The following is a 144,179-nucleotide window of genomic DNA, read 5'->3' on the forward strand; positions in this document are numbered from 1 at the left end:
TAATTTGGTCAATATGACCCTTACTGTGCTATCCAAGAGTGAAATTGGTCGGCAGCAATGTGGCTGGCTTTCATCTCCCTTTTTAAAGATGGGAACAATAGTGGCCTCTCCCCAGGTGTTAACCATGGGCCTAATAATAATTGCAGATCTTAGAATAGTTATTAGGGGAGCCCAGAACTGTGGTAGGGATTAAATAATATCTGTGGGAATCCTGTCGGGTCCTAGGGCTTTCTCAGACTGGGAGTTTTCTATTGCTAGGGCAATGTCAGAAACCTCAATAGATCTGCTTAAATCCTGATAAGAGTTTGGATCACTGATGGGTATGGCATCTATAAATTGTGTCGTTGTCTGGGCCTTTGGGCCAACATATTTGAAAAGTGGTTCACAAAGGAATCACTTGGGATAACACTTAATTTTGGGAGGGACTGACCTAAAATGGTCTGAGAATTGACTACCTGCCAAAAAGCTCGAGAATCTTTCAGTTCACTAGCAGCTCTTAACTCATCCCAGGCCACGTCTTATTTCTACTTTCCTTTTTGAGACGTCCTCCTTGTAGATTTTTCTGGCCCTCCTATTGTGTCCCGTGGGTGTTTTCTAAGAGCACTCCTTAGGAGTTTATGAGCTTTAGAGTAGGTACTATTGAACCACCGTGGGCCAGTATGTTAAGTAAATAAAATGTGCGAGGGAGAAAACTTGCAGAAAAAGACGCTAAAACAGAGCCTGGGGCATCTTTGCTCTAAAGAATAATGTTAGCTTGAACAGTTATACAGCAGGGACAGAACACTGACTTAACTCAGAACAAACATTAATAAAGGCAACAGGTCTGGTGATGTTTGACAAAGCTTTTGTGTGTTGATCATATTTTCTTTCTGTAAGACTACCACTGCCCAAGATAGATTTTTGCCATGCGATTGTGTATGGAACCGAAACACACTCTCCTCCTCTATCTTCTACATACACAACCACAGCCTCTTTATACATCTATAACATTCTCTTCCTTCTACCTCTCTTTCACACACTATTTATACTACTTTATCTACACTTCATTCACCACTTCGTACACAAACTACCTATCCCTCTCATTCTTACTATCTATTATATACAACTGTCATCCCATCTATTCACCATAACACATATTTACAATTCACAAATACGCTACCCACCACACAATTCCACAACTAACACTTTCAATTCAAACCACATAATCCGCTACAAACAACATACATCCACTCCACGACAAACAACTAAACATCCATAAAAAGAAATATCATTTACAACAGCAATAACTCAAACTTTCACAAATTCAACACCAATTGCATTGCAAATGCTTTTTTTTCCTCTCTTGAAGATGGGTGCGTCAGGTAAAACCAGATCTTGCAAAAGTAGGCTATTAAACCCCCCTTTGTGTGATCCTCATTTTCAAAGTGACCCAGTAGTACCAAAGCAGCATGTTATTGCCCATTCTTGGCCCACAACTCCCAATGCTCGGAGCTTGTGGTGGGGAGTGATACTGCTCAGAACCAGTGTTTCCAGTAGCTTACCCTCAAAATTCCAGGCATCTTGTTGATGAGGCTTTTAGTGTCAGGGGTTCCTAGTGACAGTGCTCATGTACGTGTCCAACTGTTGACGTTCCAGTATCATTTCATCAGTTTGTATATTTAGCTCTTCGTTTCAAAGCACCAAAAGGGGCAGATAAGTAGACGACGGGGACATGGAATGGTGCTGAGGATGTCTGGAGAGCTGCTAGTGCCTTTGAGAAAAACAATTTTGATCTGGAATAAGGATAATGTTACTTACCCAGTAAGCATCTGTTCTTGGCATGTAGAGCTGTAGATTCACATGCTTTGAATACTCCTGCCATCTAGTGTTGGGTCCGGATGTTTGCAAGTTGTCTTTCTAGTCATGACGTAGGCGACTCCTCTTTTCGGTGATAGTGCGCATGGGCATCGACTCTGTTGTTAGATTGTTTTCCCAAAGAGGGTGAGAATGGAGTTAGTAAAGGTAGAATAGAGATGTCCATGCGTATGTATATAAGAAAAGAAACTGCAACAGGTATAGGTTCCCAGGGAGGCAGGTGGGCGCATGTGAATCTACCTCTCTACATTCCAAGAACAGATGCTTACTGGGTAAGTAACATTATCCGTTCGAGGCAAGTGAGCTGTAGATCACATGCTTTGCATAGACTATACAGCAGTATTCTTCCAAAGCGATGGCAAACCTGTAGCTGTTTCAGTTGTCTGAAAGAGTATTCGAAGTACTGCCTGGCCTATATTAGCTTGGTGTCTTGCAAACACATCTAAATGATAGTGCTTGGTGAATGTGTGTGGTGTAGACCATGTTGCAGCTTTACAAATGTCAACTATGGGAATGTTCCCTGAGAAAGCCATAGTAGCCCCTATTTTGCGAGTGGAATGCGCTCTAGGGGGTATTGGTAAAGTTCTCTTTGCTTTCGTAGAATATGTTCGAATACATATAACAATCCATCAAGCAATACCTAATTTGGATATAGGATTGCCTCGGTGGGGTTGAGCAAAGCAACAAAAAGTTGTTTTGTCTTACAAAATGGTTTTGTTCTTTCTATGTTCTATAGCAAAGCTATTCTAACATCTAACATGTGTAGAGTTGGTTCTGCCACAGAATCTGGTTGAGGAAAGAACACAGGTAACTCCCCCGATTGATTGATGTGAAAGGCAGATACTACTTTAGGGTTGGTACGAAGGACCACTTTGTCTTTGTGAAGTTGGAAAAAAGGTTCTTCTATGGTTAGTGCCTGCAGCTCACCCACTCTCCTCAGTGAAGTAATTGCAATGAGGAAAGCTATTTTCCATGAGAAATTGCAGTTCACATTTATGCATTGGCTCAAAAGGTGGACCCAATAACCGTGTAAGGACTATGTTAAGATTCCACACTGGGGCAGGTGGAAATCTTGGTGGTATAACTCTTTTTAGTCCTTCCATAAATGCTGTGATAACTGGTATTCTAAACAGAGACAAGTGTTGTTTATTTTGGAGGTACGCAGCTATTGCAGCAAGATGTAAGCGGATGGAAGTGTAAGCTAATTCTGACCGCTGCAAATGTAATAAATAACAGATATTTTGTATGGAAGCATCCAAAGGATTGATATTGTTATTATTGCACTAGATAACAAATCATTTCCATTTAGCTGCATAACAAGCTCTTGTACTAGGCCTTCTGGCCTCTTTGATAATGTTCATACAGTATAGAGGAAAATTCAGATATCCAAACTCTATGACTTCAGTAGCCAAATCGCTAAGTTGAGTTCTTTGGGATCTGGGTGCCTGATTTCACCATGGCTCTGTGTGGGGAGACTGGATGTGAAATGTAGCTTTTGATGTGGAACTATTGATAGCTCCAAGAGGGTCATGAACCAAGGTTGACGGGCCCATGTGGGAGCTATTAGGATTAGTGTGAGGTATGTTTGCCTGAGTTTCCAAACCACTGATGGAATGAGTGGGAGAGGCGGAAAAGCGTATGCAAATATCCCTGACCAGTTCATCCATAGTGCATTGCCTTTGGAGAGCAGGTGTGGATAACAGGAGGCGAAATTTGGGCATTTTGCGTTTTCCGTGGATGCCGAAAAGATATATTTGAGGAAAACCCCAATTTTGAAAGTATGGGAGGAGAACTTGAGGGTGAAGTTCCCTCTCGTGGATTTGCAGCTTTGTCTAGGTGAATTTGAAAAACTTACAGCGCTAGAAACACAAGCCCTGCATTGTGTGATTCTGGAGATGAGCTCCCAACCAGTGAGCGACGCACCTGCTGTTAGTACTGTCTGTTGAAAAGGTTCTATGAAGTTCCGCCCTTTTGATAAATTTTGTGAGTTCCACCACTGCAAAGAGCGATGTGTGCAGCCGTTTACCATCACTAGATCAGTCAAATAACCCTGGGACTGGTTCCACTGACTTGCTAAGCATTTCTGAAGGGGACGCATTTGAAGCCTTGCATGGGGGACAAACATGATGCAAGAGGCCATCATTCCCAGCAGTTGCATATACACTCGAGCTGGTAGTGAGTGGGTGGGCTGAAACTGAGTGATTAGAGCCTGAATATTGCGAATTCTGGCTCCATTGGGAAAAGCCAAAGCTTATTGTGTATCAAAAGTGGCTCCTAGATAGGTTTGTGTGTTGGAAGGTTGGAGATGAGACTTTAACACATTGACTATAAACCCTAGTTTGTTCAGTAACTGTAGTGTTATGTGAGCATGCTGGAGACACTTTATTTAGGTGCTGGCTTTGATGAGCCACTCGTCCAAGTAAGGGAAGACATGAATATGTTGTCTTCGCAGGTTAGCAGCGACCACTGCCAGGCATTTGGTAAATAATCTGGGGGCAGTGGTGACTCAAAATGGAAGCATTTTGAACTGGTAATGCTGCCCGCTACCACAAATCTGAGATATTTGCGATGAGCGGGATGTATTAGAATGTGGAAATATGCGTCTTTCAAGTCTAAAGTAGACAAAGTCGCCTTGCTGTAGAAGTGGGAGCACTTGTTGAAGTGTCACGATGTGAAAGTTATCTGATTGTATGTAATAATTTAACTCTCAGGTCTAAAATGGGTCTTAGAGAGCCGTCCTGTGTAGGTATTAGAAAGTACAGGGAGTATATGCCCGACCCTTGATATTGTAGTGGTACGGGCTCTATGGCTCCCTTTAAAATGAGAGACTGAAACTCCTGTTTGGGAGGTGTAGATGATCTGGTGACATTTTGTGTGAACGCGGGGAAAGTTGGTAAGCTCCAGACAATAACCAGAATGGATAATTCCTAACACCGATTTGTCTGTAGTATTGATTGCCAGACCGGGAGGAATTGTGAAAGACGTACCCCGAAAGGTGTTGAATGATTGGGCTGAATCATAGGCAAGTCACTGTTTGTTATTTAAGGGGGAGGTACGTGTTGTGGAACCTCTATCTCTACCCTTGCTATTGTTGCCTCTGTAGACTCCTCTTAAGAAACTGCTTGAGGAAAAGGGTTGATTGTTGCCTTTGTACGGTGTAGAGGCAGTGTCTGAAGAGATATTTCTGGACCCCCCACATTAGAAGGTGCACCAAAAGGACCCATGGTTGGAAGGGGACTGTAGAGCTCCATAGATTTCACCACGTCTGTGTCCTTTTTTCTAAGGACGTGTCTACTGCAGGACCAAAGAGATGCTGTTTGTTGAGAATGGAAGCCCGAACTTCCGGTTTAAAACCCAAAATCCTTAACCATGCATGTTTTCTTAGCAACACACTGGTATTGACTGCTCTAGCCGCAGTGTCAGCTGCATCTAATCAAAGAATTAGAGATGAACTTCCCCACTTGCACTAAGTCTTGGACTTTAAATTTATGCTCATCTGGCAGAAATTGGAGCAATTGCTCCATTTCGTCCCAATGCGCTCTATTGTACCTGGCTAAAAGGCCCTGGGTATTAGCAATACGCCAGTAATTTGCAGCTTGGGAGGCTACTCTTTTCCCGGAGGCATATATGAGCTTAGACTATGTCTGGAGGTGGAGCATCCCCAGACGTCTGTGAATTGGCCCGTTTACGGGCATTAGAAACCACTAAAGAGTCTAAAGGTAACTGGCCTTTAATAAAAGCAGAATCTGAAGGTGCAGGTTTATATTTTTTGTCTATCCTGGGGGTGAGAATGCGTGCACAAACAGTGTCATTAAATATGCTGTTAAACTGTCTTAACATACCTTTAAGCATAGGGAGCAAGTTGGTGGTTCTTTGGGAACTACTAAGGGTTTCAAAGAGGAAATAATCCTCTAGGGATTCCTTATGTAATTGTACCCCATTATATTCAGCAGCTCTATGTAGCCTACATTATCATCTGGTGGAGAAGGCTTGGTAGAATAAAGGTCAGGGTCATTATCTGTGGGAGAATCCGCATTATAATCCTTCCAAGGGTCTGCAGGTGAAGGATCATTGCCCCCATCCCCAACATCCTGATCACCAAGTGTTTCTGGTTGTGGCGAATGAGTAGGAGTATTTAGTAAATGCAGTGTTTGTGGGGAAGGAGGTGATGGAGGAGGAGGAGGTCGAGAAAGGTTAGTACCAACATGTTTCGTTTTTAAAGGAATGTGAAAAGTGTCCTCTGACTCAGATTTGCGTTTATGTGGCAATTTGGTTGCAATATGTCTAGTTTTTAGTTTAATATAAAGTTCTTTTTGTTTTGGGTCCCGTTTTGAAGGCAGGGTGTTGAAACAGGGCTCCTGTGGTGGTTGCAAAACATCTTTATGTTTAGGTGCCGAAGTTTTCCGTGTTGTGCTCTATGGTGCTGAAAATGTTGGCTCCGAAGACTGTTTGTGTGTCAAAGGAGTTGGGCCTGATACTGGTTTCGGTTTCGAACCCAAAGGTTTCGTTTCGGTGCCAGAGTGGGGATGACTCGATCCCGAGCCGAAAGGCTTTAACGTGTGTTTCGGTACTGAGCCGGAAGGCAGGACAACATTTTGTCGGAGCCGACCATCGCCGAAGGTAGAGGTAGCACCGGAGCATTTTTCCTAGTTTGAGTAGGACTTTGGAGCAAGGGGGTTTAATACTCAAGATACGTTGACCTTGCGGAATCTCTTCATCCCCATCAGAGCTGGATTTGGAGACAGATATAGGATCTTCCTGTTCTCCCTCGGTCCCTGGTGCATCGCCGGTCTCTTGTTCGGAATCTTCTTCGAAGTGGTCCGGAATGGAACCGGTGTGTTGGCTCTGCATGTTGCGACGTCGAGCCCGACAGTCGCAGGGAGTTTTCTTTGAGCGGAAAGATTTACACTTGTAGCAGTCCTGTTCGATGTGCTCCGGAGATAAGCACAAGTTGCACAGTTTGTTTGAGTCGGTGCTTGGAAACTTTGTGTGGCACAGAGTACAGGATTTAAAGGAAGTCCGTTCCATCGACTGCGAGGTGGACCGACGCGGGTATGCCAGACGGCCTTCCACGAGTTTCCCCATCGAAAATATTTTTTGTATTTGACACGATATGCGAAGAAAGTGAACACGCGATCGAAAGGAATACCGTCGAGGGTACGTGGATTGCGCACCGATGGGAACCCGAGAAACGGTTAATACCAGTGCGCAGCAGTTCACGTCCGAACCTGATGGCGGGGAAAAAACAATCTAACAATGGAGTTGATGCCCATGCGCAATATCACCGAAAGGAGGAGTTACCTACCTTGTAACTGTAAAGACTTCTTTGAAGAAAAACAAGTTGCACACATCCGGACCAGACACTAGATGGCAGGAGTATGCAAAGCATGTGATCTACGCAAAAACAACAGTTGATGGACAGAATGCAGAACAATGTCATACATTCAACCCAGTACAGAGATCTGAGCCTAAATCCATTATTTTTTTGCTCACCAGACCATTCCAGTTTGAACCCAGCCATTTGCAAATCAGTCGTGACCCTGTGCCCCATGGGAACAGTCCAGCCGGAACTGCCAAGCCAGGTCCTCCCTGGACTGGAAACAAACATCCTAGGACCGGTTTCGGGCTTTCAACCCTCATCAGCCAGGATAGCTTGATTTCAGTGGCATGGAGAGCAGTTCAGTTGACGGGGTGAGTGTTTGATTTGCTCAAACGCTCCGTCCATCATCCCCTTTCGTATCGCTTTGTTCGCCCTAAGTTGGCAGGGTATGCCCGGACGTAGGTCCCTTGCTCACTTTGCCACTGGATTCAAGATGGCCTGGCTGATGAGGGTTATGAATCCGAAACCGGTCCCAGGATGCTGGTTTCCGGTCCAGGGAAGATATGGCTTGGCAGTTCGGGCTGACTATTCCCATGAGGCACAGGGTCCGACTAATTTGCATATGGCCAGGTCTGAACTAGGGTGGTGGAGTGAGCTAAAGAACGATGATGAATTAAACCCAGATCAGTTGACTGGGGTGAGTGTTTGATTTGCTCAAACGCTCCGTCCATCATCCCCTTTGGTATCGCTTTGTTCGCCCTAAGTTGGCAGGGTATGCCCAGACGTGGGTCTCTTGCTCACTTTGCCACTGGATTCAAGGTAGCCTGGCTGATGATGGTTATGAACCCGAAACCAGTTCTAGGATGCTTGTTTCCGGTCCAGGGAAGACATGGCTTGGCAGTTCGGGCAGGACTGTTCCCATGAGGCACAGGGTCAGACTGATTTGCATATGGCCATGTCTGAACTGGGGTGGTGGAGTGAGCTAAAGAATGATGATGGATTAAACCCAGATCAGTTGACTGGGGGTGAGTGTTTGATTTGCTCAAACGCTCCGTCCATCATCCCCTTTGGTATCACTAACCATGTGATCTACAGCTCACATGCATCGAACAGAATTGTTTTCATATAAAGTGTAGCACCTTATACAATAATATGTTTCATTGAGAGAGAGAGCGAGATAGAGAGAGGGAGAAATAGAGATAAAAGAGTTGTGGCATTTGGTGCACTGAGATTTACAGATTGATTAACGGCCATATTCAGGTACACCCTAAACCTCTTATTGTTACTTGAACAGACAGTAGCAGTTTTATTGATAGTAAGGTTCAACTTAGAAGAAAGGTTTGCCGTTTGGACATGTTTATTTAGCAGTGCAATTCAGGATTTGCGTTTCATTTTCAATAGTGTACATATCCCCTGGTGAGCTGTGTTTGAAAGTGAGCCAATAATTCACATGCTCAGTCTCTTGACCTGCCTTTGACCTAAGTCACTTAAGGAGGGTCAAACATTAGTATGGACTGGCTGAGCACTGCAAGGCTCAGGCAGAGCTATGGCTGAAGCTGGTGAGCAAGTGTACCAGTGGAAGGGACTACATGCATCTGAGGAAGGGCTTGTTGCAGCTAGGGCACTGTGGCAGGGTCCCCTAAGCAATCCAAAGATATGCAATAACTGTTGAGGGACATCTTGCATGGGTGGAAGAGTCGTTGAGGAATCTAAGGAGGGACTGGGTGCATCAAAGGAAGCCCTGGGATGGCACCTGGTAAAGGAATCCCAATTATAAGTGGAAGGGCATTTGAGGGATGTCTCAACCTAGACACTTCATGAATCAATAACAGCCTGTGAGGGCTATGACATGTGGAGGAAGCTCATGCATCATTGGATCAGCCTTTTAGCCTGAGGGATTTCATGCATCCGTGAAGCAGCATGTGATGGCTCGGTGGAAGGACTCACTGTATCAATGGAAAGGCATGCAGGGACTAGGGCTATGGGGATGGAACTCATGCTTCAGTAGAGGAGACTCTGAGGTCTCTTGACTCAGCAGAAGGACCTCAATCATCAGTGGAATATATATGGAATGCTTTGCTCTTTAGTGGAAGCACATGTGATGTCCTTGATTCACTGGAGAGAAATCATACAACAATGATTAGGGGTGCCAACATGACTGCCCAAGTTCCATCTGAAGGAAAGCATTGGAAGTTCTGTGAACCCAGTGCAACTTCAAAACATTGAGTGACAATTCCAGGCTCTTCTAGTTCAAGATCTGCAAGGACTGTTTGCCAAACGTCTAAAGCATCTGGTTCCAGTGAGTGGTTCTAAAGAAAGGATGAGATTTGATCTTGTTGATTCCATCTGCTCCAGACCCTAAACGGCTGTCAGGGTCACATTGCAGTAGCTGGAAAGAAGAAAACAGGTATAAGAACAAGTCATTATAAGAAATGTATGTGTGGTCTACATCGTTTGCCACAGTGTGCCTCCACCTTCCACAGAACCTACAGACATGATGCCTCTTCCTGTGACATCACAACCCCCCCATCCCCCGGTTTTACCTCTCATTTCTCGGAGCCCCGTTGCAAAGTAAAAATCAAGTGTTCAAGCCCAGGTTCTGCTTCTAAGGAGACCGAAAGCATTTACCGCCTCCCAGGAGACTTTCTAGCACTGTATGACCTTCAATGAGAACACCAGCCCCTGTGCAACCCCACAGGAGCCCTTTTCAAAGTCTGTGCAAACTCCCATGAACACTCCTGCTCTTGTGCCAATTATTTTCACACCTTCCAGCTCTGTGCCACCTCTCCTGATCCCTCCAGTTTGTGGCATGTCTCACGATACCTTCAAGTGCTGATGTCACCTCCCTTGAGGATGCCTGTCTCTGTATCACCTCTAAAGAGACCGTAACATTTTTAGACTGCCTTACATGAGATCTCCAGTCCATAACTCACTATCCGTGAGAACTTTAGTCTTAGTACAACTTCCTGTGGGAACATCGAGCCCCAGAGACCTGCAGCCCTGTGCTGCCTCCAATGAGACCTTGAGAATCTATGCAACCTAAATGAGTCTTTCTATACTCTATGACAGCTCCTTCAAAACATCTAACCCGGTGTATTCTCAATAATTCCTTTCAACTGTTGTGCCAACTTTGGTAATCTCTATGCCACCTTCTGAAAGACCGGCTACTAACCTGTTGAACATACCCTGTGACTTACTAGCGCCAGAGAAACAAACCAAGAGACCTTCAAGCCTTAGGAGCTACCTCATGTGAGGCCTTTCAGATCATGTTCCAATGTTACAGTTTCTGATGCCAAACCCAAAGTTTCCAAACCTACTGCAGGTGATCCCTGCTCATGGTTGATACAGCAGTGGAGAATAGAATATCCATGGTGGATGCAACAAGATGAGCTGAATACACTTTTCAGAGCAGGAAGAGAACATTGGACAACTGTTTAAATAAACTTCCTGTGCCCCCCACCATATTCTGTGGGACAGTCAGGTAAACCCTCCTCAAGAACCACCAAGGTAAGATTCGACAAGAAGGTGACTGCCTGATTTCATAATGGTAACCATGCTTTTCAGAAAAAATGTGACGTTGAGTGGAGAGAAGTTACTATTCAAAGATGGTACCCACAAGTTTACCAAGTTAATCCAATCCAGTAAGGCCACTGTCCTTGGGAACAAAAGTTCCTGACACATAAAGGCTTTTATTCAAGCTGCAGAGAATTGGCTCTTCAAATTTAAGACTAGCTTTACTGAAATAACTCTGGGGCCGATTTAAATATTGGCGGTGTGTACACTCCATCGCAGTTACACAGAGTATATACACCACCAACATAATGGTCCGTCCACATGTTTAATTGAGGACAGACCATAGGTTTGGCTACTGTGGGGACTACTTAGTCACCGCCATAGCCAAACCCTCCGACAGCACGACGAAGTAAGGGCAGTCAGAGAAATGGGTACATGTCTGCATGCCCAATTTAGATGGGCGGCATGTAGTCTTTTATTTTTTTTGACTGTCCATCACCTCCACAGGGGCGGTAAAATGTAAATAATGCTCCCTCCGCCATAGAAGCTGATTCCCAGGGCGAGGGGAAGCATTATTTTTTTTATTTTCCAAAAGAAAAAACAGTTTCGGGATTTTATTTTTCAAAATAAAAAAACTTACTTGTTTGGTGCAGGGTTGCATCATGTTGACCCAACCCGGCACCTAACAGCAATATGCATTGACAGGAACCGCTGTTCATGCCAATGCTTTACAAATGCGGGTGGTCCCTCCACCAGGGGGACAGAGTAATTTACTCAGTCTCCCTGGCGGAACAATGGGTCCCCACCTCTATATAAATTGGCACATCTTTACAAGTGCTGTAAATATTAGGAGTAAGACCTAGGTCACTACCGTTTTTGCTTTATATTGGTCTGACTTATATAATTCACAGTACTTTCGTTGGGACCTGAAGGAGTACAGGGTGGGATATAGTAAGAGAGAGGGGACTGAATATTTCTCCACGTGATTTGAGTATCTGTGATACTGTTCTCTTTTGGTTCTTAGTATACATCAAGAGGTGCAGTATCTTCTAGTGTATTCTCTTCACTGGAGATCCATTTTCAAGAGATCACAGTCTTGCCCCTCCATGTCTTTTCTGAATGGAGAAATATTCAGATTCTAACATTTTTACATCCAGTTTTTCTTCTATTTTTATAATGGTCTTCTGCCTTTACACTACCATCTGCTTCTGCCATTATCCCACCTTCCCTTCCTGCTATCTGCCTATCACCACCCAATCTTCTCTTTACCACTTGATTATTGTTATTTAGTACCTACCCATACTTTCGACTAGAATTCTACAGTAAAATCGCAGTTTTCATTGCTGAATTATGATAGTTTGAAATAAAAAATTTAAAAACAAATGTCTCCTTTTTTCAGTTCATGGTTTTTTCAATTAAAAGTTTTCAAGTCGTATTTTCGAATCACCATCCATCCTGTATTTAGAGCCAACCACAGAAGGCAGCGTCTACTAAAGGTTTTAGACTTCACAGCACCCTTACCTCAGTGAGCAGAGATGCCGCGGCACAGCTGAGGGAGTCCGGAAGGTAGAGCCGCGTATGTGTGTGAATTCCAGATGGATGATTCTGACTTAGAGACTTCCAAGGACCAACACCAAGAAGGGTAAGAAAGAGAGAAAGAATGAGCTTTGGCACACAACATCCAAAGAAAAATCAGTGGTGTACGGGTGGGAGGGCAATACTATTGCCAAGACAATACTTCTAAGACCGCCCAGTGTTATCATTTTATATTCTATCTTTGTATGTAAAAATGAAAAACACTTAAAAATTAACCAGTAAACACAGGGCTGGAAATTGGTGGTCTGCGTGTCTATTTATTCAATAATATCAACAATATCAATAACTGACTCATCACTGAATAAACAGACGAGGGGAACATACATTTCCAGCCTTTTTTTTTTTTAGGGTTTTACCGAGCGATATTGTGAACTGAAAATTAACACATATCCCCAATATGCACAATTTTAGGAGGTTCCCATACCTGAAAAAATACAAACAAGAAAAAGTATTCAATAAAGAGCTTGCTCACGAGAAGCTCTCCTTTCATGAAGAATACCAAAAATGAGTGAGTGAGGTGACCATGTTCTCTTAGAAGGATCTCCATTGTGAGGAGCATCTACATCAAGATGAACACCTCAATGTAAAATTCAGTGAAAGAGTGGAGCCCATCTTGTTCTGATATATACAGTTTCGGAAGGCTGCAGCTCCTGCCTGCTCTCTTATCTCCCACATTTGCCTGGTATGTCACTATGACATCTACCAAAAACCCAAAAGGCCTTACACAGGAGATGTAAATGTAAATGTACAGGAATTTATATAGCGCAAATCACCGAGCGGTTTCTAAGCGCTTGCTTAGGGAACCCGTCCTGGTATTCCCCTGTGAGATAACCCCGGAAGGTTATCCGCAAGGTGAAAGCCAGGCATCCCGCCGCGAGGGGCCGTTGTGGAGATTAAGCAAGCTATTGCCCAGAGTCGCAGAGTGTGAACCCGTGAATCGAGTAGGCACCGGAGCGAGAATTGTCGAGTCCCTGGACATTTTAGGACTCAAGACGCCGCCGAGCCGGGAATTGAACCCTGGTCCTGGGCTGACCTCTGCTTCCAGGTCTGCCTCCTCTAACCAGTGAGCCACACTTCTCCAACTTAATTTCTCCAACTTAATTTCCTGATACTACTAGTTTGGAGCATGTGTGGCTGTAGATACACATCCTTTAAAGTGACTATAAAGCAGTCCCTCTCCAAGGAGGTGGACAGCTAGCAGATGTTTTAAAAGTGTTTTAACGCCGCTTGGTCAACTAGAGCTTGTTAAAATGGTAATGCTTACACAGTAGGTCTTGGTTACATTGTGTGGCACTGACCTAGAAGCAATTGTGCATACAAATCCTGTGGCAAGTGGAAAGAACAGAACGGCTGACCAAGGTTATGCACAAAATATTTCAAAGTATGATATAAAAGTCTGTGTGTTGTGCACACCATGTCCAGAGTATGCCGCACCAATACTCTCCTGCAAAGCAGATCCCAAAGTTCATATATACAAGGATGGTGCACCAAAAAAGAGGAGTGCTCAAAAGCTCTAATTCTTGTTTCCAAGTTCTTTTATTAAATTCCAGTTAAAACAAATTCCTCAGCCAACGCGTTTCGTTCACATTGAACTTCGTCAGGGCTATCAAAGAGAAGGGAATTTTATACGGTTGAACCCATCATTACTATGTGGTGAGGATTCAACACACCGTAAATGTAAATGTAATGTATTTGAGCTTATATAGCGCACAGCTACCCACAAAGGGTTTCCCGGCGCTTGCTTAGGGAACCCGTCCTGGTATTCCCCTGTGAGATAACCCCGGCAGGGTATCCACAAGGTGAAAGACAGGCATCCCGCCGCGAGGGGCCGTTGTGGAGATTAAGCAAGCTATTGCCCAGAGTCCCAGAGTGTGAACCCGTGAGTTGAGCAGGCACTGGAGCGAGAATTATCGAGTCTGTGGAATTTTTTGAGCCCAAGACCCGCCGAGGCGGGGAATTGAACCCTGGTCCAGGGCCGATCTCGGCTTCCGGGTCTGCCGCCTCTAACCCCTGAGCCACACTTCTCCGTAGTTCCACAATGGGCCAAACAGAAGGATGTCGGCCGCTAAATAGGTAAAGTGGTAAGCGTCCGTTCTACAATATATACCCAAATCGGTTCCCGCGGTATAATAGCGTTGGGAGGGTCCGACCCAAATCTTGGCCGCCTGTGTCAGATCGCTTGAAGTAAAGCAGATGAAAAAGTCGCAACTTTTTCATCTGCTTCACTTCAAGCGATCTGTTGAATCCTCACCACATACTAATGATGGGTTAACCGTATGAAATTCCCTTCTCTTTGATAGCCCTGACGAAGTTCAATGTGACCGAAACGCGTTGGCTGAGGAATTTGTTTTAACTGGAATTTAATAAAAGAACTTGGAAACAAGAATTGAAGCTTTCGAGCTCTCCTCTTTTTTGGTGCACCGTCCTTGTATATATAAATCCTGTGGCAAGTAATTATTTACCTAGCATTGTATAAGATAATTGCAAATTCATTACTAAAAAAGGGAAGGCGTTCACATAGAAACAAAACTAAAATATTCTTTATTATATCAAAACATCTTTAAAATCAATGATATCCAGTGTCAGTACAATTACATGAAAAGTTAAAAACAGAATAATTCACGATAGAACTGCCTCTCATCTAGATGAACATACCATAATCAAGGTATGATTAATGCAAGTTCAACAATGGTAAATTAGTGTAATACTTTTTGATAGTTTAGATAAACCTCTTAGAATAATAAAGGCATGTTTCTGATAGGATCACATCTAATGGTTGACAGGGATAATGTTTTCGTTAATACAATAAATCATAGAATATCTCAATGTGTTATACAATCCGAGAGATAAGGTGGCTTCGATCGTGGATGAATCTTCATAGGACCACGTCTCTCTTTTTAACCAAAACTATAATATTCTTTTATTCTATCAAAACATGTGTAAAATCAATGATATACAGAGATTATACAATTACATGGCGAGTTCAAAAATGAAAAATTTGTGTGATACTGTATCACACTAATTTTGCATTTTTTTTAACTTGCATTAATCTTACCTTGATTATGGTATGTTCATCTAGATGAGAGTCAGTTCTGCCATGAATTATTCCGTTTTTAACTTATCATGTAATTGTACAGACACTGTATATCATTGATTTTAAAGATGTTTTGATAGAATTAAAGAATATTTTAGTTATGTTAAAAAAAGTCTCTTCCGCCCTGAAAATGCCAGGCAGTGTTGATTACTCACTGCCTGTTGATTACTCTTCGTGTTGTATCTTGTAAATGCACCCACCTCCTCTCCCTCCTGTTTTTACAGCAGAAGGTAAGGAAAGCATTTCACAGTGTTTTTCTGTGCTCCCGGGAGAGGCAGAGGTTGCAGACTTTGAGGTTGTCAGCCCAAGAATATTTAGCATTGGGCCTAGAACAGAAACGCAGTGTGTCGAAGTATGTCTGACTTCAAAGGTCAATTCAGAAGTTGGCTGAAAAATTGTCCAATGCAATATCATTGTTTTCATTGCTGTGATTGAAGTTGGGGTTGCAGAACCCCAAACATACCAAAGAAGAAATAACTCTTCAACTTAGAAGCAGTGTCCTGAACATCCAAGCCCCACCGTGGAAAAAACTATCTGAGGTAGAGAATGTGTACTGATCGTTCTCCAGTATTGGGGTGTCTTTCATAGATTCACATGCTTGAATATTCCCCGTCGTCGGAGTGGGAGTCCCACGGTAAATAAAATAGCAATAAATACTAAATATATAATAGTATATAATAAATATATATATACATAATAAGGAAAAACCCAAAAAATGCATACAAGAAGCATCTGGTACCTAACCAAAAAGTTCCACATAGGAATGCATGGGAATATAAAAGTTCCAATGCAGCCTATCCTTGTCATTATGTTAGTCCAAACTGCAGCCAATCAGGCGCCAGCAGCCCTCTAGAACCTTCTCCTCAGAGCTCAAGCCCTAAGATTTTCTACCGCACGTCGTGTGTAAGGGAGTCTCCCTGAGCTCTGCTCAGTTTTCTTCTCTTCAAGTGTTTCCAGTTTCTCCACAATGTCTTCAAGTAAGAAGTCTCTCTTCAGAGCTTGTTCCTCCTGTGGAAAGCTGAGATTATTTCATGACGACCCACACAGTAAGTGTATTTACTGCCTTTACCCGGACCATGAAGTGGGAACCTGTAAGCTCTGTAGAAAATTCTCAGAGAAAACTCTTAAGGACAGAGAAGGCCGCTTACTAGTTTGGCTTCAAAGGCTGAAGGACAAGGACAATATACTTTCTGATGCTGAAAGTCTTGTGTCAGGCCGTTCTAAAGCAGCTTCTAAGCGTGGTAGTGTGCAGGAGGTGCCTTCCCCATTTCTTAAAAAGAGGAAACTATCCCTCGCTTTGACCCCTGCGGTGTCTTCACCATTACCTACCACGTCTGGGCCCACGAGACATAGCTCTCAGGCTCCTTCTGCTTCAAATTCCAGTTTTTCTGTGAAGAAAACGGATTTTCCGTCGACGACGGGAGTTTCAGCTTCGTCGACGAGAATGGCTGTCTCTGGATCAAAATCGACGACGACAGTCACGACGACGCTGGCCTCTGGATCGTCGTCGGCTTCGGCGTCTTCGTCGTCGATGAGAGTGGTTCTCAGTTCTAAGACCGTTTCTTCTTTGATTCCAATTTCATCTTCGTCGACGAAGAGAGTTCACTCGTCGACGACCCGGTCGTCGTCGACTAGAGGATCGAAGACTCTGGGTTCGTCTACGCCCTCGACGACGAGCGCACGGTCGACGTCTGTCCCGTCGACGAGAGGACCCGTTTCATCTGTCCCGTCGACGACCGCTCCATCGACGACCGCTCCATCGACGACCGCTCCATCGACGACCGCTCCATCGACGACCGCTCCATCGACGACCGCTCCATCGACGACCGCTCCGTCGACGACCGCTCCGTCGACGACCGCTCCATCGACGACCGCTCCGTCGACGAAGACATTGAAAGTGAAGGTTCCGTCGACGACGACGATGCCCATGAAGATTACTCCGTCGACGGTCTCCTCGTCGGCGACGGCATCCAAGACAGTTCCCTCGCAGAAGACGACTGATGTCATGCCGTCGACGCGTACGCAGGACACAGTTTCCACGCCAGCCTCTTCATTTGCTTCAATGCCTTTATTGCCTCTACAGTCCAGCAAATCTGTCCAGTTCGGGACTTTTACAGAAGGAGAAATGATTAATCCTCCATCTCCTTTGTTTGCTACTGATTCAGATCAAGAGTCTGATGACCAAGCTCAAAGTCTTTCGGACTTGAACATTAAGTGCCAAGACTTCAGTAACGACGAAGAGGATCAGTATGGCTAACATCAAGCAACTCACCCTCAAGTACCAGCTGCGATGTTGCCTATGTCAATGATATCGAACCTCCAAAGTATGTTGGAAGATTACAATCGGCGTTTCCCACCATCTCCACAGGTTACCGCTGTCCCATCGGTGTTGAACCCAGTTACGGAGCCGGCACTGGCTCCTCCGCAACCGGCGCCGCCTGTTACTGTTCACAGGAGTACATCAGTTCGAGTTCACACAACCATTTATCCAGATGATGATGATGACGAGAATCCTCCAGAGCGTGAGGATGGAGAAGTTTCTGATGAGGATGGTGAAGAACATTTAGCGGAGTGGGATGACTATCGTGCTCAGACACCATCCCCTTCTCAGGTGCCACCAGGGGATTCTCCTCCAGTGGATATTGCAGGCTTCCACCAATTAATGGACAGGGCGGCGCAACGGTTCAAATTACCACGAGCCCACAGAGAGGAAGATTGCTTCCTATATGATTTCAAGAACCAACCATTGAAACAGATACACACAGTCCCAATTATAGACTTCATCTGGACTGAAGGGGTCAAATTAATGAAAACGCCTAACTCTTTACCAGCACAACTGCCGAGGTTGGAAAAGAAATACAAGGCGCCTGTAGGATCTCCAGCATGCCTTACAGGTCAACCTAAGCCCGATTCTGTCGTCACGCAGGCAGCTCAAAGAGGTTCGAAGAATCCAGCGTCTACAATCACCGCTCCTCCAGACCGAGAAGGCCGTCGCCTAGATGCTATTGGGCGTAAATTTTCCTCCATGTCCTCTACAACGGTTTGAGTAGCTAACGCTATAACGCTATGGCTATCTTAGGTCGTTATGACCGTCAGGCTTGGGCTGATATGTCCGCCTATGTGGCATTACTCCTGGATGCTTCCAAGGCAGAAGCACAGAAAATTCTGCAAGAAGGAGAAAGAACTGCAGAGGAACTCATTGATTGTGCAGTGGATGTGGCCTGCACTGGTTTTCGCCAACTCGCTGGAGCGGCCGTCCTGCGTCGACAAGGTTGGCTACGCTCAACTTCGTTTCGACAGGAAGTTCAGACAAGAATCCTGGATATGCCATATGACGGCGAGTCATTATTTGGAGCGCATATTGATGAAGCGCTACAATCCATAAAAAAGGACACGGACACTGCACGTGCTTTGGGTACCCTTCAATTTAAGAAGCAGCCCTTTCGGGGTGCTCGAGGACGTGGCACTACATTCACTTTTCGTGGAGGAAGCAGTCAATATCAGTCCTTTAACCAAGGTAACCAACGTTTCACCGGTAACCGTCAACAGTCTTCCCGTCAGCAACCTGCCAGAAATTACAGAGGAAAGTCCACTTTCAGGGGACAATCCAACAAACGTCAATGACTTGTCTGTCGAACTGAGAATTGGAGGTCAAATCTCTCTGTTTGGTTCTCAATGGTCCTCCATTACTACGGACCGTTGGGCACTCGACATTGTGAAAAAAGGCCATGCATTGGAATTTGTCGAGGTACCTCATCCAAAGCCACCTTCCGGACCGCCACCACCGCACCTCAAGGAACTATTTCATCAAGTTCGCCTTCTCATTCAAAAGGGTGCGGTGAAAGTAGTACCAAAGTCTCAGAGAGGGAAGGGGTTTTATTCCCGTTTTTTCCTTGTCGTCAAGAAGAACGGAGAATGGAGACCCATACTGGACTTGAGAGCACTCAATCACTATCTCAAGGATCAGACCTTCCGTATGCTAACGCTTACAGAAATCTTGCGTTTACTCTCAGTCGGAGATTTCATGACAACCATCGATCTCCGAGACGTTTACTTCCATGTCCCAATTCTCGCAGGTCATCGAAAGTTCCTGCGCTTCAAGCTGGGGCACCTTCATTTCCAATTCAAGGTCCTTCCATTTGGCCTCCGGTCGGCCCCCCCGAGTCTTTACAAAGATGTTGGCTCCGGTCATGGCCTTTCTTCGTCTCCAAGGCATCCAGATATTCCCATATCTCGACGACTGCCTCCTGAAATCGCAATCCCGCTCACAACTCCAACACCATACTTCCATTTGTCAGACAGTATTCAGTTTCTTGGGTCTGTCCATCAATCTGGAGAAATCTCAATTGCAGCCAACAACTTGCAAGGATTTCCTAGGAGCAACGCTGGACACCAAACTAGCAAAGGCGTTTGTCTCCCGGGAACGTCAGCAAAGGATTCTCCGACTAGTTTCTCTACTTCTGGCAAAGAAGTGCGCTTCAGTCCGTTTGTTGAAGTCCTTTCTAGGGATGGCTTCGTCGTGCATCGCTCTTGTCCCTCATTGCCGACTACGAGCACGACCTATCCAACAGGCTCTGGACAAACAGTGGCGTCAAGTCACCGGTTCCTTCAACGATCAGGTTTCCATCACCGTTCCCATGAAGAAAGCGCTCAAATGGTGGGCACAACCACACCAGCTAGCGGCAGGCACGTCCTTTCTGTTCAACACCCCGGATCTAACTTTAACGACGGATGCATCCCTGGAGGGCTGGGGAGCTCACCTCCAAGACCTTTCCGTCAAGGGGAAATGGACTTTGCATCAAAAGACCTGGCACATCAACAAATTGGAGCTCATGGCTATCTTTTTGGCCCTGAAATCATTTCAACCAGTGCTGCAAGGGGAGTCGGTTCTCATACAGACGGGCAACACAACCTGCATGCATTATATAAACAAGCAGGGCGGAACAAAGTCTCCGGTGTTATCCCGCCTGGCAGAGGCGATTTGGGACTGGTCCATCAATCATCAAATCACAATCACCGCAGTTCATCTTCCGGGGTTGTCCAACCTTCTGGCGGATTCCCTAAGCAGATCCAGATCATCCAACCACGAGTGGGAACTCCACCAGCCAACACTCGATATGGTCTTTCGTCGTTGGGGATTTCCGGAAATCGACCTCTTTGCAGCTCCAGAGAACCGCAAATGCCCCGCTTACGCAAGCTGGGATCCCCACAAAGGATCCCAAGGCAATGCCCTTTTGATGGATTGGTCGAATCTCTTCGCCTACGCCTTTCCTCCGATCCCTCTAGTGCCACGAGTACTTTGGAAGATTCGGAGGGAACCCTGCCACATCCTTCTGATTGCTCCCAGGTGGCCACGACAGGCGTGGTTCTCAGAGCTGCTACTCCTGTCTCAATGCAAACCCATTCTTCTTCATCCTCGAATGGATCTTCTCTCCATGAACAGGGGTCAAATCTACCATCCAGACCCCTCTTCCCTGAGCTTGTCAGCCTGGAACCTGAACACTGTGAATTTGCACATCTAACCATCCCTCAGGAGTGTCGTAACATCCTTGCTCAGGCCAGGGCTCCATCAACTATAAAGACCTATAAGTTGAAATGGAAACGCTTTTGCCACTGGTGTGCGGACGCCGGAGTACATCCTTTGCGTGCCACGCCCGCTGAGCTCCTCCCTTTCTTTCTCCAACTGGCTCAGTCGGGTTTGTCACATGCTACTTTAAGAGTTTTTCTGGCGGCAATATCACGCTTCCGCCATGATGGCTCCGCCTCCCTATGTTCATCCAGGTTAGTACGTCAATTTTTCAAGGGACTTCTTCGGACTTTTCCTCCAGTTCGGCGTCCCCCTCCCGAGTGGCGCCTCAACATTGTCCTATCACAATTAATGACTGCACCTTTTGAACCAATCCATAAGGCAGACCTCAAGTATGTCACCTGGAAGGTGGCGCTTTTACTTGCTTTGACGTCTTCACGTCGAGTGAGTGATATGCATGCATTCACGATCAAACCACCATTTCTACAGTTTAAACCGGATTCTGTGCTTTTACGCACTAACCCTACTTTTCTTCCAAAAGTGCCTTCAGACTTCCATATTAATGAGCCTGTTATACTGAAGTCTTTCTTTGCCAACCCGCATTCTCCTGCGGAACAACGCTTGCACTCTTTGGACATTAGAAGATGTTTAAAGTTTTACATCAGCAGAACAGCCCAGTTCCGAAAATCGGATCAGCTCTTTGTGGCCTATGGCCGCTTTCAAAAAGGGCGACCAGTCACCAAACCTACAGTAGCCCGCTGGGTGGCTTCGGCGATTGCTTTCTGCCATCAGAAGGCGGGAAAGCCTTTACAGACTGCAGTACGGGCCCACTCTACCAGGTCTATGGCCTCTTCGACTGCACTCTTTGCCGGAGTTCCATTGCATCAGATTTGCAGAGCAGCCACGTGGTCCAGCAGGCACACGTTCACAAAGCACTACAATCTGGGTGCCATGGCTGAAGGAGATACCGCAGTGGGACAAGCTGTGCTCCGTAATCTTTTTCAATAAGGTGAGCCTCTGTTCTACCCTCCTCCTAATAGTTTCCAGTTTTATGCATGTCTTCTCTATGTATACATATAGTTGTATAACTTCTATGGCATGGGTTATTACACCTGTAGATTCCAACCTTTTGTTTATACATGGCATTCTGGAAACTTTGTGTTGGGATACGGACTGCTAACTATTCTATATTCAAGCGTGTGAATCTATGAAAGACACCCCAATACTGGAGAAGAACAATTGTTACTTACCTGTAAACAGGTGGTTCTCCAGTATTGGTGTCTTTCATAGATTCACATGCGACCCTCCCATCCTCCCCTCAGAGGCTCTCTTCTCCTCATAGACTCTGTGGTCACTCTTGTGCTACGAAAATCTGAGGGCTTGAGCTCTGAGGAGAAGGTTCTAGAGGGCTGCTGGCGCCTGATTGGCTGCAGTTTGGACTAACATAATGACAAGGATAGGCTGCATTGGAACTTTTATATTCCCATGCATTCCTATGTGGAACTTTTTGGTTAGGTACCAGATGCTTCTTGTATGCATTTTTTGGGTTTTTCCTTATGTATATATATATTTATTATATATTATTATATATTTAGTATTTATTGCTATTTTATTTACCGTGGGACTCCCACTCCGACGACGGGGAATATTCAAGCATGTGAATCTATGAAAGACACCAATACTGGAGAACCACCTGTTTACAGGTAAGTAACAATTGTTCTTTCTGCACCAAGGGAGGAGTCACAGCAGGTCTTATAACTCAAACTTCTTCGAAGAAAAACAAGTTGCACATGCCTGGGCCCAACACTAGATGACAGGGGTATACATAGATTGTGCATCCACAGCCACACATGCTATGAACCGACTGTTACACGTTAAGGTGCCGATTACGATGCCGGACAGACCAGAGTTTGTCCGGCATCGTTCTGGAACTGGAACCAAACGACCTCTAGTCAATGGTTCCAGCCCAGGAATTAGGATGCGACCGAACCCTGTTTAGTTGCAATCCTATACTTTGCTATGAAAGCAGGCATTCCAAACGGAATGCATGCTCTCATAGCAAAGAGCAGGGGTGCAGTTCATCCCTGCACCCCTGAAAGGCCAGCACAAAAAGGCAGCGGAAAACAACCATTGTAATCCCTCGACCGGAAAGAGCCGGCCGGAGGATTACTGTGGGCCTTCTGAATGGTGGACGGGCTCTCCGAACCCGTTGTAAGCCATTCGGAAGACTGTTTCGGATTCCCTTCTAACCGAGTCCATCGAAATGGCTTGGTCGGAAGGGAATTACGATGCCGGTAAGAGGGCTCCGACCGACGGTCAGTGCCCTTCCTGCCCACATCGTAATCTGGCCCCAAGTGTACTTTTTGCAGCATAAGTATCTTTTTAGATCAACTTGGTGTTTTAAAGGCTTTTCTTGAGGTCCTGTGTCAGCCAGTGGATACTGGGCAGAATACAGACAAAATACTGTTGCTTCCAATTATTTTTTCTTTGTCAACTGAATTAGGAACTAGTTCAATACTAATGGGTAGAGTGAACAATTTGGGTGCCTGTGTGGCCATTAAGGTGAATTTGCAGAAAGCTCCAATTTGTCAGATCGACCTTTAAGTGCCTCTGCATGATGCACAGAAAATCAGGATTGTTGAACCAAACTACCAGAGTAGCATGGTGGCAAAATGCAAAGGCCTGACTTAAGGAGGACTGCAAATTGCGCACCCATTAAATACCGAGAGGCCAGGGCTTGGTATTTTCTGGGTGCATAATTTGTAACCTATTCCGATTCACACACGTTGGAATAGAGATTAACTTGTTAATAGCACATCACAATTGACCTAATGAAATTTGTCAGGGAAGAAACCCCGGACGTGCACAATTTGCACCAAAGTTGTTATAGCAAGTGAGTCCAGCTAAGTGTTTGCCCTAATTCAGTGTTTTCACACCAAGATGGATTGAGGCCTTGCTATGCGAGGCAACTGTAATGTTATGTGGACCCTCTGCAGCAGCATGAGGGCTGATCCATACCTATTTGCAGTTCATGCTTGAGCCATTTACCATCAATATAGAATGTACAGGAAATGTACTGAGTTTTAGCATAGATATTGAGACTTGCCTCTACCTTAGGGTTTCCCCAACTCTTATCCCATATAGTGAAGCCCAATAACTGAGCTGAGTTACCACTGTGCAGAGTCTTCAAAATGATACTGCTTGTCAAACCACCCAGAAGTGTCTGTTAGGCACCAAGAGGCATGTACAAATAAAGATGCTTCCTAATTAGTGAAGCAAAAGACACACAATCAAGAGACCTGGTTTACATCCATCATCCTTTTGCTCACTATGCCACCCCAGTTAAGACCTGGCAGTTTATAAATCAGTCTTGACCCTTTGCCTCATGGGAACAGTCCAGCCCGAACTGCTAAGCCAGGACCTCCCTGGACCGGAAACAAACATCCTAGGACCGGTTTCAAGATTTCACCCCTAATAAGCGAGGATAGCTTGAATCCAGTGGCTCAGTGAGCCTGGAACCCACGTCTGGGCATTCCCGGCGCACTCAGGGCGAGGAAGCAAAAGACACACAATTGATGGACAGAATGCAGAACAAATCAAAACATTCACCCCAAGTCATGGGATCTGGGTTAAATCCATCATTCTTTTGCTCACTAACCCCGAAACCGGTCCTAGGATGCTGGTTTTCAGTCCAATGAGGACATGGCCTGGCAGTTCGGGCTGGACATTTCCCACTGGGGCCAGGGTCATGACTGGGTCCAAACTGGAATTACATGGGGAGCACAAAAACGATGGATTTAGGTCCAGATCTCTGTACTGGGGTGAATGTATGACATTGTTCTGCATTCTGTCCATCAATTGTTCTGATTGCATGTGTCACCCCGAGTTGGACGGGTATGCCCAGACGTGGGTCCCCGTGCTCTCCATGCCACTGGAATCAAGCTATCCTGGCTGATGAGGGTTGAAACCCCGAAACCGGTCCTAGGATGCTTGTTTCCAGTCCAGAGAGGACCTGGTCTGGCAGTTCGGGCTGGACTGTTCCCACTGGGCGCAGGGTCAAGACTGATTTGCATATGGCTGGGTTCAAAATGGAACAGCTTGAGGAGCAAAAAAACGATGGATTTAGGCCCAGATCTCTGTACTGGGGTGAATGTATAACATTGTTCTGCATTCTGCCCATCAATTGTTCTTTTTGCATGTGTCACCCGAGTGGGAAGGGCATGCCCAGACGTGGGTCCGGTGCTCTCCATGCCACTGGAATCAAGCTATCCTGGCTGATGAGGGGTGAAACCCCAAAACCGGTCCTAGGATGCCTGTTTCCAGTCCAGTGAGGACCTGGCCTGGCAGTTCGGGCTAGACTGTTCCCATTGGGTACAGGTTCAAGACTGATTTGCATATGGCTGGGTTCAAACTGGAATGGCATGGGGAGCAAAAAGACGATGGATTTAGGCCCAGATCTCTGTACTGGGGTGAATGTATGACACTGTTCTGCATTATGTCCATCAATTTTTCTTTTTGCATCCTATTTAGTGAAGACACAACATTTAGGGCAATTAGAATACATCAACAACTTAAACAGGGAACAAAGTTTATTACTAATCTCAAACGTCTGGGCCAAATACATGTGCCTTGTAAGATTTAAAGGGACAAATAATATAGTCTCTAGTCGGTTCTATTACAGAATATCGCTCTCTGTCCCTTAGGAATGACACGTTAAGCTAAAGCCCACTTTTTTTATTGCTTTCTTACAGACATATCAATTTAACATATTTTGGCAACATTACACTGTGCAGTAACATCCCAAATGTACACCTTTATCTAAAACAGTAAACAGCTAATACAGGTATTGCCAAGTTTCAATCCGAAGGGTGACTTCACCGCTAACATCACATGCATTAGATACGACTGAAACAGGTACATGATTACAGTATCTGGGGGTACACACTGGGACCTGATGAGCCTTGTTGGGCATTACCTGAATACCAATAAACATTCAACAATATCGTTTTGGCACAGACGTACATAAACATGTATGAGTAGCTTCTGCAAGGCTGCGCGGATTTAGAAGTGTGTATCAGAATAGCAGATGGAGATAAATTGACGATTGACAGTCTGAGGGTAATGTGGATACTACAGGCATTAATGCATCTCTTTCTTTGAGCCAGGTCACAAATGGCTCTCAAATATATTTCGGGCTGGATGCTGTGAACATGAGGTCCCATAGCGCAGCTATTAGTTCCTGGCAATTAGCAATATCCTGCACCCAATTGGTTGTTTTGGGGACCATAGGGACACCCCAGTATATGGCAAGTCTGTGTTTAGCAAGTAGCTAAATTCTCACCTTGTTAACCAATCTCACTTTTAGGTTTAAATCTTTTTATTGATATGGAGCAACACAAATAAAAGGTGCATAATAAGCGAGCCACACAGGGCTCGACAGATCCAGTTGTAAATGGGTTAAGGTATTTCAGCTCCACTTAAAAAAAAAACTACACCCCCCCCCCCCCCCCCCCCCCCAGATAAAGGGGAAAAAAGAAGAAATGAAAAAGAAGAAATGAAAAAAAAGGAAAAGGGGAGGGAAACCACTCTTCACCCTCTCGGGATCACGGTCTCTAAATTGCATAACATGGGACGGTGTGTTCTAGGTGGGACTGAGATACGTCATGCATGGGGGGCCGGAGTAGTGAGGTGCAATAGCCAATCTCACTTTTAAACATGCAATCTCACTTTGTAAGATGCAAAAGATTCTCTGCATGAATGCCAATCACCACTCATAACGCATGGACTGGGCTGTGTCCGGTTCTTACACTACCGGAAATTAGCACGTCTATTCACACTGCATCACACGTTGCCTTTGATATTAAAGTTAAGCAGCACCATAAATGAGAACACTGTTACCCACTATCATGGAGAAGGGGTCGAGCACACAATATATGAGGAGGATCAGACTACTGTAATAGATTCACTCACAGGTGCAACAGGGGACTTTTTCTGTTCAGTGCGGTACCCATAAAAGGGGCTGCCCAACTCAAACATTGCCAGAAATCAATGTAAAAGAGCGCAGCCAGGTTGGACATTCCAAGATGGGAGCACAACTACTCCCTTAGCCTGGCAGACTCTTTAAACAAAAGAAGAGAAATGCAGTGGGAACAAGAGTGGCATGCGATAGGAACCTAGTTTTGTGGCTAACCTTGAAAAAAGCTTCCTAAACCACAAGAAGCAACACTAGATAAAGCTGCATATTAACAAATGCTTGTGCGGGACACGCTTTTAGCACAACTACGGAATAGAATCTGGTGATTTTCCGTCAAGTAGTTACTAATGGAATCACTCACAAAAGACCATAGACTAACAACCCATTGCACTTTAAGCAGCATTCCAACAATAAGCCAGACAAACAAATGGAATTTACACATCATCTGCAAAAATCTAGAGCAAGCCTTACAAAATACAAAGAAAAATCAAATCAAATCAACTTTATTCGATTAGTTAAAATCATAAAAGCAATCACATAACATTATTCATGAATTAAAAAAGACAATTCATATGTTAAAAAGGTAAAAGTCAATTCATCTTCATAAATGTGCAGTTAAAAATAATTAAGATGATAAAAAGACACCATGTACAAATGGATACAAAAATGAATTAGGATGAAATCACAGCTCAAGAATGTCCACCGCCCCACTTTTTGCCTACAAAGAAATGTAACAATAAAGAAAGTGCAAGGGTCTGATGTACTATCGAGAAGTAGCACAGCATAGCACCATTTCCAAAAATCTACAGCCAATTATCAGCCTGTTCATTATTATCTTCAAAGAGTCACCAAATCTGGCACGTTAGAAGCAACCTCAAATAGCAACAAGAAAGGACGCAGGCAATCCGACACATACCCTTGCAATATGAAACGACTACATTTTCACTCACACGTAGACAAATTTAGATTACTACACACAGAGATGGAGTACCTTTGCCAAGTGGAAGTGACCTGCCTCAACGAGCACCACCAAAACCCAGGAAGACTAGAAGGACTTCTGCGGAACAATGACTTCCCCAGAAACAGGAGGTTGCGCCAGCCAGCTGCCCAGGCAAAGGAGTATGACGACACCTGAACCCAGAATAGACTCTCTCTGCCTTCAAACATGGAGAAGTGCACGTCTGCTCAGTCTCAGACATTCCCTACACCCGTAAGGTGCACATACCTACCTCTTCAAGTGTGCCAGGATGTCATAAGAAATGCCACTTTTTATCCTTGGCAGTAGCTGGAAAAAGCTGTGCCGATTTCATAAATATTAAAATTCTCTTTCTAGCCATAAGATTCTAGGGATATGCATTTTTAACCCCTCAATCCTAAACCCTTGAGGAGGTCAGCAGTCCATCGGCCACAGGACATCCAGTGCCGACGGTGGGTGCCCGCAGCCAAAAAATCTCTACCATAACGGTGGGTTCTGAGATACAGGGCAGCAGCTGCCTAACCACCAAAGGACATCCAGGGTGTAACAGAATCCAGTCAGCCACTGTCCCACCACTAGACTGTGACGATTAGACTCTGATTTTGGGTCACGCCCATTTGACACCCTAATAAGAAAACGTTGTATCTACTAGGAAAGGGGGACATTTAATATTTTGGGTACTGGGTCTTTTGGACATTGTCAAGTATCTTTGGGATTTTGCAGCAGGAGCGTTCATGGGCACATTCCAGCTCTGAGACTGAAAACCACTGCATACCAAAACTAGCAGGAACATTAGCTTTGGAATGAAATCTAAAAAATGATTTCAAGAACTTTAAGATGGAATACTTTTAAATGGACCTAGCTGCTGCTAAACCCTCCCCTCACGTAGAGCAAACAAGTGCCACACCTCTTTAGAGTCAGTTTCCTGGCCCAGAAAATGCTGGGCACTTTTGTTTTTATGAATTCAGAGAGACAATTCTAGTGGACAACCCCTGGCTTCAAAAAGCAGAAAGGATATGTTGGCAGTTGGATGTTAGATCTCTGTGTCAACTGAATTTAAGTTAAAGAAGCGAGCTTCACTTACCATTCCAGTGAGTAACTCGTACAGCAGTGCCCCAAAGCTCCACCAATCACAGGCCTCCGTCACTTCTGTGATCCCACGCACCTCTGTGGACAAGAACAACTGGGTTTAGGTGGAACAACTGTTGGGAGCGATCCTAGGCAGAACCAATCACACTCTGTGAGACACAGCAGAATGAGTGAAGTCATACTAGGGCAAGCTGCCCGCCAGCAGTGGAATGCTCTTCATGAGCATAGCATATGTTTAAACCACATGGGTCGAACCTAATTCTTTAATACTCTCTTCGTCTAGTTGGCCGTTTAACAGCAAAGCAAGGCTACTCCATGTACTAGAAAATCAAGAAGTTTGGTAATAGACTCAACCACAGACACGTTGCCTTCAATGAGCAGCATGCATTACAATTTATCGAGCATCGATACCCTTTTATAGATTATTAAGCTGAAGAACCTAATGTAGAACAATCAAACAAGCTACTTGCCTTCGCTAAGGATATTTCTACCAGTAATATTGTTATTAATGGCAAGTAACTTTTTCTTCTCATGGATACCTATACCTGAACTTCTAGAGTCCAAAAGCAATTCCCTCTAGGATATAGGATTGAGTAGAGCAGATAGAACATAGAAAGTCAAGCAACACAACTCTGTCAAGGTATGCATCTCTTCGTGCCTGAGCTCTATGGCACCGGTGCTTTACAAAAGTAAGCAAGGATGACCAAGTAGCCGCCTCAAACAACAAATCTTTAGGTTACGGGTAACAACATGAGACAGAGCTAGGTCACAGTATTGCTCTTAGCGTGCAATTCCAACAAAGAGCTGTTCAGCCATTCTGTTTGGTCTTCTGTGGTCCTTTTACTTGATGAGCAGAGAAATGACTATCCTTCACCCCTGGATCATAAGGAGGTAGGGTTAGCACCCTGGGGATCATATTGGTGTGAGTCCTGATGAAAGCCGGAGTAGCACATTTGGCCGGCTGAAATATGTCGAAGGTTTTGCAGAGTGGAGGGACTGACGTATCATTATAAGCTCCCCAGTCCATCATCCACTTGTCCTGTTGTGATCATATTTTACTCTGGACAGGGTACCCAGTATTAAAATTATAATAGGGACTCCCTGAAACCAGTTTTAATCACGTTTTCTGCACATAGTTTCACCTGTGATCCCACATCATTGTCAATTGTGTGTTGTATTGTCTTCCCCCTCCCTATTGCTCCACCTCCTGCGTTGGTCTGTGCAGAGGTGTGTTAGCAGCCCTATGATGAAGCATGACACAGCTTGCTGTGTGTGAAGGAAGTTTTAATACAAGTGTGCTTCCCCCACATGTACTGACAGCTATCAGAAATGTAAAGTCCATCTTCTAGGTTGTGTTTCAGATACTTGTGTAGGAGGTCGGAGTGGGACTATTTCCTCTTACCCCTCAATCCGTTTGTGTTCCCCCTGGCACACCCAGCAATGAATCGTATCCTACGTGGTGGTGAACTAGAAGACTCTCTACCCATCATACACTGGTGGTACGGATGATCAGGCTGAGAAGTTCCGAACCAGCAGATGGTGGAGATTACAGATTCTGCTGCTGGAATCTGTTAGGCCCTCGTTTGCCCTAAAGGACTGTTATAGCTGTTACAGAAGGGCAGGACTTGCTGGAAAAGTTGTCCTATAGAGAAGCTCTGGTTTCGACTGTGCTATTGGTGGAATTGATTTTCTGTGCAGGCTAGGCCCAGAAAGTACACTAAAGTCAAACTGTCATTAAAGCATTCCAGGGAGATGTCGGCCTTCCTTAAGAAGGGTCACTTGTCCTCAAAGGGCATGTCCCCATAAAGGATGCCTTTACATATTTCAAGAAATTAATGGCCCGCATCAGCTGTGTCAGCACAAGGCCACTGCTAGGGCCATGGACAGGCCACCATGTCAGCTGAATCTAGACCGCACTACAAGATCTCTCTGGAGGTGCCCAAACCATCCCGAATCGAGTGCATAAAAGGGTCTTTCAAGTGTTCACGAAGGCTGATCACAAACATTTTTGCCAATCCGCACAAGGTGTGGGCATTAGCCAAAAGGACACGTGCTGTTGCCAGTGTGCAGGGCTAGGCTGCCTAAAGCAAAACCTTTTCTGGCTATAGAGTCAAACATTTAGATTTTTTGGGAAGATTAGACGTGAACCATCAGACTGTCTAGTGAAGGATTATATGCAATAGTGTTAGTTAGAAGGCACAGGGATTCGGGCGCTGTGCCAGGCCTTTAACAGGGTTTCTACTAGGCAGCTAGAACACATTTCAAGAGCACCACATTGAAAGGCAGTTCAGCTTCTGAAACAACTGAAGATAAGTGGATAATTTTAGTTAGATATCAGACTATGTTACAACTGTGGGCAAGGATAACTCCAGTGCTTCTGCTGTGTTACGTACCACTGAGGTAAATAGAATTTTTCTAAAGGAGGGCCTGGGAGTAAGGAATGTCTCCTTCCGAAGATATGTCCAGGCCAATGCATTTTGTAGATCTAAGGAGAGGACAACATCTGTATTGAAATGCGGGAGAAAGTGATCAGCCTGTATGTTTTCTACCTGTCTGTGCCAAGAACCTTGATTGAGCATTCCTAGGGGATCAGAATCTGATCTGAAATGTTCTGCACCCCGGCGAATCTCTGCGCCCTAGGGCAAATTCTGCCAAGGAGACGTCATCAAAAGAAAAATACGCTTTTATGTGGCCACAAGGATTTCAAGCATCTCAAAGGTCACGAATGGAGAAGGTAGGGGCTTCCTTGTAGACAGCACCATGGCCAAAGTATGTGGAGTTACAGAGGCTGGTGAGTTTGCAGCCAGCTAAACCCCTAAACCCACAGGAACGAGCCCACCCTTGACGAGTTGCCCAGAGGACAGCAGAGCCATCTTGAAAAATAAACAACATGGACTCCCGAAAGGTCTGTCCTTCAGATGGATCAGCACACGAGTGTGGATAAAACACCAGTTTCATTTTTATAAGGAAATAACAGGTTCCCACGACAAAGAAGAGCCTAAAATTGGGGAATGGCAGCAAGTCTCCAAATGGCCAGAAATAGCTTGATCTCCAGCTCCCCAATGGCCTTCGGGTGCATTGAAGAACAAGAATAAGACTAAAAGGCCAAGCAGGCGTGGTCGGATCCAAGGCACCAAACATGTAGTTCATGTAGAGCTGATCCAATAAGGACATCTTATGGAACCTTCAACCGTACTTGACCACTGAAACCTAAGGAGGAAACATTTGACCAAGTTACTATCAGTTGTGGAGGAATAGTGCCAGTGCGACAATAAGGAGAGCTATCATGTGCTGAAAAACATCCAAAAAAGTCTCAGCTGAAGTTGCATGATGCCACCTGGTGGTGCAGGAGCTACTGCTAGGGAACATATTTCTGGATCCAGCCCGTCACCCGGAAGATATTCATCAGGAGAGTAATCAGTGGGAAAAAGTAGCCTTGAGATTAATAGTAATTTGTACCTGAATGTACGTTAATAAATATTTTAAGACAATACAATACCTGTCTTTTAGAACAAACTTGGATAATGATTTAATCAACCTCAAAGTTCTAGCCAAAATGAGAAAACAGAGCTGCAGTCTATGTTTTTGAGAGAGGGGGACATGCGGTCACCCATACTCATAAAACACCCAATAGGATTTAGAGATACAGCTGGTTAACCAGACTAAACTAAATTCCTCTTCCTCCTCCCCTTTCTCTCTTCTTCCTCTGGGAGTGACAGTATTCTCCCCCTTATCCTCCGCGCCCCAGCAGCCAAAACTCCCCTCGGTTGTACAGGTAGGCAGACGGTGGGAGTAAAGGGAGGTGGAAACGCCACCTCTTCTACCACAGTTGAATTAGTCACTTGACAGGAGTGCATGACAGTACAGGAAACTTCGGCATGGCTGTACTATTCTAAGGTGCCCCTGACCAAGGCATCACTATGCAAGGCACCATTGAGAAGGTTCGCATAATGTGACACTTGGAAAGGTCTGCATCGCTGGCTGGGTGTAGGAAACTAGGTTTTTGTTGCAGGAGTCACGCCCACTTTTTGCTTGGTATTTGATGCAACTTTGACTTGAATGCAGTGGGTTCCTGCTAACCAGGTCTCCAGTACCAGTGGTCTTTCCCAAAAACAAGGTAACTGGTAAATTGGGCCTGACTGGCCAGGTCTTTAGTACATCTGCAAGTCCCTAGTAAGTGGTACCCCTGCTGCCAAGGGCATGGGTACTAAACTGGGTCCTTTAGAGCTGCAGCATATCATGTGCCACTCAACGGGACACCGTACCAAACGCAGGCAGACTGCCAATGCAAGCTGAGTGACAAGGTTCTCTAAAAAGTAAAAACACAACATGGCACACACCCTGTGTGCCGTGTCCCTGAACACTGCATGTAATATTTGCACGTCACCACTACAGCAGGCCTTACAGCCCTAAGGCAGGGTGCATTATTTAACATATGAGGACATAGCTGCATGAGTAGATATGCCTCTGTGCTGGCAGGTTCAATTACTGGCAGTACAAATGTCAGGTATGTACTGGGCACTGGTCAAAACGAGTTTCCCAGTTACATAATGGCTTCACTGAAACCTATAGCTTGTGGTATCAAACACCTCGTATTAATACATCCACACTGATATCAGTGATGGATTTATAAGTACCTGCACCCAGAGGGTACCTTAGATTTAACCCCTGAACACCTACTGACCTCTAGTGCATTGGCTGACTGGTCCTGTCAAGTCCGCCACCACAAACACATTTCTGAACCCCTGTAGGTGAGAGTCCACGCTCTAGGAGGTCGAAAACAATGCCTGCTGTGGCAGATGTTAGCACCTCCTCCATGCAGGATGAATAGTAATCAGCATATCAAGGCAAGAGGCTTCAAAGGCAGCCATCGCCTTTGATAAGCAACCCTAGCTTTTCTCAGACAAGGGAATGGTCACCCCCTGCCCAGGGCGCAATTGGCACCAGGATAGGGGGGGAAATTAGCTAGCCAGGAAGTGTGTTAACCCTCAGGCTAGTACCATCCCTTAGGAGAGCTACCTAAAGTGAACATGACTAGGACAATTTCACCATCTTGATTTTTGGTGGAATTAGGTCCTTTGGGTCAGGGCTATGTGTTTGTAGTCACCCTAAAGATGAGTAGTCCACTGGCTACTACCTGACACTCCCTGTAACGCCCCTAAATACAGTATTTAGTAGAAACCCCTGGTGTCAGGACTACATAGTTGATGGACACAAAGAAGGAGTGAACAAAGAAGATTGCTGACACGGAAACAGAGGAGCCAGTACCGACTTGGTGCCAACCCTTCCAGCCTACCTGCTGCTCCTGGCCCTTTTGGAGAAACTGACTCGTTCTGCGCTGTGCAGACCCCAAGAAACCCAGAGGGCTGCCAGTGCTTCGAAAATCGCCAGGGAAATCCCTTGGAGTAGAGGAGCTACTCCCCTGCAGCCGCAGGCACCAAAGAAACAGGGTCCGATTCACCTTCCTGTTGCCTACCGGGACTACCAACACTGCAGCCGCCCTGGAAGGGGTTGCCGTGTTCCCACAGGTCACATCCGTCCTCCATCCAAGTGTGGGGATGCCAGGACCGACCAGAACTGTTCAGTACTAATACCTGGGGAACCAGACCCCTTGCAACAACTGAGGCTTGTTGAGTCCAGCCCAGACACAAACACCAAGGAAGAGTGACCTGAACATTGAGGGTCTTCAGGGACAGCGAGACCCACTTCGAGAGTGGCCCATCTGACTGAGGGAGCCTCCGACCGCAGTCACTCAACACCTCAAAGTACCTCTGTACCTGCGCACCAAAACCAGAGTCTGAGGGAGGGGACTGTGCCAACGGGGTCCTGAGACCCTCAAAGGCTGAGCCCACCCTTGGGTTTGCCTACACTGGACTACCAGTGACCACCTGTAGCCTCTCTGTGCAAGCCCCCTCAACCGCGAGTGTCTCCTGCAGCACAAACCCGACTCCTAAAAACACCACTGCACTCGAGACCCACAGCCTGAGGAGAAGAGGACCAACTGTGTCCCTACGTGTCTGAGCATCTCGAGGACTAAGCCCCCTGTGGGCTCTTTCTATTTGGACCTTTGTGCTCTTTCTATCTCGACTAGTGGTGAGCGAGCAGTACGAGCAGAGCAGAGCAGAGCAGAGCAAGCCCAGCAGACCGCCCGACCAACTGATCGCCGGCCCGCCCGATCGCTGGAGTGCCTGCTGGAGTGCCCGCTGGGGAGTGCCTTGATTCGGTGAGGAGTCAGCGAGTTTTTGGGAGGCCAGGCCACTGAAACGCGGCTGGGTCAGGCAACTGAAAACGCGGCTTGGCCAGGCTGAGCTTCATCGTGGAGCCCTGCGACACCCAGGACACCCTGAACGCGGCGGAGAACCACAGACCGCCATCCCGCAGCTTCACAGCGCGGGTTTATCTGAGCACTGTGGTGCGGCGGAGGGAGCTGGGCGTCTCGTAGTGCAACCGGGAACTGCCTGAGATCGAGCCCATTACCGCATATGGAGGGGCGGTCCATTGGCTCTCTCGGTGAAGGAGTGACGGAGGGGCAGTAGAGCAGCATCGGTGGAGTATTTGTTTTTGGCTGGGGCTGGGGCTGGAATCCTTGCACCATCCTCATTCTTTTTTTTCAAGCTGCAGGACCTCTTTGCATCATCTTCAAACCGTCTGTGACTGGAGCCAGTTCAGAGTTTGGTCAGGTTGGAGGGAAGGGCGAGAGGTTGGAGCCCCAGAGACAAGGGGTGAGTCGGGGGAAATTGTTTCAAGTATCTATGCGGATTCCTCTGTTGATTTGAGTCGTGCCTGTAAAAAACCTCACCGCTATTATAACCTCCAAATCTCTGTTGCCTTTATTAAACTATTTCTTCCCCATTGTGGGACAACAGCCTCATTAGCAATTCGCCACCGGTCGCTTGTTCTTTTATGCTCCCCTATATTGGACAGGACCTGCATATACTACAATTACTGTCGCCAAATTCAGACTTTGCACCCTTTTCAAGCTTAAAGCCTATGCACTTGCTTGACATCCATTGCGCAGAACAAACATGCGGACAAGGAACTCGGGACTTATTCAATCTCAGCCCAATCATCGCCCTCATAAGTCCGCAAGACAACAAAAATCGAAGATGCTATACCCAGTGGGTAAAGACAACACAAGGCACAAAACGACCACACAGGACAGGACCCCACAGGATGGGAAACAATTGGGAGAAGAGCTAATAAATTCCCCCCCAGTTTCCAGGTTAGTTCCTGGGACGGAAATCAAAAATACAACCACAATTATAAAAGGGGCCACATGTATAACAGGAAACCTGAGTATTCATGTTGAAACGGACAATAGCAACCAAAATAGGAACTCAAATAGTAACAGTATCAGCGCTTCCAGCAGCAACAGTCCCAATGGCAATAATGATAACAGGAATTACTTAAAAAAATGCCCAAAACAAGGTAAATCCATTGTCTATGGAAAACCAATTGACATATATTCCGATGCAACTAGGCCGACACCTATGGATCTAACGTTAACAAACCACCATGCACTGCTAAATCTGAACCTTTGAATCAAAAAATGTTATCGGCTGTTCCCCTCTCGGCAAAAGTTTTGATTGTGAAGGGCAACAAAATACAAGCTGAAGAACACTTAATCGACTATAACCAGTCCAGAGCTAATTATTCAGGAATCAATACATTGGGGCCTATAAATTCGCCTAATGATTTCCCAGAGGTGCAACTTACTTCTGCTTTTTAGGGGAGTGAAATAAACAAGGAATTTTACACCGTAGTAGAACATACCGTGAACATCAAGGATAATTGCGTACTCTTGGAACCCCAGCTGGGATCTTTGACTGCTCCGTTTGTGCCCAACAAACTGGAGGATGACGACGTGGCCCTCCTACCAAAAAAAAGTACTGATTCAGATCTGGATCAGGATCAAAGTTTAACAAACGCAAACGAACCTCTGCCGTTCACCTTCCACAAAACAAACTTGGAAGCCACTTTGGCACCACAAAGGATAGAAAACCATCTTGCACTAATCAATGAGGCCCTGATTTCAATGGGAAATGCAGCAATAATGCATGCGGATAAACTAGATATTCAAATAAACATACTGCAATCCGTAGCAAGCCTGATTGCCGGAGTGGATCTAAAATTGGAACACTTAAACTCCTTGATACGTGGAGCACAGGCGGATACAAAGGTAATGATAAAACCTAATGACTGCGGGTGCTCTACGATACTGCAGTCTCTGGGAAAACTCCCGGAGATAATGAGCACATTAGTCACGGACCTTAAGCTTGAGGCAAATAGAAGGATGAGCAACACAATAAGCTCCTCTCCTCAAAATCCAATACAGAGAGTAAATGCAAAATTCATACACAAAGAGAAAAATATGACAATAGCCACGCACTCACCTTCAAGGCTAAAGGGAGATCCAGCCAATAAAATAATTGACTCTCACTCTATTCTGGACTCACATCAATGCTCACTGGGCAACCAGGATGGCACAGTGAAAACTCAGGACACCCCCAGCAACGAGAGTAAGGATTTCAAAGGCCCTTTGAGCCCCAATATATTGGCTCTAAATTCAAATTAACAGACAATACCACAACTTTGCCAAGCAATCAATAAAAGTCCTGGCAAACTGGACGAACCCTCTCCCTTAGTGTCAGAAACTGTATCAAGGAAAAATAAGAAAAAACTGAAAAAGTTAAATAAAACAAAAAACGAAAAAAGTTACATAAAAGGGAAAATTGAGCATTGGTTTCCACCAGCAAATCAGCCCAATAAAGATAGTAGGAGTGAGAATCAGCAGGGCAGTGATCAAACCACTACAGATCAATATAGAGATAAACAAATAAATGGAATTGCCACTACTGCAATATCTCCTAAGAGCCTCTCATGCCTTTTAAATGCAAACTCTATTAAAGTTTCGACTGAAAGATCTTCTACGCCCAACGCGATAACTCCGCAGGGAACCTAGGTGTGCAACTCGAAACACCTATGGCCCCTTCCAATGCACTTAATCCCTTCCAGTCGTCTGCACGCGACCTTGAAAACTCTAAAGTATTGCTATATCCTGAATACATTTCGCAAGGGAGCTGGGACATCCTCAATAGAGGGAACCTCTTGAAACTCTGCGAAAGCATTCCAGGCCTGGAGAATATAAAATCAACAGACATTGAGAGGGTGGCTTTCTCGGGTCCAGGGCCCAGCGAACAAAACGAAACGACCGAGATAACCTTCTCTAACCTGACTATGGCAAAGGCATTGAAAGGATATAAAACACAACTGGACAATTGGGGCATAAAAAATCAAGTTTCCCCTTCCCACAAAATATCCAGAGATCCTGAAAAACAAAGGGCCAAATTACCAACAGGGGGATGAAGATTTGAAGGGACAGAAAAGTAAGAACATCAATTACCTAACTTCACCTGCCACGAGTCCATTTTACACAGGTGGTACACAAGCAATGCAGCTGAGTAGCAATCTAATCCAAATTTCCAAACAAACAGAAGGAGGCAACCGCTCCTGTTGAATTATGGGAGGGAGTAGCAAAGACTGATCTTGGCTCCCCCAGGCCTTAAATTCTTCTTCCTAATATTAACACTGGCTATTACTCTAGCAACCATTTGAAACCAATAAAGATTATCACGGACTACACCCAGCATAATAGCTCTACTATGAGTAATATTAAGATCGGCCACGTGTCAGGCAACCATCCAGCACCAACAAATAGCTCCTCTGTGAATAACCAAGCCATCAATGTATTGTCTTGGAATGTTGCTGGGAAACAAAGTTTTGCAAAGCCCAGGAGCAGTTGCACTTCTGGCGTGAGCGGATATAATCTGTGTACAGGAAACATGGGCTACTGCTTCCACACCTATAGAGAATTACGCCGAATATTTTAAACCTGCAAAGAAGGCCAACATTTTCGGGAGACCGTCAGGGGGTATTTCAACTTATGTCAAGCATGCATTGAAACTTAACTTTTTAACAATACAGAACACCTCAGACATGTTCTTGGCCGGAATTTTGAAAGGCCTTATTTCGATTGATGGCCCGACTTCAATACTTCTCATTAACGTTTATTATAACCGCCATGGGCCGGACTCAAATGACAAACTGAGCCATCTATTAAATGAGATTGAATCTCCGTTAGTACGGTATTTTGGGCGATTTCAACATGCACGACTTAGGGCAAACAATTGACGAAAACCATCATAATGGAAGTACCAGAAGATGCAATGCCCTAATGCGGGTCTATAAATTGGCAACAACACACTGTCTAAATACAAAAAACAACCCCACAGCATTGATGCCCTCAACCTATAACAACCAGACAACAATTGACTACATTCTTCTAAGTGAACGTTTACAAAATTCCATGTCACATTATAATGTTCATCCCTGGACTGAAAGTGACCACGATGTCCTTACATTAGAGCCGTCCATTAATGTGAAAACACGGCATACTCTCTATTGCATTGGAGCTACAAGGGGAGATGAGTTACACAAACTCCTTAGAAGAATCTAATGCGGACCGTTGCCGACCCATAAGTTTGTCTCATGGAAATCAACCTGGAAAGGCTGGCAGACCGGCTGCAACGACCAAGGCAGAATTGGAGAATGGAGCTCACACGCATATGACTTAGCTCACCAAATTTGAGCGAGCGACAATCGAAGATCTTATGCTAACTCCACTTACAAACTGGGATTCCAACCAGCAATTAAGAAATGCTCAAAAGAACTTAACTCTAAACGTAGAGTCTATCGAGCAACCAGATCACTAACTGCAAAAAATGAACTAAAAGAAGCGGCAAAGATTCATGCGACAGTGGTCTGGCAAGTGAAACGTGAAGTAACAGAGCAAAAATGGTTGAAGATCTTCGGGCTGCTTGCCCCCAGTAAGACCCAAGAGTTTTGGCAATATATAAATAAGGTAACCCACGGAACTTCAAATAGATAGAACCCACTGGATGCAAGCACAAAGTCAGCTCATGTAAAAACTCTCTATACCAGCGATTCAAAGAAAAACTCAACCAAAAGAGCACTTTTTGAAGAATATTCAGAGGAGGCAGACCCGGAAGCTGAGATCGGCCCTGGACCAGGGTTCAATTCCCCGCCTCGGCGGGTCTTGGGCTCAAAAATTCCACGGACTCGATAATTCTCGCTCCGGTGCCTTCTCGACTCACGGGTTCACACTCTGCGACTCTGGGCAATAGCTTGCTTAATCTCCACAACGGCCCCTCGCGGCGGGATGCCTGGCTTTCACCTTGTGGATACCCTGCCGGGGTTATCTCACAGGGGAATACCAGGACGGGTTCCCTAAGCTAGCGCCGGGAAACCCTTTGTGGGTAGCTGTGCGCTATATAAGCTCAAATACATACAGGAAGAATCGACTGAGCCCAATGCCTTCGTAGCGAACACCACCTTTGCTGAAAGAAAGGTACTAAGAGCAATTTTGAAAAAAAATATGCCATAATGGGGCCCCGGGACCAAATGGTCTGCCTGGCTCCCTTTTTAGGGAGGACATCAATTTTTGGGCTGAGAACTAGGGTCAGCTATATGCGGAGTGAAGGCTCCTGGCGGACGTCCTAGACTCTTGGAGGGGATCCCTATTATATCCAATCTATAAAAAAGGGCCAAGCTCAGACCCTAAGAACTACCGTATGATTGCCTTACTCGATGTGGAGGGCAAGGCTTATGCAAGCACTCTTCTTATGGAATTAGCAGACTGGGTCAGCAAGGAGAATTTGCTTCCTTTTTATCAGACAGGGTTCCGTTCAGGAGGCTCTACCTTAAATAGCATCATAGCCCTGTCATATTTAGTACACCAATCAAAGGCTCGGGACGATCAACTGCTCTTTGCCTGCTTTATCGATTACACAGCAGCCTTTGGTGAGGTAGACCGAAACATTCTTTGGAAGAAACTGGCCTGCTGGAATATCTGCCCAAAACTATTACAAGCCATCAGATCACTGTATACTAAAACGTGGGTAAGAGTGAAACTCTCGTGTGAATCAGCCACAGAAAAAATCAACACAGACCACGGGCTAAAGCAGGGCTGTGTCCTTGCCCCGCTCCTTTTTAATTTATATACAGCAGATCTGGGCAATGCATTGAATGGAGCAACCCTGGCAACTCCAAGGATTGGGGGAATTAGAATCCAATTGATTCAGTATGCTGACGACCTGATCCTTTTGGACCACCCCAAAGTTGGCCTTCAAAAAGGATTAACAGCCCTAGAAGAGTACAATGCCAAAAATAAGCTGGTTGCAAATCAAACGAAATCTAAGATAGTGATTTTTGGCCGTTACCTGAAAAAGAAACTAATAAAATGGAGACTGGGATCATGAGTATTATCCAGCACACAATCGTATAATTATCTCGGTGTATGGCTTAGTGAAACAGGATGGCAACAGGTCCATCGACTCAAGCTCCAGCAGAAAGGCTAAATGGTTACTTATGCATCTGCAAACTCAATGCCACTTTGGAAAGTCCAACCACTACGGCCATCCAACGTGTTCTGATGGCAAAATGACTACCTTCCCTCAACTATGCCATACAGGCGTTCCCAGGCAAATTGGCGCAAGGCCTTGAAAAAATCAACTGTGCAGCTTATAAAAAGCTATTTTGCCTTCCGTCATGCACAAGGAACACTTTAATTCGCTTGGAATTCAACCTTAACAGGCAATCTTTGGAAGAGCTGGCAAGTTTGGCAAAATACTTTTACTTAACCACTTTAGCACCAGAGAACTCAATGAAGTCTGTTATAAATAAAATATTTAAAAACCCGGGTAAACCGTGGTCAGCGGGCCTGGCTTCAGCCAAAGATCTTTTGAATCTAGCTACAGAGAACTGGGATACTAATATAATTAAATATACAACCATTAAAACTGCAATAAAAAAGGAAGTAAGATCTTGTTCTCGAAAACTGGACATTGAAGCTTTGACAGCCAAAGGCTTCCATGAGACCCACAGCTCTCCTTACATCTTACATGCCCATAAACCACATCTTGTACAGCCTTTGGGTAGGCAAGCCCTACAAAGGATTCTTGCAGCTAGATTGCATGTGCTTTCCCTAAAACAAAATAAGACCTGCGATTGCAGAGAATTCATCTAAAGCCCATCCTACTCCAACTGGGATTGCGGACGACAAAGGAGGCAGTCCTTCAGCTATACTTATTGGATACGGTGAAGCATATGGCCAACTTCGCCAAATTCATCTACCATGCTCGACTAGCTCTAATGGACAAATCAACGACAGTACAACATGACAGTTATCCGGAAGAAGGCCCTATGTAATCTGACCACCACTAGATGTAGACAAAGGAACAAAATTGACTGCACTTTCAAAAATGTAAAAAATATCAAAGGATGGTTTTATGCTTATCTCCTATATACATATTATTTTATTTAATTTTAAAATATCTCTTTTATATTGATTGTTCTCTTTTTGTATTGGTTTTTATTAATCACACAAATAAAAATATAATTCATTCATTCATTCCCTGTGGGCTCGCCCCTATTGGCCCCTCAGTCCCTACTTGCAGCCACTTTAAAAACAGACAGTTCTCTGTTGAAGAGAATGGGGCACCAGAATCTGAAACACACCTCTGCACCCATACACCATAGTGCCACCCAATGTGACCACTTAGTGTTGGCTTTGACCTTGCCCCCTACTCACCTTACGTCCAGGAGAAGGGTCCCGGAAGTCGATAATAAGTGCTCGAATGCAGTGTATGTTTTTCCCTCATAAGATAACATTACCGCTCCAGAAATCTACCAAGAGCGAACTTTTGACACCTGTAAAAATTAATAACTCTAAAAGTACTTACCTGATTCCAATGATCTTAGTATCTAAACTCTTATATAAAAATCTGTGCTATTTTCATAAAATGGTGTTGGATTTCTTTATTGAGTATGCATCTCATTTACTGCTTTGTGTTTGCAATAAATGCTTAGCACTATCCTCTGATGAGCCTAACTGCTCGCCCACACTACCACAAAATATAGCATTTTGGTCATAATTTGTGCCTCTGTCAACCAATTGGGGTTTGCCTGGACTCTGTACACAGTGTACCTTATTTTGTACCACTATATAAAGAGCCGACTTCCTACAATGGGCGCTTGGGAAGTACTGTACAGTGTATGGATCACTTGGGAAAGAGAGGCTTTATGCAAGAGACTGGTGATAAAGTGTATTGGGCACTTTGGCTTGGCCACACTGTATGAGGGACAAGGGCTGCTCTTTGTGAAGGCGAGTTGAATAGGACATTATATGAGGGATATCACAGTAGCATTTTGCCATATAAAACACTTAGTATACCAAATCATTCAAGAATACCAGGTTGGAGCCACAAGCCATTGGGCAGCAATCGCGCTATATAAATAACAATACAATACAATACACGTTCACTGGCTTGGCCAGACTGGTAAGTATTAAGAACACTGGCTACACTGGGTAATGGACACTTGGGAAGGGCTTCTGTGCTTCAGCGACAAGAAGTGGTGGTGCTCTACCCGGGTTGTGTATAGATGATAGCACAAAGGGCATCATTTTGAGTTTGGAGCAAACAAAAAAATTCTACAGTGTCTGAAATACGCTTGACTGTCTGGATTTCCTCAACTTTAAGGAACTATATTGTGGTTGCTTTTCACAAGGTGAAAACGAAATAGGAGGATTTTGAGTTCCTTCCAAACTCTACATGAGGCCCCTAATATTGAACAGTGCAGTGTGCTGGGTGTGGGATCCTCATCTAGTGACGTGTGAAGAGAAGAGAGCGAGACGGTTTTACTCAGTACAATGGACAGAAGGATGCTGGCGTTGTTCTTACCTGGGGCTGCGTACAGCTCTTCCAAAGCTCGGCTGCTGAACTGCGGTTCCACCTCGGGCCACTGACCAAAGTAAGTGAGACAAATGTGACCTAATATGAAGAAAGAAGGAGGGACCGAGAAAGACATGAAGAGTCAAGGAAAGAAAGATGAAAAGACCAATGGGGGAGAGTTTATGGATAGAAAGGGAGGGAGACAGAGTTGGATGGGAGATGATAGGGACGTTAAAAAGGGAGAGAAGATAGACAGATGTAAGTTAAAGTCAACTTACAGAAAACAACGTTCAACAAGGGCAGAAAATTCTAGGTGGGAACAAATGCTGCATCCCAGAAAATGCAGTGTGCCAGGAACTCCATCCCTCAATACAACATAGTAAACCTCCACGTGCAGTTATAACACAAGTTACATTATACAGAATGTGCCCATTGCCATATAAATACACAATTACATGGCACATCCCCAAACAGAACTTATCTGACACAAAGCATGAATAAGTACTTTTCAGAGGCCCCTTCAACATTATGCCACTCCTTGTATTCTGCTCCTGGAAAGTCTTGGTTCACCTCATCCTTAGGAGGCTCTAGAAATATGGATATTGTGACAGGAGAGCTATGTTCTATGTTAGATCACTTGAGTTGCATTGTTATGAGGCTTGGATGTCCTTCTAATGGATCGCATACTATATTAGTAAGTGATTGGGGATTTTCTAACACTTGGAGATCATTTACTCAGACGTACAGCATGCTTTACAAGTGCAGTTACTCATCCATTCAATCACTTATACCCACTATTAGAAAACTAATAATATAGTATGAGAAGACACAACCTTTTGGCACAGTGAGAAGCCAAGGCATTATCCTCGACTCAAACATAACTTGCCACATATGTATTGCATCTGTGGACAGCGCATCTCACAACTACTTCCTCAACTACTTCCTCCAACTCTCGACATGTTCTCCCATTCAGAACCTTCACAGGCCATCAGTAGAGGTGGGAACTCCCAGTTACACCACACAGACACCTCGTCCTGCCTAAACGTAAAATCTCCCAGCTGTAGCAGAAATCCACCGCAGTTAGAGAGTAGGAAATCCATCTTCCCTACACAGAGCTCAATCCACAATGAAGTGATGCATCACCAGAGACAGCTCTACAGTAGGATTACTATGGTGCACACATCCAGCGTGTCCACTCATGTTACTCTTTATGGCATATAAAAAAAGAAAATCAGCCCCAGCGGTGGCACTCCTTGACCCATCTCCAAGGGCCTTCCAGCATGGTCAATATAATGTAGTTGCAGAGAGTACACTCCGGCAATGACACTACTGGATGCCCAATTGTATATCCCCAGTTGCACCAAGGAGGGCCCATTAAGAAATGAGGAATTACTAGGGTAATCAACTATTCTGGGACAGATACCCACAGCGATTCCTCATTGTGGGACACATTTTCAACCAGTGTTTTCAGCTGCTCTGAGGAGCCAAAAACTCCAGCTGAAAGTTGAAAATTCATAAATATGCTGGGGATGTAAACTGTTGTCACCAGTCCCATTAAAATTCAGAGGACACTCGCAATAAGACCCTAAATATTACATAATTATATTAATCTCCCTAAAATTGACACGTGCGATACATCCCCCAAGTCTTTATTGACAACACCGCTATGCAGAGGCAGTGACACTATGTGGCACATATCGAGGACTACCTAGAGACCATGCAGGATATGCCCCTGATTCTGTCCCAGATGAGATCGTACAGGGATCATCTCCAAAGCCTGCACCATAAGTGTTACTGGATGTACCTCTGCTTCTCCACTGCTCAACTCTGTTACTGCCCCATGCATCCAGAGAGTCTGCTCCCAACAAAGAAATCACACTGTACATCCTCCAAGGCTGTCCCAGAAGTGACAATATGGCCACCCAAATGTTACTGATGCCATACATGTAAAATACAGAATGTTGGTCTCCCGCAGTCACACTAAGTACTGATCTGTGAACTTGCACCCAACAGCGACACATTATGGGACTCCCACAGATCCTGCCTTAAGCAGAATGAGTAAATGTTACATCCCTAGAGAATCCTCCAGGGAGCGACACCATACAGAAATTCTCCAAAGCCACTGGGGAATTAAATAGATTGGGACATGCCCAGATTCTGCCTCAGAACCTTCCTAAGGAGTTTCAGAGGTTCTTTCTCCATCCAAATGCCATATGTTCTGGCTATAATTTTAAGATGTTTCTAACTCATCCAATCCCCTACTGCAGAATGCAGTCTCTAGGTCATAAACAATGAAACTCAGACCTCAGTCCAACTAAAGCAGGTTCAGTGTCATCAGCAATGACTGGATGGGCTGAGCCGGGAGTAGTAGGCATTAAACATGATCGATGAAAGAGGAGCAATCGTCTGCCCCATAAGTGATGAGACAACATGAAATCTTAAAAGGTGGAAGTAAAAGAAGTAGATGTACTCAACTAGAAATTAATAAAACCAAGCTAGGAATGAGCCAAGAGAATGTGCTAAGATAATCTTTTCAATCAAGACACTCAGACTGATGGTGCCAAGTGCCCCCAAAAGGGTCTCACAATTCAAGGCTAACAACACAGCCTCCATTGACTGCTCAACAGAGATCATCTAAACAATAAAATAATAATGCCTCGGGATAGATAACCACGCTAAACTGTAAAATGAAGCGATACCTAAATTATCTCTTCCTTAACAACAGAGATCATATAGCACACTGTCACTGACTGTCTACCAAGTCGCCCTAAGGACTGCGCGCAGACGATACCTGTGACCCTGATAGAAGAAGCAAAAGTGTAGGAGAGGGGGATATCAGTCCTCTCTGCACAGTTGGTGATAAAGAAGCCTCCGGGTGATGGCTGTAGGTTGTCATAATCGGTTTTCCAATCTTTGCTGTTACTTTGTCAGTCAAACACTTGTCTACATCAGTGCAGATTCTAAACAGGCAAAACTTCACAGGACGTACAGATAGGACAGGACAACTCATATACGCATCTCTATGAAGAGCTATTGTCTGTGTGAGGAGGGATGTCTATAGACGCAGGGCTGTCTGTATGAAGGTCTCAGAAGAGGCTACTATGTTTGGCAGGAATTCTGGGTAATCTAGCCGTGTGACAAGGAATGGTCAGTGTCTGCAAACATGCCATTGAACTCTGGAACCTGGTCGACACATCCTCCCTAGACGTCGCCTTCCTGACAGAGACCTGGATGAACGCCTCCTCGGCACCCGACATCACCATAGCCATCCCGGACGGCTACAAGATCACCCGCAGGGACCGCACCAACGGAATAGGAGGTGGAATCGCCATCATCCACAAGAACACCCTCAGGGTCTCGACCAGCACAGACGACACCCTCAACACCGCCGAACACCTGCACTTCCAGATCCACACTGACCCCAACACCACCCTCAGAGGAACTCTGGTCTACAGAACCCCCGGACTCCGGCCTCAGTTCAGCAACTCCATCGCTGACTTCGTCAGCACGCACGCCCATGCCTCCACAGATTACATCCTCCTCGGAGACCTGAACTTCCACCTCGAGAACAACACCAACTCTACCACCCTGATTACCAACCTCTGACTCAGACAGCTCGTCACAATGCCCACCCACTGCGCCTGCAACACGCTTGACCCCATCTTCTCCGCAAACTCCCATGTCACCTTCAACCACACCACCGAACTCCACTGGACCAACCACGCTGCATCCACTTCACCTTCTGGAAACCCACCAAGCACCACCACACTCAACAGATCCCCGCCGCAGCTGGAGCAAAGTCACAGAAGACCAGCTAAACACCACCCTAGCCTGAAGCCCACCTGCCGACCCCACTGACTCTGACACCGCCACCCGCAACGTCAGATGATGGATCGACGACTGCGCCAACACTGTAACCCCGATCAGGAAACCCTCCAACAGACACACTAACAAGAAAGCCAGATTGTTCCCCACGGCCCTCCAGGCCTCCAAGCAAACCTGCCGAAAACTAGAGAAGGAATGGCACCACAAACAGACACCGGACAGCTACGCAGTCCACAAGAACGCCATCCGCAGACACCATCACCTCATCAGATCCACCAAAAGGGTCTCCTTCAAGGACCGGCTCGACAACAACACGCACAACAGCAAAGAGCTCTTCAACATCGTGAAGGAACTCTTCAACCCCAACTCCAACACCAACGACATCCCACCATCGCAAGACCTGTGCGACTCCCTTGCCACCTTCTTCCGTCGCAAGATCGCAGACATTCACGACAGCTTCAACAACCCGGCCGCACAGAACAGCCACTGACACCTCAACTCTGTTACTGCCCCATGCATCCAGAGAGTCTGCTCCCAACAAAGAAATCACACTGTACATCCTCCAAGGCTGTCCCCAGAAGTGACAATATGGCCACCCAAATGTTACTGATGCCATACATGTAAAATACAGAATGTTGGTCTCCCGCAGACACACTAAGTACTGATCTGTGAACTTGCACCCAACAGCGACACATTATGGGACTCCCACAGATCCTGCCTTAAGCAGAATGAGTAAATGTTACATCCCTAGAGAATCCTCCAGGGAGCGACACCATACAGAAATTCTCCAAAGCCACTGGGGAATTAAATAGATTGGGACATGCCCAGATTCTGCCTACAGTATGGACATGGTACATACCCACCAGTGTCTGCCCTGCGGCACTAATGTATGTATGTGTTTGCTTTTATTATGCACAGTTTACTCACAATGGCTACTTATTGCTCAGGCAAGGAGCCAAAAAGATGTCCTCTGAAATGCGGAAAAATATGACTTTGCTTAGTCAGAGAGGGCTGGAATGCGAATTCCACAAGGAAGGGCTAGGAACCAAGAAGATACAATCCCTAGGACATGGTTTATGAAACTGAAGAAAAGTTAGAAACACATTATTGCTAAAATCGAGTAGATGACCTGAAATATATGGTTTCCCATTTCTATTCGGAATTGAGTTTCAGCCTCGCATAAGGCCCTGCCTCTCTGCAATCCACAGCATTGGAATATGAGGCTGCACCATTTGCCTGCAGACTCCCCCAGGGGCATGAGTTCACAAATCAACATTTTGTAGAAAAGTGATAGGTGTGCAGAATTATGGCAGGTATACAGAACTCAATTTTCAAAACAACAAACAAGGGCTTTGACTCACCACCAGTAAAGCAGAGTCTATTACTAGAATCAACAAAGAGAATGCCAATACTGAGACCAGTTTCAAAAACAAACCAAATTATATTCAAAGCTAACAAACAATCAATTATTAGCCAAATATTGGAATTTATCCATCATTATTTATTTCTTTTGTGCGAAATCTTTTTTGAAAAAACACAACCAAAATGAAGAACTTTTCATATATATATGTGTAAAGAAACAATTAGAAATAGAGAGTTTTTAAGGGTAAGACAGACACTCCGTACAATAGACAATTGGGACATATATTCAACCTCACTCATACAACACCCATTTTCTAGACATACTTACACTCCTATCAACTCACAATATACCAAACATATAACACAATAGACAACATGAAAAGCAGAAAGGTCAATGACTTAATCCATAAACTAATCGCAAAAATATAGAGGAAAAACTGTTTTTCAAAATGCTTAATATCAAACAGTATTAAAAAGATCCAAATATATACAATTTTTTGACAACAAGCTAGAACAAACAAGGTCGACGCGTTTCGAACCGGACCCTTTGTTCGATTCTCATCAGGACCAGACAGAAAATCTGAAAAAAGGAACACAAATTTCCTTTAGTATTCATGAAACTATTTCAGTGGTGGAGAGAACAGCGACCAAACAAACAAGCAGGGCTCCCTACCTGAGTGTTTCAAAGCTTCAAGGTGTTAGCTCTAAAAGAAGAGGAAAAGGTGTCTGTGGACAAAAGTTAGACAAAAGTTGACCCAGGGTTAGTTAACTGGGTTCACATTTAGTCGTCTTTAAGAGATCAAAAAAACGAGCAAAAGGTACCTACAGGTTTGTTTTTGAAACTGGTATCAGGTATACAGAACTGCCAGGCGACTGTAAATAAAGTCACTAACCAGGATACTATGATGGATTAGGGCATAATAGTCTGAAAAGCTCATAAATTGCAGCATTTATCTACAGAACTAAAGAAAGAGACCAGTCCAACGCGAAGCATAGCGCATAACTCAGACAACTGGAGTGGGAGGATCACCCACACATGCCTCAGAACCTTCCTACGGAGTTTCAGAGGTTCTTTCTCCATCCAAATGCCATATGTTCTGGCTATAATTTTAAGATGTTTCTAACTCATCCAATCCCCTACTGCAGAATGCAGTCTCTAGGTCATAAACAATGAAACTCAGACCTCAGTCCAACTAAAGCAGGTTCAGTGTCATCAGCAATGACTGGATGGGCTGAGCCGGGAGTAGTAGGCATTAAACATGATCGATGAAAGAGGAGCAATCGTCTGCCCCATAAGTGATGAGACAACATGAAATCTTAAAAGGTGGAAGTAAAAGAAGTAGATGTACTCAACTAGAAATTAATAAAACCAAGCTAGGAATGAGCCAAGAGAATGTGCTAAGATAATCTTTTCAATCAAGACACTCAGACTGATGGTGCCAAGTGCCCCCAAAAGGGTCTCACAATTCAAGGCTAACAACACAGCCTCCATTGACTGCTCAACAGAGATCATCTAAACAATAAAATAATAATGCCTCGGGATAGATAACCACGCTAAACTGTAAAATGAAGCGATACCTAAATTATCTCTTCCTTAACAACAGAGATCATCTAGCACACTGTCACTGACTGTCTACCAAGTCGCCCTAAGGACTGCGCGCAGACGATACCTGTGACCCTGATAGAAGAAGCAAAAGTGTAGGAGAGGGGGATATCAGTCCTCTCTGCACAGTTGGTGATAAAGAAGCCTCCGGGTGATGGCTGTAGGTTGTCATAATCGGTTTTCCAATCTTTGCTGTTACTTTGTCAGTCAAACACTTGTCTACATCAGTGCAGATTCTAAACAGGCAAAACTTCACAGGACGTACAGATAGGACAGGACAACTCATATACGCATCTCTATGAAGAGCTATTGTCTGTGTGAGGAGGGATGTCTATAGACGCAGGGCTGTCTGTATGAAGGTCTCAGAAGAGGCTACTATGTTTGGCAGGAATTCTGGGTAATCTAGCCGTGTGACAAGGAATGGTCAGTGTCTGCAAACATGCCATTGAACTCTGGAACCTGGTCGACACATCCTCCCTAGACGTCGCCTTCCTGACAGAGACCTGGATGAACGCCTCCTCGGCACCCGACATCACCATAGCCATCCCGGACGGCTACAAGATCACCCGCAGGGACCGCACCAACGGAATAGGAGGTGGAATCGCCATCATCCACAAGAACACCCTCAGGGTCTCGACCAGCACAGACGACACCCTCAACACCGCCGAACACCTGCACTTCCAGATCCACACTGACCCCAACACCACCCTCAGAGGAACTCTGGTCTACAGAACCCCCGGACTCCGGCCTCAGTTCAGCAACTCCATCGCTGACTTCGTCAGCACGCACGCCCATGCCTCCACAGATTACATCCTCCTCGGAGACCTGAACTTCCACCTCGAGAACAACACCAACTCTACCACCCTGATTACCAACCTCTGACTCAGACAGCTCGTCACAATGCCCACCCACTGCGCCTGCAACACGCTTGACCCCATCTTCTCCGCAAACTCCCATGTCACCTTCAACCACACCACCGAACTCCACTGGACCAACCACGCTGCATCCACTTCACCTTCTGGAAACCCACCAAGCACCACCACACTCAACAGATCCCCGCCGCAGCTGGAGCAAAGTCACAGAAGACCAGCTAAACACCACCCTAGCCTGAAGCCCACCTGCCGACCCCACTGACTCTGACACCGCCACCCGCAACGTCAGATGATGGATCGACGACTGCGCCAACACTGTAACCCCGATCAGGAAACCCTCCAACAGACACACTAACAAGAAAGCCAGCTTGTTCCCCACGGCCCTCCAGGCCTCCAAGCAAACCTGCCGAAAACTAGAGAAGGAATGGCACCACAAACAGACACCGGACAGCTACGCAGTCCACAAGAACGCCATCCGCAGACACCATCACCTCATCAGATCCACCAAAAGGGTCTCCTTCAAGGACCGGCTCGACAACAACACGCACAACAGCAAAGAGCTCTTCAACATCGTGAAGGAACTCTTCAACCCCAACTCCAACACCAACGACATCCCACCATCGCAAGACCTGTGCGACTCCCTTGCCACCTTCTTCCATCGCAAGATCGCAGACATTCACGACAGCTTCAACAACCCGGCCGCACAGAACAGCCACTGACACCTCAGACCCCACGGACACCACCCACATCCCTCAGCCCGACATTGTTCAATGTCTACAAGGCACCCCTCGCCCAAGTCGCCCGACCTCAACATCATCTCTTACGCCAACGACACCGAGCTGACCCTCTCCCTCACCAAGGACCCCCTCACAGCCAAAACCAAACTCCCCGAAGGAATAAAGACCGTCGTCAAGTGGATGAAGAACAGCCGTCTGAAGCTGAACAAGGACAAGACGGAGGTCCTCATCATCGGCCCCACCCCCTCAGCCTGGGACGGACAGTAAAAAGCTTGATGCATGTGCCCCTATCTCCAGTAAACTACACGGGCCTTCTGAAAATGTTAAGAAATTGTCCAATCCCTAGTTGTATACAGACTGGACAATTGCAACTCCTTGCTTGCAAGCATCCCGAAACTCTACTTCACACCACTGAAAGCGGTTCTCGACACAGCTATAAGACTGGTCTAAGGTACCAGGAAATCTGACCACATCACACCTCTTCTGATATTCTAAAATGGCTCCCTGTCAAAGCTGAAAGTGCAGTAAAAGTGCAATTCATGATCCTCTTTCGGCTCCAAGCTCTTGCTCAGGAAAAAAAACGTTTAATGCGGGCTAAGGCAATTATGCATTACCAATTGCTTACAACTAGAACTCGCGGTCTGCAAAAAGAGGAGAACCTCAAATGATCGACTGTTTAATTGAGCTGCTCCTAAGCTACAGAATTCCATACATAGTCAGGACAAACCCATCCTTTATTATCTTTAAAAGAAAGACTAAAAATACTTTTCCAGTGTTTCCTCACAACTTAACTGACAACCTGCCTCTCAGAAGCTACTTCCAAAATAAGCGCTGGGATGGCCTGTATCCAGCACACTGCATTCAACTTCACTGTTTTTATAAATAAGAACCTTATAATATGTAAAATGTTTAATTTGAATGCCTAATTTTTCTCTAAATGGACGTAAACATTATATAATGCCCACTATATCTATCAATCTCCTCACTGTATGTTGTTATTACACTGAACTGTTGACCCTTTGCATCCAGGGCAATCTTATTTTGCCCCTTAATTATATATATATGAACATTGCAGCACTAAGTTTCCCAGCATGCAATTAAAAAACAAACTTACCTGAAATGTCCACTGGAGGACAATAAAGTTTTATAAGCATGAGAAAAAGTGCTACAGCTGTTAGGTGTAAAGCCATGAGACTGCCAGTGAACAAGGATCGGGAGGATCCGAAACGCGTAAGGCTGGAAAGAATTCTCGGCGTAAGCGCCAGACCTCCTGCCTGAAAATAAATCATTTTGCCTACATGGAAGTGTGGCTTCATGTCTAAGGGCAAATTTGGCAATTTATATATCTATATCTATAACACAAAGCGGGCACAATGAACATCTGGACACAATAATCCCCATTATTTTGCAAACTAGTACAATTTAGGTGTAAAAACATGCTACTTGAAGGGAGATGTCCTTTGTGCCAAGCATTTTGAAATTCATAGTAATTCCTCATTGGTCTGCATAACCCTGTACAAGGTACATTTTCAGAATCTGTCCTCGGTATAGGACACTACAAGGAATATCCACAGAAACATCTGTAAAACTTAACTTGAGGACTGCATTTTCTCTGCTTTTTTGTGATTTGTCTGCAAGCCAGAGGCTTTTATGTGCAGCTTCAGCAGTTTCCTTCAATGCCCCAACTCTTGCATTTCTAGAAAGTAAGCCATTGCAGCTTGACAACTTGTATGTTTGGCCGATAGCAGCCCTGGTTGGTGTTTGTGATTTTAAAGTTACATGTTGTGTACTCTAACTAATCTGATGTTGCTTGTGTTCTTTTTGGAGGCGGGGTGGTCCGGCAGATCAGGCTAGACTACGCTTATTGGAGCAGGACTAATACTGATTAGCCAATAGCTATGTCCTGTCTGAAGAGGTATGATGGGCAAAAAGACTATGGGCTGTGATATGGAGCAAATCATTACCCATACATGGGATTAGCAAATAATTACCCATGGATGAGATTAGCAAATCATTACTCACGTATTAGATTAGTGCAACCACTAAACCCCTCACTTTCTTGTATTCCTCAGTGTGACATCATAAATATCACAGGTAAACCCAGATACGGGTCCCTGCCAGTGGAACCAAACTGCACCTTACTGATGAGGCCCAAATAGGCAAACACATTTCAGGGGCACTTGTGTACCGGTTCAGAGGGGAACTGACCTGGGAGTTTAGGGTGAACTGTTACTATTGGAGCAGAACCAAGATGGATTTGCATATGGCTGAGTCCAGTCAGAGGTGGAATAGTGGGCAAAAAACTATGGACTAGGATGCTGTCCCAGTAAATCCCGGTGGCTAGGATTAATGTAGGCATTTCACTAATGACTTTTCTGTATTCCTCTGTGCATTGTAACCCGTTGGAAGCATTTTGTGCAGTCTTATTTAAAAACCTGGGATGAAGGGATAAATTAATTGTGCATGAGTTGACCTCGCTGTGTGGAGTTCCTTTTCAGAAATGGATCACTGCCATATCACCGAAAAAAACTTTGTGCATCAGGTTACCAGTCTACAGTTGCCTGCAAAGTCCCCATGATAGTCTGCTCCAGCCCGACATCACTGTTGGGTGAATACATGCTACATATTGTGTGTCAGAAAGGCTTTCAAATCCCTTTATGTATTGTCTCGCTGGCTACGTCTGAATGAAAGACCCAGCCCACCTGATTGGTGCATTTTAAAGTATGACACTGTACCCTACCCACAGGCTGCACTGGTTGCATCAGATCTATGAACTCATCTGGAGAGATAGCTCTAACCGTAGCCTCAAAAGAGGTTACGCAGAAGATTCCTGCAGTAGTGTCCCGTTTACTCAGACGCTGGCTGCAGCACATCTGTCCCTGACTGCTTGGAAAGGCCTTTTTCATCTAGTCTATCAAGGACCCTTCTGCCCGAGTCTTCTGCCTTCATGGGGAACTACCTGCTAGTGAGAAACCTGTCAGAAGGAGAGAAAGCTAATAAGCTTGCCACCCATAAAGAAAAGCAGTGGCTTAACCCATGTCAACTTTGTGATCAGAATCTTACGTCAGTGCCTTAGACTGAAATGTGCATTAAAGCTAGTGAAAGAATAGACTTTTGCACTAGTTTCTGTGGATTGTGTCCACCATATAATACAAATTTGATTTCAGAACTTTATAGAGTTATTTCTTTTGAATGGTTATTGATGGTAAGGGACCGCTCACCAAACTCAAGCAAACTGCAATTGCAGGTTGCGTGTCTTGGTGCAGACAAAAGGGAAAACATGACATGGCACACAGCCTGTGTGCCATGCCACCGGACACTGCATGCATTAAAGGTAAGTCACCCGTACAGCAGGCCTTACAGCACTAAGGCAGGGTGCAGTATACTACTTGTGTGGACACATCTGCATCAGCAGATATGTCCCTGTGCTGGTCAGTTCAATTACTGCGAGTACAAGTGATCAGGAAAGCCATTTTACGTACATGTGCTGGACACTGGTCAAAAACAAATTCCACAGCTACATGATGGCTTCACTGATGGCATCACAAGGATGTTAGGTATCAAACACCTTGTATTAATAAACCCACACTGATTTCAGTGGTGGGTGTATTAATACATGCACCTAGAGGGCATCCTAGAGGTGCTCCCTGAAAACCTCCTACTAGTGTCCTGGCTGGCTAGTCATGACTGGCCTGCCCCCCCCCCCAGACAAGTTTCTGACCCCCAGGGCTGAGGGCCTACGCTCTCAGGAGGTCAGAAACAAAGCCTGTCTCGCAGAGGGTGTTTACACTCCCTCCAACAGGATGATCTGTAAATTAGCATTTCAATGCAGGGGGCTTCAAAGAGCCCCTCACCATTGCTATGTGAATCTAGCTTCTCTCAGAGGGATGCCACCCCACTGACCAGGGCCCATTTGGCAACTGGACAGGTGGGAAAATTAGTAGTCAGAGAGGTGTGTTTACCTTCCTGCTAGTTCCACCCCTAAGGTGAGCTACCTGATTTGGATAAGAAATGTAAAAGTCTGCCAGATGGCAGAATTTGGAACTCTGGGAAAGGGTTATGCCCACTTCCCACAGGTAGTGGTCATATAGGGGGCCTAGGGACCCGCAAGACAAATAGCCAATTGCCTAATACCCTCCATTCCCCTAAATCTAGCATTTAGGGGCGCCCTGGCACCAGAAATCAGTTCCTGCCAACTTGAAAGGAGAAGACGGACCTTGAAGAGTTGCAATAGCAAGAACAGAGGAACAGCTACTGACTTGGCGCCAACCCAGCTGGCCTGCCTGCTGTCCTTGACCACTGTGCCAAACTCGACTCGTCCGTAAGCTGTGTACCTCCAAAAACCTGGGAGGAATGCCAGCCTTTCACCAAAGGCCAAGGAACTCCTGTGGGGTAGCGGAGCTGCTTCCTTACATCCTTGCAGGCACCCAAAGAGACCTGTGAGGACTTCAGACTGCCAAAACCCTACACTGGAGAGCACCACAGCACCTGAGCCGCTTAGTTTGAGTTCAAGTGGGCCAACAGTGCCAGCGTGGTCCCCAGACCCTCAAGAGACAAAGCCCACCTTGGGTATGCCAACTGTGGACTTATCGACACTGCCTGCAGCCCCCCCCTCCAACTACAAGTCTCCAGTGACAAAAACCTGACGCCTCAGAACACCTCTGCACCCGGTCAACCTGGCCAGTGGAGAAGAGGAGCACAGGTGTCCCTACATCACCGAGCACTGTGAGACCTGAGCCCTCTTGTTGTGACCGTCCCTATCCCTATTGACTTACATGGGGCACCCAACGCTGTATTGCACCCCTACACCCTGGACGGCCCAGTGCTGCCCGAGGTGGCCAGTTGGTGGTGCCTTGGACCTGGCCCTGGACTCATCCTTAAGTCCTGAAGATTGGTCCTGTAAGTCACTGTGAACTAACTGTTTGCAGTATATGTCTTTCCTCTATGGGATAACATTACTGCTTCTGAAAATTGCACTCTGTTGCATTTTGAAACTTACAAACATTTCTATTTCAAAACGTACTTACCTGATCTCAGTGCCAAATATTTTATAAAGACAAGTGTTAGTTTTATAAATTAAGGTGGATCTCCTATTGAGTAGTGTGTACCATTTACTGACTGTGTGTATCGTAGCCTAAGGCTGCTCAACCACACTACACCCTTAAGAGAGCGCCTTGGGATTGCTAGAGAAAGCCCCTGTCCACGTATAAGGGATACCTGGACTCTTTACACAGTATAACTCGTTTTCGTATACTATATAAGGAGCCAGCTTCCTACAGTTATAGTATCAGTGTGAACTCTTAGTATTGTTGATGATGTTATCATTTTAAGGCAACTAAAGAACTGCTTAATTCTCTGTCAATACACACCTCCCCAACTCTGAGAAACCTTTGCCTTGTGTTTCCACCCCACAAACAAATATAACCAAGCTTGGAGTGCCTCTTCAGACAGAGCAACTGGACCGCTAAGTTGCAAATGAGCAGTGGTACTACACTGAATTCTCTAGGCAGTCTGCTGACTACATAGCTGTACCTTGTTACCAGAGCCCAGAAAAAGCCCGACATACACAAACTCCCCAATAGTGACTCTATATGATACACTCTAGTATCAGCCCCTATTAACATAGTTATACAACACATCCTGAGGGGTCGTCCCTGGAAGTGAATCTAAGTGGGTCATTCCAAGAGTATACCCTCAGTGCTATTATATGCAACATCCATAATTTATTTCCCTGGAACTGAGACTACATGATACATCCCCAGTTTTACCTGGTACGTATTGGTGTACATTTCCCCAATCTGCCTACAACTGATATATAAATTGCGAGGTCCCAGCTACTCCACACCTGTGTCATCCAGTAGTACATTCCTGGGGTTCAGATCCTGGCATATTACCCCCTGCTGGTGCAAACCTTCCAAGGCCAGAAGGATTTCAGATGCCCATAGCTGAATCTGCTGCTCGGAGAGACCCCATGGCCCCTGTGCTCCTCTCCTCGACTCTGCTGCAGATGGTGGAGGGGCTGACACAAAACACCAGCCATCCACTTCAATGTCAGGACTGGCATCAGGTGAAACCAATCGTGTCCCAGTATGCCTCTCTTGCCCTAGGGAGGCAGGCACCTTCATGTCAGGTGCCTCTAAGGCACACATAGTTCTATGCTCAATCTTTGCTGGAAGCATCCCAGCTGTTGACCCTGAGATAACCTTGTTGGCTTCTATCCCACTTAAGTCCCTTGAGTGCCGGTCTGTCAACAACGCACAGTGAGTTTCAGTGCAATCCAATGGTTTCTCCCCCAAGGGTTTGCCATTGGTAGTGTTGTCCTCATCTTGGTCTTTGGCTCCAAGGCACAGTGTATTCTGGTTTCCCACCATGTTAGGGTTTGATTGATGCATTTCTGTTATTTTTTCCACAGCAAGTATCCTGGGTCCACAATCTGGCCTGGGAATTGTGTCCTGTGCTATTCTCCCATTGGGACAATGGTGATCCAAGAGAGGAACCTTGTCCTGTAGACTTCTAAAGCTATCCACAAGAGCCTGCGACTCTGGTGACCAGAGATCCTGGCCAGTGTGGGTTATGGAACCGTTCTCCTTAGTCGGCTCTCTTTGGCTTAAATGGGAATCATTGGCTGCAATGGAAGTGGGATGCACAGTAATCAACCTTGATCCTTGACGTTGGGCTACCGCTCTAATGTTATTTATCGGGCCAATGCAAACTGTGCCAGATGGAATACTGCTATATGACCCACGGCCAACAAGATATGGGTCAGCTGATCCTTCCTGAGAAGAGGATTGACTAGAACGCTCATCCCAGCAGAAAGACTGGTTAGAATCAGGACTCTGGCTGGTTCCTGGGCTTAGATGAACGCTTGTAGGAGACGACATATTGCCGTCTGCAGTAGCTTCACTGCATGCATCCCAAGTACCCTTCGACTCCCAGTGCCACCAACTTCCTCCCTCTTCCAGTCGGGAGCTCATGCTAGGTGTGGTGTAACTGTTCTTAAGTTTGATGGTCTTTCGGAAAGGACTGGAGCATTCTGGGTATTCCTTCCCCCGTTCCATGTCTGGATGAAGCTGTCGGCGGAGGTGTGACCAGAGCTTGCCTCCTGGATAAGAGAGGAAAAGAAGAGATGAGGTGGATTAGAACATGGTAAAGCCAAAACTCAAATTTGAGAAGGTGAAGGGAAAAATATAAATAAAAGCATAGTGAGGACTGATTTAGGGAGTGTGGGAGTCAGAGAATGGCCTAGTGGTACAGTGTGAAAGAGCAGATGATGAGTGAAAGGTGGAATAAATGAGTCGACGCGTCAGAGGATGAGTGAATGAATGAGCACATGAGCATTTGACAACTGAGACAATAAATAAGACTGAGAAACAGAATTTAGATGATGTAGCAGGTCACTGAATGAGTGAATGACTGTGTGAGCCATTGAACATTTGGGGTTCAGAAGTTTTCACAATATGTAGCTGGGAGGGGGCTCAGGACAAAATAATTCACAATATAATCTTGTGACAGTAGGGGTCAGGTGCAACAATGATTGAAGGTATTTTTTCACATGAAAGCCAACAAATGCGTTGACATAGGTAGTGATGATAGAACTGTACGACCTTGGAAAAGACTCAGGAGATAGAAATGGAGCAACAGTACTGAGTGAGAAGTTAGTAACCTGATGTGATGTGCAAATAAGGAGTCAGTAGGCCATGAGCAGAGTAGATTGAAAGGAGGTGCTTATCTGACGTCACTTATTAGTTACACACACCCTGCACATGCTGAAGCCTCAGGAAGATGGAGTCCTCGCTGACATAATACCGCAAGAGCTTCACCATGTATGGAACTCCCTGTGGAATGATTGTCTGCTGTTCTCGTCGTTCCACAAGTGATTTGGGGAGACTCTGCAAGACACAAGAAAATTCCATCACTGAACAAAGCAAGCACATAATGAGGAGGTACTGTTGTTAGCCTAACCCTTTCCCTATTACACTCCTGGCCTTCCCACACATGCAGCTCCAACACTGCAGCTTCATCCTGGTCTGCAGCACCCTTTTCTGTCGAGGATTGGCGACAACAAGCGCTACCATCTATGCACCTCGATCATTACCTGCAGCCTTCTTGCCAACTATCACACAGTCTGTATGAGATTGACTCATAGAAAAATCTCAGCATCCCACAGGGTCTCAATACCTCATGCAAATTAGCTACACTCAAGTGATAACCTTAATTTTTTTCAGTCTCTTCTTGTCTGCGACTATCCATTTCCCACAGACTAACACGCATACATGCAGCAAGACTTAAGCCTCCCCCCGAATACCTGGTCGACATTACCAGAGGTTCACAGTGCGTTTGTTTTATTCCTCTTCCTCTGGCACTAGATTGGTGGATTATACTTTGCAACCAATCCTCATCTGGTGCATCCAGCCGGTGTGCCAGCCAACCAGTGTGTCTTGCGGAGAGAGGTCAAGAAACATGAGCCTATCCGTTCTTGTAGCAGCCTTTGCTAATGCACTTCAGAAATTGAAATGAAATTAAATGAAATTGGGTTTTGTAAAGCGCGTTACTACCCGGAGGCCTCGTAGCGCTGTGGGACGGTAGGGTTAGGAGGCTGCTATCTGACTTTAATGGAAAAGAAGTGTTTTCAGGCTTTTCCTAAACTTTTGTAGATCAGGTTCGATGCGCAGTGTGGGTGGCAGGGAATTCCAGACTGAGGCCGCGTTCCATGAGAAGAAGCGTCCACCCCATCTAGCCCGTTTGATTTTCTTAGTTGAGGCCAAAAAAGCTGTGCTTGAGCATAGTAATCTTAGCGGATGGTAGGGAGTAGCTAGGGAGCAGATCATTGCGGGGGCTTTATTCCACATGGCCTTGTGCATTATGCACATCGCCTTAAATTTTAATCTGGCCTGGATAGGCAGCCAGTGTAGTTTCCTAAAGGCGGTGGCTCCTGAGTGTCTTCGGGGCAGTCCAAGAAGAAGGCGGGCTGCCGCATTCTGGGTTACTTGGAATCTTTTTATTGTGCTGGATGGTGCGCCCAAGTAGAGGGCATTCCCATAATCAAGACGGGGCAGAACAACGGCCTGGACCATTATTCTTCGGGCTTGAAAAGGGAGGAGAGGCAAGACTTTCCTCAGCATCCTCAACAGGCGGAAGCATGTGGCGGAGAGTATTGTGGCTTGTTGATTGAAACTTAAGGTGTCATCTAGCCATACACCTAGGCTTTTAATCCGATCTTTTGGTTCTGGTGGAGTACCCATGCAGATCGGCCAGTCGATGGTAGGTCTTGGTACTGTTGTATTCCCCAGAAACTTATCTCTGTTTTGTCCCCATTTAGCTTCAGGTGGGACAAGGCCATCCATTTTGTTATCGCTTCTAGACAGCAACTCAGATTGTGGGGAGTGCTTCAGGGCTACCACTAATTGGGTGTCATCGGCATAAGTTATGATTTCAAACCCAAACGGGTGCACAATTCCTGCTAGGGGTTCCATGTACACATTAAATAATGTGGGGCTCAAGGAGGAGCCCTGGGGCACGCCCTGATTGAGGGGCCAGATTTTAGAGTGTTTGGCCCCCTCCACTACCTGAAATGTGCGATCCTTCAGAAAGGATCTTAGCCAAGTGATAGCATTTCCTGTCACTCCCAGATTTATTAAGCGGGAGATTAGGATGTTATTGTTCATGGTATCAAAGGCGGCACTCAAGTCCAGCAGCATGATTGCTGTGGTGCCGCCTTGATCCATGTGCTTCCGGGCTAGTTCTGTTACGGTTAGCAGGGCAGCCTCTGTCCCCAGTTTTGGGCGGAAGCCAGCTTGAGAATCATGGAGTAGGTGGTTGGTTTCCAAGTATTGCATCAGGATGGTATTGATGTGCTTCTCAAGCAGCTTACTTATCCAGGGGAGGAGCGAAATCGGGCGATAGTATGCCATTTTTCCAGGGTCGAGATTGGGGTTCTTCAAGAGGCCTCTGACTTGTGCACATTTCCAGGCTTTAGGTACATTTCCTGTGATTATAGACCTGTTCATGATATTTAGGATGGTTGGTCTAATGGTATCCGCAACCTTCAGCAGGTGACGTGGAGGGGCAGGATCAGTGGGGGATCCGGATATGACTATTTGCATTAGTGCTTTGAGCGAGTCTTCCTCAAGCAGTGGGAATTCCGCTAGCTGGCAGACGGAGGTAGTGGGGGTGGTATCTGTTTCCGAGGAATGCAGTTCGGTGGAGTTAAAGGATAGGGAGATGGAATAGATCTTTTGATAAAAATACTCTGCCTGTCTATCGCAGCGGTTCTGAGCTTTGCTGGGATCATGCATAATGGGAGGGGTGCTAATCAGGGATTTGGCAATCCGGAATATTTCCCTCGGGCTGTTGGACACGGTCCTAATTTGTTCCTCATAGAATGCCGACTGAGCCGAGTTAATTTCGGCTTTGTATCCCTTGATTGCTTCCCGATGACTGTTCTTGTCCTGTGCCCTAAGTGTACGTCTCCATGTCCTCTCAAGTCTCCTGCAGTTTTGTTTTAGCTCTATTAGTTTAGGGTTGAACCAAGGTGACTCTTTGCACTTGGTTTTCTCCTTGAGGGGTTTCAGAGGAGCTATCACTTCTAGTGAGGACTGTACCCATTCATTGTAGTGTTTGTAAAGTATGTCTGGATTATCTCCTGTTTGAAGTGGGATGGTGGAGAGGGAATTAGCCCATTGGTCGGCTGATATCTTTGCCCAATTCCTACCCCTTAGTATGGCACGAGGGGGGACTGATGGGGGTTCAGGATTTCCCAAATTAATGGCACCAAGAAGTGGTCGGACCATGGGAGGGAGACTGGGGTCCCTACATCAAGCCTGTGATCGTTGCTTAGGACTGCATCCAGCAGGTGGCCTTTATTATGCGTGGGTTCGAATCCCTTTTAGGTAAATTGGAGGGCTGCAAGGTTATTTAGAAAGGACTTAGCTAGGGGGTCTGAGAGGTCATCCAAGTGGATGTTTATGTCTCCCAATAATGTGAAGTGAGGTGAAGAAATGGCTAGCTCGGCAATGTAAGAGGGAAGGGATTCTATTAATTCCCCTATTTGTCCCGGAGGGCGGTAGAGAAGTAGTCCCGAAAATGTTGAGGTGGCAGATAGGTCTAAGGCAAAGCTCATGCTTTCACAGTCCGGGATTCCGACTGGACAGGCTCTACATTGGTAGCAGTTTTTAAATAATATCCCTAGTCCTCCTCCTCTTCCCCCCTTTCAGTCGACTCTCTGTAGTCCATAACCACGTTGTAGTATGAAGCTAATGTCTAGGTCAATCTCGTCTTTTAGCCAGGTTTCCGTCAGGAATATGGCATCCGGATCGAGATTGTCGACGAGAAGTGACAATTCCACGGAGTGTTTTGTCAAGGACCGGCAATTTAGGAGAAACATTTTAGGCGGGGGGTTGGAGTTCTCCGTTAGTTTGCGCGGGGGTCTAGGGTCGAAGCGGCAATGTGAGCACTTCCTTATGGCATTGTTTGGACACATGGAATGGCGGCAGGATGGCTCTGTTTTGGGCTCTAATTTCCTGAGGGAGTCAGAGTCATACCTTAATTGAATAGTGGGTTTCTCCGGGCATGAAGCAGGGAAGCTGGCCCCTGGTCGCTGCAGGGCGCGGACGGGCGCAGCCGTCTTGCCTTTGGCGCGCCGCCGGCGCGTCCGCTGCGCATGCGCTTGGCTTGCCGTTTTTGTAGGGTGGTGTGCTCCAGGACTAGAGCGCAACCCTCCCGGAAGTGGGGCGGAGCGCCGCAGGTGGAAGCTGGTCCAGATCTGGATGACGATCTGCAAGCCCTCCTTGAGAAAACAAGGGCTTTGGTGGCCATGAAAGGAAAAGTGTGGATGGATAGGTAAATCAATGGCGACCTGGAGGAGAGGCCAGCAACCCGAGCCAAGCAAGCATGAAGAAGAAAGCAGGGCTGGATGCAGACCGCCCTCCACACCCTCCCCAGGCCTGGTGGAAAGGAGCATGGACCAGAACGATGGCCCCCATCAAACTGGACGAAGGGGGGTGGGGGGGTGGGGGGGGTGTCAGGGGCGAAGGGGCAGCAGCCTCCTGCATCGCAAAAGATGGTTAAAGAAGGCCCACCCACAGGAGGACGGGACGGTGCGGCAGAAGCACAGCACCTGCACCGATGGTCGAGGAAGAGCGCAGCAAACCAGAAGGGTACTGCAGCGAAAGCTCCAGAACACGGCCTGTGGCTACAACGGTGACCCCTGGGGGAAAGGGATCTCGACCAACTACCGCGCAGGGCTGATCAATGGTGAGCAACAGGCACAAAGTGAAGGGGCAACAGGGAACATTGCGAACTACAGGACACAATTGGGGGTTACCAACTACAAGACGCAGGGGCTGTGGCACCCGCAATACCCCTGGCCAGCAAATCAGAGGGGGTGGTTGACCAAGGAAACCCAGGCAGGCTTATTGGAGGTGTGCCAAGCAGGGTTGGATCTGATGGCGCATGACAAAAAGGAGGAGGACAGGAGAGATAAGCACAAACCCAGGATAGAGAGGTCAATTGAAAATTGGCTGCAGGCCTTTAGGACCTTGGCGTGAGTCTTTCATAGAAAAGTTTCTGCAAAGCGCAATTGCCTTGTTCTTACACAAACAGAAAGTGCATGAGGCACAACAGAAATATCAGGGGGAAGCTTGGTTGCGTTAGGATGAGGGCTTCAGGGTAAAGATGCAGACATAGTCGTTCATAGAATGGGGTCACCAAGAGATAGAAGGTTTTACGTGTCACATGGTGGTGGCCACGGACAGGGTAGGCGTGCAAACACATTTTTTGTCCCCCTGGCCTAAAGAGAAAATTTGAAGGCCAGGGGCAGGGTAACAAATCGAGGGCCCCTCACCCCCAGAGGGAAAGGGTGCATGGCTACATACTGGTAATATGACAAAGACAAGCGTAGGTAGGGACACGCCTGCAGGTTTAAACACAGTTGTAGCAACTGCGGCGGCAAACACCCAGCAGCCCACTGCAAACAGGCGAAAGGAGCAGGGGACAGCAGAGAGCATGGCAATAGAAAATAGCATGGGCCAATATCACCTCCTGTCTGACAGAGCCCAGCCTGCTGTACTAGGAAATCCAAGCCAGCCTGGGATCATTTTAGAAAAAAATTATCCACGGATGGGCCTTGAGCTCTTTTACCAAACATGTAAAGGTAGGAAATAACCCTGGTTTATTACTGAAACAAAATAAATCAATTGCCCTCACTCAAAGGAACTTTTCTCCCTCTGCGAGGAAGCTCTGTGATTTTTAATGCCCAAGGCCGTCATGCGTTGCCAGCGTTGGAATGCCCACCTCTAAAATGTCACATCTGATGCCCTGGCTGCAGCGAACCTCTGGCAGATGTGTGGCCAAGAGGAGGTTTCTGACAGCTGAGACTCTTTCATCGGAACCTTGGCAGCACTCAGCCCTCTCAATGGAGTGGGGGTACAGTGAACTTGGTGGGCTTGGTGCACCGTCAACTAATTCTGGTTTTCTCATCCTGCCAAATTCTAAATTGCCCCCTTTCTTACCCTTTGATCCTTTTGAGACCAATAAAATGAGTAGCAGTAAGGGGCTTTACAGGAGCATCTTTTATCAGTGCTTTAGGAGTTTAATAATATTGTGTTATGCACCACAATTCGTTGTTTGTAACAGCAACACAGCGATTTCGACAAAAGCAATTCATAGATTTGGCAAATGCTAAAATATTATTAGTGATAATAGACAGAGAAAACCCGAAAAATAACAAGTCTGAAACTATCCACCTCCATTCTCAAAAGGATTGTTTTACACCAAGCAGAGATTAAGCTACCCAACTAATAATGCCCATTTCTACAATGCCTCAGAAATATTCCCAGGACTTTTCAGAGAATGCCCCAAACAGGTTTTAAAGCAGTTACACACTGGCTTCTGGCTGCTGACGGGGACAGGGTATCACATGGATGGGAGAATAAGTTGGTAGGTGGACAAGATGCATGACTGATTGAAAGGATGGACAGATGGATAGCAGGGTTGGAGGATTGAAGTAAAGTATGGTGGACGGACATAGAAGTGGAATAGATTGAAGGTATATTGAAAGGATGAATGAATGCAAGATTGGGCGGCTAGAGGATAAATAGTTGGGAACAAGGATGGTATTAACAAGGGTGGGTGAGAGGAGGATGTTTAAATGGTATCTAGATGGTGTGAGGATTAATTAATGTGTGGTAGGTGAATGGTAAATTGACAATTAGGTGGGTGAGGTTAGGGGTGACTAGAGAAAAGTCTCTGGTACCTTTAGGACGAAGGTCTCTCCTGTGCAAGGGTCCTGGACCAACTGTACCTAGAGAATGAGGAATAAAATGCATCAGAGAGAGAAATACATCTATACTATATTGTGTATAATTTAAATAACAGTGATACTATAAGTATTGCCCGGGGGCCGCATACGGCTCTCCTAACCTTTAGATGAGGCCCCTTGTTAAACAGCATCATTGATTACTATTTACTCGAATCAGCCCTATCATTAAAAAGATGTTAAATAAACGGGCAAGCTATTGTTCTCAGATTAGCTGAAGTTATAGAAAGGAAGTAACTAAGGTTTCCTGCACAAATTAACTTTAGGAACACATTCATTTTTAAAGACATCTGGTCTTTAAAACCTATGAAAATGTAATAAAGCTTTAAAATTCAAAAAGTGCATTTCTTTAACATGCAGCTCACCTTACAACATCAGATTATATCAGTGTATTGAGAAGTTTGTTTTTTACAGTGATATTTTTCAAATATGAATTTAAGAAACATTCATTACGCCCTTCCACCCATACTGACAACAATCGCAATAGTGAACTGAGAGGCACGTTACTTGTTATGTGCAACCTTTGGGTGGCCTGGGTTGCTATTATACACGGACAACATTAAAGTTTATTGAGTCATAAACAGGAGAAGGTTTCGTACAGCGCACATCCTGAAGTCACGAAGTCATGTATTTCAAGGTCCTCTTATATGTGATAATGAAGAAATACATGACTTTGTGACTTCAGGATGTGCGCTGTACGAAACCTTCTCCAGAAAAAAGGAGGGAAAAGGAAATAAAACAATTGCCTAGAATCACACAAAGTGGGGAAGCCAAGATTGATCCCAGGTATTCTAGTTTACAAATTATACAGTTCAGCCACTAGATGTGCATGCTTCACTCCCCCCTACACCCACCTTACAGTAGACAACACTGCTACCTCCCCCCCCATACTGCCACCCTGCTGGCAGCAATGCGGCCCTCTGCCACACCACAGACAAAACGTTTTGGCCCTCGGGAACATTTTTGCGAGTACCCATGCATTAATACAACCCTTGCCCTGCCTTCTACCTCATGTGTTTGACCATCTAATCCTCTATTCCTATATATCTCCTATTTGCTATCACATATAATGCCACTTGCCACTGCTACACCTTACTCCAGTGTCACTCTTCCAATACTCCCATCCCCCTCTGTACCATACTTCTGTGCAGAGCCCATCTACCCCTCCTTGCCAAACCCTCAGGACTCAGGCTTTCCTCGTAGCACTCCTGATCATAGTTTGAAAACTAAGTCCTCCTAAGGCATTCCATCTATTGCCAACTATATATGCCAAGTAAACACATTACTTTGTTTATTTATGCAGAGTCTGCCGCTCTTCAGATTCAGAGTCATTGTGACTGTGATGCACTTGTGCCCCTCAGATGCCGCAAGAGACTGCAATTTAAAAAGGCTTGGAAAGCAGAAGTAAGGGTAAAGCGAATGAAAGGGTGACACTGATGACAGAGGAAGAAAAAGAGGCAGGGACCTAGAGACGGACAAACACAGAATGAGAGGTATGCATAGATAAGTTTAAAGACAAACAGGCAGGCAGTGAGATAGACAGATGGACAGAGGCAGCTAGAGAAACTGGTAAATTTATAGGCGAAGATATACAGACAGACAATTGGATAGACAACAGACAGACCGAGCGCCACAGTCTTACACAAAGATATATATACATATATAGCACAGAGTCAAATAAAGTGACAGCCACACATTAAGAGGGGGAGAGACATAATGGTGAGGGGGTGAAATATAAATATGTAGACAGAGCAGACAGACTGAGATGGATTTCGGTAGATAAGAGATTGCTAACTAGATATATTAATATATAGATAGGTAAGCGACAGACAGATAAATGGCCACAGGTAGAAAGAAGTGGGCTGATCCACAGTTTGGTGAATGGTACCCCATCAGTCAGAGGGTCAGAGGACAGTACATCCGCATGCCTGAATGACTAGCGTCTGGCACATTCAGAGATCACCACTGGCCCATCAGAAATAAATCTCAGTACCTTGACAGGAACCCCCATCAGGCGATTCCTGCCAAGGTACAACATGTTTGGGGGACGGCTGCCATCAGTTTTGACAGCTGCCACCAAACTTTAACACAGTTTTTGTTTTTTATATACAAACTAGGAGTTTCTTATTGACAAACAGAAATTGTCAGAAAAAAATATCACACTGTCCACTGTAACTAGGGGAGGCAATGTAATGCCCTTTTTTCGAAAAAAATGCATATGCCGTCAGAGGAGGCTTTCCATCGATAGAGTCAAAAGGGGCTCTGTCGACCGAAAGCTGGTGGCCCTCCCTATCCTACATACGGCAGGAAGACCATTGGTTTGGCGAACAGGGTACTCTGACATATATGCTAGGAAGTACCTTGTCAGTCAAATCATAAATCAGCCCCATAGATATGACAGATAGACAAATGGACAGGTATAGAGATAAAGGGATAGAAAGATGGAGACAAAGAGGAATTCAAAGACAGATGGACCTCTCAAATTCCCCATCCCTCCCTGTCCTTCTTTCTTTTTCCTTCTTTCTCGGTTTCCACCTTTTTCTTGTTGCTTCTACTTTCTCACTGTTTTTCTGTCTTTTATTTTCTATATCCCTCACCCACCGTCTCTCCCTGCCTCCTTCTACTCTCTCTCTACATCTCTCTATCGTGCCTCCCTGTTTCTCGGTCTTTCCCTAACCTCTCTTCTCATGTTCACCCCTGAATTTAGTCTACCTTTCCGGGAATTCTACTGCTGGCTACCTTCAACATTATGGCCCTGAAAAAAAGGAGAATGGCTAAATATTTTGATCCCTCCTGCTCTACCCATACCAGGTCAAAGAAAAACAATAAAAGGCCTAACTGTGGTTACCCGGGTATGGGCCTCTAACCCGGAGTAAGCTTATTGATAAAAGCAAGAATGCAGAGTTTCCACCACCATCTCCCCTGAGATGTTAACATGCCTCTTAGAAGAATCCTTGGCAAGAACACTACGCCCATTAATCTTGAGACTGGAAAAATTAGAGGCCGACATTGAACTGTTGTTAAATGCTGTAACAGGGATTAGGGTGGGAATGGATGGGGAGCGGAAAGCTGGGTACAATAGGAGGGTGGGTGCAGAAGATGCTTTGTTAACACACCATGACCATCGCAAACGGGGGACGGAAGCTAGGGACCAAACCAACAGTCAATTGGAGCTGTACACTGGTGATACGACTAGAACGGAAATAGAACCCGTATTAAAGAAAATCCTACAAACGGGCAACAGATTAGATTGCTCAGCAGGGGAAAGGGGAAAGAACTTACCACCTGCTGCCCTAGGAGAGACGGAAGAAAGCATTGCACCAGCAGGAAAATCCCCATTAGCCAATCCGAAATTTGGTCCAGCTACAGGCGACGATAAAATTACACTGTACCTCCCACCTGAATGCTCCCCGTATGTAGTAGTGTTAACTAATACCCCACCTGTCACAGAAAATCAGAAGGAATCCCATGTGGGGCTTAAGAACAAGGTGTGCCACTGGTTGGCTCAAAACGTGGATCTATCTAATGCTTACTTTGGAGACATTCTGTTTGTAAGAAGGGTTGGGTGGGTTGGCCCTATGCCTAAGAAATATAAGGGGGATTGCATTGTAATTAGCTGTAGATCCCGCTCGCTAGCAAAGTGGCTGGCTGACCGGGGTTTGGTACTAGAAAATCAAAGCTCAGGACAAGGCCCCAAACTACTGCCACTGGCCTGTTTTGATAAGAACTTAGCACCTAATGAGGGGGTACTGATGACGAGTAGGCATGGCACCTTGTATGAAGCCATTAACAGAGGGCCCAGGGCTTTAGAACTTAGAAATAGATACCAGCCACTTTCAAATCTAGACGATCTAGATTGACTCAATGGAGTCCCTAGACAGATGTTAGGTGAAGGTAAGGGCCTTATTGTAATAAATGGGGCACACCAAATGAACAGGTAAAGGATAATTTAAATCGCTCTAGTACGATCGTCCAGTCGAATATGTATCCTGAGGAGGGGGAAAACAACTGAACAACAGAGACCCCCAGATAAATATTGCAAATGCCAGCGATCTAACAATTCCGTCTTGGAACGTGGCGGGTATCAACTCCAAGCTTAATGATCCTGAATGGTGCTCTTTTATTGATAAATAACATATATGCTTATGTCAGGAGACCTGGGCGGTAGAGAAAGTGTACAAACTGGATTTCACCACCTTCAGTATTGAGGCAAAGAAGGGACCAATGGGCCGGGCCGCCCTGTAGGGGGCATACTGATATGGGTGAAAAACTCCCTTATAGGGAAAATCAAAAGCCTCAACCTTGGATGCGATGACATACTTGGGTTGGAAATACTTTTCCCCATGGGGGGCGCCCCCCTAAAGATCTTGAATGTATATAACCAGCTGAGCAGTCCACGTAGGCCCTCTGAAACACTAACACTCTTGGGGAACCATCTTGACTTAGCAAGAGGGAGGCACTGGCTAATAATTGCTGGTGATTTAAATATTACCTTTGAGCCTGTTAAATATATCCAGGAACTTACTGAAGAGGAGGATGAAGCTAGAGGAATCCCGAAACTGGAAATTCCACCAATAAAAAAGTGTACTTGGCCAGTTCAACAAGTACATTCTCTGACCATTGATCATGGGTTACGAGCATGCAATGGTAGGACTGACTCCAATAGGAGAGACGGGTTTACTTTTAAGAAAGGGGCATGTAAATCCAGAATCAACTATTTTTAGTCGCTATTGAACTTTGGGGAAATATAAAAGATATGGTGGTTGTAGACAGAGATGACAGTGACCATAACACACTATTTTTAACAATGGTTAATATGCTGTATTTCCATGGTCCTACATCAAAAAAGAATGCTCCAGTGACTACAAGTAATAACAGGAGAAGTGTTAAATGGCCGATGATCTTTTAGATCAAACAGCCCTCCCAAAAATCTACAAAAGGGTAGAGTTAGCCCTAGTGTAACTAGCCCCAACAAATGAGAATAGGGCCAATACTCTGCACGTATTTAGAGAACTAAATGATGCCACAAAATCCTTTTTTTGCAAAATAAATGATAATATTTTCCCATGTAAGCATACCAAGCCATGCTATAATCAATCATGTAGACAGGCTAAGGAAACCCTAATGAAGGCGGTAAAGACCAAACCCCTAGATAACATAAGAGCATGCAGGAAAAATTACCTTTGCAATCAGAAAAACGCGAGAAAAGATTGGGAGGTTGACAAATGGAGAGTTCTTGTGGAAGCTTCAAAGATGAGGAATAGTCAAACATTCTGGCACTTAATGGCCAAAGGCTCTAGTAGCCTGAAAATAGAAAATAGTTTCCACTTGCAGCCCCAAATCTGGGAGGAGTACTTTGGGAGCCTGTATGCTGCCCCGAGGGGGAGGAAAAAACAGATACCCTGGAAGCCCTGCTCTCTTTGCCCTTAAGGGAAGATACACCCATTACGGTTGAAGAGACTATTCTGGCCATAAACTCAATTCAGAAAGGTAAGGCCCCTGACTTGGACAAACTGCCAGGAGATATGTATAGGGCAGAGCCTGAAATATGGGGGGTATTATTAACTAGAGTCTTCAACGCCATCCTGGAAGGGAGAGAGGTCCCACTGTCCTGGGGGGGCGCTGAAATTATCCCCATATTCAAGAAAGGAGAAAAGGGCTTCCCTAAAAATAACAGACCCATCAGCCTCATTGATGTCTCCCAACAAATCTTTGGGAAGGTTATATTGGCCAGAATCCAACAGTGGATGGAGAAAAATCAGGTACTCTCCAACCTCCAGGCGGGCTTCAGGGAGTCCATGGGCACAACGGATCAGGTCCTCAGATTCCTCACGTTAATCTGGAAGGAAGTGGTCATCAATAGAGGTCACCTGTATGTTGTGTTCGTGGACTTAAAAACGGCTTTTGATTCTATTAATAGAACCCAACTGTGGTCCGTCCTGAGAGATATGGGTCTACCACCATACCTGCCAGGGCCGGACTGACTACTGGGCAGTTTGGAATGCTGCAGAGTTGGGGGCCGATTTAATTGCAGTGGGGGCTGATTTCGTTCATGGAGACCTGCGTGTGCTTTGAAATAATGAAAGCAAAACGAATTTCGTTTAATACACGCAGGTCCCCATCAACAAAATAAGCCCTCAGCTCAGCAGCATTCCAAACTGCCCAGTAGCCAGTCCGGCCCGATACCTGCCTAACATCTTGGTTCGCTTGCATATAAACAACTTCGCAAAGGTTAGATGGAATTTGAATGGTGGACTCACGGGCAGCATAAATATTCAAAAAGGTGTCCGCCAGGGGTGCGTCCTGGCCCCTACTTTATTTACACTCTTGGTAAATGGAGTTATAGATGAGCTTTTCAATTGTGATGGAGATCCTCTTAAAATGGCGCGTAGAACTGTCCCTGCTTGCTATTTGCGGACAACACCCTTTTGATTGCAAAAACACCAAAGGGAATCCAGAACCTCCTTAAAAGATTTGAAGGGACCTGTAATTCTAGGGGGCTTGTAATCAATTGTAGCAAGACCAAATATATGGTGTTCAACCCCTATAAGCACCAAAAGAGAAAGTTGCTCCTCAATTCTCAAAGTTTGGAACGGGTAAAATCTTTTGATTATCTTGGGATTGGAATGAATGAAAATCTTGTTTGGTCTGACCAATTAGAAAAGAGCACATTAACACTCCAACATGTAGATAGTGCAATAAACAAGAGGGTCAAAGTTTCTTCATATAGGCCAATATCCCCACTGATAGAACTGCACAGAGCAAAAGGGCTAGGTGCAGTGCTCTATGGAGCGGAACTTTGGGGTTTGGAAAACCTAAAAAGCCTAGTTTTAGTGGAACACAGGTTCATTAGGACAATTTCAAATCTTCCTATGAACACGCCGCTTTTAACCTTAAGATGATCCATTGGCCATTTTGCAATCTTGAGGGTACTAATTTTCTGGATCAGGATTTGGGTTAACAATTCTCAAGTCCCTCTCAGAAGCTGTTTAACTGAGCTAATCAATATACATAAAATGAATGGGTGTGTTAAATGGCTTGGAGAGATCAGAGACTGGTTTTATAAACTTAATATGGGTTTTGTTTGGGATTTCTCTGAAGGCATTAAGAAAGAGATGGGGTTTACACTGAAAAAGAGGTTCTGGGATTTCCAAGACCAGTGTAATATAAATCTGAGTGCTCATGGTACATTGATCTCTGCCTTTCTCGAAATAAAATCCAGTTATAGCTTTGAACTGTACCTGGATGAGGTCGAACCACCCCAGGCAAGATTTCCTATGTGTCATTCTTCCAGAGAGACTAGTTATCATTTTGTTCTTTATAGTTCAGCGTATGCAGACTTTCGTAGGAACTGGATTGCACCAATTTGTCGCTTGTTATGTTGAAGCCCAGTAGATGCAATGAGAATTTTCAAATCAGAGACGACTAGATAGATGGTCTTTGCGCTCTCGAGATTTTGCTATATGCTTGGTGGAGGAGAGCGATGACCATTAAAAACTGCCTAGCTGGTAAATTGCGATTATGAATTGTGATAACAAAAGCATGTGGAAAAAGGCAAACGAACTGTGATTAATACTATACTAAGTAATGCATTTTTGCTTGTGAATATATTATAGGGATCGTGTTTTAATGGTTTTTAAATTTATATGGTGGTATTTCTTCTTCTTAAACATTTTTTTGAACTAATCGGTTTTAACAATGAACTGTGATGTTTCTATTTTGCTATGGTCATAAAAATGATCGAATAAAATGTTACTTTACTTACTAGTCTACCTTTTCCAGTCTTTTTCTTTATTCTCTTGCTGTTGCTCTCCCCTCATGTCTCTCTCTGTGACTCGCTCTCTCTCCCCATTTCTCCCTTTTCTGTGCTCTGGGCCGTTCCTAACATCTTAAACAACTACAAAGGCTCAGGTGCTCAGCTGCCTAACAATTGACAGGCTTCTGACCGGACATGCTGTCAATTGGCTGGGCGGTTACTACTGATGTCTGCAGTATCAAGTGTTCGTCCGGATCTGATGGAGCGTTTCTTTAGGATACCTGATTTACAGAGGACACTTCGGTTTTAGGAAGCTGTATGCACGACCTATTGTAACCAAGGTTTAACAATACACAAAGTGGGCTTTCGCTCCACTCAAAACAGTAACTCTCTCACTTAATGCTATAGGCTGTTTAGTGTATGATTCCAACTTCTGAGAAGAGCTTCCGGCGGAATGCATGGAGAATATTTGACATCTGAAAAATACATTTGGGAATTTCTGTGTTCACAGGCATTGGCACATCAAAGCTACTGGCTTTGCCAATGCTTGCCTCTTATTCTTCTATAGCATGACTCTTTCTGTAGGTTAACAGAGCACTGAATAATTAAAATAATCACAGTTAAATAAAAAGAGCAATCATAATACACGAGAAATAAGTTTCACATTAGACAATATTCCAAACAATATTAAATTATATTCAAGAGAACATGGCCACAAACAAATGAGATTTATTTAATTGGGCAACAACACCTGGTGCTTGGATCTATAAAAAAAAAAGATGTTGGAATAAGTAACATAACTTACATATCTGGGTTTGTGAGTCAGAGACATTAACACCGTTTTAGTATACTCTCTCAAAAGGTTTCCGCAGCCACCAATTGATATAGTGGATCAATGGAATCTATTAAAGCTGTAATAGTTGACGTTTAACCAAGACATACAAAGTCACAATTATGCCTACATCTATGTATGCGTTTGGTGTCTGGGTGAGTTATCTCTGGGAAAGTACAATACAATATGAGGTATGGTTAAGCCATGGCAATGTTTACTCTCTTTCCCTATTGCAAAGCACGTTGAGGCCTTACAGATGCTTTGTATTTGTCCAGGAAACATATGTAGGATATATGTTCCTCCTGGCCTATTATCCTTCAGATCAGATGTACACAAGATCATGCAAAGTTTCAACATTCTGTCTCTAGCCAATGAGGGTTGATTGATTTGATTTAAGAGAGCGCCCAACTTTTCCTGTAAACCACCTTTGCCTCGGATACTTCACTGATAAGCCCCCAGTTTCCCTTATGCCCTTCAGACTTGTCCTGCAATCTCATATGTCCTTTTTAGACCCTTTGCTTCATGTAAATCTAAAATTACATTTGTGTAGCACCACACATACATTCTCTGGCACCCAAAATCTTTATACGACAAGTCATGCTGGTCATAAACCCTAGATGTCTCCAGTGACTCTCATTCCTTCACTTGTAACACTTATTCTCCCTTGAAACACTGAAGAGTTCCTCTTTGTGACCCGTCGCACGAGACTACATCCCACCTTGCTGTACCTTATCTAGGATTCCCACGACCTTGCACATCCTCAGGTGCTCGATGGGCGAGCTCAGGTTTCTGATGGGTCGAAACCGTAGGCTGCTGTAACCCTGTAAGGAAGTAAAAGTTAGAGTCACTAATTGTGAGAAAGAAGTGATGCCTTCTCACCCTGGGGAGGAAGGTACCAATGGTTGGGAGGGGGGAGGGGGGAATGTATGTCAGCAAGCAAGCAGGACACAGTGCATACCTCAACCCCCCCACCACATGGAGCAAAAGGATCATGTCACACACTTCCTTAGTCTAAGCCTAAAAAGCCAGCCAAACTGACATGCGCACTTACAGTATGCACTACTCCTCCCCTGCTGTCATCATGGTTCCACCCTCTCCGGACTTGGCTGGCTCTAGCAGGGAAAGAAAAATAAAATGATAATAAATTGGTTTTATTATCACTTTATTTTTCCTGTTTTCCTCAGCAGGGGGCAACACTCCTTTGCCATAGCAGAGAAGCCATCGCTGCAAGCACTGTAATCTCCTACACCACTCCAGGCGCCCTCGACTGGTGCAGCAAATAGAGAGACATATTGGCTTGTGTGCGGTAAGACAGGGAGAAGACCATGCCCAGGAGGGCGAGGGTCTTTCCAGTTCATGACACACAAAGTCTTGTCGTTCTCGACCTGGCGCCCCTCCCCGATATACTCGGTTCCACGGGATCCCACAAGGCTGTCAACCACCACCTAGTTGAATCCAGCAGCACAGCTCTCAATAGTGCGACCCCAGTTGTGTCTCTTGATATTGTACTTGCAGTAGTGCCCTTGCTTTGCCAGGGGGTTACTCTATACCATGTCACTCAGAGCATCCCGTTTTGTCTACCTGCAGACAACAACCAGCTTTGCTTGCCCTTGATTGACGTCTATGACATCGGGGGTTAGGAGTGCATGTCACTGATCCATTATCAATAATCTAATGCTGACGAAAAGACAGCAAGTCCAAGGAACAAGAAAAGTCAACAACTTTTACTTTTTTGGGTTAACTGCTCAAAGGAGCCCGCGTCAGTCTTTAGAAAAGCAGAACCTCCGCACAGGCAGACAGGTCTAAAGATGGGTGCAGGCCAAGGATGGCTTAAGCCATTTCTTCATGTCTTTAAAGCTTTGGCGCTATAGGAGCTGGGTGTAGAATCTAGTGTTGAAGACTGTGATTGCCATTTGGCAGAGAAGGGAACGGTCATGCTCGAATTGTGATGTTAAGCTGTTTAACTTTTAAACGTATGTAACATTTCATACTCGGCCAAAGCCGTTGCTAGACAACAGGTAGCCCACGGATCTGAGACAACCTACGAGTAAGCACAAAAAACAAACATTGGTAAAGTCAATATGGCTCGCCTATGCACGGTAGTAGATTTGCAAAGCAGCATAGCTGAAAGAAAAAAACAAGCATTGGCAAAGCCAACAGGTCTCAGCAATGTCCGAGCTATTGGTCTTGTAATGTGAATGTCTTTTAGACATGTTGTCTAGCAGCACATCTGCTGCTCAGCATGACAAAGTCACTGGAAGCTCAGAATCACAGGCTGCTGAGCCGATGCAGAGTATTTTAGCCCCCCATGTTGAGTTTATTGTCCTGTCTTACCCAACACAAAAAAGAGCTATAACGTGGCCTGCGATGGCTGCATCATAGCACTTTTTTTCAGTGACATTTGCTCGCTCCATCGCCTGTCTCATATTTTTTGTCACTATTTTTACCAACTTTGGTCACACCACTTTGGTCACACCATTCAGGAGTTAGCACAGCTGAGGGGTCAGGATGTAACCCTGTACTCGCCAATAGGGCAACCAAGTGCTTCCACAGTAAAAACTACAGTTTCATGTTTTTACTGCTAAACCATGTCTGCCTGCACCCTGCCTTAGGGATTGGTAGGCCTGCCATGGAGGTGACTTACACATTTTGCAGACAGGGGGAGGATTGGCTTGGTCATTGCTTCAATGGCAGACGGGCTAGAGTTTAAAACTGTTCTTCAAGTCTCCAATGTCAGGCTGGGAGACTCTTTTTACATGTTTCACACCCAGGGAGGCACAACCAGTGCTGCAAATCCCCAGGGTGGCTCTACAACTTAACATGCCATGAATATCCAGGGCACCATACACCAGGGCCTTAGAGTTAAGTTAACCTAGGCCAATTGCGTACAGCCAATGTAATATACACATTTTGGGGTCAGGGCACTGGCACCAAGTTCTGGTTAGCAGGCCTCAATGCACTTGGAGTTGAAAAGCCAGCAGTATTAGTCCAAAACCTTCGAGGCAACCATTCAGAAAGAGCCATTTCCTTACACTAACCACTAGGATTACAATGGAGAACAATTCCAAGATTACAAAACAGACTGTGCCATGCATTCTAACTGTGGCATCAAGGCAGAGATGGGGAAATCTCCCTGAGGCATCAAATAGAAACATTATGCAAGAAATCAACACTGAAGTCATTTCTTCTAAAGAATTGTCCGCCCACAAGTATATGGATATATGTCCACATTGAATGCGAATTTCCAATGGACCCTTCTCAACTCTGGGCAACAAATGTACAAAGACTCCAGAAAGAATTTAGCTACTCCAGTGTCAATTTCAATTTCTATTTTATATTCAAAGAGCACTATGACCTCCAACGTAAATATGTGGAGAAGGGACACAATGGAGTTGGCATTAGCACAGGAAAATCACATTAAAAGACCCAGGAGGCATGAAAAGGTGGTGGAAGACTTGATATGGGCAGATGTGATCCCAGAATTATCTGCAACAATACCACAAAAGACAAGAAAGTGGGACTCTATTAAGACCGAGGAAGTGTACTAAGGTACCCAAATTCTATGGCAGATGTGTGCGCAGCAGAGATTACTCATGATGAATGGAAGGGCAGTATGTTATGCACTCTTTCACAATTAATTTAAAAAATGAGTGTCTCTCGTATCTTTTGCAGTGTTGCTTTGAGCAGGCTAGGATGGTGCAACATACTAAACACTTGCATACACGCAAAATGTGCATGCAAGCATATACTGCTCTGTTCTTTGGAATTAAGACAATTGTACACTTGCATCAGTGTGCAAGGAGAAAAACTATTCGATTGATTTCTTGAACACATCAGGAAACAAATCTTAACCCCCGCCATCACCAAGAGGGATTCAACCGGTGCTATATTCTTCAAAATGCAACTCCGCCCCTGAAAGAGTGACTTGGAGTAATCCATTGCCTTTATAGAAGGCATTGAGTTCCATAGAGTCATTTTCCGTTTTGCTCTACCCCAGTTAAAGCGCGCTTGTTTCACCCAATGTGCAATGCATCTTTCCCTCAGAGAGTCTCCGACTCCTTTCAGAGAGTACTCTAGTATACTTTATTTCAGCTGATTTTCATTTGTAGTCATTAGTTTTGTTCCCCAAGTCCTCGAGACTGTGCTTGTTCTCATTGATGTATTCCTAGGCATCTTTTGGAGCCCTGCTAGTTTATTTCCCAGAATCCTTTGCAGTGACCCCTACCTCTGGATCAAGAGATGTTTGAAAGAGCCCTTCTCAAGTTACCTTTCCTCCCAGAGTCCTTGACAACTCCATGGTTTTCACTGATTTACCCCCACCCTTCCATCACCCCATTCTTTCAAGAGGCCTCTCCAGCCCTCTGACAGTGCCGATTTACCCAGGTGGCCTTACCTCTGTAATCGAGAGTCCATTCCCCAAAGCCCGTTGCAGGTGAGAATTGAAGATTTCTTCCGCTCTTTTTAAGTACTGCGCTACCTTCCTTTTCACCGCCTCACGGCGCTCCTTGTTCGATTCAACTGTCAAATGAAGAGTCACAGAATAGTGTATGGAGAGTCAAACAGTCTGCATCCCCATACCCCCTTAGACAGTGCTTAGTAACATGAAATAAATAAATAAACCACAGATCTGGGTGCTCCCACCCATCAATAAAGATAGACCCTTTCAAGAGAGTCAGACTGAAAACAGTGCAGCATGAAGATATGAGGGCCACCAACCTCTACATGCCTCCAACTCTATCACTACAAGGATGTAGGACAGGCAGGGGAGATAGGCGGGTCCCGCCACACTCTCAATAGGAACCAAAAACCCAGAATGAAAGCACATTAGTCGGGAGAGTAGAGGACTTTACCATTCAACACCTCCACACCACCCTATGTAAAACTTCATGAATAAATAGTGGACAGACACACAAGGGTACGGTGCCATATTTCATAAAACCGGAGCAAATCGGTGTTGCAATGCTGCAAACTTACGACCCGCACTTCACCAAGAAAAAAAGAGGGGGTTCTACTGACACTATGGGCAGAAAGGATCACGTCGAACCTTTCTTTAGAACCTGTCTCTATCACAATGCCCTTTCTTTTACATAACTTTAAAAAGGGCTTTGTGATAATGAAGAGGTCCACCACCCTTCTCCACTATCCAGGATGTACAGAAAGCAGTGATATATAAGGGTATAAGGAGATGTAACTTCTGTTTATGTTTTGGGGATCTGTATAGTGCATGGCTGCCCGAGGGCTTTCCAGCATCTTGCAGCACATACCCCTTTCCCAGACCCCAAAGCAAACAGGCGCACCAGAGGAAGATGGGAATGACATTCCATCAACTACCACTTCACACACATCACCACAAGCCCAGAATACAGTGGAACCAGAGAGAGAAGTCTATGTGTTCCGGGCCGGCAGGGGTACCACTCTCCAGTATCCAAGAATAGGCGCCTGGTGAAAGATGAGGCATGGAGTTATATGCGGTGGCCGACACACAACTCTTCCCAGAACCCTATAATAAATTGAAGCACTGCAAATCATGGGAAGGGTTTTTGCATTCCATCATCCCAGTAACACCCTCACCAGAACCCCAGAATAAACAAGGGCACCAGAGAGCAATGGGTGGGGCGGGACTATCCTTTTTACCCTTCATACAATCCTTTCCTGAATGGCAGAATTTAGGTGCCCAAGTAGATATATGCGTGTGTGTGGGGGGGAACCATTTGTAATCTCTCCACCACCATTGACAAAACACTATTAGAAATAAGGGCGTTGCATAAAGATGGGGGACAAGTCTGTACCATCATTTACACTCCCCTGAATCCCAGAATTCAGGGGCAGCAGCAAGAGAAGAGAATATGCGTCAGGCATTCATAATTCTGTACCACTATTTACAAATGCCTCAAATAAACAAGGGCACAATAGAGAGTGCGGGATGTACGATCCTCAAATAAACAAGGGCACAATAAAGATGTGAGTGCGGGATGTACGATCCTTTGACCCTTCATACCATCCTTACTAGAATCGCAAACAATCATCTGTTCCATCAAAACTTTGTGGTTTTATCCTTCTTTTTGTTGAATACACTGATTTGCTTCCTGTTATCAAGTCTGTCAAGGAAAAGAAAAAAGTTGTCTTGGCCTTGCCACAATATGTATATTTCTCAAGATTTGTCTACTGCAACCAATGGCAAAAAGAAATAATTTTTGGCTCTTCGTCCTATGTTCAGACATAATAAAATATGATATCACAATGGCATTACTAGATCTTAGGAGGATCCACTTACATTGAAAGAGTATTAAACTGGTACGTCTCCAACTTCGATGGATATTCTCCATTCCAAATTCATAAATATATAGTCTTTCAATAGTTTGTGGCTCTGGGGATTATGTTGAGTTGTTGCTATTGAATGCATTTCTTTGTTGTCTATTGTCAGCTCAGGGATCTAGCCCTTAATCTGATCTTCTGCTCCCATATTTCTGGAAATAAATGCAATTCTAAGGAAATCAAATGATCTGCTTATGCCAATGATCTAGGTATGTCCAACCCCTCTTCCTCACGGTCCCACTTTTTAGAGGGGGTTAATATATACTCAAGGTTTCAGGTTACAAATCTAACTTAAATAAAACCAAAGTAGTACCATTAAATGTTTTTGTACTAGTAACATGTTTTCAAGATACTAACTATGCATGGACTCTCAAATAAAAAATGTTGGTACATGGTTTGCTACAAATCCCAAGAAGACTAAAGAGTTGAATGTTTTCTCCTTGAAAGATAGAGTCTTCTATCGGTCAGCTATTTGGTCCACTTTACATCTGACATGGTGTGGTAGTCTGGATACTTTAAAATATGGTTGTTACTTAAAAATAAAACTTATTAGCTGTGTTACCCAATGAGATTCCTTTATAGGCATCTAGATGCCATTAGCTTAAATGTTGTTGTGGAACAATAAAACTCCACGTATAGCTTTCTCTAAACTTAAACAACGAAAATCAGAAGGTGGAGTCAGTCCCGATTTCAAATTGCATCATACCTCTTTCATTATTGAAGAACGATATATAAAATATTTTTAAACTTCCAAGTGTTTACTCTATTATGGGTTTGTATGGAAAAGCTTTCGCTGTACAGTTTTTCTTTTCATGATACTCCCCATATGTCCAATGTTAACTATTTGAATAATTGTTTAGTTCTGAATTTCACACACAAAACTGTTTCAAACTTACTCTTTTCTGACTACACTAAACCTCAATGCACCCTTTAGTCCTTGCTATGGAACAACAAATGTTAAAAAAAAACAATACTACATCTTTCTCGTGGGAATATTGCAAAAATAAAAGGAATATTCTGGAATAATCAGCTTTGAGGTGGTGTTTCTGTTTTACCTTATATGACACTCTAGTTGAAATATAATTTACATTACCACAGTCACATACCTATCTATTCCATCAAATAACTTCTATTAGCTTATTTGTAATCATACTATTCCCCAGGCTGTCGCTATTTATACACTTTTTACATGACCCAAATAGAACTAAATCTGCTGTGGAACTCACTTAGGAAAGTGATCTGCAGCCATGTTTTTAAATATCTGAATGGATAATAATTTGGAAGAAACTGTTCCACCCTTCCATGTCTGCAGTCTTTGCACAATCTTTCATTTCTACCTATAATAAATGGATTACTCCTATGCGAATTGTAAGGTTTCACCCTAATGATTCCAATTTATGTTGGCCCTGTACTAAAGAAACTGGTACATTACTACATATGTTAATCCAGAGCACTAATGTTTAAGAATATTGGAAACAGCTTTGAGTTAAATGTTCAACAATATTTAAGTTGTTGTCACTGTTAATATTTAGTTTCTCACTGACTCTACATCCTAGAGTTAACGTTACATTATTGAATCGTCTTCTTGCTATTGCTTTTAGACATATTACTGCCACATGGAAAGATTCTTTAACTCTGTGGATTTATTCTTGGTGGAACATTATATGTGCCAATCATAGAATACATACAACGCCTACTCAAACTGTTCAAGCTAAAATTAAGTCCGATTTATTATGGCTACCTTTTACTACATTATCAAATACGGTTTCTTAATTAATTTCTTATTTCTCTTCTCTATTATCACCTCTTTCATTTCATAGTAAGATTTTATATCATTACCATAGAATTTGATTCATCAATGTTTTTAGTTATGTAAAACTTTTTCTATTGCTTCATGATGATAATTCTTTATGTATATTTCATATACTTTATGCTTGTATTTCCTTCTCTGTTTACCTCAATAACATCGTATTAAAGAAACTAAAAATACATTTTTGATCTAGGCTTGACATTCCATTCAAATGAATACTGTAAACTAAGTAAGATTACAACTAAGCAAACTTTATAATGCATTATCCATGATTTTGAATTAGGTTTTTCACTCCAAAACCTTGGTAAATAATTCCTCTGTTAATATGGTTTATGGTATGCAGTGGATGATATGCGTGTGTACCGTTTTTGTGATCTCAGAGAGCCTTTTTTAACTTGGAGATTCTAGTGCTTCTAGAATGTCTTCCCAAGAACTCAATCTTCCTAAGGACCTCCACCTTTGACTAAATACACCCAGCAGGGTCCTATCTCCCCACACATTAATTTTGGTACTATGGATACCATCATGGTATCTCTCCCCCTACAGTGTAAGACCCATGTCACCCCATACCCACCATGCCTCATACCTTGAATGCCCCCTAAGAGCAGGTCCACTCCGTTCTTATAGTGGTTAAAGGCGGCCTCGTAGTCCTCGCCGACATCCCTTTCCAGTGCCAGGCGGATCTGCTTGGCAGCGTCCACCAGGTAGTCCCGCTTGGCACCCAGAGCGGAGCCTTTTGGCATGCTCTGCATGTCAGAAGAGCCACCAGTTGACACGCGGCTACGGATCTGCTCGATGTACACACGGGCCTGGGACAGTGCTTTGGAGCAGGTCTCAGCCTCTGGGCCAGGATGGCCCTCCATACAGCTCCGGTTCATCTCCGCTTCTGGCTTTTCTGGACTGCCTCCTGCCCGTCCATCACGGTGCAGCCCACCCAACGGGTCTTTTCACCTATTAAGGTAAGAGAAATTCTTGGATATAAATGTGCATTCATATATTTTGTCACTCCATACGTACAGGCTGTTACTACATTAATTGACACTCTGGAGTGTTTATTTACACAGTACATCCACCCATTCGGGAAACACACACATGCCTAGTGTGCCTCACTCTCCAGCCACAGTTGTTCACTCATACCAGGTAAGGTCCTACTCTTGAATTAGCAGCTTAGGAAACCATAAGTGGGTAACTACATTATGCTAACAGGTGTGGGCACAATCCCCACCACCCTCAAGGTGCTTTCAAGTCTATGTACCCTATTAGCTGTGGCTGATGTTTCCAACTGATAAATGTAGGTCTAAGCAGAGCTTCAGTGTGTCAAAGTCTTTGGGTGAACTAACTCTTCCCTTTTATCCTGACACTTTCCTGTGGGGTTGGTAACCCTTAGTGTCACACTGTGCATTTACAATTAACTGGTTAAAGGAGTCAGCGGTCCGGGGCCAGGAGCTCCTCTCAATCCTCTGTGCCTCACATGTGGGCCACCTAAAACAGAGAAAAGGGAATCTGCCAACCTGCTCCTCAAAAAGGCCTAGACTAGAGCCTGCCCATTTTGTTTAGAGGTGTAGGAAGTTATTTAAAAAGAATATCTCTCCAACGGGTATGGAGATCCTCTGAATCAGTTGATGTTCGGACATTTTATTTATTTTATTTACAGTTTTCCCCATTTTCTACTTGCATGGACGTGCACTGGCCTACAATAATTGCATACTGAGGGAGATGTAAGGAAATTATAGAACATGTTCAAAGATATACATTTATTGTCTACAAAAATGTAGGTATGTTTTGCATGTAAACAACTGCATTCAAGGTTAATTAAAACACTTAAAAATTGGTTACACTGTAAATGAGACAAAGTGGAGGCTCCTTCATTAACACACAGTGAGAACTGTCTTGGACTAAAACCAATTCACAGACTCAGAACAATATAAATATGTAATACAAGCAAATGGAAAAGAATTTTCTAGGGACTGGTTGATTACAAGAACTTGCAGCCGATGAGACAAGAAACATTTAGTGTACATCTTCAGCCTTCCAGAACTTCTGCTGGCATGCTGCATCATCGAGCAACCTCTCCCCTCCCCAAAATACTGTAAAGATGGGCACAATGGTGCATTTTGGGGCAAAGCTTTCACACACAATGGCTAATGATCTGTTGCTTTCGACATGGAAGTCATGTAATATTACAAAACTTTCATGGTGTGCCAAGTTAACTTAATAATCCTCCCAGAGATGTGGAGGTTCATTCTTTTAGAGAAAATGTTATAACAACATTGCATTTTTAGCGAAAGTTTCAAAAAATGGGCAAAAAGACTTCAAAAAGATAATAAAACACTGGAGGCTACTAAACACAGGAAAACTCTCCCTAGAGAAACCTATGTTTTCATACAAGAGGGGAAGGAGTCGCAAGACATGTTAATACACACTAGACCAAAGAAAGAACCTACTAACATTCATTTAACAAGCAAGTGGGGCTTATCAAAGATAGTAGGGCACTACTCCTTTGGCAGCTGTAGATTGTGCCATCTGGCAAAACCAACGAAGACACTGGAACTGTATTTTGGAAAGGGGCGACCACTCGGTCCCCCCGAACGTATGGCAGAGTGCCTCGATCCCCCCGGGAAGACATTTTTTGGGTGGGAGGCGCGTCTCGGCTGGTATGCCCGAAGCGGCGTAGCCGGGGCGCGCTTTTTCCCGCCCTTGAGTGGGCTGGCCTAGACACGGACGCCGCCGGCCACGCCCTCGGGGCAGGCAGGGGCGGGTTTACGCCCGCCCTGAAGATGGATAAAAAGAGACGCAAGACCAGAAGACATCCTCTTGTTCCTGTGCTCTGAAGCTGCACCTCCCCGCTGCACGTGAGCTCGAGACGGAACGAAGAGCCAATTTTGAGCGTTTTAATCGTTCTTGTTTGTTTTTCAGTTACTTTGTTGGAGAATGCCGAAGAAGGTTGAAAAGCGCATGAATACCGACCAGATGCTGCGTGTTCTCATGAAGGAGATGTCCGAGCTAAGGAAGCGGGTGGACAAGAATGAGGAAAGGGGCCCAAAACGTCCTTTGGCGGGAGCAGCCCCGGGAGGGAAAAACAAGAGGCCCAGGAGGGGGGCAGCGGGAGAGGAGATCCCCGGTCCCAGTGCTCCGCTCGAGGCTCCAACTCCCGTGCCAGAGGAGGGGAATCCGATCACCCCCGTGTCCGAGGATGATATGCCGCCCGAGTTGGCAGCACAATTGGCAGCGTGGTTGGGGAAAGGTAACGAGGGCGCCACGGCTGTCGAAGCGCAGGAGCTGATTAAGCAATTGCGTGAGAAACGGGAAGCAGCCAAGGTGCCCGTGCCGGCTGCAGTGGGGGACAAGGCACCAGGGATGGTTGCGACCACAGAGGCAGCGTCAGGTGCAGGTAAGCGGCCATTGCCGATCGCGAGGGATGAGTCAACACCCTCTCGGAGGGAAAAGTTGGGGCAACATGTTCCTTTGGCAATTAAGGAAAAGATTTGGGCGGGGGAATATGTGAACATTTTTTCGTTACTGGTTGATCATTATGAGGTGGAGCATGTAAAGAGTCAGAAGGACCTAATGCATCCGAGTGTTTGGCGCGCAAAAATGGCCGCCTTTAAAGTGAATGAGAATATCGCCAATTGGGGCAATGCCTGGGGAATCTTTACATCAATCCTGGGGGAACGTAGGCCTGAGTTGCTTTCCGAGTTCCCAATCTACCAATCACGAATCATGGGGTACTCGACATCGCACCAGGGGAATCATTGGTTTTGTTACGACAATATGTTCAGAAAGGAAAAGGAGCATAATAAAAGTTTAACCTGGGATTGTTATGATGCCTTGACCTGGGATAAAATGAAGGAGTCAGGGATGTTAAAAATGCCGTTGGTGGGAAGTAATGTGGGTGAATCCTCCCGACAATATGCGGGGACGCCCTTTCGATCAGGTTCGGGGGCCGACGATCACTCGAAACCTACCGGCAATACCGGAAGAAAGGGTTTCTGTTTTAATTACAACAGAGGAAAATGTACGAGACCACAGGGATCGTGTAAATTCAAACATGAATGTAGTGGTTGTGGGTCGTCTCATCCTGAGGCCTCGTGCAGAGCCAGAACGGGTGATAACGGGGGGAGAGGAGGCGCCAAACAGGTCTAATATAGTCCGAGGGGCGCCTTTACCCACTCCCGTTGATACCCTGGCAATGATCCCTTGGCTCAGTGATTACCCGGATCGTACTTCTGCTGGGGTGCTGCGAAACGGTTTTTCGTATGGTTTCCGCATCCCGGTAGGGGACTTTCAGGGTGTGGATAAGTGTAAAAATCAACTTTCCGTCCTGCAGCATACAGCCGTAGTACAGGATAAGATCCGAAAAGAGGTGACTCGAGGTCGGGTCGCTGGCCCGTTTAGTGTACCCCCAGTTCAGAATTTTGTTTGTTCTCCCTTAGGGTTAGTCCCCAAGAAAGACCCTGGAGAGTTCCGACTAATTCATAACTTATCAGCTCCACGAGGTCTTTCCGTAAATGAGGCAATCGATCCAGAAGTGTGTTCGGTGCGGTACGCATCCTTCGATGAGGCCGTAGCCATTTTGAATCGCCTAGGGCCCGGGGCGCTGATGGCGAAGTCAGATATCGAGTCAGCTTTCCGATTGCTCCCGGTACACCCAGACGACCAGCGTCTCCTAGGTTTCATGTTTCAGGGTTGTTATTACATGGATAGGTGTATGCCAATGGGGTGTTCTATATCCTGTGCTTATTTCGAGAAATTCAGTTGTTTTTTACAATGGGTCTTCACAAAGAGAACGGGTTTCCAAGATGTAATGCACTACCTTGATGATTTCTTATTTCTGGGGGCAGCCGGGGGTCTTGAATGTGGCCGGGCCTTGGCCGAATTTTGTGCGTTGATGAAACAGTTAGGCGTGCCATTGGCGCCGGGTAAAACAGTGGGTCCCACGACTTGCCTCGAGTTTCTGGGGATCGAGTTGGACTCCATTGAGGGGTGTTTCCGTTTGCCAGCCGAGAAAGTGTTGAAGTTCAGGGCTGCGCTGCAACTGTGTATAAATACATCAAAAGTTACGCTGCAACAATTACAGCAGGTGGTGGGACAGTTGAATTTTGCCCTGAGGGTAATACCAATGGCCCGCCCCTTTTCCCGTTCAATTGCCCAAGCGATGGTCGGCCTTAAAAAAGGCCATCATCGCACGAGACTATCGGCCGAGATCCGCCAGGACATGCGTATTTGGTTAGCATTCTTGGCGGATTTCAATGGTAGAATCGTCTGGAATAAACCAGCCGTGTCTTCTGAGGAGCTGGGGCTATGGACAGATTCGGCGGGAAGCATAGGTTTTGGCGCCATCTTCGGCACAAAATGGTCGGCACAAAGATGGCCGACTTGGTGGCATGAGAAGGGTCTGACGAGTAATATTGCTTTCCTCGAACTGTTTCCCATCTTGGTGGCCTTGAGAACATGGCCCGATGGGTTCAAAAATCACTCGGTCATATTTTGGTCGGACAATATGACTGTGGTCGAGTGCATCAATAGTCAGGCAGCACGTTGTAAACTGATCTTAAGACTGCTTAAAGAAATTGTTTTACTGTGTATGCAATTGAACGTGCTATTCAGAGCAAAACACGTGCCAGGGGTGATGAATCAGGCAGCTGACGCACTGTCTCGTTTTCAAATGCAGGCTTTTTCGGGTTTCCTTCCCTCAGCGGACCCGGAGCCGGCACCCTTTACCGAAGCTCTCTGGTCTCTCGGTGCCCCGAACTTCGTCACCTCGTGGGAGAGAGTCTAGCACCAAGGACGAGGAAGGCATATGAAGGGGCGTTTCGGGCCTATTTAGCCTTTTTGGGGAGTGATAGAGAGCGGTTTTGGGGTCATGAGGAATGGGTGGTGAATTTCCTGATGTCTTTACGTAGGGCTGGGAAATCGGTGGCTACGGCCCAGAGGCATCGTGCTGCCATTTCCTTTGTTGCCAGAGCACACGCTATCCAGGACCCAACAGCGTCTTTCGTTGTACAGAAAGCGCTGCGTGGGTGGCAACGCCTTGAGGGTCGCAGAGTAGATGAAAGGCGCCCGATAGGTTTGGATAGATTGTCCCAGTTGTTGGCTACACTTCCGGCCACATGTTCATCTCAGTTCGAGGCAGTGCTGTTCCGAGCCGCGTTTACGCTAGCATTTCACGGAGCAATGCGGGTAAGCGAGCTAGTTGCAAGGAACAAACTGGATGTGGCGGGGGGTTTGTGCCAGGAACACGTCCAGATCAGGGGAGAAACAATGACTGTTTCCTTTGTAAGGTCTAAGACTGATCAAGATGGGATGGGTGACTGCGTCATCATACGCAGGATTCCTGGGTCCTCCATATGTCCGGTAAAGTGTTTAGAGGAGTACCTAGCACGAAGGATGGCATCATGGGGGGGGACTTTGTTAAGACACGCGGACGCCACCCCACTGACGAAATTTCAGTTTCAGCGGGTGCTTGCGATGTCAGTTGCCGCTGCGGGCTTGAACCCGGGCGAATTTGGGACCCATTCCTTTCGGATAGGGGCTGCTACGGAAGCTACAGCCAGGGGTCTTAATGTTGAGCAAGTGAAACGAATGGGGCGTTGGTCCTCCAATTGTTATAAAAGATATGTGCGGTTGCACATGTTGTGAAGCTGTAACTATGTACTCTGTACTCACGCTTCTTGTTTTTGTTTGGTTTCAGTTACGCAAGCCTACGAGGCGGGGCGGACTATGCAGTCGACCTTACACCGGGTCAGCGGTCAGACATCACCGGCTGTGGAAAAGGAGGTGTGGGTCGTGGGCCACTCATACGTGAGGCGTGCCGCGGACGTATTCAAAGCAGGTGACATGATGCACGTTGCTGGGGAATACGGGTACAGGATGTCCTTCTACGGAAGGGGCGGTCTCTGTATTGACCAGTTTCAAACATTTTTTGAGGGTTTGTTAGGGCGGACAAGGTCACCGCCGTCTATAGTTATAGTGCATGTTGGGGGCAATGATTTGGTCACCATCGGTAGACGACTACTCCTGGAGGCAATGCTTTCCACTGTAAGTTGGTTGGCGAGGAGAGTTCCGGGGTGCACGATTGCATGGTCCCATTTGATTCCACGAAAAGTGTGGCGGGGGGCTATCTCTATACCTGCTTTGACTCACTCTGTTAGAAAGCTTAACAATAAAGTGAGTAGGTTGTTCCGTTCCAGGACATTGCATTCTATTTCTCATAACTGTATTAATGATGACAGGATGTATTCGGGGGATGGTGTGCATTTATCTTGGGTGGGGAATGAGTTGTTCTTAGGAGATTTCTTAGCATGGTTGAAATCTTTGAAACATGACCTTTAGGTAGGAGTTTTGTGGGGGGTCCGGATAGCCGGTCAACTATCCGGCCTGTGGCTGTAAGGTCATGATCGGTGAGCACTAATTGGAAGATCCCTATGAGTGGGCGTCACCCAACACGGATGGGAGCGCTCGGGGGAGGTGGCCTTTGGCCCCTCAACGGGGAGGCGGTCCCTTCTAAGGATGGGTCGCCGGAAGAAGAGGAAAGGCGGTCAAGGCCCCTTCCTGTGTAGGAGGGGTTACAGCCCCCTCCTGGGGAATTTCCCGGGGCCAGTGACATCTGCGACGGCAGATGCGGTAAGTTGTGTGGGGTTGGGGGGAGGTCTACGATACCTTCTAGATACCTCACACGAGTCTTCGAACGACCTTTAACTGGCGTCGAGTTGATAAGTGCCCCCGTCAAGACAAGGGAAATTGTAGTAGTTGCACGTGAGTACGCCTCAGTGCTGTCGCCCCTCCCAAGTGGGGGGGGTATGTCTGGTTAGGGATCTTGACACCGGTTACGACCTTGCCGTTGGCCCTTAAACGTTAGGATGTACAATTTCAATGTTTCAAGTAAATGTTTTGTAGGATGTTAGATCGGCTAGGAGAACCTCTGTATTAGAGAATCTGTTAAGGTTAGCCAAACATCGCAGTGTGGTATGAAATTGTACATTAATGTTTAATTGTTTTTTAATTTTGTTTTTAATAAATACGGCCGGGAGGGTCACTCCCTCCCACTTCCAAAAACTTCAAGAACTGTTTCCGGTTTCCCTCATTTGGGGATTGTGTTGAGAGGGGGTGGCGGGTATCTCAGCCATAACAAAAACTGTTGGTTTTACACAAATGCACGAATTGTAACAACACTAGTAGAATACATGATTGCATTATCATACATACTTATGTATGTATGAATGACATGCAGGAAGGTCAAAACACATACATGCAAACATCGTAATAACTTATGACGTAAGCACAATACCACAAAAATGACCAACCACTATCTAAGCATGGATTGTCAATTACCTGAATTGGGTCATTATTGAACAACTGACGAAATGGTTAAAAAAAAGAACACAACTATTATTAAAAGGAACAACTGTGGATATATGGGCTATCCACCCACATCACAGGCATGTGTAATGATTTAGCGTGGGTACATCTGAATAGGCCATGGATATGAGAGGCTTGTAGCACCACTGAGACCATAAGACTATACAGTTTTGAGATGATAACATAGTAGTACACGCTCCCTAAGCCATACCTATGATGGACTCTTAAAATGAAAACAAGATTTACATTACTACTAAATGCAATACCGTGGAAAATGTTGGTGATTTTTTAAAAATCAGTTTCGTACTACTTTTATTATTTTGCCTAAAGGCAAGACAAAGACCACATTTCTGTTTAGCGTGTTGAGTATTTGAAACATAGGATGAATTAAAATGTCAAATTGCCCGCAGGATTTGAACCAGCACTCTTGGGTACACCCTATACATAACGACAGCAAATGGGTTACGGAGTAGTGTTAGGAAAGGTTTAGTCACTTTTTAGCCGTCTCTTGTTACTTTCTCGTAATAAGCAGAACATCTACCAAATTTATGTTTTATGAACAAAATTAAATATTTAAAACCACAAGATAAACGTAAACATTTATAAACGCTTTTACTTGCAGTGAACCAACAATCTTAAGTTATCACTATACATAACAGTGAACAAGGACAGTAGTGATTCTTATTAAGCTATTTCAACGTATGACATCATGATGCAGACATGGTCGGTTCATGTAACATGGAACGGGACTGAAACAGGTTCAATGGTGTCGGCCTTAAACCCCGATTAACAATCAGGAGCTTGGGTCCACAAATATTTTGGGGGTAATTTCACTAGTAGAAAGCTTTGCTGCTCAATACAAATCCAACACAGGCTCGGTCTTTTGATCCCTATAGGGTTTAACTACAAGGTCCGCCCTACTCTAGCGCACCAGTGGGCACAGTAAGTATACCGGTCATATAGGTCAACAGAATATAGGACACTAAATGACTTGCACTAAAGAGTTCTCGTTGAAATATCACGATAATGAACAAGCAAATCTGAATGCGCATTCCCTAACTAATCTGCGAGTTGGTCCCATCGTGTGGCACATTTTAAATCAATTTGTTCGTTAGTTTTAAGTTAACACATACAGTTCTCGCAGTGAAAAATGCACCATTAATCCTCCCTTTTATCCACAGAAAAGAAAGAAACACACCAGGACTGGTCTGTGTGTATGGCATGAGGATGAATGGGCCAAATTCATGAGAAAAACAGGTTCTCTGATACGTTCAACTAGAGTTGGAAAACAGGGATCTACGGCTGGTCCTGAAGAAAGACACACAACCATATGGGCAACTACTGTGGCTGAAACATGTAGTCCTATCGGTGCTGGCGTAACTAATTCTCTCCATAAACATGACATTTGTTTTTAATGTTGCCAGCAAGCTTCTCAAAAAGGAAAATATTAATGGTACCCTCTAAGCATTGGATCTGGTCTCCTTTTAAAGTGCTCCATTGAGATTTAAGTTAGAGCTTGTCCAGCCATGAAGGGTATCTGGGTGGGAAGTAGATGATAAAGCATGACACTAGAAGTTCTGGGGGTTAACAGTCGATTTTAAAAACAAGCATTTGCAATTGCGATATTTTGAGCTATTGCATTGTAAATAACAATGCCTTTTATTTATGTGTTTGTAAAAACCTGCAATAATAAAAGGCATTGCCATTTGCAATAGGGCAAAGTTTCTGAAATGCAAGACTTATTGTATTGCAAATGCTTGTCAGAAGTGGTCAAAATGACGAGACGCGCTATTCAAAACTCCAAAATAAAACAATCTAAATAAATGAATGAATAATATGCCGGGTTCTCAGCATAAACCCATACACATTTCATGATGAAGCAGTTATGTTTGGGAAATAACATGCGTAACTGAAGAAGGCGAAACATGTTTTGTCTCATATCAAAGTAGGTGTCAAGGAGGGGGGGAGGGGTCCAAATAATCGTTAACTCTCCAACCCCTCGAGGAGAGACCTAAAAATGAATGTGTCCTTATGTAACGTAACTGGTGCACATAAAAAGATCTATATAACTCCGCAAAAAAGGTCCCTCTCCTTTATTTATCTTTGCAGTCACTTATCCCTGCCCTATGCATGACATCGGTCGGGATAACAGTCTCAATCTCCTTGGCTCCTTTGGCCAGGATGAGCAGTGCCCTCTTGGTCACCATGATGGCTCTTGTAAAAGCCCAGGATAACTTTTAACCACTGACAGAAGGAGCGCGCCGACAGCCTCCACAGACCCCGACTCAGAGAGCGGCCATCTTGGAATGGTGCCATCCTTACTGGCCCCCCTCATGTCCTGCTTTCAAATCACATATTTAGCAAAATATAATCATCAATGCGTGCCTTCTACTAATTCAAAAATGATAAGACGAATATAACACACATTGACTTTCATATATAAAAATATAATTAAAATCAAAAGTTCACTTCGGGCCTCACAAGTCAGGTAATGCTATAAAGGGGGAGTTTTAAAACAAATTATTAGACCAAGTTAGAATTCTATATTAACAGAATGTTATACCAAACGGGGGTAAACAGCATTTTAACGTGGCTACATATTCTACTGGAAATGGCGGCAGGTGCTATGGCCGACACCAAAGGAGGACTCTGGTAGGAGAAACTGTAGGAAGTATTAGTCCTCAAAGGCGTGGGGGTTGGAAGCAATCACGGACTGGTTGAGATTGGTTGTATTGGTGCGAGAGCCCAAAAAACTCCAGCACCAAAAAAAACAGTAACAGCAACAAATTGAAAATATTCTTCAGAGTTGTCATTGTTCGATATACGTTTTACGTAGTTAGGCAAAGATGTGAAATTAGAAATTCTACAATGTCTTATGTTTTAATCAGACTTTAAATAAAGAACATAAGGATTTTTCAAATGCTCATTTTTATATTTTAAAAAGAGATGCCGTGGACAATCTCCTGTCCGGGCAGGCACAGCAAACAGGGAGGTAACAAACATGCCTCCCTTGCAATCAATAGCAAGCATTTTTGACGCGTGCCAATGGAAAGCATGGGTGGAGCTTCCACCCCGCTTCGGAAGCAAAATCAACTACAATACAACTCGCAAGCGAAGAGTGCCTGCGCTGCATCGCTAGGCGAAACCTAACAACTAGAATGACCACCTGGGTAAGTCTAGGGAGACAATACAACAACGAGAGTGGGTTGTCTTTCTTTTTGATATTTGTCTGTACATTGGAAGTGGAGCCAACCATCAACAACACTTTTGTCCACCTCTTCTGGAGTATATATATAACATGTGACAGTGAACATCCATAGAAACAAAATAATGGAACATTAAGGAAGTACAATGTAGATCTGAAGAAACACAAAATGCACAGTAAATTTTGAAAAACAAAAGACCATGTGAAACTACATACCTAACTTACATAAACTGCCTTTTTGAAAATTGGTATAACATTTGCTAAAAATGCAGTTATTTCAGTTTGAATCTCCACACCTCTGTGAGGATGGCCAGGCCTGTTCCACACACCATGAACATATTGTAATATTGCAATATAGAATGTATGTATTATTAGCAATAGTATGTGAAAAGTTTGCAGTAAAATGCACCATTGTGCCCATAGTTTAAGCATTTTTGGGAGGGATGGGGCTGCACCATGCTCCTCCCAAACAATTCAATGGAGGAACTGGACTTGCTTATTTTGCTTTCTCAGTGCAATGTATTTAACCCCTTCGCTGCTGGCCCGTTTCCGCCGCTGTACGGTAAACAAAAGAACAGGGGCGGGCCATGACGATACCAGGCCGTCATCAGCACACGAGCACTGTAGTGCATGACGGCTTGGTATCGTCATCAGCATACAAGGGGTTAATACTAAATTACAAGTTTTATTAAGCTCCGCACATATAGCCCAGCAGCTACTGCAGACCACTGAAATAAAAGGAATCTGAAAATAAGGGGGGATAGTCTCATTGAATTTAAGACGAAGCATCCCAAATAGGTATTTCTCTATTTCTCTAACTCGGCTACTCTCAACGTAGGAAATCAGCTGATTTCCTGTTCAGTCTTTAGGCATCTTCTAAGAAGATGTTGTTAGGAGGCTGCTCTTAGGTAATGCCCTGAGACTTTCCAGAGTGTGGGGCCCTGGACAAGAACGGATATGCTTTCATGTGTTTTTGTTTTAAGATGTTTGCTAGATATGATGCAGATGTCTTCCTCAAAAGGTTCTAGCTGCAATGTAAGTGGGATTAGGTTGCAAGGTAGTTTGTTCCTTTTTTCCAGTAGGCCTTGTGGTAATACACAGAATGTTGAATTTAATTCTGGATTTCATTGGGAATCTGTGAAGGGTGTTAAAGGCCGGTTTCGCATACCCATGTTTCTAGAGGTTGAGGCAGAGTTAGGCAGCAATATTCTGCAGTTCAACGTGTCAGTAGGGGTTTTGGGGAGTCTTGTATGGACCATGCTGAATCTTTACTAATACTCTCTCAGTCCCATTTGATGACCGCTTTGCAAAAGTGGCAGGATCGTATTAAGCAACTACAATTGTAGGTTAAGGACATTAAGCACAGCATTAACTTGTGAAAAAAATTAAAAAATCTGTACTGAAGATTTCCCAAATATATTTTACTTTCTGAGAAGCAGAAAGGAGGGGGGAGGCATATGGACCAATTAAAAGAAAACGTATCACTGAGAGGACCACCAAATTTCATGTGTTTTTTTCTTCCAGTCAAAGACAATTTTCTTTGGTCTCCTAGGAAGTTTGGTCGAGGCATTCTATTATGTTTTTCTGTTTCAGAGTTGTTGTCCAGTCGGAAGTGAATTTGGGTATCATCACCGTACATTTAGAAAGTATTTGTTAACTGTAAATCCGGTTTTTGACTGGTTTCCGTAATTTATCTCCACTAGACACAGACTGATTTCTCAGGGCATGTTTTTCATTTATGGTGTAAAAGTTCACTGTATGCAGTTTCCCAGCCACAGATGCACAACCTGCCTGATCTATGCAGGATGGCGCTGCAGAAGGGCTGATTCCCAATCCATGGCCTCACAGGGGCCTGCTGTCCAAAGAGAGAGGGGATGCTAACTTCTATCCTTTATCAACTAGGAAGCCCAAAAATCTATACTACTATTATAAAGAGAGAACTATGACCTTTGAGCCAGGTAAACTCGAAAACTACACCACCAATCCACACACCCAATACATGTTTGAAAACGTCAGGACAAGCAGAAGGACATAGGCTATATAAAAAAAAAATATATACCTTATTTAAAAAATTTACGATTGAAAAAAAAAGTAGTCCCTTGGAAGTAGCGCCGGCCGGCCGCGACGTGCGTGCTGACATCAGCAGCGCAGGGAGGAGCGGCGTACAGGAGCCCGAGGAACAGCGGTGGACATGAGCACGGAGAGGAGCTGCGGAGCGGCGAGAAGCGGAGAAGCGGAGGCGCAGTGGAGCGGTAAAATCAGCAGCGCGGAGAGGAGTGGAGGAAGAGGTAAGAGAAGCATCCGTGGGTGCACACCGAGGGACGGGCGGGGGCCATGAACACTGAGTGCTCAAAAAGCCTTTTCCTCTAAGTCGGGACGTAGGGGTAAACAAAGAGTGGGCAGAAGCGGCCAGGACCAAAGACGGGCGGGGGCCATAAACACGAAGTGCTCAAAAAGCATTTTCTTCAAAGTCGGGACTGCGGGGAAAACAAAGCGTGGGCAGAAGCAGCCAGGACCAACGAAACGGCCGCTCTGCTGCGCCACTCCTGCTGCGATGCTGCCCCCAGCCCCCTTCTGCCCCGGGAAACGCCGGGGCGGGCTGATAGTAGATAATAAAAGGAATGTGAATGGGCAGGCCTAGTCCACTGCTAAAAGAAATTTGCAAAAGAATAGCAGAGATGGTATTCTAGAATGGGGCGGGACAAATGAATGAATACGGGAAATGCACTCAAGATCACTCTTGTTTTGTATGTTTATCCGATAAGTGTGCTGTACTAGATTAGTGTCTGCTCACTGATAATCAAATGTGGTTATGGCCTGGGACCTAAGGTAACCAGGACTCTAGTACGCACTACTACAAATTCAAATTATCCAATAGTACTTTCAAATCAATTTATATTGAATTATTCATGAAAGAATCAATTGTTTTCAATACTTTTTTATGATTTAGTTCATAAGTAACAATCCGCTTTCAATATTATGCTCAATCACATAAAAAAATGATAAACAATTAAATCATAATTACAAGGATCAACACAAAAACCCAATGCATTTCGGGGCTTGAGCCCCTTCGTCAGGGGTCTGGAGAGGGAGAAAAGAAAAGAAAAGAAGAAAGTAAGAACAGGAAACTCAGTTTCTTTGAATGTCTAGGAGGACACTGCTTTTATTCATATATACACTCTTCTACATATCTTACCACTGAATGCTGAGTTGCACGACTCCTTATTTATGCAGAATTGTTTGTGCTTAAAGAGCACAGTCTACAAAAGAAATCTCTTTTTAATGAACTGTTCTATAAGAATGAGAATAAACATAAGTCTCTACCAGATAAACTGGCCTAGAAGTTAATTTACCTCTATATTCATTGCCGACCTGGGAACTGTAAGAAAAAAAAAAAAAAATATGTATATATATATATATATATATATATATATATATATATATATATATGTACTGCCGACCAGGGGACTGTACAAAAAATATATGTATATAAATGCACTCGTTACGTGCTATGCAAATTAAGGAAACTCAACCATCAAAACAACGAATTACGTTGCTCACCTGGATCGAGCATGCCCAATGTTTCAAGTGGGAAACCTACACGAAATGAAAGAATGCAAATACTGAATAAGCTAGGCTCGACTAATTATGAGGTGAAATCGTCATAACATATCGGTGAATCAAGGGTACCTGAACGGTTCTTCAGTCGATTATCAGGTTTCAAGATTTCACGTTCCGCTGTGGGTACAAGGAACGCTTTTTAGAAAAGATCGTATGCGGGGTTTATTTAGCTACACGGTTTGTAACATGCTCGGAACAAACAGAGCTTACCGAAGTAAAGGCTGTGTTGCGTCGCGTACAAGATCCCGTTTGAATACGCGAGTCACCGTGAACCTAGTTATAAGTCCTTCTTTGGTTGCCAGTGTGCTAGACGACGGACTGTGCCTATTGGGAGTTTAGACGGGCGCCATTACTAAACGGTGGATTTCGGCTCATTAGCCATGGGAATGGCTTCGTACTCGATACAGTTTGTGTGGAACATACATTCTACTGATGGTTTTGAAAGTAGGTTCTTAAAGAATAAGAAAAAGAATAAGAAAAAGAGAGAAACAAAAGACTAATGCGTTTAAAAAATTATGCATCGAACCTGATGTCAACATACATTACTATGAGACCATCCTACCTATTTACAATCTTACAGAAACCTCGACAAGTGTAATATCACATTAGTGTAACCTGTCTAGATTATATATATGCATGTACTCTGGTTGTGTTTGGAATGTGTTGTTGTGTATACATATGTATCACGCTGGGTTAGAATCCTCGGGGGCTCATATATATCAAGGCTGATCATAAAAAGCAGATCATATCCATTTTATCATTAAGCCCAGAAGGGGTCAAGGTTTGTAATTTCCGTATCCAGAAGGCTTCTCTTTGGAGAAGGATCTTTGCATTGTCCTGGCTTAGTCCTTGGGGTACTAGCTCGATGATTTGAAATCTCAGCTGGGCTATGGTGTGTCCTGCGTCCATCCAATGTTTCGCCAAAGGTGACATGCTGTTTTTATTGCGTATCCGGCTTTTATGCTCTGACAGTCGTATTTTGAGTTTCCTGTCTGTTTTTCCAACATGACAGCAGACTTGACAAATATGGCAAGGAGCTCCAGGAAACCAAATTGCGTAAATTTAAGCGCGACACCATTGATTATAAGTTAAACGAAACTTATACTTGGGCGGAAATTTATGCAAAAAGGAGATACACCAAAAAACAACAGGCAGCTTCCTCTGAAGAAAGTATAGTTTCAGACAGCGAAGCAAGTACATCCAGGCCACCAATCACCTCACAAACGCGTCAAAAATCATCTTCACAGGCACCAACGACAATCGACACTGCTACTACATCTACGGCTGATGCTTTTTTAGAGAAAGGCCAGACACTAGGCAAACCGCCGGACCAGTCATCCACTCAGCGGAGCGAAAAACAACGAAGAGGAAAAGGAAAAAGACAAGGACAAAGAGAAGGAGCTATCGAAAAAAAAACGGCTTACGGAGTCAAACGAGAACTTAGTCATTAACATTTCCAAATATCCTCTGTCCCAATTCGAAGAAAACTTGTTGAACAAGGGGCCAACTTTCGTTAGCACGTATCATACTAATGAACTAGAAACTGAAGTAGCGTTCTATAAATTTATGAGAGTGTTACATTTAAAGCATTTCTTCACGATTTTGAATCCCATTGACACAGCAGATAACACTGCAATACAATTCAAGCCTAAAAGCAATTTCTTAGCTCCAATTTCACACAAAAGCCTGGACACGTTTGAGATCTTGGTCAAAGCAGACATGAGTAAAATCCAGTATAAAAGAAAGTTAAACAACTTGACAAGAGCAGAGCGCAGTGCTCTTCAAGACCTAGCGAAGAATGACACAATAGTCATCCAGAAGGCCGACAAAGGCGGAGGGCTAGTCATAATGGACTCAGACTTCTATATACAACGAGATAACGAACATGTACAAGATACCACCACCTATGCTAAACTTGACAAAGATCCTACCATGGAAATTTCTCAAAATTTGGATCATATACTGGATAAGGCAGAAGAACTGGGATGGTTAAACAACACAACCAGACGTTACTTGAGGCAAATTTACCCTAGAAGACCTTGGATATACTTTCTCCCGAAAGTACATAGGAACTTGAAAGAACCCCCGATTAGACCCATAGTATCTGGGTGTTCATCCATATTCGAGAATATAGGGATTTATATGGATTCACAGATGCAACCGTTCATTAAAAATTGGCCGACCTACTTGGAAGATTCATCTGACTTCCTAAGAAGCATTGCAACCATCACAAGTGAAGAAGATGTGAGTTTGACACTGTGTACTATAGATGTAACGTCTTTATATACATCAATCCCCCACAAACAGGGACTGGAAGCCATGGAATGGGCCCTATTGAGAACAGACAAACCAGTAGAACAAAAATATTTGATCCTGCAATTGTTAGAATTCTGCTTGGAAAACAGTTATTTTATGTGGCTCAATGAATTCTTCACCCAACTAACTGGAACAGCAATGGGTTTTCCAGGCGCCTGTATTTACGCTAATATTTTTATGGCGAAGTTTGAATTGGATTATATCCTCAACGATTGTACTTGGCAAGATGGAATAGTGTACTATAAACGGTACATTGACGACATCTTCATTATTTGGAAAAGGCCTACTTCGGAACTATTGCAAAACATTAAGAGTTTAAACTTAGCTAATTCAAGAATTCAATTCACCCATAATATCAGTTCAACATCATTTCCATTTCTGGATGTCATGGTAGAGTTAGTGGATAACACAATACAAACTAGACTCTATAAAAAACCCACTGACAAAAACACAGCTTTGCTATACGGCAGTTTTCACCCAGCAAGTCTGATCAATAATTTACCAGTATCGCAATTTATGAGAATTAAGCGAATATCATCAGACAGCACCAAATGTGAAAAAAGTTTAAATGAACAAAAACAAAAATATTTGGACAGGGGATACCCCAGGAAGTTGTTGGAGGCACAGATCGAAAAAATCAAAACAATTCCAAGAGCTGAACTTCTGCAAAAAAAAAAAAAAAAGTTGATAACAAAAGAATGGTTTTTGTATCCAAGTACTCCACAGCATCTAGAGACATTAGGAGAATAATTCAAAAAAGATGGGAGATTCTTCAAGTTGAAAAAGACTTCTGATTGTTGTTCAGAGATCAGCCATTATTTGCTTACAAACGAGCTCAAAATTTGAAAGAAATGATCAGCAAACCGCAAATGGGAGGAGTTAAATACTCAACAACAGGAAATACATAAAGGCACAACACGGTGCTTTAACTGTAAAAATTGCAATAACGTCATACTTGGCAGTACACTACTGCAACCACGGACAGGTGAAAAAATTCCACTAAGACACACAACCAGTTGTAATTCCGAGCATGTGGTTTATGCTGTATGTTGGAAAAACAGACAGGAAACTCAAAATACGACTGTCAGAGCATAAAAGCCGGATACGCAATAAAAACAGCACGTCACCTTTGGCGAAACATTGGATGGACGCAGGACACACCATAGCCCAGCTGAGATTTCAAATCATCGAGCTAGTACCCCAACGACTAGGCCAGGACAATGCAAAGATCCTTCTACAAAGAGAAGCCTTCTGGATACGGAAATTACAAACCTTGACCCCTTCTGGGCTTAATGATAAAATGGATATGATCTGCTTTTTATGATCAGCCTTGATATATATGAGCCCCCGAGGATTCTAACCCAGCGTGATACATATGTATACACAACAACACATTCCAAACACAACCAGAGTACATGCATATAAATAATCTAGACAGGTTACACTAATGTGATATTACACTTGTCGAGGTTTCTGTAAGATTGTAAATAGGTAGGATGGTCTCATAGTAATGTATGTTGACATCAGGTTCGATGCATTATTTTTTTTAACGCATTAGTCTTTTGTTTCTCTCTTTTTCTTATTCTTTAAGAACCTACTTTCAAAACCATCAGTAGAATGTATGTTCCACACAAACTGTATCGAGTACGAAGCCATTCCCATGGCTAATGAGCCGAAATCCACCGTTTAGTAATGGCGCCCGTCTAAACTCCCAATAGGCACAGTCCGTCGTCTAGCACACTGGCAACCAAAGAAGGACTTATAACTAGGTTCACGGTGACTCGCGTATTCAAACCGGGATCTTGTACGCGACGCAACACAGCCTTTACTTCGGTAAGCTCTGTTTGTTCCGAGCATGTTACAACCCGTGTAGCTAAATAAACCCCGCATACGATCTTTTCTAAAAAGCGTTCCTTGTACCCACAGCGGACGTGAAATCTTGAAACCTGATAATCGACTGAAGAACCGTTCAGGTACCCTTGATTCACCGATATGTTATGACGATTTCACCTCATAATAAGTCGAGCCTAGCTTATTCAGTATTTGCATTCTTTCATTTCGTGTAGGTTTCCCACTTGAAACATTGGGCATGCTCGATCCAGGTGAGCAACGTAATTCGTTGTTTTGATGGTTGAGTTTCCTTAATTTGCATAGCACGTAACGAGTGCATTTATATACATATATTTTTTGTACAGTCCCCTGGTCGGCAATACATATATATATATATATATATATATTTTTTTTTTTTCTTACAGTTCCCAGGTCGGCAATGAATATAGAGGTAAATTTACTTCTAGGCCAGTTTATCTGGTAGAGACTTATGTTTATTCTCATTCTTATAGAACAGTTCATTAAAAAGAGTTTTCTTGTGTAGACGGTGCTCTTAAGCACAAACAATTCTGCATAAATTAGGAGTTGTGCAACTCAGCATTCAGTGGTAAGATATGTAGAAGAGTGTATATATGAATAAAAGCAGTGTCCTCCTAGACATTCAAAGTAACTGAGTTTCCTGTTCTTACTTTCTTCTTTTCTTTTCTTTTCTCCCTCTCCGGACCCCTGACGAAGGGGCTCAAGCCCCGAAATGCATTGGGTTTTTGTGTTGATCCTTGTAATTATGATTTAATTGTTTATCATTTTTTTATGTGATTGAGCATAATATTGAAAGCGGATTGTAACTTATGGACTAAATCATAAAAAAGTATTGAAAACAATTGATTCTTTCATGAATAATTCAATATAAATTGATTTGAAAGTACTATTGGATAATTTGAATTTGTAGTAGTGCGTACTAGAGTCCTGGTTACCTTAGGTCCCAGGCCATAACCACATTCTAGAATGGGGAACTATTTTATCTGACTGTTATGCCTTTCGGCATAAGATGAGAGGTCAACAAGCCAATTTGGGTGAGACCGCCTCGGTCTTCCATCGAAGAGAATAAATGTAAATGGCATACTCGAGGGCAGCCCAATTTTCCAATCTTACTAGTGTAATAGTTTGAAAGCTTTGAGCAGTATCAATGGTCTAATGGATGACACCCATTTTGGCTTCAGAAGTCAACACAGCACCAAATCAGCCCTCATCACTGCTTCTGAAGAAATCAGACAAACCTTGAATGCAGGTGGGAATGCTGCCCTAATATTATTAGACCTCTCTGCAGCATTCGACACAGTAAACCATAGCATTCTTATAGACCGTTTATCCTCTTTAGGTATTAGGGGCAAGGCCCTTCAGCTCCTGAAGTCTTTTCTTTTGGACCGAGAGCAATTAGTCAAACTGGATGAGTTCAACTCCCTTTCTTTCCCTCTACCATGTGGGGTGCCACAGGGCTCAGCACTTAGCCCACACTCTTCAATCTTTATGTGACCCCCTTGGCTGATCTCATTTAGTCATTTGGTTTTACAGTAGTGTCCTACGTTGATGACACCCAGATCTTGCTGTCTGTGGCCAGTAACCCAAACGACATCTCCTCCAGATTCCATGAATGCATGCTGCAGGCTGGGAAAAGGATGTCTCAAAATTATCTTAAACTAAGCACAGGAAAAACCGAGGAATTTCTGTTTGGTAGGAACATATCTTTTTGGTCTCCCCGTTGGTGGGCACAGGATTTTGGAACAGCTCCCATTCCCGTCTCCTAGGCTAAACACTTAGGTGTTGTCTTTGACAGTAATCTTTCTATTGAGGAGCACATTAACACTATTACTTCCAAATAAGCATAGCCTTCACTCTCATTATCTCAAGAATAGATGACTGCAACACATTGCTCATCAATAACAATAAAATGGGTTTACAAAAAAATGCAAATTCTTCAGAACGCTGCCGCAGGATTTCTACTGTGAATTCCAAAATTTCAATCTGTTTCCCAGGGTCTTGCACAGTTACAGTGGCTAGAAAGTGGAGACAGACTGCTAAACTGTGGATGAGAATGTAACCCGCCCTAAACAAGTATTGTATGTTTTGTCCTACAGAAGGGTCAGTGTCAGCTGATGTCCAGTTAGCTCTACGGGTCATAATAGAGCACCCAGAAGAATCTTCTGGTTAAGCAGACCAGTTGCAACTGGTCTGGAAATAGACTTGAAGATGTTTTATTGGAACTGGGAAGTGAGTGGCAAAGCTAACTTACACTCTCTCTGAACCGGTATATGGTAAGAGGACTCTTCGGAGGAAGACCAGGGGTCTCAACACCAAGGACTAAACTGGTACTTGAGAAGGAGCAGGGACTGTCTACTTTCTTACATGAAACTCATTCTGAAGAAATGCACTAATATCACAGAACTTTCTGTGTGGAATCAATCCTAAAAGGCACCTAGGCAGTTTTAATTTGTAAATAGCAAAGCCAGTATTTTGTCAGAAACTAAGGTTCAACCGAATAGAATTTTTATTAAATTAAAATTATTTAGATAAACATTATTGAGTGTTTTTTTAAAGGACACACGGAAAGAGTAAACAGAAAATAGGTAGATCCCTGTGTATCAAACTAAAACAGAAATCACAAAGGAAAAGGTGAAGCAAGAACTAAACTTTTAAAGTGTACAGGTTGCTTCATTAAAGAGACAGCAATTTATATTCAGTACAATGAGGATACAGAGAATTAATAATTGTATCAATTTGAAGAACGCTGTCTGTCTCTGTAAGTGTGTCAACGACATTTCAAACCTTAATAGGATAGGAGGGTCTCATCAGGACTGAAATTGTCTGGGATTGGCTGAGAGTGTGGAGGCGTTGCTCAACGTAAACATAATGAAATCATTGACGGTATCGGAATATTTGCTGCTCAAAGAGTTAACATCTGCACTGAGTAGGGAGTGAATCGAAGGAACAATTCCTTTCTGTTATGGGAGCCGCTACAAGGGAAATAGAGTATTGTAGAAACATAAACCATGTAGTGGACTATCTTCAATGTGATAGTCCCTCATGAGCCAATGAGGGCTCCTATTATGGCTTGCTTGCAGCGATATTCACAGAGGCGGCTCAGTGAATCACTGCAAGGCAGCCATAATAGGAGCACTTATTGTTTATGTTAAGCAGCGCCTCAACACTCTCAGCCAACCCAGACAATTTCAGTCCTGATGAGATCCTCCTATCTTTTTAAGGGTCGAAAAGTCGTCAACACACTAACAGAGACAGACAACGTTCTTTAACCCGTTTATCGCGGCGAACATTTTGCTGCGGTGCGGGTGTTCTAAAGGGTGGGCGGGGCTGCGTCAGCCAACGTTTGTGCGCAGCACCAGGGAGGGAGTCCGACGCGAGTACAGAAGGGGTTAAACTGTGATACAATGATTCATTCTCTGTATCCTCATTGTACTGAATAAAAATTGCTGTCTCTTTAATGAATCAACCAATACACTTTAAATGTTGATTTCCTACTTTTTTTTTTTAACTCTTTATTTGCGGCTGCATATTATAATTTACATCTGATCACTGCCGTTGACTACAACATACAGTCCATTTTCATTTTTTGCCCCCAACATATCCCAACAGGCTGAATGCTGGTAACTGAACAAGTACCGTTTCTTAAGAGGTAGAAACATAGAAACTTTAGTGCATACGTATACTATGTGCAGGAAAGCATCAATTTGTTTAACAGCATTATGCAGCACATCATAGTATGCTCAAGTCATTCAGGACTGACCATAATTACTCAAGCCCTTAACCCGTCCATCCCCCCTCAACCTTCCCACCCCCCTCTCACTCCCCCCCACGTCTCCTGGTGCATCCAATCTAGAAGGTAACATCTCATTACTTAATTCTCAAGTGACTTAGCAAAGAACATGCAGAGTCTATGTGGTTCCACCCTGCGTGGCTCTGGGATCCTATGCTCCCGCATCTCATTCGCCGCACTCGTAACCAAGCCAGCCATTTACGACCCATCTACTTGCGATGGTCCTAGTTCCATCTCTTCTAGTTCTAATAGCATACGTTCCCAATCTTGTGCAATTGGGTATTTTCGCTGCCCTCTTTGCTCCTCTCTGCGCAAGGTTGCTCCTTCTGTCCTACCCCATTTCAGCAAATCAGAGTGCCACACTGTTAGTCCAGGGGGTCTGGGAGATTTCCATCTCATTGTTAAAGCTCTGATTGCTATCAGTAGAGCCAGATCTAAGAATCTCAGTTGGGCCTTATGGTGTTTGGGATGTTTACAATGCCCCACTAAACAATATAGTGCATTCTCTAGCACTGGCAAGGCAGTGACTGTACGCAGTGTGTTGCAGACTCCCCCCCCCCAATATCCATGCAATCGTGGACATGTCCAGAGCATATGAAGAAAGTCAGCCTCATCCATCTTACAGCGAGGGCAGTAATGAGGAGAGTCCGGGAACATTCTGTGTAATCTGTGGGCGGTAAGGTACGCCCTATTCAACACCATGACCTGGATAAATTTAAATTTAACATTCCTGGATACTTTCCTGGGGTGTTCAAGGAGAACTTTCCAGGCCCTATCCGATAAAACCTCCCTCGTGTCCAGTGACCAGGCCTCTTTAAGTGTGTTGAGTGAGGTGGCTACATGTTCCCTGATCCCGGTGTAAAGCCATCTGACCAGGTGGCCTCCTGTCCCCATATAATAAAGTAGGTGAACCAGTTCATGTTGTATAGGTTTATCCCGCTGTGGGGCCCATGTGTGTCTTATGTAGTGTGATACAGCGGCATGTAGAAGAAATAAACCTCGTGGGGCCCCAGTGGTTTGCAGGAAGGAGTCCTGATCTAGCAATGTGTCGCCCCCAAAGAAGGCCCCTATGTCTCCCACCCCAGCTTCCGTCCAGGGCAACAGCCTATGTTGGTTAAGCCGTCCGTGCGTTGTTGGAATGCCTAACAGGGGAACATTCGTTGCGAAGGGCGTGGCCATGGAAGTGTATGCCAAAGCCTTCCTCCAGCACAACAGGACCGTGCGCAGGAGAGGGTGGCAATCCGGAGGAATCCTGGTCTTAGGCAGTAACAGATAGTGTAACTCCCCGCTCGCCATTCTGTCTGTTGTAAAGTTAATCTCGTGTAGATTTCTACCCGCCACCAATCGCGCCAGCCATTGGAGCTGACTGGCATAATAGTATCCACGCAGGTCCGGCACTCCCAGACCACCCAATCCAGTGCTTAGTTGGAGTTTTCGGAGGCTGATACGTCTCCGTCCGGACCCCCAAACAAGTTACCAAAATCGTATTCAACGTGTTAAATATCTGTTGCGGTAAGATGACCGGCAGGTTAACAAAATAATAGAGCATGCGGGGAAGCATGATCATCTTTGAGACGGTGATCCTACCCATGACGGACAGGGGTAGAGACGTCCAAAACCCCACACTACTGCGGAGGCTATTAATAGCCCTTCTACTATTGCCCTCAATTTGGTCTTCAGGCGTTCTATAGACTTGAATGCCCAAATATTTGAACGTGGTCTGGGCTATTGGGAACTGGTATCGTCCAAATTGAATGAAAGGGGGTGTTGCGATTCTCTGAAATAAAAGCCGGTAGACTTTTCGGGGTGAATAGCTAAGCCAGATATGGCCTCAAATCGTGTAAAGGTGTCGGCTATGGCCGAATGATCCTCTTCCAAATCACGGAAGTACAGTAGGATGTTGTCTGCATATATTGATATTAGATTGTGTGTTCCACCAATGGTAATACCCATTCTGTCTTCACGAGCCAGAAGGGCTATTGCCAGGGGTTCCAGCATTAGCACAAATAGGATGGGCGATAGGGGGCAACCCTGCCGGGTTCCTCTATATACCAGGTAGCTGTCTGAAATGTACCGACCAATGCGCGCCCGGGCAGAAGGGTCCGTGTATAACAGACGCACCCATTTCAATAGGGACTCCGGGAAGCCGAAGCGCCGCAATACCTCAAACATGAATGGCCATGACAGAATGCCTGCCTGAGGTCCAGCGCAATACAGCCAGCCTGGGGAAGATCTTGCGGTGTGGCAGCCATGAGGGCGGGGAGTCTGCGTATTCTGGGACGTATTCCTGCCCGGGAGGAAGCCACATTGGTCTGGGTGTATCAGGGCGGCGAGATGGGGCTGTATCCTCAGAGCAATGACCTTACTGAGTATCTGGTACTCTGTAGATAACATCAAGAGAGGCCAATAGTTAGTCAGTTCGAGCGTATTTTTGCCAGGTTTGGGTATGGATGTGACCAGAGCTTGCAGCGTCGAGACGGGTAGATGACCTTCCGCAACTGACGTCCTATATACCTTTTCGAGAATGGGCACCAGTGTGTCCGAGTATGTCTGGTAAAACTCTACTGGGATACCATCCATGCCAGGCGTTTTATTACGGTTGAGGGATCGGATAGCCAGTCTAATTTCCTGTTGCGTGATGGGGCCGTCAACTTCCTTCTGCAAGTCCCGAGACAGGGCTGAGAAGGGCAATTCCCACAGGAATTCCATGATTGCACCCGGATCCTCTGCGGGGAAGGGAGCGTATTTTGCCTGCAAATGGTCATGGAATGCCTTATTAATCTCACACTGCGTGGACACTATGTCACCCGACCTGGTACGGATCTGTGTGATTACTGGGGGGTCAGGACTATCTCGGACCAGGCGGGCCAGCAGGGCGCCCGACCTGTCCGCATCGGCTTGTTGACGGCGTAAGTATTCTTTATAATCCATGGTCCTCAACGTATCTAACAATTCCGCGAGTTCTATATTCCCCGCTTGCAGTTCCCCTTTCCGTCCCAGGTCTAAGCTCGCCTCCCTCTCTAATGTTTTCAGGCGGCTTTCTACCTCACAGAGACTCTTATGGATTTCCTGTTGTGCTCCCACCAACTGTCCAATAGCAGAACCTCGTATGACGACCTTCATGGCATCCCGCACTATCAAATTGGACGTCGCGGTGTCTCAATTCTCCCTAAAGTAATTATCCAAAGTACCAGGGGGGGGCTTCACATCACCATGGCAACGCAGTAGGACGTCATCTCCGCCTTCGCGAATGCGAGCGCGCAGGGTGACGCGCTCAGTTTCCCTGACAACGAGCATACTCGATCCGAGCATGTGACCACCTCGTCACGGTCCTGAAGGCTCTCGGATTGGTCCAAACCAGGGCGTCGATGGCATTCTGTCTTCGGCCACGCCCCACCCGGAAATCAATCACCGCCTCGCTGTCTAACCAGTATATTCAGAGCTCCCGGCCCCGCGTCCACATCTTCGGGGTCCAGTTGAGGGTGATGCAGGTACACTGAGGGTGCCGAGCGTCGAGGGCGTGAGTAGAAGCTGCAATTCAACTGCCATTTCATCTCAAAGCTAAGTACCGACGCTGTGTTACAGACTTATTGTATGTCTTTCTTTACCCCTTTTTGACAAACGCGCAGAGTGTGCCAATTACGTTCCCACCCCCCTCCATGGTGTACTTCCCTGACACCACAAAAGTGAGACATTTTAATGTTATTGTTTGAAGTGATCATACCATAACCTTGATCGCAACCAGGAAGTTTACTTCCTTTTTACTTTCACCATCACGATTATCTCGTATCACGTATAGTACACAGCACCTCCTTCCTGCTAGTGAGTAAGAACCCAGGGGCTAAGGTGGTGATAACTATATCGTTATTTTGCCACGAATGTCTCTATACCACGAACTGGAGCACCATAGACTTACAACTGCGATCAGTACTATTACTAAACGTTTGTTCTGTCCTACATGTGCGTCTATGTCCTTTTGTTATTTCCAGGTGCAGATACCATAAAGCTGGAAGCCTCCTAAACCAGGAGTAATTAGGAAGAAAATCTTACTTCCAAATTTTTTTTGCACTTTTTCACCTTTTTTTGTTATTTTCACTTTCACGTCCCTAGGTAAGGGTGGGCCTTAGCGCGTCCATACCGCCAGGGATTAATACACCAAAAAGTCCTGAAGAATGCCTGGTAACATTACACCGTTTCATGGCTGAAACATGTCGACTGATTTGTAAGGAAACTACCACTCAATTAATTGTGGACTCTTATCCAAACACATAAAATTTTAATAATCTGTTCTTAGTGATCAAAGAATAAAATTATTTCTGATACACTACTGACTTTTTAAACCCTCACCACTCATTAGTTTAATTTACTTTGCACAACACTTCTGAATCTCACTATCCTGCTCCGCAGTAGATCTGGCGTTGTAGCACACCAAAGAGGCACTCGGTCTCTTTGGTGGGGCCCGATGATGAAACATGTCATCACCAGGTGGTGAGTGAGGGCTTTCCTTAACGTCCCGAGTGAGGCCGTCAACCCCTTTCTTAGCTGCTCCTGACTGTGGTCTGGTATAACCATTTGACACTCTTTTCTTATTTACTGCCTTTCTGTTAGCGACAGACTTTGAGAAACAGTGAGAAGTCTAAGAGAAGACTAGAAAGATGCACCGCGTGGGCAGTAAGGGACCTTTTTCTTGAAGGAAGATGGGGCCCCGACGTGTGGAGCTCAGGGCAATATATAGCATGGATTTGAACAGTACTTGAAGGGATGGGTAGCTAGGGTAAATTGGACAGTTGTTGAGAGATGTTCGTGCATTTAGGGGGCTTAAAATGAGTCTGGCAGACGCGTGTTCAATGAGAGGAGATGACGTGTGGAATATTCATGGATACAAAGATGCAGGGCATTGCAGTACTTCAAACTGGAGTTTGTGGGAGGCCACTGGAAGTAAGGGAAGTTTGTTCTTTTCAGAAGACGCAAGTGAAAAAAGGACAAGGATGAGATTTTATTAATTTGAGAGTTTAGCGAGAGGAAGGTATCACACGAAAATGCTAAGGTTGAGAATTTATTTTGATGAAAATTTAGGTGAGTGGTAGTCGGGGGGAGTTCGAATGTTCTCCATGCAGAGGGGTCCAGTCCAACCACAGACTTTCCTAGAATCAAGTTCCTGTTTTGTACGTCTTGATCTTGAGAACATTTACAGTCATCTAAGATAAGAATGCAATACGGCAGAAGCTGATAATGCATGAAGAGATTGATGACAACAACAGAAGATGATAATGCCTGAAGAGAGTGTGACAACAAGGTGGACGAGGATTTGAGTCACCGGTGCATGATGTGAATATGTATGTCAACCCAAAAAGATCAAAAGAGCCATGCTAGAGGGGCTACACAAATGTAAAAAGGGTATGACTTAAAGAGGCCAGAGGTACACCTGATTAAACTTCTTGAAAAGGCAAAAGTAAAGGAAGGGATTAGGCCTGAGGGGAGTTCAGCTTCCAGGAAATCAGCTTTCCAATCTAACCCCAGCCGTATTTAGGCAGATCAACAATGTGGAATCAGAAACCGTGTGAAGGGTTGCAGACAGATGAGGATTAGGTCAACAGAGCAACCTTGATCTGTGAGCAACATGAGATCGTCAAGGATGGAAACGAGGACGGACTCAGTGCTATTCATGAGGAAAGCCAGTCTGGCAAGGATCCAGAAGACTGTGAGTCAAGAAAAGAAGAGACCTGATGATTTACTTTCTTTAACAAAATCTTGACGGCAAGGGCCAGACACAATTAATATCGATATTTAGCAAGAGTTGGGTGTCAAGTCACTGGTCATGTTTGCACTAAAAAGCCATTTTAGTGTCACACTAAGAACAGCACTAAAGTCACTAGAGGAAATTAGGCTCATCCAGCAAGAGTCGGCATCTGAGATCCGGCAGCTCTTATTGAGTGGGAACTGGGGGGCAGGCTGGACCTACTGAAATATGCTGAGTTTAGCAACATCCATGTAGTGAGGGGCTTTCTTATTTTGACTTTCAGCGGGCCCAAAACATGGGTCGAATTCAAGGGGACATCAGCTCTTCTTTTGTTTGAGTATGATCCTGCCTGAGAGCTATCTCAAGACTATCACCTGGATGTATGACGTTACAACGCATGCTTTTACCACGCATGCCTTTACATCGCGGTTTTTACAACGCATGCCTTTACAACGCATAGTGCTATGGGGCGCTGGATAGTGAATAGTTTAATGTACTATTCCAACTCCAGTCCCCGTGGATAGTAGGGAAGGTGTTGGATAGTACATTAAACCTATTCCCTATCCTGGAGCGCCCCCCAGCGCAATGCGTTGTAATGGTTTGCGTTGTAAAAGTTGCATCGTAAAGGCACTGCGTGGTAAAAGTTGCGTTATAAAGGATGTTCCCCCTATCACCTACATGTCAATGCAATGGGTATAACCAAAGGCACGAAGCTGGTTACCTCTTCCCACCTACTTCAGGGCCAGACTGGCCGTAAAGAGCACCGGTCGTTTCCCCGGTGAGCCGCCAGGGTAGGGCCTGTTTTAGACACCTGGTGGGCCGTTTTTACAACATTAACTGTTGCATGGCTAAACACTTATAAGGTCCCAAAGGCGAGACCTATTGCCTATGCCAATGCTTGTTGTTACCGGGGGTCAGCTTTGCAGTGTAGCTGCAATATCAGCCCCCTGCAACAAAAGCAGCACAAAGCTTTTGGCGATAACACCCCTGCCCCCAGGGAACACCAAGTTCTTTGCCAGGGCATTTCAGTTCCCAGTCCGGCCCTGTTAAGAAAAACATTGGAGGCAAGTCTTTGACTTTGTTCAGTCCCTGTATATATGTGATATGCATGTAAGACTATCAGATGTATAGGTCTGTGTGAGTAGTTACACAAATAATTTGAATAGCACTAATTTTATTATTTTTAATTCTTCAAAAGTGTAACTCAGCTCAACGTATGGTACGAAAGCACTTTACACAACACACACACTTTATATATTGACAATTCTAATAATGAATTTGATCTCTAAGGGTTATCCTGTGCCAGATTCATGGAAGGGAGCAGAGGTGGTAACAGTGTACAAAAAGGGCGCAAGAGAAGACCCTGCCAATTACAGACCGATCAGTCTGATTGACGTGATCCAGAAGGTGGTTGGCAGGGTCATCATTTTTAGGGTGGGTGTCTGGATGGAAGAGCATGTTTTCTCTCACTTCCAAGCAGGGTTTCGCCAGAAGGTGGGCACGATGGACCAGGTCTTCCGCTTTTTTTCGATCTATTGGAAAGCTGTGACCATCAACAAGGGTAGCCTCTATCTGGCATTCATAGATCTTAAAACATCGTTCGACCTGGTCCCTCGTGCAAGGCTGTGGGATATTTTGGGGAAGATGGGCTTCCCAGGGTCATTTTTGGGTCTTATTGTGAAGCTACACGAGGGGAATTATGAGAGGATCAGATGGGGCACGCAGGGACAACTGACAGAAAGGGTGCCCGTGAGGAGTGGAGTCCGCCAGGGATGTGTTACGGCACCGACCCTATTCTCCCTCTTTGTGAATGGAGTGGTGGATCATCTGAGGGAGGAAGCGGCAGATGCGCCATCCCTGGCGGGGGAAAAAACACCCACTCTACTCTTCGCGGATGACACCATCTTGATCTCTAAAACACCCACAGGTCTTCAAAAACTCCTGGACCGCTGTAGTGTGTTTTGCATTGATAGAGGCCTCACCATAAATACCTCTAAAACAAAACTTATGGCCATTTCACCTTCCAAGAGATTCAGGAATAATGTTTCGCCTAAAAGCGTCCCCTTGGAGTGGGTCGATTCCTTTGACTATCTGCGTGTCAGGGTAAACAGCCGGATGAAATGGAAAGACCACTTGGCCAAAATGTTATTAAACCACAAAAGAGTCTCAGGGGTGGTTCTAAGGGAACAGCGGGAGTCGTTTAGCAAACCTGTGGCACCGACTCTTGCAATTTATGATGGTCAAGTATTGCCGGCAGCATTATATGGTTCCGAGATGTGGGGGTTTGAGAATATAAGAGTTAGCCACGTCTGAAAATAAGTTCATGAGAGACCTGGTGGCCCTCCTAGTCTCCACCCCATTAATTCCATTACGGTTAGACCTAGGCAGGCGCCCCATAAAAGATATAGTGAGTCTGCGCCCACTACTCTTTTGGGCGCGTCTGAGAAGGACCCAGGAGCTCCATAATTATGCTGCAGTTCTAGATGAACTTATTCTCCTCCACACAGGCAATACGATCAAGTGGTTGTGCAACCTGAGACAGCTGGTTGTGCAACTGGGCTTAAGTGAAGCATGGTTGAGCCAAACACGGCCTCCCAAGGTAGTGATCAAGAAGCTCTATTGGGACTGGGTACAGGAGATGGCCATACGCAGAAGTGAAGGGGGCCCTCTCTCCCAGCGTTTCCTTGAGATCAAATGGACAAGAAAACTTGAACCCTTCCTTGATTATATAGAGAAACCAGTGGACAGATCACTTTACCTAAAACTGAGGCTCGGGACCTTACCGGTGAATGACTTTTCTTCTGGGTGGAAAGATCCAGGTGTTCTACCAAAAGCCTGTCCCGGTTGTGCAGCCCCCAACGAGTCTGTGGCTCATTTTTTCTTTGCCTGCCCGGCATATAGGGTTGCCAGGAAGATATGGTTAAAACCACTATGCAAGGGGTTGGGCCTTAGATGTCACAAAATGGCCCTACGGGTCCTCTGCACTGATACGTCCTCCATTGCTATGGTGTGTGGGGTAGATAAATATTTGGGTAGTGCGTGGCAAACACGTACAAGGAGGTCCAAGCCCACCCCCCACCCAACCTAACCGCCAGTTGGCCCCAATGGCAGGATGTGTCTTTTAATGGTTCTCATGACAACGGTTTTTATTGTATATTTTAGTAATGGTATAAATTGAGTAGTATGTGATGTTGTATGTTTACATAGGATTGGTGGGTCCTTGCATTTTTATCTTTTTAATGTACTGTACATTTATATCTTAGTCATTTTAAAGAAAATTGATTAGTATGGGATGATGTATGTTTATATAGGATTGGTGGGCCCCTGCTCTTTTTTTTTTTTTTATGTACTCTATAAATTGTACACTTTTATGATGACATTTTTTATCGAATAAAGTAAACTACTAGTACTATATTGACAATAATGCAAACATGAAAATCTATATGCAGCATGTATTGCATAAAACAATGGGGATTATAAAGTCTAGGAGTCACATATCTTTACTGGTAGGTATATGTTAAGAGTGCATGGTCGGAAAAACACAAACTCAGGATTTAAAACGTAATGCTGTGCTTGGGGTTGTGTGTAATAAAGAAAGGATATCAGAGTCAAAATCAGTAACCCACTTAACTATCTACATAAAACAAAAATCTATAATCTGCATGTACAGAATGTGCTTTGCAGGAGACAAATTTAAGCCACTATGCTAACTTAGGAGTCAAAACGGACAATAAACACATTTATTTCCAGCTACTGTATTAACCACCAGTTATATTACCGTCATTGTTATCTCCTGAGATTTGCTGGCCACACAAAACGTGTCTTAACTCCATAACTTGTTTTAAAATGTAGCGTTTGTAACCAATTAAGCCAGAGCAGGTTTACTGTCACGTTTGTCCTTGTTGGCAATGTATTTTCGGCAAAGTTAAAAAAAACATTTACATGCTCTGTCAGACTCTACATTGCATGACTCCGCCCCTCGTGATTCCACCCCCTTTCTGCCACATCCTGACCCCCAATGTATAGGTTCGGGAAATACATTTCTTAGTTGCACCACCGACTACTGAGTAAAAGAAACCAAACATTGGCGCAAACACCACATTAATACAAAGGTATACATTGATTCACAAGCAAACAGCTGTCAGACACACTTTAACCAACTGCTGTACACACAGCACGGAAATCAATATACTGACTGATACACTAAAATGCGCTTATGTGGCTGCATTTAGAACACGCTGAAGAGCACAATCCTGCAAAAACGTGTGCTGGGTGTGGATATAAAACAGAACCCGAGCCTTCTTCCTGGGTGCGTCCTTGGACTTTGCTCACTGGGCACCGAACGCCTGAATCGTTGTGTGCTCTGAGGGTATACCAGGAGTTGCGGTTTATTTTATTTATTTTTTTATATTGCGCGGACTTTGCCCGAAGGTGTCAGAGCACTTCACAATAGGTTTGTGTACTATGCCTGTGTCTGCGACATATGCGTTACGACCGAGGCGTACTCTGGGTCAAATCAGTGATTCATACTTGACCTGCCAAGAATCAAGCGCTGTTAGATCATCCATACCTGCAGAAGGCGAGAGCAGCATCTCTTCCGGGCAGCCACTACTTCCGTTTCAGGGGTCACCACCTCCGCGCGAGACGAGCTGACACTGTCTTCACTTTCCTAGAGGCGCGCTCGCTGTCAGTGTCCCACCCGCCTCTCTACGGCGCGTCCCTTCCCTTTAGTCCCCTCCCACGTGCAGCTCAGTGCCCTTACCCTGACTCACTCTCTTGCTCCCCTTAACCCTTACAGTCCTGAATACTCCTACCCCCTGTACAGTCCTTATTTTCACCTGTTTTCTGGCCCCTCCTTGTCCTCTCCCATCTGTAGTATCCCCCCACCTCCTGCCTAAAGTGCGGTCTTCCTACCCTCGAGGCTTCCTTCCTACCGTAACACTGCCGTCACAGCTCCAGGCTGCAGCACACGCTTGGGAAGGACCTGATTGGCTGCCGATGAGCTCATCTCTTTGTGCTTACAATAAAGCACCAATGTGCTCCCAGCACTGGCTCCATCAATGGGAGCTGATCTTTGCCAATGAAGGGGCGTGGGCGGGGAGGGGGGCTGAGCATCATCATCAATGAGACTCATCCTCGGGGGAGGATGAAGGTCAGTGGTAGCTGAACCATCTATAGGAGGTGGAAGGGAAAGTGGGGGAGGAAGGCGTCTGAGATTTATCACTTGGGGCTCTGCCCCATCAATGAGAGCTGAAGGTCAAGGAAGGCTGAACATACCATTATTAATTAGAATTGAGCATACATATGAGTAATAGCATAATCAATAGATGCTGAGCTTAATTGAGGACGAACTTCTCACAGGTCTGGATAAAATACAATAGTGTCTACGAAATCAGAATTTTTTTTGTTGTTGCAATTTTGCATTACACAATTTCATATACTTTTTGTTCATAGGAGACTGGTATATAGACAATGTCTCGCCGAGACATATTATCTGATCGAACAAGTCTTCTGCAGTCATCTATTTAGACTTTATACTACGAGTAGGGAGGATATGGAATTTAATGAAATTTCACAAAAAAATACCACAACTTTTCACATCCCTCCTGCAAATCACCCACAGAAATGACAGTCATCATTGGCAGCTGTAAGTCATCAATGAAGACTAAGCATTATTGTTTAGCTGCATTTTCTCAACACTTAATACCCTTGAAGAGGTGCCAAAGCACATTTCCGGATGGGTATCTGGCTACTCCGTGTAAGTGCTTTGATGGAACATTGTGTGTCTATCTTGTGGTCTTTGTCAGTAGTGTTTTGATGTTGTGCTTGTAAGACATTGAGCTAATATTAGGGGTGGTGACTACCCACCTCAAGAAATAATCCGAACTCTTGTCCCTAAAAATCACTAAACTAACCTGAGCACAAACCCCTGGTAGCCAGGGGTGGCTCCTCCGTAATGGCAGAGGAGCGTTGCCCCACTGAGTCAGTCAGCGAAAAATAAAACGATAATAAAACAACATTATAATTATTTTTTCTGCTGACTAACTGAGCCAGGGAGTCTTGGGCGGGGCAGGGGGAGGAGTAGTAGGTGCACTGTAAAGTAGTCAGGTTGGCCAGTCGTCTTAGGCCGGCCAAATAAACATGCACACTTAGGTTTCTCCAACCCAGTTGTGTTGCATAGCCGCGTTGGAGAAACACCACAGACTCACAGGCACTGTCTGAGTGGCAAACCAGGCCACTCAGACCAATCTTGGCGCTGCTCTCATGTTATTGAGAGCAGCCCCGGGATGGGGTCGGGAGTCTGTGCCGGTGTCCCAGGGACTGCTGGAACACTATTGGGAGCAAGAGAGAAGAGGATCCCCAAGGCAGCCAGCAGCATTGGCAGCAGGAATGGCAGGTTTAAAAAAAAGATTTTCCTAATCTCAGGTCCCACTTGAGTTTTGCAATGGCTGCCACTGCTGGTAGCTATGGCATAAAGCAGAAAGGCTTAACCAAGGGAAAAGTTTAAATTATTTATGCAGTGCCATAATCAGTAATAAAGTCGAAATGCAACACAGTAAACATTCCAACCGAATTATAAAAATTGAGTAAAATTTAATAAACACAATGGAAAAATATCCCAAAACGGTAACCGGAGATATGATGTTGTTTTTTATTTTTTTTTGATAATCAATTTTATTGAGTTTAAATCACACCAAAACATTACATTGGTAGCAGAATCAAACACATTATGATGATTGTTTACAGCCACACAACTGGAGACAGAGGAGCATAAGGCATACTGCAGGGTAAAATAATGCCCGTAAGGTACATTGAACCTACACATCCGCAATGCCTTTACAAGATTAGGTTGAACCATTTGCCCCACATCTTCTGAAAAAGTTCAGGACAACCACAGGCTTCAAAGAGGGATTCCTCTTGGGTCCCACACCAGTGAACCCCCCTGTTTCCATCGCCGGACGGTGGGAGGCTTGGCCTGGGCCAGAGTGCCGCAATGTCTGGCTTAGCCGCCGCCGCCGCTGTTCCGAGGAATCGCTTATCTGCTCAGGAACCGTCTAAGCCGTCAAACATACCCCAGAAGCAAACGCAACAGGTCATGTGGGACCTCCCACCCCTTGGTCAATGTAAGTGCCAGCTCCACCCCTGCCCAGAACGCCACCAGGGCCGGACATAGCCAGACCATGTGGTAGAAGTCTGCAGGCACGTGGTCGCAGTGCGCGTACCTGGGGGGAGACCGCAGTCGGGCACTGTAAGACGCGCAGGGGTGAGGTATGCCACGTGCAAGTAGTAGAGTTGAACTAACCTCAGCTTGGAGGAGGTCGTCAGCGTTTTAGGGGCCATAAGGGCGTCCCTCCAGGCTGCATCCTCCAATGGGCCCAGCGGGCACGCAGCAAGTCTAAAGATGCGGGACCATTGTTCACCAGGGAGCGGTAGATCCGAGACACCCCTCCTCTACCCAAATTCCGCGTCATCACCTGGGAGTCTAGAGGACTGAAATCCGGAAGGGAGGTGGGAGATGGAATGTGTATGCTGAGCGCATGTCTGAGTTGCAAGTATTTGTAGAATTGAGAGGGGTGGAGGGAGAAGCACTGCTGCAAGTACGCAAAGGATCTGATGTGGTCCCCCACCCAGAGATCGCAGAGAAGCGAGATTCCAATGCTGTCCCATCGGTTAAAGTCTGAAAGAGATGAGGCCTCCCTCAGCCACGTACCGCACCACAAAGGCGTCTGCCTAGTGAGTTTCCGGTCCCACTTCGTGTGGCGCAAAGCCACATGCCAAGCCAAGAAAACTGTCCTGGTGACTGAGGGGAGGTCTTGGGATATGGGGGCTCCATATAAGTAAGCCTGGAGTTGAGGGAACTCTATTGAGCGAAGTTCCACCTGGTACGCCGGGTCGGACCAGCCGCCCGCGAACCAATCATGGATCACGATGAGCCTCGTGGCCAAATAGTATAGGTGGAGATTGGTGACTCCCATGCCCCCATCATAGGGAGGTATACGGCAATGCGCCAGGGACATTCGCGGTCTCCCACCCCCGAAGAAACCGGGCGAGGATGCTGTCAATTTCACTGAACCAGCTCCCCGGAAGATGAAGGGAGACGTTTTGTAAAATATACAAGAACCGGGGGTGTTCAATCATTTTGAAGAGGGCACTCCTGCCCATGGGGTTGAGCGGGAGGGACTGCCAATTCTGAAGGTCCGCTTTTGTCTTGTTGACCAGGGGCGTAATGTTCAAGGCCCATTCGAGTTCCGGGAGTAGGGCGATCCACACACCCAAATATTTGAAGGACAGCCTGCGCAAAGGAATGTTCATCTGCCAGTCAAAGCAGGCCTGCGATGGGTGGAGAGGCACCAGGGTGGACTTCGCCGGATTGAGCCGCAGGCCCGAGACCCGCTCAAATGCGGAGAGGACCGCCAGACAACGCGGGTCGGAGCTCTCCGGATCCGCCAGAAAAAGGAGAACATCGTCTGCATAGAAAGCAATCTTGTCGACCCAATAACGGTCCCAAGCCCACCCACGGATGCCTGAGTCTTGGCGTACAAGAGATGCCAAGGGCTCCATCGCCAGCGCGAACAAGAGCGGCGAGAGTGGGCATCCCTGGCGAGTGCTCCTCTGGATGGGAACTTTCTCCTAGGGCACCCCGTTGATTAGGACCCTCGCCGAGGGACTGGAAAAAAGGACGCGGACGAGGCGCCGGAACGGAAGGCCGAACCCCATCAATTCCAGCACGTCCTCAAAATATCCCCAAGCAACCGTTTCAAACGCTTTCTCAAAATCGATGAGAAGCAAGGCCAGGTATATAGGGAGGAGGTGGCGGTGCGCAAGGGCGAGATGGAGGCGACGTATGCAGTGCCGAGTGCCTCGGGCGGGCATAAAACCACTCTGATCCGGGTGGACCAGTAGGTGTAAGTGGGAGCGGATCCGCTGGGCCAGAACAGTAGCAAAGAGTTTCACCTCAGTATTGATGAGGGAAATGGGGCGGTAGTCCGCGCAGGCAAGGGGGAGCGGTAGTCCGCGCAGGCAAGGGGGAGCGGTAGTCCGCGCAGGCAAGGGAGGGCGGTCGTGTCTTTGGGAGAACCACTATGGTGGCCACATCCGTTTCTGGGGGAAAGGACCCCGTGTCCACCACGTGCCTGAGCAGCGCCATTAGTGTGGGACCAGTAGGTCTCGATAGGTTGTGTAGTATTCCTACGTGTATCCATCAGCCCAGGCATCCTGCCCGAGTGTAGGAGTGAGATGGCCTCTTGGATTTCCTCCGGGGAAAGGGGAAGATCTAGGGTCTCGGAGACGTCCTGGGGGAGCGGGGCAGCTGGGTCCCGGTCTCCGACAGCACTGCAGCTGTGGGCCCGGCAGCATACAGCTTGGCATAGTACCCTTCAAAAGCCTGAGCAATTGCCCTTTAGGTGGAATAGTGACGACCTGCTGCATCGCAGACCTCCGGGATGACGCGGTTCGCCCTGGGGTACGAGAATAAGTTATGGAGCAATTTGCCATTTTTATCACCCCAGTCATACACAAACGCAAGCGTAATAAAGCAAGTTGCCGGGAAGAGTCCGGAGTATCGGCAGTGGCCTGGTCCGCCTCCATCAGTGCAGGCGGGCCTCCAGTTGTTCAAGGCGGGTGGCCTGAGCCGCGCGTCATGCATGAACCAAGCCTCTAGCCACTCCCCGCATCGTTGCCTTGCCTGCCTCCCACAAGGTTGCTTGGTTAGGCAACCGATCCCATGTTAATCAGGAAGTATTGCCACAGCTCCTGCTCAATGGATTAGAGAAAGTCCTCGTCCTGCAAGAACCAAGTGTTCATACGCCAGGTCGTACGGACACCCCCAGGTTGAATCCCGAGTCTAAGGGAGACTGGGGAATGATCTGAGATGCCCCGTGGTAGAATAACCACCCCGGACACCAATTGGCAGTCGGTGGCCAGCACCAAGAACAGATCAATACGGGAGTGGGTGTGATGAGCTGCCGCGGTGTGGGTATATTGGACCCGATGCGGATTCCACATCCTACAAGTGTCGAAGAGACCCAGGGCAGAGGACCAACCAGAGAGTCGCTTAGCGGAGGATAGACGGGACACAGAGGGAACACCGGATGTGTTGCACCGTGGATGCACGACACCGTTAAAAACTCCCCCAACAACCGCCAATCCAGGCGGGAAGGAGGAAAAAACGCTCATGAGGTGTCGGAGGGTGGATGGCAGCGTGGCGGCAGGAACATATACACTCAGTAGATTAATAAGGTGCCACTCAAAGTACAAAGTACAAAGTAATTTATTGTGATGATTATTTAAAATCTTAAAACATTACACATCTAAAAGGAACAAAATTTAAACATATATTCCAAGATAAAATCACATAAAAAGTCATTTTGTGACCTTACAAACAGTTAAGAATTTGCACTAATTACGTCTCCGAGTTTCCTTTTAACTAACAATAGGAACTTTACAAAGGAAGCGTTTAAAACAATATCATTTGAGGCCATACACTTAATCACGGCCTGTCTGCATGTTCGTATGTCTCGTAATTTGAGCGGAACCTTAAGCAATGTTTTCTGTCTTGGAGGAGTTCGGGGCAAGTACACAGAAGATGTTGGATGTTTTCCTCGCCCATATTACATAGTCTACATTTCGTTTGGGTTTCTTGAAATTGCCATGGGGGGAGATGACATAGCCCTGGCATGGATCCAAATCTCGTTTAAGGAGCACCTGCTTGTTTTTTTCCGTCCACGGTGTTTTCAGATACTGTTGTATCTCCTTCTTTTCATAGCCATTTAGCACCGTCCAGGCATGTTTTCTCTTGATAAGGGTAGCCTTGTCCTTTAGAATGGATAGATGGTCTGCGGTTTTGTTAATGATTTTCTTAAAAGATGACTTAGTTATATTCGTTTCCCATATAGACATGACCCCAAACTCATTAATTGCATCTCTAAGGTAGAGAGCAGCACTAGAGTTAGTGTCCTTCTTTAATTCTCTCCATAGGAGGAACGATATCTCATTTTGGTGGTCAATTTTTATCTGGTTCCAGACTTTAATAAAATGGCCTTGCCTTGCGAACTGTTGATTTGTTAGGTCAAACTCCAACCTTAGTTGCGCCGGGGAAGCGTTCACTGGGAGATGGAAAAGCACTCGGTATACTCTGGTTATGATTTTGTTCAAAGTATCACTGTCTTTACCCATTAGTGCTTCACTGCCATATGTAATAGTTGGTAAGAGATTTGCACCAACAATGCTCAGGAGAGGACCATAGGTCAGGCTGGGAAGAGACTTTTACACAGTTCTAAATGCAGCAGCTAGTGCGTTCCCTTTTCTTTGAGCATCAGTTTTTTGTAGATGGTAATTGCCCTTTGCATCGAATAATACGCCTAGGTATTTATAGACCTCAAATTGTTCAAGTTCAATTTTATCCATTAACCATTTGCTTTTGTGTTTCATCTTAGCGTTTTTGGCAACTACCATAATCTTAGTTTTGGTCTCATTTATTACCATTCCATTCTCTTTCGAATAGGTATAGGTCCTTCTCATTAAGCGCTGGAGGCCCACTTTTGTGTGGCTCATAAGTATGACGTTGTCCGCATACATCAAGCTTGTGAGCCGCTTGTCAGCTAATTTCGGCGGGTATGCGTTTTCTTTGTCCAATATTCCTGGTAGATCAGCAAGAAACAAATTAAAAAGAAGAGGGGCTAAAACGCAGCCCTGCTTCAAGCCTTCGTTTGCGGGAATCTCCCTGGATAGTGTGTGCCCATCACCCATCCTCACCCTCACCCATGTCTCTGAGTATAGAAGGCGAATTAGCTTAAGTAGGGGAACTGGAATTCTCATTTTTTCTAGCTTTTTCCAGAGTAGTTTTCGGTTGACGCAATCGAAAGCAGATTTAAAATCTATAAAACAAAGATACAAAGATTGCTTTAATATAAGCGATTTGTTCATAAGTAGTGCAAGAACCAATGTATTAGTGGTAGTTCCTAATCCTGTTATAAATCCTGTTTGATTCAAGGGACTTCTTTTTTCTTCCGTCACCCAGTCAGTTAGTTTAGTTAGTATTAATCTGGCAAATAACTTGGCATCCGAGTCTTGCAGTGTGATCAGTCTGTAGTTTTCTGGCAGTGCCCAGTTTCCTATTTTAAATATTGGGGTTATTAGGGATCCACGCCATGACTTGGGTACCTTTCCTGTCAGCACGACTTCTAAATACAGTTTCTGTAGGATTGTTGCCCATAATTCTGGATTTTCTTTCAAGAGGGCAAACGGAATCCCATTTGGTCCCGGGGCACCGTTCTTCTGGTGTTTTATAAGTTTAATTATCTCTTCTTTTTTAATAGGAAATTGCATATCCGTATCACTATCTTGATAAGTAATGTAATTCTCAGTGTCGGGTTTACGCCCCTGTTGCATTTCCAGTGATGTTGTGTGAATAGAGTCTTGGTTTAAATGTCTCCTCAGGAACTTGTCCCAATCCTGCTCAGTTAAAGGTGATGAGACTACTTGCTTGTTGGGTCTAGCAAGGCCATTGATAATATACCAGAAGTCTTTTGAATTTTTCTGTTTACTGGCGTGGAATATTTTTGCCCAAATAGCTTGTTTCGCTTTGTTTTTCTCACCCCATAGTAATTTTTTCAAATTCTGATTTAATAACTTTAGGTTTCCAAGGTTTTCTGCTTTTACATCCGGTTTCTTCTTTAGTCTGATAATCCTATTTCGTTCTTTCTTCAGTGTCCTTATTGTATGCGGAAGGTTTATATTGGCTTCATTTTTCTTTTGAGGTTCATTTCCGTATTTAAGCTTTATTGTTTTAGTTTGCCCTTGTGTTTTAGTTAGCATCTCAATCAGATTTTCCCATTATTCAATTGCTGTTTTTGATGCAGTATCTTGTAGACATTCTTCCAAGATATTCTCCACTTGATCATTCATTACATCTTTGTTACCAATGTTCCAGATCAGTTTTTTATAATTAATAGTACCAAAATGCCCTTGGACCATCTGGTAAGTCTTTTTTATAGTTATGCCAATATCCATTAGTATCGACTGCTGGACATGATCACTTTAGTTTACTTTCATTTGTTGGTATGAGGTGAAGTTATGGAACATATATATTGTTGTCATGGTGTAATCAATCCTAGATTTTGCATTATGCCCGAAGTAACTATATCTTGGTGGAACATCCGTTTTTACTCTACCATTTAGTATTCGAAGACCCATAGCTTCCATATCCTTTACGAATTTCTGTCCCGTTTTATTTTTGTTGCAGGTATTATCAGTCCCTAGATCTTGCTCAGGTATTAACCATTGGTGGTTTTGAAGTTGCGTAGTTTCATCTCTTAGTTGTGATGACATAAGATTGAGGTTGAAATCCCCGGTAATCAGAAAATCTGCTATCGGATCCCCGAGCATTCTATCAATTAGAACATTGTTCAGGGTTCCACATATTGTCTCCCTACACTTGTTAGTGGGCAGTATGTAAACAGTAGTCAAATATAGTGTTCTAGGGTTTTGATTGTTTATTTTGTAGCTAAGTTTAACCATAAGAATGTTCGAGTCATCTATCTCCACTTGCTCGTGGTCGATGTGCAACGCATTGGATATGAATATTGCCTGCCCCCCACTGGCTCGCCCGAACCTTTGTTCCTTTTTTGCATTTTCATAGTAGCCGGCATAACCGTGTAGCATAAATGGATTAAGTTTCCATGTCTCCTGCAACACTACGATGTCGGGATTCCCCACTATAGAGTCTATATGTGCATTGTGAATTTTCCCACTCATACCATTAATGTTCCATGAACATAGTCTTATTGTTTCTTTATTTTTGCCATTAGCTCCTGTTTGTAATGGACTACCATTTCATTGTGTCTGATTACTATGGAGTGCCGTGTTGATCCTTTTTTCGTTTATTTCTAGATTTCTTTCTACCGCGTTTTGCGAAGTGGGATATACATTTTTTACTGGTGATCTACCAAGAGCATTTTTTAAGACTGATACAATCTTTGACCCTACCATTTTTTGTTTCAGTGGTGTATCAGCTTCTATAAAAGGGGTAGGGTAAACCTCTGGGATTTTTTTGGTAAGAGTTATACCCCAGCTTTTGAATGTCTTTTGCTCCTTCATTATCTGTTCAGCTATGGATAATGATGTTAGTGAGATTAAGGTTGGAGTCTGGCTGCTCTGGTCGTCCTCCATAAATTGTACAGATATAATATTGTTACTTACAATGTTGTTCAATGAGGGTATGAATTTAAAAAGTCGAAGTAAATTCCCTCGATTAAGTACGTCGTGTCTACCTCTAGAGCGGAATTCTGGTGTGAATTTAAGTTTCTCAGTAATATTAGGGCTGTGTTGATTAGCCACCTTGTTTTTCTCAGTTTGTTTCGTAATGTAGCTGATTGTTTTATTCCCATCCCTACTTTTAATCTGCAAATGGTGTCGTTCAAGTGTTATTTCAGGGATGCTTTCTACTCTCCGCACTATAAGGACGCTGTCTTTTTTTGTATCTTCCTTCGTGCCAGCATTGAGGTGGGGAATCATAGTTTCTGTCGCTTTGCTAGAGATTGTTCCATTCGTTTTGTCGGAATTGTAAGTAATTAACTCTCTTTCTTCTTTATTTTGGTTTTCATCTCGGTTATGTACTATTTGCAGACTCTCTGCCGTACTATTTATTACTTGCACTTCCAGAACTCTGTTTTCTCCCCATACCGGAATTTGTGATTCATTTATTTTTTCAGGTTTTATTAGAATTTGATCATTTGTTGTTTTTTTTCCGGATATAGGGAAGAAGTTGTTTTTATCTTTCTTTTTAGGTCCTGAGGTCGATAGTGTGTGATCCTCGTCTACGTTACTTGTGATATTCAGCCTCGTTTTCTCATTTTTTCTTGCTTTACGAAGTTTTTTCTTTTGGCGTTTTGACATCGTAGAGAAACCATCTGACTCAGTGTTGCTATGATTTTGGTCATTTTTGGAGACTTTACATGTAGTTTCACACAATGTTTCATTTTCCTTTTTTTTTTGTTTTATTTTTTTTCCAAAGTTTTCCCACCATTTTACAATATTTTCCAGTTCAGCACAAAAAAGAGTTCAATACAAAAAATCATATTCACACTAGTATTTTCCACATACTAACAACAAATTTGATGAAAATCATATCATTAACATAGCTTTCTTTCTATCTGTTCCTTTCTTCTCCTACTCCGATCATGGGTATCCTTCCTTGTTTCTGGTTATTTTTCCACAGATCTAATGGTTGCCAAATTCTTTCGCCCAATGCTCTTGCCCTCCTACCCTTCCTTTCATAGATAGCTTTCTCCAGATTATACGTAGAGATCAACCTCGCTATCCACATTTGGAATGTGGGGGGAGCCCTGTCGAGCCATGCTCTTGCAATTCCAATTCGGTACACCGCTGCTACCATAAACAAAAATTCTATATGGTGGTCCTCTGTTCCTCCAGAGACTCCTGAGATTATTATATCAACCGTCAATTTACTTTTAGTTCCCAGTGAGATCTCCAAAAAATTCTCAATTGCCCCTTTTAGTGTATGTAATTGCGGACATTGGGCGAACATATGAACAATGTCCGCCTCTCTTGAGTCACAACGTGGGCAGGTGATTCCTGTGACCCCGCCCCACTGTGCAATTCTATCTGGCGTGTGATATAAGGAATATACAGCCTGATTCATCAACCATATTTGCGCTCCCAAAGGGCCAGATTCTGAGAATCTGGTCCTTGCTAGTGCAATTTTTGCATTTGGGATTCATCATCCCAAATGCAAAAATCGCTATTTAGAAACTCGCAAATTTGCGAGGAATAGCATTTAAGGAATCTCTATTAGAGATTCCTTAAATGCTATTCTTGAAACATTTTAAAATTGCGAATTCGCAAATTTCGGCCGCTATTTACCGCGAGGTCAAACCTCGTGGTAAATAGCGAAAACTTAGAAAAATGCTTTAAAAGCATTTTTCTAAGTTGCATGTTACACACACACATGTCTTTAGGACATATGTGTGCGCAACACCTGTTGAAATGTGCATTTAAGGGGTGCTACAGGGTGTCCTTTGGACACCCCTGGCACCCTTGAAATCGCATCCTTATTTGCGATTAGCAAATTGCTAATCGCAAATAAGGAATACTCCCCATTCATTCCTATGGGCCTTTTGGCCCATAGGACTGAATGGGGAGTTATTCCTTATTTGCGATTAGCAATTTGCTAATCGCAAATAAGGAATCTGTAGGAATCGCATTTAAATTTGCGATTCCTACATGAATCCCGTTTTGCGAGTCTGTAATAGCGATTCCTTATGAATCGCTATTTCAGACTCGCAAAACGGGTCTTTCATGAATCTGGCCGATAATGTTTTATAATGTTGCGATTGTAATGTCGCCGAGCATAGGACTGTATGCCCTAAATCCAAAGATTTCTGTAGATCCTCCAAGGATGCACACACCTTTTCAACCCATTTGGTAGCGAATTTATCTCTGTCATCAATTTTTAATACATACAATTCTGCATACAGCTGTCGAATTGTGCATCGACTCGTCCTCTCAAAATAATCCATAATTCTATTATGCTCAAACCCTATTAATCCACCTCTTTTATTTGCGAGATAGCTTCTTATCTGTAAATATTTAAAGAAATTGTTTCCCATTATCCCATATTTCATTTTTAAGTCCTGAAATTGTCTAATTGTCCCCTCCGTGTCCAATAGATCCCCTATCTTCTTAATCCCCTTATTATCCCAATCCTTCATAATTGCGTCCCTGAATATATCATCTGGCAGTGAATGATTATTATATAGACGCTTATAGTAGTTATATCTTCCAATGCCAAGCTTTTTCGCCACCACCTTCCAAACATTGTATGCTGCTCGTAAAGTCTTGAACTTAGTATGTTTAAAATAATTGTAATCGATTGTTTTCAGTAGGCCGTTTACGGCTTCCTCCCCAACCAGTGCTCTATATACATTCGTGTGGCCAAATCTGTCATCTTGATTCTCGCTTCCCCCGCCACCTAATAACCTCTGTGTGTGCTGCAAAACTGCTGCCCAATAATATAATCTAAAATCCGGGGCCCCCCAGCCTCCCTTCGCCCTTGGAAGTACCATGTGTCGATACGCTCTTCAAGTCTTCCCTTGAGCCCAGATTAGTCTATTAAGTATTAATCCAGTTTCCTGAACCATGATTGATCAAAGAACAATGGGATTGCTCTAAAAAGGTACAAGAATTTTGGAAAAGTGATCATCTTAATGACGTTTATCCTCCCCATTCATGTTAAATGTAAGTTGTGTATCCTTTCGGTATTTCTTTTTACTTTATGTAGTAGTGGGTTCATATTAAGTCCTACTAGATTATCTAAATCGGTGGTTACTTTTACCCCTAGATATGTGGCTTCGGAGACAATTCTACTATCTTGGTGTATTGTGTATTTATTCTGCCCAATCTGGGTTTTGCCTTTGTTAATCGAGTATCCTGCAATATTCCCAAAGTTCAAAGCCTCCTGCTCTATTTCAGCTCAGGGGTGTGGAATTTATTAAAATATCTACTTGTCCATGGGGCAGGTTGCTTCATAAATCTACTTGTCCTGTAACAAAATCCACTTGTCCCTTTGGTGCCATGTAGTGCGGCAACACATTATGGCAGCAATATCATTATATAAGAGCTCCTATATAGTCTCTCTGACTATGCCAGGGCTCATACCATAGTAGTGTTTGAATACTAGCAATCCCTTTATGTTGCCACGTTTCTGCAGATCTACATACTGGGACTGAAGGTAGTGGTAAGCAATAGTTCCAGGGTTTGAATGCTTTTTTGAGTCTGTGCAAACCTACTACCTTGCATGTTTTAAGGGTTTTCAACAACTCTTCTCTAATCTTTTCTAATTCTGAGAAATGTTGGAAATTTACTCCTGATAATGGCAGAACAAATCTTGCAAAAAAGAACTCAGGGGCCAGATGACAAAAGCTAGAAGAGTTGACTTGTTTGCCCCATATTTTCAAATGAAGGCTTGAGAGTACTCTAGCAAAATTGTGGGGGCATTTTGAAAGGGTCTTGGGTGCATACACAGAGGATTTTGCCCAGAAACAAACTTATGAATAGTTTTTACTTTGTGCTATCCAGATGTGCTCAACCATCATTTTGTCCCAGAAAGCCATCTCACAAGTCTGCAGATAGACCGAAAGGAAGGAGAGGTTTTGGAATAGGATAAAAAAAAATCAATGGCAACTTAAAGAAAGAGTGACATAGGTGGGTGTTAAAAACACAACATGCAAAGTCAGAGAGAGCTGGGAAAAGTGGAGATTTGAGGACATTTGCAAAAGAAGAAAGAGGAATGAAAAAATGATGAAAATAATGAACTTACAGTAGACGTGACAGTCACCTTGGTCAAGAGGTTAATGTGGAGGTGGCTGCACCAATATTCAGCCTCAGAAAATGGATAATGTCCCCAGAATTTGATTATTACTTCACAAATCTGTAGGTGTCTCCCTCAGGACGGCAGCCAGAGAAGAAGTCAATAGAGACTACAGAGGCAAGTGTTGCACCTGTGCACTGTCCACAAAGAGCGTAAAAGGAAGCACCTATCAGTATCCTCCGGGTGTAACAAGTTCTAGGCATGCACTGACACCTGAACATGGGAAACCCCTGCCATCACATGTATGACAGAGGTGACGACACTTAAACATTCACATCAACATTACTTGGGCTCTTGAGATGGAAAAGGTGTTACAATGGGAGTCAGTGATGACCAAGAGTTTACATGGAGAGCAAGTGATGTATCGGGGTGTGCAGGGTGAGCTACAGAGGGAAGCTGTGATGTCCTGAGGTAGGAGTGATGTAACAGGATGAGCAGGAGGCAGTGATGTAACTGGATGAGCAGGAGGAGTTGCATAGGAAGGCAATGACCCCCTTAGTCGGGGGTTACAGTGGAACCACTGATGGCCCATTAGTTCACAGCTAAAAATGGGAGAGGTGTTAAAGAAGGAACCACTTATGGCTTCAGGGGATGGAATACCACAAATCTAGGGTTATGCTGATTTTTAAAGAGATGGTTTGGGGTTTGACAGAAAAGGGAGATGAGAAACACAGCTAACTATATGGATGGTAGAGAGCAGAAAGAGATAGGAGAGCAGTAGAGTAGGGAAATGGAGGGATAGTGGTTTTACATTGGTAGTTTGAGAGCAAAGGAAGGGAGCAAAAGTTAGCTAGAGATGTATAAGGATTTAGATTAAAAAAAACAAGAAAAGAAAGGGGACATTGATGGGGTAAGAAATACAGCATGGGGCAAGTCTGGGTTTCAATGGGAAACTGGAACAGGGGCAGAGACTTTAGACACAGCAAGGGAAATGAGATGGGTTGTACTGGGAATTAGAAAAATGACAGAGCTGCAAACAGGAGAAGGAAAGGGTGGTAGACATAGCTTGTGGTGGTTGGGGTGTTACGTAGCGAGTAGAGGAGGTTCGATAGTTGGTACTTTTGTCATTTATGCTGGATGACAAACGGCATAAGTACACATTCAATTGCTTCTACTGCCTCTTCTGAGAGTTTTGCAAAGTTAGCTGTTTCTGCTTTAAGCAGCTTCTAACTGGTACTTTTCCATGTAGTGTATTTACTTGTTTTGCATGTGATTACTTTCCAGCAGAATAAAACGTCCTTCCTGACTGCCTAGGATTAAGAGCCTTGGATTTGTGGTGGCATTTCGTGTCCAGCTCCATTGCAAGATGTAGCTGAGAAAGAGAATCTGGGGCGCTAGAGGCAGATTTCTTTGGACACAGTTACATTACCTTCTCAACAGAGTTTACTTTCAATCTATTTTTAAGAAGCGCTTTTCTGTGCACTGCAAAAACACATTGTCCTGCCATACATGCTGCTTTAACTATTTACCCATCCCAGTACATTTGAAGTACATTTCTGGCTAATGTAGGCACACAATGCACCAGCTCTTATTGAAATGTGGCTTAATTATCGGCTGCCATACGAGGGTGCGGAGCGTCTAACCTTTAATCCCAACCACTTAACCACATTGTGTGATGCTGGGCAAGTGTTGCGTTTTCATGGTCCTCATGTCCTAATCTTCCAGGATTGGATTGGTTGTGCTTAGATAAAGGTTAACCCCTTGTACTAAGCTCTCCCTAAAACAACTATATTTTTCTAAACAGCATAGGAGCAAGGGGTTATATTCTCTCCCGTGCAGAATAACCGGGCAGATGTTAATATTGCTTGTTAGTTTTCTTAATAATGGATCCATATATAAAGCAAACAGCAAGGGTGAGGCTGGGCAGCCCTGTCTGGTTCCACGTCTGATCTGGACTGCCTTTGTGTAGTTTCTATTTATTCTCACCCTTGCTCTTGGTTGTTCGTAAAGAGCCTGAATTGCCTTGATGTAGCCCTCACCTATCCCAAACCACTTCATAGCCCTCCACAGGTAGTCCCACGAGACCCTGTCGAAGGCCTTCTCAGCATCGAGAAATATGGCTGCGACAGGGTCTCGTGAGACCTCTGCGGCATCCAAGATAGTAATCATTTGCCTAGTGTGCTGAGTCGTGCCTTTCCCAGGGATAAAGCCATGTTGTGAAGTGACAACTAACCCCTCAATAACCTTACTTAATCTTTGAGCTAGTGATTTTGAAAAGATTTTTGTATCTGCATTTAAAAGAGTAATTGGTCCATAGGACCCGGGCTCTAATGCTGGCTTATCTTTCTTTAGAATCACTATAATGTCTGCACCTGCCCATGAATGTGGTATCGATATGCCTAGCTGTGCCTGTCTGAAAATCTCTAGCATGTCTCCCCCCAGTAAGTCCCAAAAAGTTTTGTAAAATTCAGCCGGTATTTGATCTGGTCCTGTGGCTTTTCCCGCTGGTAATTTATTTACAGCCTCCCTTACTTCTTGTAGTGTTAATGGAAGGTCTAATTCCTCTCTAGCCTCTATGTCTAATGTGTCATGCTGTATCCCTACCAGGTACTCTGTGATCTTCTCATCCATATTGCTTATGTTTTATCCATATAGTTTATCATAAAAAGCACTAAAAACCTCCTGTATCTCTTCTGGTGTATTAACCACATTTCCTAGGCTATCTTTAATTCCCTTTATATCCCCTGCTGATAGGTTTTGTCGAGTGCGTATTGCAAGGAGGTGTCCGACTCTTTCGTTAAATTCGTAGCACAATGTTTCATTTTCCAATGGATCCTTTTCCTGGGAGATTGGTAGACTAACTATATCTCCAGGTTGTCTTATTAGCTGTTGTGGTTCTTTAAGTTTACGGTTGTTCATACCAACCCCAGGTGTAATTGTTTCCATTCCCTTCATGCTAGCGATGTTCGTTTTAGAATTATCTTTACTGTGTTCGATGTTCCTTTTAGCGTCTTCTATTATGGTTGTTAGTACTGCAGGTAGGGCTGATAGCTTATCCATGATAGGTACATAAATGCAGTCAGAGGTTGTTTTTTCATTTTCTCTTTGTGCTCTGATTATCAGATCTTTTAATTGGGCCAAATTGTTGTCAATTCCCGCCACATTGTTTGCCATCATTTTTAAAAGGTCAATTTGTATGTCCATTTTATTTGATTGATAATGAAGAGCTTCTACGGTAAGGGTTGATGTTTGGTAGAAGATATCCCAGGGTTTCACTGCATTCTGTTGCTTATCTCCTATTTCTATTGTTGGGCAGTTTCACACTTAGGTTGCTCAGCTACCCCGGAGTCTATAGGTTCCTCCCTGGTATTGGCAATAATGCCAGCTTTGTCGATCGTGTTTGAGGCTGGGTTATTAGTTCCTTGAGGTCCTTCCGACTTTTCCCTTATGGTCCTAGTATCATTTGTTCTTTCCTTGAGTGTGTTGTTAGTCTGAGGGCTCTTTTGGAGCTCCCGATGATGGTTAGTGTATATTTCAGTTCCCTCAGTGGTTGTGCCCACCTTTTTATTTATCTCAACTTTCACTTCAAGGGGGATCCTTTGGACTGCTTGCTCAGTCCTATCTTGGCAGTCTTGTTGAGTAGTTTCCACAGATTGCGACAATAACTTGTTTGTGGTAGTGACATCCAAGTTAGACGTTACAAACGTGTTACTATCTTTCATCGTTGTTATATAGCAATTTTGCATCTCTTTTGAGGGTTCTTCCTGAGTTATCAGTAGCTGTTGGTCTCCAGTTGGTATGTATAAATCATCTGGATCTTTTTCATTCCAGATTTGCTCTATTTGATCCAAATCTATCACTTGTTTGTTGTTTTGAGACAGATTTAGGGTTTCAGTTTTAGTATTAATAGGTTTCATGGGAATTTGTAGTTTATCCTTATTTGTCTCCATTCTCATTGACATCATACCTCCTACAGGATCCCTCAAAAATTGGAATTTGTCTGGTATTTTACCAGATTTCTCGAACATGCGCACGATCGGGGATAAGAGAGACTGGGTCTGACCTGGTGCGTTTGTTTTTACTTTTTTTGCTACAGAAGATTGCTGCAATTTTTTTGTGCGTTTAGTTGCTGTTCCCACAGTCCTTGCTTTTCCTGATCTCATGTCGCTGACTGTGCTTTAGTTGTAGCTTTAATTTGCTCCTTGTGTCTGCTAGTTGGTTAACTGGTTAATTGAGGCACCCCAGCACCCCAGCACAGTCCTACAGCTCCCCTCTATCACACACGTGTCTCAAGTCTGAAGAGGACTGAAAATGTAAAAAAATGGTAGTTCTCCGCCTTGTCCCACAAGTCCAGTAACTAACCCAATAACCACCCCAATAACTACGAACACACGAGACCCTAACAATGCACCCCCTACCTATTCAGGTGTGGTTTGGTCGTGATGCGTGGTCCGCAATCTGATCCGCCGTCTGATCCTGGAGCCGGCCCCTTGGAGCAGCCTCCTGGTGCAGCCGAAAACCCCCTGCCCTCAGCAGCTCGGTTTTACTTGGGTTAATGGCGGTGTTGTTATAACAGCGCTTAGTGCAGCGCTCACACCTGCCAGCAGCCAGTAACACTTTATAGCACTCTGTATCACCGTGGTCTTTGAAACTTGCCCCTTTCTTCTTCTTTTCCAATCTCGTGAATTGCACAGAGGCACACGCTCGCAATGGCGTAGGCAGAGGGGTGCTGTTATCACAGCGCTCAGTCAACTCAGTCAGCGCTCGCACCTACTCACACCTGCACGCTGCAGATCTCAGGCACCACCGCGCCCTGCTCCTCCACCGCTCACAGCTCACTACCGGAGCGGCACATCGGGCAGGCGCGGTCCGTCAGTCAATCAAGGAAACAGCAGGCCAACAGAGCAGGTTTGGGAACCGTAAACTTAGGAAACGCGGGACGACCAGAGTCGGCACTCAGCCCTTGAATATCGTGCTCCGGTGAAACTTGGCTCTAAATGCTCCCCTAATCCTCCTCTGCAGACCCCCTTATCCGGGGAGGTGGATGGGAGTGGCAATCTCTGCGTCCTTCTTCGGTTATCGAAGACGGCGTTCTGGCGTTCTGTCACGACTCGCAGGCTCCCTCCAGTGGCCACAACAGTTAAGGTGCCACTCGATCTTGCCAGACAGGGCCACATAGCGGCCTTGCATGTCTGTCTCTGCCTGTGTCAAAGAAAAGGGAAGGCCTTTACGGATCAGTATGGCCACCCCCCTGGAACCCTGCGAGAAGCCTGAGTGCCAGACCCTGTCGAACCCATAGCGGGCGAGGAAGTTACAATGGTTACCCAGCAGGCGCATCTCTTTGAGGAAGAGGATATCGTGGGCTTGACGGTGGGCCCTATGGAGGACAGCAGTGCGCTTAATGCAGTCTAAGAGGCCATTGATGTTCCAGGACAGGATGTGGAGTGGTCTCCCAGGACGGACAGCATTGGGATGGACAGTGAGATTAGAGGGCCACGCAGGGGAAGACCAGGCTCCACTGGAGTGAGCGGTCCCAGGTTGAAGCGCAGGGGGGAGAACCACCCGGCCGGGCAAGGCCCATGCTCCCACCGGACTCCCGGGTCCTCGGGAAGGCGCCAAGAAGAACCAGTGATGGCGGCCGAAAACAATAAACATGCAAAAAACAAAATGGTGTCCTTCCACCCACAACCCCTCCCCCCCTTTTTAGGCGGGGCCTGAGAGTGAGGTCCACGTGGCCTGCCAAAGCTCGTGTCAGTGGCATGTGTGCATAATAAGCTACCAAGGAAAACAGACAACAGCGGCTCATGAGCAGCCAAAAACAATAAACCAGCGGGAGACAATGGTCTCCCCACCCTCCCTCGCCCCCAACTCCCCCTACCCTACACTTACAAACATGAAGCATCTGTCGCCCTGAATCAATGATGTTTGTTTTTAATGTAGAAGTAGCACCAAGAAGCATAAAGTGCCAATGACAGTTAATGGGTGGGGTATACCGAGACCTAGGTGCAAATTGATGCTGACTGCGGTAGAGTGCAGGTTGGATTCACCAATCGGGTTTATTCTGGTGAAAGATTTTATCTTCTGACTTTAGTCCTTTAAGCCCAAATACATCACATGAGTACAATTCCAAAGCTGCTAAGGACCTTGGGGAGGCACTTGGAAACTCACAGGGTGGTAGACATAGGCCAGCAGGAGGGTTCAGTCCAGGTCCAGTTGCCACTGATCAGCTAGGCAGTTGCAAAAGGCCTCTTGTAGTTTGCTATGTCCGTGTAGCTTTAACAAGAGGTCATCCTTTTTTCCTCTTGGAAATACTGTTTTGTCCTAGGTACAAGAGAAAGCAGGTTCAGTCCTTTAGAGCTCTTCTAGGGTCACCAACTGCAGGTTCAGTGCTCTTCAGATCTTCCTCAGGTCAAGGACTGTCCTGAAATGGGTGCTTGGTGATGCCACATTTATGCCTGGCACAAGCCAGTGAGTCAGAATGACTCCTGGGCATTCCCTAACCCAGTGTTTCCCAAACTTTTGACTCCTGAGGACCCCCATTGACTCACCACTGGAAGGCGGGGACCCCCCAGCAATTTGTATAATTTAAATTTCAAACATTAAAAGAGTAATTCGAAAAAAATGTGCACACAAAACAAATACTCGAATTACTAAGGATTTTACTATTTTATATTGAAAGAGTTTGCAAAAAACTGAAAATTTTAATGGGAAGGTTGGTGCTGCATCTCTTTGATTACTTTTTAAATGGTTACTTTTATTTCGCAGTACAAGGCTCCAGCTCCTGCCAGGGCCAGAGTGGAAACCCAAAGCAGCCATGACAAATGTTTTCAGACCAGCCCCCATACAGTGCACACCAAGGGCAGTGAGTGAGCCTGATCCCTATAAATGGGGCTTTGGGAGGCTCTCCCCCCAAGAAAATTTAGGATACAATGGTGCATTCTACAACACATTTATCATTATATATTGAATTGTATTAGCTTTTAAAGAAGAGTAAATGATGACCTTACTATGCACCAGGATACAACAATCTTTGTTGGGGTTCTTCCAGGATTCCCTTATTATCACCCTTCAACAGTGCCTCTCATTTCTCCACAGCACATCTGTCACATGCATTTCATTTGTTTTATAGCATCTCTCATACCATTGTAGGATGTCAGAGAACTTTACATCACACACATATAGAGGCAATGAATCAAACTTGTAAATCAGTGTAAAGAAAATGTTACATAAGGCAAAGGGAACTACAATGTGCAGGAGTCGAGGGGCGTGGCCAGCAGCATGGCCGACTAGACGTGCCTTGCCGGAGCTCCGGCCGAGCTGCCCTGTGATCCGCCTGATATCCTTGTAATCGAGCTGGAAATACTGCCCGATTGAAGATAACCTACTGTGCGATCGGGAGAGAGCTGCCTGGGAGGTGTCAGCCCGCTTTCGCTGGTGTTTCGGGTCCGACGAAGAAGACGGCGAGGGGACGGCGGCCATGATGGCGACCGCGGTATGCAAAGGACCGCAGGGTGCCTAAAGCCACGGCCGGCGGGTCGGCAGCCGGCGCCCTCCGCCCTGAACTCTGGTGACCTACTCACAGCCGGGGGGAACAAGGAGCCTGCGGTGGGCAGACGGTGGTTGGACGAGGGGACCGGAGGTCCGCGATAGCCTGCACCAAGATCCGGGGGTCCTGAGCACTGGGAGCAGAAGCGGAGCGGCAGAGAAGGCACGCGGGGGTCGGCGGGAGTCTGGCCTGCAGGAGAGAGGGCTATACAAGCACCCGGCTGGCTACGGGCGAAACGTGCGGAGCTGCGGACTGCCCCAGTGCCTATCTGGCGAGCGGAGATACAGCGGTAGTGACCCACGCTCCCGCCGAAACCATCCGGCGGCCCTCACACTGGCCTTCGCCCCACTACTGTAGCAGAGATCCCTGCATACTCTCCTGGGCTCCACAAAGGTGCGGAGATGGGGAAGAAAGACCCGGTGCCCAAAACCACGCGACAGGGCCCTATGGACAATTTCGCGGCACCACGGGCCATGGCAGACCAACCGGGCCCCCGCACCGACATGGCCATGTTACTGGAGGCCATTCAAGCGTCCAGAACGGACATCCAGGCATCGTGCTCTGCCCTAGAGACTAAGATTGGAGAGGTTGGGGCCGAGGTGACGCTGCTGCGGCAGGACTTTCGGAACCTGACCGAAAGAGTAACGGCAGCGGAAGAAAGATTGAAGGAGGACGGGGAGGCGATCACTACACTCAAGAAAGACATGGCGGAGCTACAGGTTGCGCACCGTCACCTCCAATGGAAGGTGGACGATGCGGAAAACAGGTCCAGGCGCAACAACCTCCGCTTCGTAGGTTTTAGGGAGGGGATTGAGGAAAAGGACATGGCCGCCTTCCTCCTAACCTGGCTGAAATCTACTTTCCCAGCGGCGCCATTTTCCACATGCTTCATAATTGAGAGGGCGCATAGGGCGCTTCTGGCCAAGCCACCTGAGGGCGCGAGACCAAGGCCAGTTATAGCGTGCTTCTTAAACTTCTTAAACTTTGCTGACCGGGACCTGATCCTGAGGGAGGCCAGGGCCCTGGGAGAGATCCGCCTTGAGAACACTACAATAATGATCTTCCCGGACTATAGCCAGGAGGTCTCGAAACAACGCCGCTCCTTTGACACTGTGAAGGCGAAATTGCGGTCCCTAAATATTAAGTACATGCTCCTCTTCCCTGCCAAGCTGAAGGTGATATATAAAGACAAGTCTATCTTTTTCGCCCACCCGGACGACGCGTGGCAGTGGTTGGAGGAGCGCCCTATCTTGAACAGCAGGGAAGCGGCCAGTCGGGACGCAATGGCCAGGACAGTGAGGGAAAGATCGAGTTGGGAGCGGCCAAAGCCGCAGCGACGGAGGATACGGAGGACCCAGCACACGACCGCGGCAACGCCATACAGAACCCGGGGATCGGCGAATGGCAGGGAGGGCAGATCGGAATCCCCAGGCAAGGACTCAGTGGTGGGTTCGAGGTTCAGCAGTCTGAGGAAAGGGATACGCTCCGAGGGCGACGACGCGGAGGGTTCGGAAGGCCCCTCATCTGGTGAGGAAGATATGGACCTCTTGAGCGAATCGCTACACCCGTTGGTTAAGGAGATCCGTCAGCTGGAACAAGATTCCTCGGGTCAAGGCCCCTCCATAGACACTCAAGACTCACACTCCTAATGGCTGGTCCATGCAGCTCGAATGAGATAGCAGCTCGGCGTACCGGAGCACGCAAGTTGGCACACCCCCTACAGTTTTCTCTCTTTTGGGTTTGAACTGAAAACTGTTTAGTCTGGGGAGGGATGTGTGGGAGGGCGACTGACCTACTCCCATGGATGGTTTGGTCCCATGTTGGGGCGCAGCTGGAAGGGGAGGGAGGTGGGGAGGGGGATGGAGGGGAATGTTGGTACTGTTTTTTCCTCACGTTGGGGAGTTGGGGAGTTGGGGGGTTGGGGGCGAGAGGGGGGAGGTACTTGTGAAGCAGCAAAGTTTACCCTTGCTACTACCCTGGCCCGGGGGTCCGGTATTCGATGGTCCGTGTGAAGTGCAATGGCAAGTACACTAGCTGAACCAAGCCGAGAGGGCGCTGGGGTTAAGGCGCTAACCTGGAATGTGAATGGCCTGGGTTCCAAAATTAAGAGGAGCTTGGTTACTGCCTATATTAAGCGCGTAGCACCAGACATCATTTTCCTTCAGGAAACACATTTGAGGGGGAACCGATGTGCTTTTATAGCACGTGGGCATTACATAGTCTTAGCGCACGCTGGATACACCATGGACTCACGGGGCACAGCAATACTCATTAGGAAAACGACACCTTTCACAGTGACATGCACATGGTTGGACCCACAGGGCACATTTGCCGGGGTACAGGGGACTTGGAGGAGGCGCAGGTACACTTTGCTGTCAGTCTATGCTCCACCCAAATTACAAACACGGACGATGCAGGAGATCACGAACATACTACTAGACACGGCTGACACGGTACAGATTATGGGTGGGGATTTCAATGACGTGATGTGCACGACTCGCGATAGATCTGGGAACTCTCACACAGTGGCTGCAGAGACTAATTTGGCGCGTAGAATGGACACGATCGGACTCACAGATGTATGGAGGTGGCTGCATCCTGGGCAGGAAGCCTATTCCTTTTACTCTGGGGCCCACAAAGTCTTTTCTAGATTAGATTATATATTCACTTCGAGGCAGGAACTATCGACGGGGATCTCGGCAGAATACAGGGCGAGGGGGGTCTCGGACCATTCCCCGCTGTTGGTGCACATAGGGCGGGGAAGGGGGAGAGGACAGGCACAGTGGCATATGTCGCCGTGGGATATACAAGCTCCTGAGATTCTAGGGGGCATTAGAGCGGATATCAGAGTCTTTGTGGCGGAAAACGAGGGATCGGTGCAGTCCGGCGTTACACTATGGGAAGCCATGAAAACCGTGTTGAGGGACCGCTTCCAATCCAGGGTAGGGGAGGCCAGAAGGAAACGCACTGAGGCAATAGCTAAGGAGGAGGCAAACATCTTGACCCAAGAAGCCGAATACCAAAGAACGAAGGGGGAGGTGCATCTCAGAATTCTGCTAGACACTCAACGGCTGTACAGGGAACTAATCACGGACGAAGCGCGTACACAGGCGCTGGCTACCTTACATCGCCTGTATGATGTCGGCGACAAATCCGGGAAACTCATGGCATGGCTGAGCAGGCGGGAGCAAGCGGCCAGATGGGTTGATTGGATTGAGCTACCGGGCTCGGCGCGGGCGTCCACGGATGTCACGATAGCAGAGGCCTTTGCGACCTATTTCGAAGATTTCTACAGGGCTAGGGACCTAGGGGACCGCGAGGTGGTGCAGTCGTTCCTGGGTAACATGGAAGTTCCACAGTTGACCCCCGAAGATAGCGAGGCCCTGGAAGCCGACCTGTCCTTGGATGAAATCACGGAGGCGATGGCTGCCCTGAAACCGGGGAAATCCCCGGGACCTAATGGTTTCCCGGCGGAGTTCTTCAAGCGGACGGGGGACCTCCTTACACGTCACTTGAAATCGCTATATGCGGATGCGTTTGACTCCGGAAGTCTCCCGCCAGACCTGGCCCTAGCTACCATAATCCCGATACACAAGGAGGGCAAGCCCAGGGGGGATTGTTCTTCCTACCGCCCAATCTCCCTTCTGAACATTGAGACTAAAATCCTGGCCACTATTTTGGCAAGGCGCCTAGTGCACCCAGACCAGTCCGGGTTCCTGCCAGACAGGGCCACTAAACTCAACCTGCGGCGCACCCACAACTGGCTCCAGGAAGTCTGTGACAAAAGTGAGCCACACTGGTTCCTCTCCTTGGATGCAGAGAAGGCATTCGATGCGGTCCACTGGCCCTTCCTAATGGGAACCCTTGGACGTTTTGGGTTTGGGCCCAAGTTCCAACATTGGGTGCGACTTCTATACTCGAACCCTAGGGCTAGAGTACGAATTAATGGGCAAATGTCGAGAGAGTTCGCGATAGAGCGGGGGACACGCCAGGGGTGCCCGCTATCCCCACTCCTCTTTACCCTCACGATCGAGATCCTTGCGATCCGTATCCGGCTTAATCAAGAGGTGACTGGCTTTCACTGGGGGGAGTCGGCCACTGACCAGGAGAAGATCTCCCTGTACGCCGATGATGTGCTGTTGTACGTGACAGACCCGGCTAGGACAATACCGGCCTTATTCAAGGAACTAGGCGACTTTGGGGCTGTGGCCGGGCACACTATTAACTGGCATAAGTCGATCCTCTACGACCCACAAGGTGCGCCGCGGGGGGAGTGCCTGCCTGAGCTGCTCATCCACACCACGGAAGGCTTCCGGTATTTGGGGGTCTTTATCACCCGGGACAGGCGGCGCTCCTACGCAGACAACGTCGACAGGGTGTTGGTGGCAGCGAAGGCGGAGATGGATAGATGGAGACCGCTCCCGCTCACCATTTTAGGCAGAGCTGCCCTATATAAAATGATCCTGCTACCAAAGTTTTTATACGCCCTTCAAAATGAGTACTATCCCTTACCGGCTGTGACAGTGCGGAAAATCCATGCTGATCTCCGCTCTTTCTTGTGGCTGGGGAAGCAGTCCCGGGTGGCACTCACGACTCTGCAGCGTCACCAATATAGTGGGGGGATCTCGCTACCTAATCTGGAGGCCTACTACTGGGCAGAACACCTTGCCCCGATCAATGATTGGATACACGCCCCGGCTGATCATCCCACTTATGCACTAGAGAGATCCAAATGGGGCAATAAGACGGTGCTACACTTCTTATATGGAGGGAGAGGGGGCCGCCAGCTCCCACCTGCGACTAAGATTACCTTGTCGGCGTGGCGCAGAGCGACAGTTAGAATGGGCTGGCATGAGAGGCTCACCCGCCAGACACCCCTATGGTCGTGTGAGTGGCTGGCGGAGCTGAACAAACTACGGGGATTTCAAAGGTGGGACGACATCGGCATCTCCACAGTGGGGGATGTTATAGCAAGGGGGGAACTTAAAACCTTCCAGGCGCTGCAGCAGGACTTTGGCCTCCAGAAAACCCAATACTATAAATACTTGCAGTTGCGACATGCGTGGGGGGCACAGCACATATCACTCACCGACATACCCCAGTTTGCACCACTCGAGGGCCGACTACTGCAGGAACGGATACAGAGGGGGGCGGTATCTATGACATACAAAACACTGACAAATAACATGTTGGGTGATTTACAGGCTCTCAGGGAGAGGTGGGAGGCAGATCTGGGCACGATGGAGAACCTGGATTGGGAGCTCGTACTCATGCACCCACGAGAAGTGGCCATAAAATCGAGGCTTTGCCTCATACAGTTTAAGGTCCTTCACCGGGCCTACTTTGACAGAGTGAGGCTCTTCCGGATGGGGAGGGTTGCCGACACCTCTTGCCTACGATGCCAGCACCAAACAGGTGATTCTTCCACATCATTTGGGGGTGCACTGTGATACAGGAATATTGGGGCGAGGTCTTCAGGGAATTGAGTGTGATACTAGAGGTGGAGATTCCTAAGGACCCCAAACTGGCGCTTTTGGGCATGTCAATGGAGGTGGACATCACACGATACCTACTCATTTTTCTGCTGTTGGCTTTGGTGGTAGCAAAAAGAGACATAGCACGACTGTGGGGGGCGCCTGGGAAACCCAGCCTGGAGGATTGGAGGAGGGGTTTAGATATGTATATGGCAGCTGAAAGAGTTACCTATAAAGCTAGAGGGTGCCCACGAAAATTTCAAAAAATATGGACTAAGTGGAGGCACTACCACGGATTGGAGTAGGACTGTCCGGGGAGGAGGGTGGGTGGTAGGGTGGATCACCGGGGTGGTACGTTTGACGCTGATTCCAGCATAGTTGTTTCTGGAGGGTTCGGGCCACGGGATTGCCTATATTCAATGTCGCACAACTTAAAAGGCGAGGGAGACTCCGGGGTCGGGGGGTGGTGGAGAAGGGTGTCACGCTGCTGGGGGGGGGGAAGTGGAGGGCGGGAAGGGGGGCTTCGGAAAGAGGTCTCTCAGTTGATGACTTTACCAGGAGTTGAAGGGGACGGGGGGAGTTTGGGGTGAAAATGAAAAATAAGTTCGCCATGCTGAATGTTATGTAACTGACTATTAAAAAGTTGCAGAATGACGGGAAGAGCGGAATGTTGACGCTCCCCCGCGATGTCTCGTTTCTTGTACTTATGATTCGCCTGATGCAACAATAAAAAGAGTTTATTAAAAAAAAAAA

At 45.3% G+C, this 144,179-nt stretch overlaps 1 protein-coding gene across 4 annotated transcripts; it reads right to left on the reverse strand.

Annotated features, from left to right (window-relative positions):
* Positions 1-8,513: 8,513 nt before the first annotated feature.
* Positions 8,514-117,071, reverse strand: RPS6KL1 (ribosomal protein S6 kinase like 1). 4 transcript variants are annotated; one of them, XR_015299910.1, is made up of 11 exons: positions 116,649-117,010; positions 83,766-84,130; positions 79,448-79,572; positions 75,783-75,875; positions 66,404-66,451; positions 59,909-60,041; positions 57,998-59,254; positions 43,763-43,823; positions 28,939-29,021; positions 12,209-12,304; positions 8,514-9,563 (listed from the first exon to the last, which is right to left on the reverse strand). XR_015299910.1 is itself a non-coding variant. In XM_086937504.1 (11 exons), exons 2-11 carry the CDS (start codon positions 84,055-84,057, stop codon positions 9,456-9,458), a joined length of 2,325 nt encoding a protein of 774 aa, XP_086793630.1. In that variant the 5' UTR covers positions 84,058-84,130; positions 117,013-117,064; the 3' UTR covers positions 8,514-9,455. The 4 variants fall into 4 exon arrangements, 3 of the variants coding, with proteins under 3 accessions (XP_086793630.1, XP_086793629.1, XP_086793631.1); XM_086937504.1 differs by lacking the exon at positions 116,649-117,010 and adding an exon at positions 117,013-117,064 and having other exon boundaries at positions 43,763-43,852; XM_086937503.1 differs by having other exon boundaries at positions 43,763-43,852; positions 116,649-117,060.
* Positions 117,072-144,179: the final 27,108 nt, after the last annotated feature.

This window comes from Lissotriton vulgaris, chromosome 9 (genome assembly GCF_964263255.1).
Source record: "Lissotriton vulgaris chromosome 9, aLisVul1.2, whole genome shotgun sequence".
Taxonomy (NCBI): Eukaryota; Metazoa; Chordata; class Amphibia; order Caudata; family Salamandridae; genus Lissotriton; species Lissotriton vulgaris.

Coding starts and splice junctions, on each gene's coding strand:
- RPS6KL1 (XM_086937504.1), bottom strand. CDS start 84,057: ATGAACCGGAGCTGTATGGAGGGCCATCCTGGCCCAGAGGCTGAGACC. Junction 79,573..83,765: donor GCTCTTAGGGGGCATTCAAG/GTATGAGGCATG, acceptor TTCATTTGACAG/TTGAATCGAACAAGGAGCGC. Junction 75,876..79,447: donor ATGGACTCTCGATTACAGAG/GTAAGGCCACCT, acceptor ACTTCCTTACAG/GGTTACAGCAGCCTACGGTT.